Source organism: Pagrus pagrus, assembly GCF_965226575.1.
Source record: "Pagrus pagrus genome assembly, chromosome: 19".
Taxonomy (NCBI): domain Eukaryota; kingdom Metazoa; phylum Chordata; class Actinopteri; order Spariformes; family Sparidae; genus Pagrus; species Pagrus pagrus.
This window is the reverse complement of record NC_140203.1, coordinates 22,831,822-22,976,000: the sequence shown is the minus strand read 5'-3', so window position 1 is coordinate 22,976,000 and position 144,179 is coordinate 22,831,822. Positions and strand designations below refer to the sequence as shown.

General features: G+C 40.1%; 7 protein-coding genes across 9 annotated transcripts; 4 read left to right on the top strand and 3 right to left on the bottom strand.

Annotated features, from left to right (window-relative positions):
- Positions 1-7,344: 7,344 nt before the first annotated feature.
- parm1 (prostate androgen-regulated mucin-like protein 1) lies at positions 7,345-17,749 on the bottom strand. Its single transcript, XM_084383165.1, has 4 exons — positions 17,676-17,749; positions 14,390-15,535; positions 9,510-9,588; positions 7,345-9,253 (listed from the first exon to the last, which is right to left on the bottom strand). Exons 1-4 carry the CDS (start codon positions 17,734-17,736, stop codon positions 9,184-9,186), a joined length of 1,356 nt encoding a protein of 451 aa, XP_084239291.1. The 5' UTR covers positions 17,737-17,749; the 3' UTR covers positions 7,345-9,183.
- A 44,128-nt stretch (positions 17,750-61,877) lies between these two features.
- On the top strand, positions 61,878-67,371 carry LOC311274763 (uncharacterized protein). 2 transcript variants are annotated; one of them, XM_084382702.1, is made up of 3 exons: positions 61,878-61,988; positions 63,962-64,409; positions 65,997-67,371. In XM_084382702.1, exons 2-3 carry the CDS (start codon positions 64,096-64,098, stop codon positions 66,445-66,447), a joined length of 765 nt encoding a protein of 254 aa, XP_084238828.1. In that variant the 5' UTR covers positions 61,878-61,988; positions 63,962-64,095; the 3' UTR covers positions 66,448-67,371. The 2 variants fall into 2 exon arrangements, with proteins under 2 accessions (XP_084238828.1, XP_084238829.1); XM_084382703.1 differs by having other exon boundaries at positions 61,889-61,992.
- A 17,634-nt stretch (positions 67,372-85,005) lies between these two features.
- On the bottom strand, positions 85,006-86,628 carry htr1ab (5-hydroxytryptamine (serotonin) receptor 1A b). Its single transcript, XM_084382902.1, has one exon. The coding sequence runs from the start codon at positions 86,470-86,472 to the stop codon at positions 85,222-85,224; it is 1,251 nt and encodes a 416-aa protein (XP_084239028.1). The 5' UTR covers positions 86,473-86,628; the 3' UTR covers positions 85,006-85,221.
- A 3,340-nt stretch (positions 86,629-89,968) lies between these two features.
- rnf180b (ring finger protein 180b) lies at positions 89,969-97,816 on the top strand. Of its 2 annotated transcripts, none has more exons than XM_084383604.1 (8): positions 89,969-90,060; positions 90,997-91,097; positions 92,001-92,096; positions 92,378-93,088; positions 94,103-94,231; positions 94,728-94,947; positions 95,342-95,467; positions 96,465-97,816. In XM_084383604.1, the coding sequence occupies exons 2-8, from the start codon at positions 91,041-91,043 to the stop codon at positions 96,659-96,661; spliced, it is 1,536 nt and encodes a 511-aa protein (XP_084239730.1). In that variant the 5' UTR covers positions 89,969-90,060; positions 90,997-91,040; the 3' UTR covers positions 96,662-97,816. The 2 variants fall into 2 exon arrangements, with proteins under 2 accessions (XP_084239730.1, XP_084239731.1); XM_084383605.1 differs by having other exon boundaries at positions 89,969-90,064.
- A 2,251-nt stretch (positions 97,817-100,067) lies between these two features.
- Positions 100,068-107,679, top strand: LOC311249041 (regulator of G-protein signaling 7-binding protein B-like). The gene is made up of 6 exons (XM_084339721.1): positions 100,068-101,095; positions 101,353-101,525; positions 102,233-102,363; positions 103,874-104,012; positions 104,162-104,232; positions 104,577-107,679. The coding sequence occupies exons 1-6, from the start codon at positions 100,964-100,966 to the stop codon at positions 104,666-104,668; spliced, it is 738 nt and encodes a 245-aa protein (XP_084195847.1). The 5' UTR covers positions 100,068-100,963; the 3' UTR covers positions 104,669-107,679.
- Positions 107,680-110,308: 2,629 nt separating this feature from the next.
- c6.2 (complement component 6, duplicate 2) lies at positions 110,309-124,523 on the top strand. Its single transcript, XM_084382500.1, has 18 exons — positions 110,309-110,450; positions 111,663-111,848; positions 112,123-112,279; positions 112,576-112,720; positions 112,976-113,117; positions 113,534-113,672; positions 114,844-115,053; positions 115,328-115,571; positions 115,847-115,969; positions 116,084-116,250; positions 116,356-116,581; positions 118,529-118,697; positions 118,870-118,981; positions 119,880-120,012; positions 120,130-120,324; positions 121,193-121,280; positions 122,161-122,405; positions 122,584-124,523. Exons 2-18 carry the CDS (start codon positions 111,703-111,705, stop codon positions 122,763-122,765), a joined length of 2,823 nt encoding a protein of 940 aa, XP_084238626.1. The 5' UTR covers positions 110,309-110,450; positions 111,663-111,702; the 3' UTR covers positions 122,766-124,523.
- A 586-nt stretch (positions 124,524-125,109) lies between these two features.
- LOC311274849 (complement component C7-like) lies at positions 125,110-134,462 on the bottom strand. Its single transcript, XM_084382848.1, has 18 exons — positions 134,442-134,462; positions 133,107-133,168; positions 132,589-132,664; positions 132,138-132,279; positions 131,782-131,926; positions 131,506-131,644; positions 130,631-130,759; positions 130,212-130,455; positions 129,716-129,829; positions 129,383-129,549; positions 128,483-128,711; positions 127,652-127,823; positions 127,445-127,532; positions 127,166-127,298; positions 126,619-126,810; positions 126,160-126,256; positions 125,869-126,044; positions 125,110-125,523 (listed from the first exon to the last, which is right to left on the bottom strand). Exons 1-18 carry the CDS (start codon positions 134,445-134,447, stop codon positions 125,345-125,347), a joined length of 2,490 nt encoding a protein of 829 aa, XP_084238974.1. The 5' UTR covers positions 134,448-134,462; the 3' UTR covers positions 125,110-125,344.
- Between the last annotated feature and the right edge of the window lie 9,717 nt (positions 134,463-144,179).

Below are 144,179 nucleotides of genomic sequence, written 5' to 3'. Positions count from 1 at the left end.
GTCTTGCCAGGTTTACCTCCTGGCAACCCTTACATTAGCTAATAGGATGTGAGCTTAAGGACTAAACAAGCAAACGGTAACCTTCAGCAAACATTGGCTAGACTCTGTAAACCACCTTGATACCAGATTCCCTGTCATCAAGCTAGTCGCAGATTCTCTCAGAGATTGACCCCGACACTGGTCTTCTTCACTTGGAGAACAGTTTTACATTACGTATTACATGTTTTACATTACATTTACTTGTTGCAAGATTACATTTGCAAGTAAAGCCATCTGTTCATCTGGAAACTCTGCAAATCTCAGAGAGTTCAGTTAGAGCAGCAGGAGGACATTAGAGGGAGAACCAGAAAACATTTACATTGTCGACATAAAATATGATCCAGAGATTTTTCTATTGATTTGAGTCAGATATTTAGAGCCTAAGTGATATTGATAGTTAACTGTATAATAAAACTTTGGGACATCTCACATCTTTGAATGTAACGCCCCAGATAGCAGTCAGCTAAGGGGTGGCTTTGCACTCAAGTCGGCAGATAGAGAGCCAAAGTCACGCTCCTTCGGGTTTACTTAGTGGAAACTTATTTTGAAAAACTTTGTGTGGTCGTGAATGGAGAGAAACAAATAATGTTTTGTTCTGGTTTGAATTGTGCCACGAACCACACATACGAAGTTTGTCGATTTGCATTTTTAAAGAATTTATGAAAATTAAAGAACTAATGAAATATGAGACTGTGAAAATACGCATTCTGGAAGACTACACAGCCAACAGTCGCGTTAGTGAAGTCATCTCGTTGAATGCTCACCAAAATCAACTTAAACATTGTAGTGCTGGTCCACATAACTGCAGTTGTCAATGTGACCAGATTTATCGTCATTTTCATCTTTTTTAGTATCTTGGTATCTAGAGTTGGCGCCCATGTTGTAGTTCATTGAGCGTTTAACACAAAACTCGATGCTTTTTTACTTTCTTGACTTAAAAAATTCTTCTTCTTCAATGTCAACTCTATGTAAACACCATGAAAACTTCTGAGTGTGATTGTATTGATTTATTTGCTTTCCAGATCATGACTAGATTCTCATATGAGAAGCAGTAGCACTACAGCCCCCCTGACAGAAATAAACAGATAAAGAAGTATTTGTTTAAATCTATACTTTAATACTAAACCTACAACCACATGCTCAAAATTACAAGTTAACTTACAAACCAAATATCATACATCCATGATTTCATCACTTGTAGAGTCATTACATAGACTTACATTTGTTTGGAGCCTTATCCCTAACCTCTTGCCCTAACCTGAACTCAAGTCTTTGGCCCAAACTTTAATGATTTATGCCATGTGGTCCAGCATTTTGGTCCCCATGAAGCTGTCGGACCCCACACTGTGAGAAGGCTCCAAGTTTTAAGACCCCACAAATATAGGAAAACAAGAACACACACACAGAGGACTTTATTATTCATCTCATTTGCCTATGTCTCTGTGTTGCATCTTGTCTGTGGAAAACCCTGTTGAGTAGTGACATCTACTGGTGGTAGAAGTCATGTTCAACCTCTAGTGATGTATAGTAATGGAAGGAGGACTTACTTCCTCCAAATGCTGATTATTAGATCCAAATATTGAATCAAACTTGAAGCATGAGTAGCAATAATAATATTGGAAGCATTCAATACAATTTACTACACAGGATGCATTTAAATAAATTCTGCTTAAAATGGGAATTATGAATTATGGTTCACAGCACACTAAAAACACTATATGAATATTTTGATGCCAGTCATAATTTCGTCAGGATTGTTCAAATTAATGATCTTTGTATCTGTATTTATGCACACTTTCGGTGACCTATCAACAGCAGGCTGAATTTTAAATATCCAAGTAGGGATTAGTGAGTACTACATTATTTGTATCGGTTCAACCAACTCAATGATCTGTATCCATATCAATACTTGAAACAGGTGGTCCTTAAACCGGATGTTGACAGGAATAACCAGAAGTTGTGAATTTAAGCCTGATATTAATTAATATGTGTTGATCAGAAGTTGCTGTAGCCTATTTATTATTTATCAGAAAATTATTTACAGGACAGCCCGAGAATTGATCATCAGTGTTTTGATCACAAGAGTAAAAGATTATACTTGTACTTATAAAACGTACATATTACCTGACCAGATACTTGATTTAGCCAAGTAATCAACCCAGCACGCTGACAAAAATCACATGTATCACCTGAATATCAAAAAATAATTCTTCTGAACTTGAAATACAAAAACATGGACATATTAATAGAAAAAAAAATCTCCTTTAAATAACACCTGAAAATGATACGTCCTGTACTGAGCTGTGTTTTGTCCATCTCAGTGAGTGTTGCAGTGTTGTTCTCCTTTACCACAGCCAGGCGCTTGAAGCGCAAGCGTTTCGGACATGAAAATAAGAGTGAGCTCCCATTTTTATCAGATGCAGACCGCAGCTTCTCCAGTTAATATGACAAACAGCCAAACATGTGCAGCAGCAGATCATATCAGCTGTCATTAAGTAACACTGATTCCATATGTAACCTGATAACAGGCCAAAATGCAACGTGTCTCTTGTCTGGTTAAAGTGCTCCCTGCAAACCATAACATGTCTTCTCTCAGAATAGTGATATCAGAAAGCTGGTCATACAATAAGTATATGATGTAATGTACATAAGTTTTTGTTTAAGTTTTATGGTGATATTTGTTAAAATGTGTTCCCAATACACCTACAGTGTTTGCCTTTAGAAGACTTCGTGTCAGAATGAACTTGATTGGGAAATCGCGCACCGCACGTTTACACAGGAAGTGTTTCAGCTGTGTTTTTTAGTCATCCATCATTGTGTCTGATAGAAGAGATAGGCTTCTACTGTATGTTAATCAATACAACCGTCAAACAGGTCTCACAGTGGCTTTCATCACACTATACAGACTTAACTGTGAGCAGCAAAGCAGATAAGACTGTAAATCAACCTGACAGAGGAGGTTAGCCGCACAAGTTAAGTTTGTAAAGTTGGATACCAGAGTTTTGGTCAAGTAAGTCGTTTTAAGGCATCATGAGTTGCTGACAGAACTTACACATTATAAAAAAAAAAAAAAATAGAAAAATGTCTCAAAAAAGTGTTTTACTAAAGAGGACCAGTGTTCTGTAGGCTTCTCTGGGTGAATTTCTAGATCTTTATGGTGCATCAAACAGCTTTGCACTGCTAAACCAGAACTGTTTCAGTTCATCAAAAAAAAAAAAAAAAACTCCCCAAAGGTAATTTGCAGTTCTGCCTTTTGAGATGCCACAGCCTCACCACTGACATTTGGTTGAATTTGGTCTACTGAACAGGAGTGAAGTTACACTGGCACACTTCATATGATAACACAGTCACCAAAACTCATGCAGCTGTTCTCACTGTAGCTTTTTTGTTTCTCTGCCCACTCTAGGCTTTACTACAATGCAGTTTGGACTTTATCAAACAGGACATTAAATGTTTTATACACCTAAGTGTTCTTGGAACTTGCAAGAGCTTGTTTATGCTAAAGTCACGCATGAAAAAATAAGAAACCACAAGCAGTGAAACTTCAGTGAGGCAGAAAGTGAAACCTGCTACATGCTTTTCCATGTAAATGACTGAGCAATTCACAGCTTCCGTTCTGTTAGTGAACCTGGTGTCTGTTTGTTGGCAAATGTACTGTGTGTTTGAGTAGGTGTGTGTGTAGGTGTGTGTGTGGTTTTGAAGGTATCAGACCAGGGATAGGCTTTATTGCCCCTCAAGAATGCTTCCTGTGTGGTTTAGGTTTCCAATTGTAACTGATCCATTTTTCAGTTTAGATCATCATGCATGCAGCGTGCAAAGTCCAAGAATGTGACACAAGAATCCAGCGTTCCAATCCAGTGTGAGGTTAGGATTATGAAAATAAAACACTTAGATTAAGGTTGGTAAAAGATGTTTTCAGTTTGTGAAACAGTCATCACATTTTATACATGGGATTCACTGGTGAGGTAAAGATTGTGATTTCAATTATTATTATAAAATTTGTAATTAAGGAGTATGTATCATAGTTTTAAATAGTGAATATCTGCAGTATGTGAGCTGCCTCTGTCATTCTGTTTATATAGCATGTTGTCGGACTGCGGTTTCCAACAGTTGTGAGCTTTAAGCGAGTGAAAATGAGAGAGGAAAAGGCTTCTTCCTGTTTCTCAATGTCTGACACCGTCTCTGCATATGGAGGCAGTAAATGAGCTGAAGTAACCCATGTGGTTATAATCATATTTCACAAAAACTGTGCAGTATTTTGTCAGAGCATCACTGAGAGCCTGTGAGAACATTACTCCTCTTGGTATCTTTTCTTTTATTCAAATTAATGACACATAACTACACTGTACAGTATCTACTCTCAAGCACAGTCACAGCGGCTCATTCTAAGAACTGTATTTGTAACATAATTGTAATATTCAGATAGTAAATTTCAAAGTAAAAGTCCTAGTGCACTATATAATTTTGGGGCTCTGCTATCCAGATGTTTCTAATGTAAAAAAGAGTTCCTCCCTTCCCTCAGTGTAATTATAAAGAACCACACACACACACACACACACACTGCTCGAGTATTTAAGGCCTGATAATAACAGTGCAGCATCAGAATCTGCTCCCTCTATTATTACTGCTGCTGCCCAGTAATGACGACAAATAAAGAGGTGATGAACCACTGGTGGAAATGTGTACATTTTCTGAGGTACTTCTATCTACTTGATTATTTACATAATATATCACTTTACATTTGTTCTTTACCAGGCTACATGTCAGGGGGGGGATATATGTATCTCAACTTACTAGTAACTTTGCACACTTACTTACATCCTGCACAAAATGCTAACATCTGATCTTGTCTCGTCTTAAAGCGAGACTGCAACTATGGAAAGAAGAAATATCACAGTTCTTCTCCTAGAAAAGAAAAGTTGAAATCATAAGCAAAAAAAACCCTTACTTAATTCAATACACACAGGTGTATTCCTGCAATAGATGCACTTTAGGTTTGGTATATGATGGCTAATGTTGGCCACTTTTCTAACAGCTGTAAAAATCTGCCAGTAAGTGAATTTGAGCATTTCCAGCCCTGTGAGTTTTCAATACAAATAAACTTGAATCAAGTGATCATAAATGATCTTGGTCTTTGTCTCATAACATTGACAATAGGTTTTAAACTCTTGAAACAGACAGAATAGAATAGCAGGCAGGCAGACTTTTTGGCCAACCTGGTATCAAGCCAGACCCATGGATCTTATAAGGGAAATCTGGATAGAACATCGGAGGCCGAGCCCAGTTGATTCCAATGAAAGCTGCTCAGTGGCGCATGAAGCCAAAAAAGCTTGACTTCCCAATTATAAAATTACTCAGATCAGCCACATTGTGTTTTTTAGGCCCCCGTGCATCACATACCATTGTAAACACATGGTTTGGACTCTATGTCAAATGGCTGTATAGCCTGGTGCTCTTCCGCTCTGGTCAAGATAGTAATAACAAACATGTATATACATTTTCAGAAATAAAGGCACCAAAACAACATGGTTACGTTACGAATAAGATTGTGGTTTAGCTTAAAATAGCTGCTTCCTTTAAACAATCATCACTACTTGGTTAGGTTTAGGAAAAGATCATGGCTTCCCTTGAAATAACTACTTCCTGAAAACAGTCACCACTGACTATTGGTCTCACATGGGACTTGATTCCTGGTTGCCAGGGTGAAGGTCCTATGAATAATTCCCCCAGCCACACATTGTTCTTCCTTGTCATAATTTAAAGAAACAACACTTCATTGAGTTGGGTGTGTTATGCTTTTAGAAGCTAATGTAGCCTTGAGCTGCTAGCCTCTATCTGTCTATTTATCTACTTCAGCATATTTTAAAGATACTTCTGTTTACCTCTAAGTAAAGCTTTGAATACAAGACTTTTCCTTAGAGTGAAGCATTTTTACACTATGGTGTTTTTGCCATTGTACAGTACAGTCTTTTAGTAACATGCAGCCATGAATGTTTTAGCCAAAAGACAACAATAAATAATTCATTTGCTAAATTACAAAGCCGGAGATGACAATTTAAGAAGCTCAGTGGAGATAAAGAAAGAAGATGGGAGGTTAGAAAAATAACAAGAGGAAGCTGGTGTGGGGTAAAGTAAGAAAAGAGAAGAGGCGCGTGGGCAGGAGAGGAGGATTTCACAGTAGAGGGTTTGAGGAAGAGGAGGAATGGAAGCAGTTAGGATGGGAGGGCAGTGATGACAGGACCATTATTAAAGCTTCCACTAATAAAGGCTCTGCGGCCCATTGAGGAGCAGAGATAAACACATTGCACTGAATCTCAGCATTCATGTGTGTTTCACGCACACACAGCGTCATCTTATCCTTTTGTTTGTTTCACATGTTTTTGATACTGCTATCATGCCTTTGTATTCCGATAGCTACTGTAGCTTTTGTGGATAATACAGAGCTGAGAGGTCTGAGCCTTTTCTTTTCTCTCACACCGTGTTTATATTCCTAAATAATATTTTATCACTCCAGAAGTTCTTTTGTCTTGAAAGAAATGTGTATTATATGTGTTGTATACTTGTTTACTAATCATTCATTTCATCATTGATGAAGTGGTGTGCTGGAGGACTGTCTTTCTATAAATCAAACTCAAGAAAAGCAAATCCACTCGTTGGAGAAGCTGCAACCAGAGAATGTTTGGCATTAAATGTCTAAAATAGTGGATGAAAAGTCAGGAGATCACAAAACTAAGAGCAAATAAGGAATGTGAATGTCTTTGACAAATGATACGACAGTCCATCCAACAGTTGTCAAGCCATTTCGAGAAGCAAAGCGAGAGGATAACTAAAGTCTGTATGGTTCATCCTCTGGGCACCATGCATGTCGATACAAAACTTCATGGCAGTACATCCAGTTGTTAAGGTAAGACCAAAGCAGTGGCCCAACAGAATACATAGTGTCCTGTATGGAGCTAGCATGGCTAAAGAAGCATATGAATGCTTGTGTGTGCTTCTCTTTGCCACATGCAACTCATCATTGTGTATAATATATTATATATACAGTCTCACAGGAGACTGTCCTCACCTGTATCAAGACAGCCACCGTCCATGTACCTAAAAAGATGGCATGTTTTGACACATTTTACCTTTATCCAAAAATTGCAGCTATTGAGATTTGAATATTGCACTTGACCATTTCAATAATATTTAGATTACTTATTCAGGCCAAATACACTGTAAAGACCTATAAAGTAATGACTATCACAGGGACTCACATTATTCAATCACTTTTACTGAACAAACAATTTAATACAATTGTATCACAGAAACAATTCATTCAAGAGCATCACAACTTTCACATTATTCTTTACCTGAACACAAACCGAAAATAATATATTAAATACTGAAAGAGTTAAACTTAAAATCAGAGCTGCAGCCTGGCTGAGCTACTTAGCACAGCTAAGCAAAATCATACTGAAACATAAAGAGAACGTCACACTAACAACATTCAGTAATAAAACAACTCTATTACATACTCACATTACACACTCATACAAACAGTAGTTGATCAGGTGTGAGAGGTCCTGTTAATGTAAATAAGATTTTCTAGGATATTTTTCTAAAAACTCTGGTTTCATTCTAAAATATTGCTGTAAGAAACATTTGTATTTTTGTTCCCTTCACAGGAAGGTCAAAGTCAGGCTCAGCAGCAGATCAGCTCATGGAGCAGGAAAGGATTCAGTGTTTCGCTCAAGGGCACATCAGCAGGATGAATACAAGAGACTTCATCCCCCTCGTAAAGTCCAGTCTCTCTCTCTGCCTCTGCACTATTCAAGTTGTAATATGAAAACATTCATGTTGATGTAAAGGACCACATGTGTTGCAGGTCCTTAGATGGAGAAACAAACTTTTACACACTTCATTTGAAAAGGAACAAATGAATTTTCTCAAATTAGTCTCCTTAGCTGCTAATGCCTCTTTATGTTGCCTGAAATGTCCACTTCCCAGCTCATAGGATAATTTCTGTGCAAGCAAGCCTCAGCTCTTACTTTCAGGTCAGACAGTGAAAATGTGAAAATCTGAACATTTACCTACAGTAGCGGCAGAGATCTCATTTCACAGTTTCGGTAAGAAAATAGCTCCACAGGTGCCTAAAAGAACAATCTATTTTTTTAAAACAACACATTTTGTGTCATGATGAACATCTACTATACATTATTTGCAATTCATGCATGCTTTTTGTAAATCACACATTTTAAGGGCCCTGTTTTTGAAAAAACTGCCAGTCAGGTTCTTCCCACCTATCATTACTCCTACTGCCTTAAGGGTGTAATATGTAAGAATTTTTGTTAAAAAGATTCAAAATTGGGAGGCTGCTGACCCCTGATCCAGCGCACACAAGCCCGGTTTTGGTTCTGGTGCCCATTTCCGTGCCGCAGTACCTGCTAGGTGGCCTCCAGATCTCCTGTGCTAGTGGTGAAAACAATACCAGCACTTCTCCGGTGCTCCCAGTCCAGGCAGAACCAGCTAATAAGACTGCTAGCTGCACTGCTAACTGAGCTAACTAGCTAACAGCAGCTACAGTTAGCAGCAGTTAGCATTTACTCTTGTGATTGTTGCCCCCTATTTGTTTGTGGTATGAATTTTACAGGTGGAAAAATTTATATATTGCACCTTTAAGCCATCTCTGTACACTTGCTGTGTTTGAGTTGTTTTACTGTTAAAAAAAACATCCTGGTTTAGTTCACATGATCCGATCCATTTTGTACACACCAGACAGGAAACGTAATACTTAGAATTCAGGAAACCTCTAGTGAACACGCTTGTGATCACTGTCATTTTAACCTGCCACCTTTCGCTAGTGGTTACATGTTCATGCATGGTGTCAGTGCAGCCAGAGCTGAGGAAAAGCTACCCAAGTAAAATGTGCAATTTTATAATCTGAGGTTATCTGAACAAAGATCAGTAGAAATGTCACTGTCATTACCTGAGCATTTTGCAACTAAACGCAATCAAGCTATCAGGTTGCATGTCACCGTAATAAAAAGTGACCTTTCTGAACTCATTACGCACACACTATATCACACTCAACGTCTCCTTCTGCAGACTGAGGCTTTTGGCTTTAGAGGTTCCCTTCATGGCTTTGAGTCCGAAAGCTAAGATTCAAGGGTCATACATGGGGTTGTGGAAGGTGCTGTTGTCACTGTCCAAAAGTGGTCCATACGATGTACGTCTGGAGAGGAAATAGAGAAAACAGAGTGAGAGATGAGTAAACAAATATTAGAGGGAATTACTCTAATATTTATACTCAGCGGTTTTCTGTCAGTGATTTGTGCTCAGTGAGGCTAAGAAGAGGACTTTAAAAAAAAAAATGTTATAATCTGTCATTATATTATATTTCCTACAAAATGTCCTCAGTCGAGCTTTATAACATTAACAGTAGCATGTTTATGTACTTGGTAGGAGATTAGTTTGAGCTCTGGACTCACCGCATTTTGTAGTAGTACAGCCCACCTAACACCAGGACGACAGTTATGATGAACATAATAACAATGGCTGCAACACTTCCTGGAGAGAGAGAGGGAGACAACAAGGGAGAGACAGCTTGTTTTAGTCCTGTGATACACATTTATATACCCTTCATGTTCAGCTTCATTGCTTTTCAGTTCCTCCTGTGTTTTTCCCTCCCAGTGCTTTTCTACTCGTTTCCTCACCTGTTCCTCTTCTCTCCTCACTCCACCTGTTCCTGATCCCCTCGTTAGTGTCTGTGTATATAGTCTTTGTTCTCCCTCATGTGTTTGTCAGTTCATTCGGTCATTCCTCTGTGATGTGTGATGTTTTTGGGCCCTGTGATCCTTTATTGGTTTGTCTAGATTTCTTGTGTTTGGTACTTTTAGCTTTATTTAAATAAAGCCCACTTTTTGTTCCCCTCCTGTGTGTGTTCCTGTGTGTCTACGCTTGGGTCCTCCTCTAGCATAACCCCACAACATAACAACATTACTTATTTCTTTCCTTTCCCTGCCCAGCTCTGTCAAAGGTACCTTTTTTAAAGTCCTGAAATCATACCTAATCATCTCTATGCAGTTTAAAACAATGCCAATGTGTGTTTTAAAAATGTATTGTTCATAGGTTTTTATTATTAAAAGGAAGAAATAAGGAATTTTTGGAAAATAGCAAAGGCTCCTGTTGTCTGTTTGCCCTGTACCACTGTTACACCAAAGAAAACAAAAGACAACATAAACAAACTAAAATCAACCGTGAATGAAAAAAATAAATCAAGTTATTTACTCAGCATTTTTCATTTTAAAAAAATGATTACATTTTAAAGACTAAACTATTAACCATGAAAGTAATCATGATTCCCTGGCTGGTCTAACCAATGTGGTATGCTTCAACTGATTACCCTTGTCTATGTGACTGACTGTAATCTTTTGTTGGTAAATCTCTAACTCTGTATCAGTTAAGACTTTTAAAGCCAGACTGCCCTTTGAGCTTAAGTATTAATTAGTAATTTTCTTGTGGGAAACTGGACTAAACAAGTTGCTGAAGATCTATTTGCACGTGTCAGTGAGATGGTACAGAGGCTATCACACTATCACACGCCTTATCACCTGGAAGCATAATTCAATCAATAAACACCACCTTGAGAAATTAGTCTATTATCCATTCCTCCACATAAGGCCAAAGTACCTCTGATTTACCACAAAGGTAATGGCTAACTTTGAGTTTCTTCAGTGAGCTCGGGAGATATTTTAGGGATTTGATCACTGTTCTGGTGAACTATCTTTAACAAATGAGCTTCGAATTATTCTCAGTTTCCTGTAGATTATCAATCATCAACCCGTAAAGAGAGATTACTAACCGCAGGGAAAAATGACTGACTTTAGTTTCTGGGGGTTTTTGTGTAGATTTTTTCTTACTGCAATGGAAAAGCGCCTTGACTCAGTGGTTTACAACCAAAAGCCCCCACAAGGTCTGATATGGCACCACGTCGTCACTCTCACCTGGTCAAATACAACAGCCTGGTTAATGGCCCTATGTCATGTAAGTGACATAAATGCGTCACTTACTGAGTTGCGACAGTGAACGAAGCTATTCAACCCAAAGTATGATTTTTTTTTTTTTCTAAACCTAGCCAAGTAGTTAGTTGGCTAACCCTAACCAGGCAGTTTTGAAGCCTAAAACTTAATGAATATTTTTGTACCTAAACCTCACCAAACTGTGACTAAAACGCAATGCAACATAACATAATGTGACGTAGCGTAATGGAACAACAATCCAAAATATGTCCTTATGTGAAAATATTGTCTCCAAGCTTTATTTTGAAAATCTAACCGACTGTTGCTTACCACATATTATTGCTAACTTGCTGCAGTCCCCTTCAGATGCAAAAATGACGCTAGAGGGGTAGGTAGAGCATTATAGTTTGAAACTTAACAGGCTGGCCTGTGTCAGCAGCGCTTGTGTGTGGTGTAATGTTTCGCTTTCCATGTTAACAGGTTAGATCAGCCACAGTGGTTGCATGACTAGCGCAGTCACATGAGGCTACAGAGGCACTTCATCTAGAGATTCAGTCTCGCCTATTTTTTTTACTGCCACACACGTACAGTTCTTGGCAAAAATAGACATGAAAATGACCTGTAGACAGCCATATGGACATCATACCAGCGTTTCACTACAGTTTTACTGTCTGTATCTGTAGAATATGTCACAGACATGAAGAGAACACAACAGATGGAGGACAACTTTTATCCTGTGCACTCTTTCTCTCTCCCTCTCTTTCCCCCTCCCACTTCCTCGCTTTTTTAACAGGGGTTAAGGAAAATCAAATCATCATATTTATTGATAATTATGAAAGGGTTAGGGTTAGGCTCCATGAAAACAGGGCAGGCAGGAGCCGCAGCAGCTAAGCAACGCAGCCGCCAAGCACTACACAAGCATCGAGTGTGGCCAGCCTGTAAGGCCACTGACCAAGCTGCTGCTGGGAATGACAACATGTTGGATATCGCGGTGTTGGTGTTGTTCCTACAACTCACAACTGACCAAATATGTTTTTCTAATGTCACAGCTTTGCAACGTGGGAAAAGGCTGTAAAAATATGCATAAGGGCGAAGTTATCCTTTGTAACACAGTCAACATTGTGAAAGGTGTGACAGAACTTAGTCTGAAATGTAACAATATCCTCTCCTGGTTGAAAGTTCTTTATGTAACCCATAAAGCCACAATAACAAGCTCAGTGTTTCCCAAACCTTTTCTTGGGCCCCGCTTTGTGCAGATAACAATATTTTCCCCACCCCCCACACACAACTTGTCTTTTGCTTGCAAACTCCTAGCAGTGTTTTTCAGTCCTGCTCCTGGGGGCTCTCTGCCCTGCATGTTTCAGACGTTTCCCTGCTCCATCACACCTGATTCAAATGATCAGCTTGTCATCAAGCTCTGGTGAAGCCTGAGAACAACCAGTTCATTTGAATCAGGTGTGTTGGAGCAGGGAAACATCTAAAACATGCAGGGCAGGGGGCCTCAAGGACCAGGGTTAATAAAACACAGTCCAATAGAATACATTTTAAACAATGTCTGTCATTAATACAGAACTGCAACTTCACTAAATAAGGAACAAGTCACTGCATTGTGCATGTTAACTTCACACTGTGTCAGAAGCTAACGTTCTGAGACACGCAACAGACTGTGGTTTCTCTTCATTACTCGCCGTTGTACTGGTGAAGCAGATGGTGAGATATGGCTTGTCATATCACACGCACACACACAACAACTAGCTCCAGTTGTGGACCACGTTTTGGTCAGTTCTCGGAACAACACCAATCAATGGTATAACGTGACTATGGTATAACGGTCATGCGGTTGTCTTTACAACCTTACTTAACACTTCAGGCAGTCACGTTAAAAACTGGCACTGAGAGGCGCCATAAAAGTTCTGAGTCACATGTATTATCAGATGTACCTGGTGACGGAAATTTAAGTTCCAGCACAGGAGGGACCAGGTTCAACCTCAGTTACTAGACAACAGCTAAAACCTGGAGTTTTTGTGGCTTCAGTGCCTTGCTAAAGAGCATTCAAACCAGGCCGACACATACAGTAAAAGGGATGGGAGAATGAATAGATATGAGGAGCTGCTTAACCTGACTTTGCAAGGGTGAGAACTGAACATACAACTTGAAATAGTTTCCCATTTGCGCTTATGCACTGTCCATGCCAGGGTTGCCTGTTCAGCTCGTAGTATTTACTAATAGGTCTGTAACGAGTGTCTTATGCTGCCACAATAAATAACATGTTGAGGATGATTGGATGTCATTGTAAAACACGTCAGTGGTTACACAGTTTGGAAAATGATACAATGAATAAGAAAATAACTGGCAGACAGCTTTTTCTCTTCAACCAGCTGCAGTTTTTAGTTATTTAACCAGCAAAGGACTGCAACTGCAAAGCACACAAAGAGCCAAAGAGGAAACTGTTCCGTTCACACATTAACCACGGATTGAAAGGAGGTCAAAGAGAGGAGGAACATATAGTCTGACGCACTGACTCTGTCGGTATACAATTGACCTCTTTAATCAGAGAGGTGTGATCACCTGCGCTTCATCAAGTATGGTTTTGTGTTCGTAAATGTATGTACGACACGCAGAAACACGTTTAGAGTTTTAAAGGACAGGTGATTTACATCAGATTTACATCAGAAACAAATAGTTTTGTGTAGTTTCCCGGCAATATATTTTGATTATGCTTTCATAAAAAAGTTAATAAGTAACTGGCACATCAGACTCCATGAGTGACATGCAGCTGGAGTTGCTTTGTAAAGGTGAGTCCAGTGACAGCAAGTCTGCATTTAGACAGAAATTAACACTACTGTATGTCAACTTCATTGCTCACTTCAACGAGACTTGAACTGGACTTCTTTTTCTTAAAATAAGTGTAAGTCACAACATTTTGTCATTTGACATTTACGATCCCCTTACGATGATTTGCCATCCTCTTTTTCTAAGCTTTGCATTTCAATTTCCAAGACTTTGGTTTCTTGCCAGCTATCTGTAAAACTAAAAACAGTGTCGACTTTGTGTGTAGTGCTGATTAGCAATAGTTAGCATGCTAACAAGCTAAACTAAGATGGTGAACAGGGTAAATATTTCACATGCTAAATATCATCCTGTTTACATTGTAATTGTGAGCATGTTAGCATGCTAATGTGAGCATTTTACTCAAACGTCCACAGTGCCAGTATAGCCTTATGGAACCACTAGCATGGCTTTATCAGTTGTATATAAAATAAAAACTATATAAAAAACTTGCAAGAGAGCGTTTACACTGTTAGTCGAGGAAACATTTTTAGAAAAAGCAACGTTTTGTTGCTGCATACCTGAGCTTAGAGCCTTGGAGTTGTGTCCCTCCTCCACCTCTGTGGTGGTTCGGATGGTACTGGTGGTGGTTGTGACACTGGTGGTACTGGTCATGGAGCCAGTGGTGGTAATGGTTGGGGTGGTGGTGGTGGATTTTGTAGTGGTGGAGGTGGTGGTGGGTGTGGGTTGTGTAGTGGTGGTGCCGGGTTGTGTAGTGGGGCTGGTAAGGATGGTGGATTGTGCAGTGGGGCGGTTGGTGCTGGGGGTGCTGGGATCAGTGCTGGTGGTCACAATGGTGGTGGCACCAGTGGAGATTTCACTGGTGCTGGGGGGTTCGGTGACAGTGATGGAGCTGTCGGTTTGTGTAGTACTCGCATCAGTGCTGGTGTTGTTGCCGGTGGTTGTATTGCTTGTGCTGGGGGACTCTGTGACAGTGATGGAGCTGTCGGTTTGTGTAGTACTCGCGTCTGTGCTGGTGTTGTTGCCGGTGGTTGTATTGCTTGTGCTGGGGGACTCTGTGACAGTGATGGAGCTGTCGGTTTGTGTAGTACTCGCGTCTGTGCTGGTGTTGTTGCCGGTGGTTGTATTGCTTGTGCTGGGGGACTCGGTGACAGTGATGGAGCTGTCGGTTTGTGTAGTACTCGCATCAGTGCTGGTGTTGTTGCCGGTGGTTGTATTGCTTGTGCTGGGGGACTCGGTGACAGTGATGGAGCTGTCGGTTCGTGTAGTACTCGCATCAGTGCTGGTGTTGTTGCCGGTGGTTGTATTGCTTGTGCTGGGGGACTCGGTGACAGTGATGGAGCTGTCGGTTTGTGTAGTACTCGCATCAGTGCTGGTGTTGTTGCCAGTGGTTGTATTGCTTGGAGATGAAGTTGATGTGGAGACGGCTTCTGTTACTGATGAAGTTGTCCAGTCACTGGTGTTGCTCCCCCCGGTGCTTGCTGCCGTTGGGGTGAAAGCTGTATTGCTGGTGGGCAGAGATTCAGGCTGTGTTGTAATGGTGATATCACTGACATCAGTTGACACAGCAACTTGAGTAGGTGCATTCACAGTCGAGATCGCAGATATTGGTGGAGAAGTTTGAGGGGAAGAGGGCATTGTTGTTGAAGCAACTGAAGGTGATGTAGATGCTACTCCAGATGTTACTGCATGGCTCAACAGTAGACCTGCAAATCCAGACAGAAGATGTTTCCCACTCAAAGGAGGTTTTTCCAAAGTTCACGTCAAATTGAGGTAAAACATTTGCTGTTAGTAGGCTGATGTCTCGCTAGCTAATTTGCCAGGTAGCTAATGTAACATTGTTATGGCTGATTTGTGCTTGACAGTCCAGCATTTTGACGTAATTCAATCTTACAAATACATGTTACTGGGCCCTGTCAGAAACAAGATGGTACAACTCAACAGATGTATCTGAATCAACAATACATTTAAATAACAAAGTATAGTACATTTAGCAACTAAAAACAAACTAAGCTAGTGGCAGACAGCCAGGTAACACAACAACTCTGAATCTTTATTTAAAAAGAGTTTAACAATCGAAAGTTTCTGGGTTAAATAATTCACCTGTCAGTGAACAACATTAATCCCAGAACCATATGACTTGAAATCAAGTTCAGTGATAAAACAAGGGCGACAAATCAGCAAAACAAGTGAGTGGGTGTGAAGTTCGCTAGCTTCACAGCTAAAAACAAGCAAGAAACAGAGTGGTAGGATGTAAAAAAGTTTTACGCAGATGACCTATTCTTAAAAAAAAGCAAAGTAAAACACAGAGCCTTCACCGAGTGGAAGCTGAATGTTCACATCTCCACATACAAGTATGAATGATGATTTTTGTTTTGTATTAATCCACTGCTGAAAATAGTCCCCAATAAATGCACTTTCCTCAAATATATAGAAACTACAGTGACCTGGTGGTTTTTACTGAGCCCTTTGTATTTACTTCCACCAAGAAGTTTATGTTTTCACCCGTGTCTTTTTGTTTGTTGGTTGGTTGGTTTGTTGGCAGAATTACACAAAAACTACTCAACGTATTTCCATGAAACTTGGGTGGAGAATGGATCTCAGCCCAGAATAGACCCTATTAACTTTTGGTGCAGACCCAGATAAAGGTACAGATCCAGGAATTATTTTTCACTTTCTTCAACATTGTGTCATATGACATTTTCTTTTTTTTCTCAAGGAATATTGCATGGATCTCAATGAAAAAAAAAATTGCATGTATTTAGGTGGCTGGTATTTATGAGTGAGTACAAAAGGAGGTATGCACTCTACTGAGTGCCATTCTAGTTGTGCGTATTTTTCAAAATGTGGTCTTCAATAGGTACCATTGGGCATGAGGCTGAGTGCCACAGACAAGGTGGGGAAGTTCGAAAGTATTGAGAGACAGACTATCACACTGTTAGCTTAGGTCTTTTAAGGGCATTTGATGACCATCAGGAGCAGGATCATGTGATGTTTTGGGAGGAGGTAGTAGTGTCATTACCACTGTTTCAATGAACAGTCTGGGCAAAGATCAGGTATGACGCATTTAAGGTCCTCCCGTCTTCTGAGTATATATCTAATCTCTTCAGAAAGATCAGAGAGAAAACCACTGAGTAATTCTATTGGACATTATTTGCAAAAGTTGTGTTGGTGTTGCTGGGCTTCTTCCTGTGGCAGAAAGTCTAAGAATTGATTGAACTGATAGCACATTATTCTGTGATGTACGACTGCACCACTGCCCACAGGTTTAAAACAGCACAGTGTTCTCAACAAAGTCAAAGTCTGAGTGATCTTAAAGTCTTAGTTAGGCACTAAGTAATGAAGATCAGTGGAAATGAAGCAAATTGGGATCTCTGGCACTGTATATAAACAGAAATGCTCTTGACTTGAAATATTTAATGTACCTCTTCATTGAGATTTTAGAGCTCATCACCAAATCAAACATTAAAAAAAGTTCTGTCATGTAGCCTCAACACACAAAAGGGAGAGCCACCTTGTGATGTTAACTCATGACAACATCTGTAAACCAGTGGAAGTGAGTCTGTTCTTAAAAGATACTGTCAACTGTTGCTGTGAAAAGGAAATTACCTCACACAAACAGCAGCTTCGGTCCCTGAGCCAAAATATCACTACCCACTTTTAAAATTCAACTTTTTTGTGTGAATGATCTTATTATCTTGAAACTTAAGATGTGATCTCCGCATATTCTGACTTCCCCAAGACATTTACATTAAAGGAAATCTACAAAGAAGAGAAAGAAAGAAATCAGATTGTAAGGATAATCACCAAATAAAATAGCATGCACTGAAGTTAGAGTTTACTTACATGCTATCAGGGTTTGCAGGCTCATCATTGTGTTCCTTTTACTGTATATCTCCACAGTCATGTGTGTAAGTGCAGCTCTGTGCTCTCTGCTCACTGTGGACAGCTGTAGTGTGTGTGGCTGCCTGTGACTGTAGGTGACTGATTATAAGAGCCTGGGGGGCGAGGCTACATGATGTATGAGTCACAGTCAAAACCTCACAGAGCGGCCCGGTCACGGTATGAAGCGGCTGTAACTTATAAAGCAACCACGGAAGTGGTACTGAAGGTGACAAAACAGTAAGAAGGGATTGATGAGAAATTCTGTTGGACTTTGAATGATCAGTGAGCTTATTGTGTGTGGTAGTGTTCAATATGGTCTCAGTGATATTCCTATAGGTGCTTATGCTGTATGGGTACATAACTGTATGATAAAGTTTATTGTTTCGCTTTCCTCACCCGCTCATCACTGAAACATTTCTAAATATTTCTAACTGGGCAAATATATATATATAATATTTAACTGGGCAAATATTTGTGAAATGTATTTGAATTTGTGATTAATTAAATTATAAATCCGTGACATCTTTGTTGTAATTATTAATATCCACCAGCAGAGAGCAGCACGTGCATTGAGAATGTGGCCTGGGCCGCTCAACCAGCAAAGACGTTCATGAATATAATAGTATTACAAGATACAGATCATTTATGAGTCAATGGAACTCAATAAAGATTGGTAATAATTCATGAATGACCTCAACAGAAACTGAGACTTGAAGAGTTCACATTTGAAAGTGAGTTGAAAGCCTGTTAATATGCTGTGAGCTTACTAGACCTTCATCTCTATGATATCTCTGCTACTGACCTCCTTTTTAAACCCAACAGTGTCCACATCAGACTCTGCTGAACTTTTTGTTGGTGGTTATGTGCTAAATAGCAAATGTTAGAATGCTAAAGGTTTCGAAGGATTGCTGACATGCTAGACTGAGATGATAAATATTATACTTGTCAAAAACCAATAAGTTAACATGTCGCTGGGAGCATGTTAGAATGCTGACATGGTTGTAGACTCTTTACATTATAAGAAGTCTTACAGTATTAGGAGTCTTTTGGCTTGGACCAACTTACCTGAGGAACTCCAGCTAACAGAAGAGCTGCTATTGATGCTGCTGTTAGCTGTGGTGGTTATGTTGGCGGCTGGTGATGACTGGGTCACAGATGTTGGGTCAGGCCCTGAAGTAGAGCCTGTGTGATGGACTGTGGTACATGGGGATATGGCATAAGAATCCATTGAGGATTTTTATACACAAAAATCTAATTGAATTTGAACAACATATCTGTCTAGGACCTGTTTGTCGACTTCTACAGTTTGATTAAAAAAGTGAGCTGTGACATGTAGTCTGGCTGTGCACATTTAATGAATGTGAGTCAAGAAAGAGTTAAGCTAAAAGAACTGGACTATTCTTATGTCTGAACAATTAAGTAAAGGTGATCAGGCTTTGTGCTATTGACCAACCGGGTTTCAATGGAGTAACATCTGTGGGATGAGGAGACTTCTGTAGTGCGCTTGAGAATGCTGATGGTGCTGATGATGAAGTTGATGAGACAGATGGATCCACAGTATGTCCTGTCGGGGCACAGCAGAACAGAAGCCCTGCAATATCATGAGATGTTGAAAATCTTGTTTTGACAGATGAAAGCACTAAGTGGATATGAATCAAGAGCAACAAAATATTCTCAAACTTATTTGGAAGAGAAAACAATATTTTTTTTATTTATTTAACCTTTATTTAACCAGGTTTGTCCCATTGAGATCAAAGATCTCTTTTACAAGAGAGACCTGGCCAAGATTGGCAGCACATATAGGGAAAACAGAAAACAACAAATATAACAATAACAGTATCTGCACATAGACAAGGACATAAAAAAAACAAAAAAAAACAGAAAAAAACAACAAAACAATTGAATTTACAGATATAGATCAAGTAAAACAAGTCCACTCAATTAAAACATTTGCACTCTTGAAGCCTTGCTAGAACAGGATTAATCATGGTCTTGAATACTGTAAGAGATACCAGATTCTGCAGTTTGAGCTCTGCCTGCAGATTGTTCCATGTAGATGAAGCAGAAAACCTAAAAGCCCTTTTCCCCATTTCTGTTCTAACCTTAGGGACAGTGAAATATAAAAAGTCATGGGAACGAAGACTGTAGGCTCTATTATTCTGGATCAAAAGAGACGATAAATAAGATGGAATCATCTCAAGGATAGCCTTGTAGATCAACACATACCAATGGCTGAGGCGGCGCATTTAAAGATGGCCAATTTACTTTAGAGTATAAGATACAGTGATGAGTTAGAGCTCCACAGTTTATAATAAACCTCAGAGCACCGTGATACACACTATCCAACACGTGGAGGTATTGAGCGGAGGCATTCATATATAACACATCACCATAATCAAGATTCGGAAGAAAGGTCTGCTCTACCAGTTTCCGTTTCATCCCAAAGGAAAAACAAGACTTATTTCGAAAATAAAATCCAAGTAAAAGCTTCAGCTTCTTAGCAGTATACAGAATATGTGCCTTAAAAGACAAGTGGTCATCAATCCAGAACCCCAAGCTCAATTTGCTGACCACTACTGGTGACAATGACAAATTGATTTGACCTTGCTGTTTTAGAATTAGTGAAAAACATGAGTTTTGTTTTATCAGCATTTAGAATTAGTTGCAGTTGGCAGAGTTGTTCTTGCACTCTATTAAATGCATTCTGCATATATGCAAACACTTCTAAGGGCGTGGGCGCAAAGCAATATATGACTGTGTCATCAGCATAAAAATGAAAGGCTGCATTGGGAATATTCACGCCAATATTGTTTATATACAAGGTAAATAACAAAGGGCCTAGTACTGAGCCTTGTGGCACCCCCTTGTGGACAAACTGAACCTCAGAAGAAGCACCTTCTAACTGGACAGCCTGGGTTCTGTCTTTAAGATAGTTTGCAAACCATCCAACTGCATGTACAGTACAATTGAGTGAGGTTTAATTTGAATCCAAAGATTCTAGATTGATTCAAAGAAGCATCACAACTACATCTAACAAGCTATGTAGCTAGATAACTAGGAAAAGGGTTTGTGTCTGTGTGTGTATCTGCTTTTTTGGATGTGTGTGTCTGTTCATTTGCGATGGGGATGAGGGTGTGTCTGCCTGTCAACGTTGGGATGAACGCCCAGCCTGACGTAACAAATGAAAAATGGTTGGCATTAAAAATGTTTTAAAAATAATTTTACATTATTTTTTTTCTCAAAATTATGTAGACCCCAAAGTATACATGTATTGAGGACATATCTCAGCTGGATCAGAAGTTTGTCTTAAAATAAAATATCTTCATATATATCACATCAAAGCTTGCTTGAATGTAAAGTACATTAGCATGTAAAAAACGTTATATACATAATTTTAAAAAAGGTAAGAAATGTATACACATACATGCATTAAATATTTACTACTAATATGAACAGTTTAATTTTAATATCAAATTAAATTAAGCAGTATTAAGTATATTATACTATATATTATACTGTATATTTGCTGAAGCAAAAGTATTTTGAAAATGTGTTAAGTATATTATGTATAAGTTGTGTCTGACGATTACATGTTAAGTTTACTCAAAACAAGTGCAACTCAAATTGTCCAAATAAAGCAAACTAAAGAAACTTAAAAATACAAAAACATTTTGGCGTTACTTTAATATAATGTTGTAATTCAAAGAGAATAAGCATTTAAGGTTTGAGTTATGAAGAATATTATGATATTAATATTTTTCCTATACAATATACATATATATATATATTTTTTACAGGAGTTGAAGATCTCTTTGTTGAGCGTTTTTATATATTTGCTTTAATCTAATCTAATAAGACACTGTGAGAACACTGAACCTTTTTGTACATTTAGAGATAGGTTTCTGTTTCTTGTAAATGGCATACCACAAACTGACAATGTAGATTTACTGCCTGTTGGGTGGTTTATAAATGTTCACTGAAAAGAAGCTCTTTTTCCAGTCTATGAGTTGTTTGCTTTTTTTATACACAAGTGACAAGTCTATCATGAGTAAGAGATTAAATGTTAGAGGATGTAACTTTATGTTTTCACACAAGTATTATCGTAATACTTAAACTGCCATCTGCTCTTTGTGACAGGAACTGCTCTGGATTTAAGTGACAAACAATATTGTGAATTGCTAAATTAATTCAATTAATTAATTTACCAGCTTCTTATTCTTTTTTTTGGTTTTCTCTGCAGATCACTCACTGACTTTGACTCACATTGGATAGTGGGAAAAAACATAAATCAGGGACAATTCCTGAAACTTCAAAAGATATTTTCCAGCTTGCTGATTTTCTACAGAATAAAAATGTAATTTCAGGACTCAGCACTTACTGAAATTACATACAAAGATGAAAATCAAGTGCGGGTGCAGAGTTTACTTACATGCTAGCAGTGTTTGTGGGCTGACCCTCATCACTGTGTGCCTTTGTATTTCCCCGAATCGCAGACTTCTTGTGCTGCTTGCGGCCCTGTACTCTCTGCTTCCTGTGGATAGCAGTAGTGTGTCTGGTTGATTGTGACTGTAGGCGACTGATTATAAGAACCAGGGCTGAGGCCAAATGATGGAGCAGAACTGACCATGTCATGATTCACTGGAATTAAGGATGCCTCCTTTTGCCAGAAGAGCAGAAAGTTTAACTGAAAAGTCAGAGACCTCAGAGCCCCCTGTCTTTCACCCAGACAGAAGATCAGAAAAGGATCCCACGAGTTGTTATTGACATTATTATTGACAAACACAACTTTCTGGGCCGACATGGATCCATCCCAGAATAGCTTTTCCAATACAGCTGCCCCTTGATGGAGGCAAATATGCTTTTTTATGTGTTTCCTTTCCTGTCAGTGTGCCAGAATTAGCACCAGAGAGAATATTCACCAACACTTGATCAGACAATGTCCCAAAAAGTTTAGTCTCACTGTCTTGTCAGTCAGTACAAATTTGGACATTATTTGCTGTTTGACTTTACTCGTCTTTAGCTCCTCAGGTAGGTTGTTCCAGGTCGTAGGGGCCCTGGTTTTAGCAGACCTGTCGCCATATTCCAGACTGGAGTTTGGACTTATCAGGAGTGCTTTACTTAATCTGACATTGGACTGCTGCTCAGGTTGACTAATTGGTTGGGAATAGGGACCAGATCATTTATCTCATAATCTGGTCCTTATGTCTGAGCCTTATGCCTATTTCTTAATGAGTCAGTATACTGTGTCAGAAGTGCTTGTAAGATGGCTGTAGACCTTTGAAACCTTCTCCCTCCATTATTTTCCAAGGTAGTAGTGTGGGCTGTGTCTCTGTAACTTTCCAAACTCAACTGACATTGACACCCATGTAACACTGTATAATTGGCCAGCTATGTGAAGGTGAGAAAGAAGCCCGGGATTCCACTTCTCTATCTAGCTCTCTTTTTCATTCTTGACACAGCAATTTATTAACAACCAAGTGCCACACTATGAATGTCTTAGAGAAGAAACTATCTGAAAATATGTGCCCTTTATCCACTGTCTTTAAACAATACCACAACCCTTAAAGTGGAAATTTGACATAGACCTGAAAAGAGGGAGTTCCAACAGTCCGAACACAGAGATAAGGAAAGAAAAGATGAGTTACCACCACAAGGCCAATGAATAATTCATTTGAATTGGAAAAAAACACAATAAAACCAAATACTGCACCTATACATCTAACAGCGGTTTTAAAGTGAGGTGATTTTCAGAAATTTCACAACTGATTTGCTTTAAGGTAACATCTTGTTCAGTGATTTGACTTATGTGTCCATGTTACGTATTATCTGCAGTGTTGGGCAGTACAGTATTACTTTGTCAAGTTCTACAGTAATGTATGTATTCAATACTATACAGTTACTTAATGCTAATGCTTCATTACTTTGACAGTTTGGGGGACAGTATGTTAATGAGTGTGTTTTTTAATGAGTTTGATGAACACTTGATATGAGTTTGGTCTTGTCACATGGTTGATATTGTGTGTTATATGTGTCACTAATGTGACTTGTGTCGACCAAAATTCTATTTATTTATTTGTTGTATGTTCTTAGCTCTGTTTCTACGTATGTTAAATACAGAATATGTTTTGTGTGGGTGTGGAGGCTTTCTAATTGTTTACAAGTGCCTTTGACAGAGCTGGACTGAGAAACTAAAGCAATTTAATAAGTAACTTAACCGATTACTTTTGCAGTTGAATAATTATTAAAGTAACAGTTTCTTCAGTAAATCATTTTTTTAAGTAACTTGCCCAACACTTTGAATAAGACAAGGAACAAAAGGCCAATGGATAAAGCACATGAATTGAAAACAACAGAGGACCAAGTGCCTTGGGGAACACCACATTTCAATTATGTGTGGCAGGTTGCAAAATAACTAAGAAGCTTTGTTCTCTAACAAGGTGTGACTGGCCATCGGGACATTCTGGTGATGTCCACTCATTACAGGGTACCTGAATCAAAATCAGACAAAAATGGGGCTTTGGATCTGAGAATTCGCCTAGACTGGAGAGCTGCTAGCACAATTCACCAGGACAGGCTGTTAGACAGGTAGCTATCATTATGAAATACCACGTAGGTCCTGATCACAGACTGATGCTTTTGATTCACTTGCTGTAAGCAAGATTAAACATGGTTTTATATAGAATTGAAACCAATGATTATTTTCATTATCTACTAATTGTTTAGTCTGTAAAATGTCAGAAAACTTAGAAAAAAATGTTTTGGGCGAAAGTGATGTCTTTTATTTGCTTTTTTGCCAGACAAACAGTCCAAAACCCCAAAAAGAATGCATTGATATTGATATAAAACAAAGAGCAGCAATCCTAAAATTTTAGAAGCTGGAACAACGAAATGTCTTTTGATAGGCACAGAAGTGCTGCTGCAAAGCACGCTTCACGTGTTTTGCGTATAATTTCTGTTTTTACGTTTTTATTTAAAAGTTTTGTAATTTGTATTTTTTTTTTCCTTCTGTATTTTGATTTTTGTGTTTCAGTTAGTGTTCACATTTATTCTTGCCAATTGTATTGGTTCAGTCTACCAGTTTAGTCTGTCAAAAATGCAGATGACCCTGTGGTGTGATGGTTAAGGCTACAGGCTGGTGCTGGAGGGTGAATGTCCAAGTCATACTGTATTATTATTACCAAATACATTATGTACCTGTTGCTTTTTTTGTCTGTAGTTCATATTATATGCCAGAAGAGAGCAGCATATTCATTTACAATGTGACCTGTGATTCCAGCAGTGAAGTCATCATTTAAAAGCACCACTGCTCTGTCTCTATATTATTAGCCCCTAATCAGTGAATCCCTACAGTATATGCTAGGAATATTATAGGAATACCACAAATTAAAAACACAATTAAGTATTTGAATGACTGACAACTTTAAAAAATTCTGCCCCAAGTACATATATATATATCGGCTGCTCTGCACACCCCTACAGTGGACTAACCTGACAACCACTTTATTGCCCAGTTGATGTACTTCAATTATCTCTCATTTTTTCTATCATTAAAACACTTTATTTTGTGTTTTGAAGTCTGTCCAATGTCACATATATTTGCTGTGATGAACTGCTCTGTTCTGACATCTGTTTGTCTATTACGTGACCTTATATGAACTGAAGGGGGGTGGAATACAGGTCGGGTTTAGCTCCACTTCCCGTGTTATTAGAAGGCAGGTCAGCTCAATTTCTATAATTTATTAATGTTATAATACCCCCTGCTCCTGGCGGTCTTTTGAGTGGACAGTGTTAAACCAAACTCCATTCTATAAGAAGTTGTTTTATGGGAGGACCATATTTTTCACAGTAAAAATGGTAGTTATACCATCACAAAGATTCTTTTCTGATTCACTTTGACCCACAGGCACAATCAGCACACATAATTTACTCAGTAACATCACCTGTGATTAAGTTTATAACTGACCGACACATATTGACCATTTTCATCCTCTACTGCTGACTGCCTAAAGCCACAGATCTCTCCCATTACTGTCCTTCGTTCTATGGGGAAGTAGAAAATAGTAAACTGTGATGTTTTTGATTTTTTGCTGGCAAAATGAAACGCAGCAGCTTTTAGGCACTGTGCTTCTTATTGTTTAATTCGGTGATGGCACATTCACAGCGCTCGTTTCAACCAAAAGGAGACGTGGTCCTGAAGATGACAGGAAAGCGCGTATGCCTCCTCTCAAGAGCCAATCAGCATGGGTATGAGAAGGTTACTCTCCCATTGATAGAGATTTAAATTTAATGCATCTTTGCTTAATAACCATGTACCACTGTTGTAAATGTGTATACTTGCACAGAAAGCTTTTAATTTTACATTATTATTGCATCCATCAGAATTATTACATCATCACCTATGAAAAGAAAAATGACGTACCTGAAATATTACAATATTACATGAACTATAAAAATGTTAAGCTATTTTATTTCAATATTGTTTAACTTATTATATCAATGGGTTTTATTACATTTTTGATTAGGTTAAGTGCAGGTTTATAACATTTTCATGAATTTATCATATTATTGGGTACCACAAGCCATTTTAATAATTATTTTTTCAGACACATATCCAGCAAATAAAACTTCTGTTTCTAGCTTCTCAAAGGTGAAAAGCTGCAAGAATATGAACTACACTAAAATCCCTAAATGTACAGTAATGTTAAGACATTTCTACGATGGGTCAATATTGTTTTCACTGACAAAGGCCGACAGTAAGAGGTTTACATACACCTCAGTGGGAGATGGGAATAATGGACACCTCATGCAGTGACCTTGCTGTGACAAACTCCCTCTGCTCCCGACCGATTGCCTAATTAATCGGCCTGGCTGCTGATAGCCCTGAATTAGTTTGCAAAACAAATGAGGACGGCTGCCGTGCCACTGAAATCTCTGTGGGGAAGGGCAGTGAAGGAGGGGCTGGCATGAATGAATAACAAGACCTATACCTCTCCATTATTTGAGGAATAACTTCATATTACTTTCTGTGTTTTATATCGATAGTCCTAGAAGGTACAGTAGATGATCAGGCCTTTGTTGCATTGTTACTTTAAAGGCACAGAGACGCAGGGGGAGTTCAGTGTTCTGTTACTGCAGTTTGACACAGGTGGACATTTGTTTCATCTGGAGGTTGAACCAGCACCCACGCAGTCATTACAACCTTTTTTTTTTTAAAGAACTTTTTGCTTTATGCATCACAGGAGGAGCGTTGCTGCTGCAAAACACAAAGAGGGTAAAACATTAAAGGGATTTTTCAGGTGCCACTTCATCAATAGAATAATGGGGGTAATTATCCTTGGAGTGGAGAAAGGTCTGCAATTTAAATAGACTGTTTGATTGAGGCTGGAGTTTAGCCACCGCTAGATTAAATCCAGAGCAGAGGTGCCTGTGTGTGCGTGTTGTCTTGTTTTGGGTTTTGTGTGTGTATTACAGAGGCTGTGGGGACATAAATCTGTTAACATAGTTACATTACGGGGACTCTCCTTCCTTATGGGGACCATTATGTCCCCATAAGGAAGGAGAGTCCCTATAATGTAACTAATTTGAATCATTTAATTTTAGGATGAAGCCTTGGCTTTAGGTTAGGATAAGATTAACTTCAATGATAAGGTTAGGGTTAGGGTGAGTCTCCAGAAAATGTATGTAATATGTAAATCTATTAAATGTCCCCAGAAGTGACAAAAACTCGACGATATGTGTATGAGGGTTTGCCTTATACCACTTTTGGGGACACACAACGGACTCAAGACCAGTTAACTGGGGACTAATGGTTCAATTTGGGACAACAACCGTGTCCGCAATTTGGAAAACGCTGATCTGTGGGTCAGTGGTTAAAGCGTCTGAATTCAATACTAAAATGTGTGCATTTGTGTCAATCAATCAGTATGACTCATAGACTGTTGCTAGCCTATGAGTCATACAAGCACCATAGGCTATGATGCCCTCTCTATGCCACTCTAGCTGTCATGTGGAAGATAATCCTTCATGATGATGATCCTTCATGAAGAACTTGGCAATGAAAATGCTGCATTCATGGCCTCCATGGTGTTGAAAGTTGGCTTAGTAGGTGTGCTAAGCATTTCAATAATTGTCGCACCTCAATACAACTATGGCTAATTGTAATGTGATTAGTTTTTCAGGTATTCACTCATAATGTTAACATCTTTCATTCTCTTCTACAGTACATGTGAATAAGGTTCACATGTAGACCACTTTTTTGGGTCTCTATAAGCCCTTCCTCATTTTAGAAGAAGACAAGATATCTTTCTTGAAGATCTAAAATAATAAACAGAAACCTCTGTAAACTGAAAATCCATCACTCTGTTCGTCACTCACAATCACTTTATTCAGTTACAAATTACAGTCTATTCAACCAAAATGTTGCAAGTACATTGTCATAACTCAATACGGTGAGCGCAAATGACCAACAGAGTGCCGGATTTATGGTTCCTTCCTTCTTTTACTTGATTAAAATGGAAAATGGGTTAAAATGAGTCCTTAAATCAGTACCAACCTGGAGTGCCTCACTAGGGGTCTCTAAAGCCCAGTCATGTTGTGAACTATGAATCTATTATGTGCAGTCAGGCCACCAGGACCCCTTAATATATGAAACTGGTATTTTCAGTAGCAAGTCATCCAAGTCACGTGCCATTTACTATGCACATAAACATTTTCTTGCTGTAACACTCTCCCCCGACAGACTTTCTCCACTTGAATTATTATCATATGATTTAGACTTGTTTTTTTTTTTTAAAAAGTAACAAAGAATAACAGCAGAAATCAAATCAAAAACTTAAAATATTATCATGTTAGAGATAAAACGAGATGTAAAATAAATGACATTTCCGGTGTATATAAACATTGAATCAAATGAAAAAAGGTCATAAAGTTGTCTTGTGCAGGTTAGCCTCACTGTAAGTGATTTGACACATCATACAGCTGCTCCCCACTGCAGCAGTCCCAGCTCTGAACATCTTAAAAAGGCCCGGCATTATTGTTGCTCTTTACAGTGTAGAGACGAGTCAGCTCATCCCCTTATGCTCGCTGTTCCCGTCTTGGCAATCGCCCCAACTTAATGAGCCCGTGACCTTTCACTGCATCATTTTGCACAGACAGTCTACTGCTAAGTCATAATCCACACAGCCTTACCAGATTGTATGATTTGCATTTATATTGACGGGAGGAATGTGATGATTGATGCAGTGGTGGTTGCAGCGGCTAAAGCCGGGACACAGTCAAATAAAATGACAAATTGGATCATCTGGGCACCTTTTGGTCTCAACATCCGAGCTGAAACCAGACAAAAACCAAACTTTTTTTTTTCTATCACATATTGTTCTGATGAAGTCTCATAGGTCTTCCTGAAGATTGGGGTCGATGATGATGACCGATCAATAGCTGCTCGGAGAAAATACCAATATGAGAAGTGTGGGGATTTATTAAAGAGTTGTGCTCTTATCACTGTCAAGAGTGTGTCCATGTACAACATTTACTTAATTAAGAATTTCTAACAGTGTAAAACAGTTTTTCAACAAGTGTGAAGTGTTAATTCTAGTTTGAGAACTGTTTTATGTGTCCAGTGTGTTTTACAGGATAACTGCTGGATGGTTATATATCTGGGGTTTGTCAAAGAAATATGAATGTACTCCTGTGCAGTTAAGTCATAAATTCTCGTGTTTTTATTATTTTACATCAACAGCTAAATAACAGTATTTTATTGGAATAATACAATAATATTCGTTGTAAGTTATACAGTAACACTGAAAAATAAATAACAGTAACATTTTTATAACACTATAATACTCTTCTTCATTATATACTATGCCAAAATCAACAATATAATACTGCACTCCAAATTACAGTAGGCTATGCCCAAAAAATAACAGTATAATACTGTACTTAATGCTAAAAGGCATATATTACAAATACAAAGTGTACCCTAATAATAAATAAATGTTCTCTTCTCATTTCAAGTAAAATAAGGGCTGCATTATAAAATAAAATACGTGAAGGAACATTGGAAAAATGCACGTCTTAAAGTACTTTAATAAAATATAAATATAGGGTACATTGAGTTTCCTTTTTTGACTCCATTTCACATCTTAACACTCTCAACCAATTTTAGAATAAACAATTTCAAGACATTTAAGAAACTAAGCCTTCTTTCATTCCCTCTTATGACACACTCCCCCACTTTCCCTAATGGAGTGTTCAGACTGAACGCGAGGCAAATGTTTTCGTGTAACAAGATTAAATACAAAGCTGGGTGGTGTGAATGACACGATTTTCACATATTGGTAGGAAATACAAGCAGACAATGGCAGAGAACATTGCCATGGCTCATTTTTAAGGTTAACTTAATGAACTGCAAGTACTGCAAAGGGCAACCGCAGATGGAAAGCTCGGTCTTTGTTACGGTCAACTCACCTTAAACAAGGTCGTACACACTAAATCCTGAAGGCATGCATTGTGCAGACATGCATCGCAGGACAAAAAGGCTTGGGAACTGTGCAGGTGGCTTTGAGAAGGCAGATGCTGCTCTCTGAAGTGGAAAGAGGAGAATATAACTTAATATCTCTAAAGAACAGGCAGCCTTTATTAAGTTTGGATCACTTATTGCCATCCATAACAAAAACAGAGAGTTAATGAATCCAGCATACAACTTTATAAGGTGTGCAATATTACCTGAAGATGGAACCTATGATGTCAGCATTCTATGATCTTCTGCATCTAATTTGGGAAAAGCTAGCACTTCATATGCAAGTCAAAATGAGCTCTCGGACAAGCTGAGGTGGTGCAACATGGCGCACTCTGTGGAAGAAGACCCGCTCCATAGAAAGACTCATTATGAGGTAATAAAAACACGATTCTTGGTTTGAGGTGATTATACACTAATGACAACATAATTATAAACACACTACAGATACTGGACTTTTAATGATTATGGTAGGCATGTTCAGAATCATTGTTGTAGATGCACAGCAGAGGAGTTTGAGGATGAGGGAAATGAAGCTGAGGTCACAGCCATGACTGGAGTGTGTACGTGTTCGTATACAGTATCCATGGAATGAAGCAGACATACAATAAACAGTATGTACACATTTCATTACAAAACATTACAAAATCACAATTTGAGCATTGTATAGTTGCAAGTGGTAACTGGATGACAAGCAAAAGTTAAAATTAAATTAAGAGATGTCTTCTTCCCTTAGAAAAAACTGGAGTTGGTGCAGATCATGCTGGTGCTCCCCATTTCAGCTGCCCAGTGTGAAACAGGCTTTTCTTTCCAAAACTGCACCAAGAATTCAAGAAGATGCTGCCTTGGACTGTCCACAACTGAAGACTTGATGCAGATCAGCTTTGAGGGGCGTTCAGCAGAACAATATGACCTCGGTCCTGCTGTGGATCACTTACTGAGCTCAAAGCGGGCCTAGACTACCTACTTACAAAAGCTGCTGGACCAGTGTTATTCTTTGTGTCTAAACTAAGAAGAACTACCTCATAATAGACCTATTCATACCAATTTATGCAGTTTTTCAGGCTTCACACGAACAGTGGTCTCCTGAAGGAAAGTCCTGTGCTTGTTTAGCCTGACTGTCCATCACTGACCACCTCCCTATACAGACTTTTTGCTCTTTATACTACTTCACACTTTCTCCTTTGGAGCTGTTGGAGACATATTAAAGCCCCTAGAGGTTGCCGCCTAACAAGAAATGTAAATAAGGACCATAATAACCTGCTTTCACAGTCAACCTAAGTGTTCATTTTTCTGATGAGGATGAGCTACAAGAAGAATTGTAGGTTACTGCGGTAATCTCCCACCTTTTCAGCCTCAGCTCTACTTTGTGTTTTGTGCTAATTAGCAAAATGTTATCATTACCACACTGTCATTCATTGAGCTTACCCAGTAACATAAAGACTGGCATTTTCACTTCTTTCGAACATTTTATAAAATGAGGATTTCGGAAAAAATATCTGTCAGAATAATCAAATAATCAAAATGTATACATTGTAAATGTTTCTGGTTACATTTACCAACATTCATCACCACTGTCCTTGAATTTTAAGTATAGGCTATAAAGTTTTGTTTTGTGCCTCATGTTCATTAATTTCACCTCTATTATGCTAATTTCAATCCTATTTTATCAGTAGCTGTGATATTGTATATGAATAGCATTATCCTTATCAGAGATGTCTGACACTTAATTAAAGTCCCATATTGTCATATCAGTGTAACCCCATTACCTTTAATGGGTTAGTTTTAATTGACAGAAAGAAAAGTTTTTCTCCCTAGGACATGAACACTGTATAAACAAATCCTGGACACCTACAATGCTCTCTCTCTCTCTCTCTCTCTCACACACACACACACACACACACACACACACACACACCAGTGTTAATTTTACCTTCCAGTTTAATTACTCTCACAGTTTTCTCACACAGCTCATAATGACTTGACGTTCTTGAATGACTTCCAGGAAGTTTGATTCCTTAGACACACAGACAGGTCTATACGTTACGTGTAAGAAGTTTGTCCATGAACACATGGACGGAGGTTTCACATGAATACTCCACCAGTTTTTCCTGTTTCATTTTTTTTTTCCATATGGGACCAGATAGGTCATGTGAGCTTCTCCATAATGTGAAAACCTGCTAACCCGTGTCAGGCTGGTGCAGACTGGCAGATGGTAGCGGTGGGTGATGAAGTCTGTTTCTCACTGCAGAAATGTCTGGAAGGCATAAATGAGCAGGGATCTGTGAATGACAGGAACTGTGGCATTTTGAGATTATGAATAGGTCAGGCTTTCTTCCGGTGAATAAAGCATTTCATGGCAGGTAATCACTTTTTAGGACCTTGCACCATTTGAAAGCCTGCAAAACCTGAAGACATATCTGGAAAATGCCATGGACAGAAGTATGGGCCTTTGCCTATACTTTATGCTTTCACATGGACTTGAGCACTTCCTGATTCTACCTCACTGTAAGCCACAGTCCATTAGCTGACATAAATACAGATTATGAAGAAGAATTTCGAAGCAACATTAAAGTTGTCATCTTTTTAGTAAAGCTATTCAGGACAATTATATTCTCAATATATAGTTGCTTTCATTGTTAATGGCAGAGTCTAAAATTTGTGTGCTGATTCAAATTTAAATAAAAACTTTAAACAGGTTATTATTACAGCTTGTAATACACATACACGATGCATCGTCCTTCTGTTGCATTTTTGACAAAGTAGTGTTTGCTTTGATGTTAAACAACACTTGATATAACCCATACCTGTGAACTTAAATCTTAAAGCAGCTACAAGGAACTTTAGTTTCTGTTGATGCTGGCGGCCCCTGTGGACAAAAGTGGTATGATCTTGATCTGGCTAGTATATGCATTTGTTTGGGAAATGAGTAAAACAAAGAGGCATTGTAATTTTTATACTATTGTTCTTTTTTAAACCCAACTGTTGTTAGTGATGAGGTAATGTCTTTGTGGCTATGTATGATTTATAACGGTAATATGACAACGATGTAAGAAACTAAACTTGTTTTAGTGTCATTCATGCATCTAAAGCTGAAGTTCGTGACAGAGTTAGGAATGTAATAGCCTCATATTAATAAGCCAACAGCAAGCTCCAGCTCCATAGCAAGGCCAACATATATTTTTTGCATGATAAGACAATAGAGTGCTGCAGGGATGATGTCTTTTTGTAGGCTAACCCGGAAGTTAGCGTCCGCCCTGGTTCCCTCTGAAAAAAGCCCATCCGATTTTTGCTAAAAATAAGCTCTGTGGCAAACATAAGTTTGTGACACTCACACATTTTGTTCAGCAATGTTAGGCCATAAACAAACCACACTGCAGTCGCATGACTTCAATATCACCAACACTAAGCATCTTACAATGCTATAGTATATTTACTATAAATGATAAGTAGTCAAGTAAGAGTCATTTCTGCACCTAAGGTCGGTCTCTTGAGATGGACGACTGAGTCTCTGTGTTCTACATGATGATATTTAATGTCTTCGACAGCTTCCATAGTCTCATTTAGCCTCTTGTTAGCAACTGCCTTTTTTGAGACACGTAAGTGGTCTATAATTCAAATGTGGGGTATTTACTGGCTTATGTCGTAAAACGAGAACATTTCTTAAACTTGTGTTAGCCACAGAGCATTTTTCAGACATTTAACCAAACACCCATTCAAAAAACCCCATTGACTTTGAGATGAGGGAACCAGAAGTTTGAAAATGCAAACGTATTTCTTGGTTTTAAGACTTATTCCTGCGGCACTTTATTGTAATTAAATATCTGCTGCCATATCGCTAGACTACAGAGTAGCTTCTTTCCTCAGGCTATCAGACTTCTCTATTTATCCTCAACTCGGCCATAAAAATCAGTTTTAATTTTCTGAATCCAATCCTGTGACAGGCATTAAGAATATAGTAACAGCCAGTCATCTCACAGATGGTCTTGTTTGTTTATGTAGGTCATATAAAGGCAAACACATCTATGGTTAGTGTAACTATATGCTTCCACAAATGCATGATATACAGAATATTTGCTGATTAAAGGCCTATATTAAAAGCCTATTAACAAAACATGGCCTCATTCAACCTGTCTCCCAACTAGTTTGCAGCAACAAATACGTCTTGAAGGACACCTAATGTTGCCACTAACACAACTCAAGTGATATCCATGTCCTTTGTAAGACGCTAAAACTCTGTTGATCTTGATTAATTACCTGTGTCGTGCCACTCGTTGCGATCATTATGCACACAATGCACTCATCAACTTTGCTGATTGTTTGTCCCTGATTCATGTCTCAGTCTGAAAAATAAAGGAAATACAATCAAAAAATCTCACAACAGTGCAACCAATAGGAGGGAGGGCCACGGCATGTTACCAGCTGATTAGCTGATTACACAGCCTTAAAGTATCTTCCTTAAAATACTGTAGGTGCAAATTATCTTTCAAAAACATCTAAGATGGCTCTGCATTCTGATTAAAATCCAGTTCCGGAGTCCCAGTACAGTCCCCTTGGATTCAATCAAGCCTCTTCTAATACCAAACTTGATAGCCCTTTATCACTATGAATTTTAAAGCACCCATAACTGCTTAACCCTAATTTAAGCTCACCAGATCTGTAACAGCCAACCACGAGGACAACAAAACAATGCAGATGGAATCAGAATCTCCATTGTGCTATGGAAGGAAAACAGATTCTAAGTGCTGTATCGTAGGCAACTGGACGTGTTTCAGTTTCTTGAAGACGTTTCACCTCTCATCCAAGAGGCTTGATAAGATTGATAAAAAGAGAAACAATCTATCTGGAAAAAAAAAGCCTTTTTTAACAATTTCAGATCGCATCCGTGGTCACGTTGTGCACCTATTTAACAATATATAGCAAAACAATTACAAAAAAGCATTTTTGTATTTTTATATCAAACTCCTGTCATGTCTTCTTTCTGTAAAAGAAAATGTCACTTATGCTTACATAACCACAATTATGTTATAATAATAATATAATGTAATAATAATAATAATAATAATAATAATAATAATGATAATAATATGTCATCCAGCCATCAATCAATCTTCAACTTGCAGTGAGCGAGTGGCAGAGTGAGGATTTTATTTCAGAAAGGAAACAACACAAACTCAGAGACCAGCTGCAACTGCAGTTAGACAACAGGAATCAGTACCAAGTTGGTTTACGGGGTTTAGCTGCTGTTAGACATTTACCACTTGCTTGTTTAGTCATGCATGTTGTGTCATCCTGCTGGCAAATCAACCAACAAACAAACAGAGCGGAGGTAATAATTTTTGTTACATTCAGTCATTTATGCCAGGAGTAATTCTGCAAGATCAGATTTTACCTTCAGTGAGTATCAGGAGACTCAAAATGTTACATTTTGTAAACAGTGACGACTTACTATTACTAAAAGTCAATAATGTTGACTGAGATGATAGCACAATACAGCACATGCATACAGTCACATACAAAATATACTTAATCATAAAACTCTCCTGAATCTGTGTTTTAAAGTTTGGTGTCTGGCTACATTTATTATGTGCTGGAATCATGAGTCTAAATTAATTTCCTGACCTGGGTCAACAAACTCATAATGAGTGTTTAGCACCCGGGGATATTAGTGGTCCTTTAAAATGTTCTGACACTCATTCAGTTTACATTTTAAAAATTGCTCTCTGTGGTGACTTTCAGAATCACAGAAAAATGCAAAACATGCCCACAAGAGTATGGCTGCCTAAAATGAACTTGACCAAACAAAACATTCTGGTCAACCTAATTTAGAGGAAAAACTGATAAGATTTAAACAATGTTTTTTAATGGTTTCTGTCTGAACAGCTTTGTATCTTACTTTAAATAAGTTTTCATTATAGTTATTTAAAACAGGAAATGACTTATTATTATTACTACAGTGTTATCCCAGTCTGGCCGTGTCGAACGCCACTCGATTTTTTTGTGCCAAACGTAACATCTGTACCTTCAAGTATTGATAAGTCTGTCCAGATTCGTAAGTCTCCTTTTGGTAGATATTGAAACCCAGGCACGTTTCAGGCACGAATACTGAAAAATGTTCAGTATTAATGGTGCATAATGTCAAAATGTAGCATAAAGTAGCATAATGGTAGCGTTTAGCTACACCACTGAGCCTAATACTACGAAGTAACAACCCTGTACCACGCCAATCCATGTAGTGCACCCACTGAACCTTGGTTACCAACCCACTTGAACCCTGGTTGCCTGTCAAAGGTCCCATGAAAGAGCCATCTGATCACCCCAGACCTGTTGTTGTGGAATTTCTGGCCCCTAATTATATGTTTGTCCTTTATTCTAGTCATTATCAGCCCCTTACTGCACCTTCATACTCGTGTGTTCCTTTCGAGCGTAGGCGAGGCAAACGGTCATACTCTCACACTGCCCTCTAGTGGATCGGCTAGTCTATTACACGCTTCGCCTTGAGACTGGGCCGCAAAGTAAGCTTAAATAGATGTGATAAGCCTAGACTGACAAACTAGAGCTCTCCTGAATTGGCCACCATACATAAGACAAACCCTCTTCAGCTCGTTACATGGCCTTTTCTCTTGTGCCACCCTTCTAATAAAATGCTAAACTTGCCCTGCCCTGCTTTTGCCTTAAACTGCTATTCAGAGACTTCTGAATTTCAATAGTATCATACTTTTCTCTATTTGTAGTGAATGAAGCTTTGGGTGGGCTGGGTGGAAAGCCTCTGCTAGTCCCCCGCAGAGGCTTTCCACCCAGCCCACGCATTTTTTTATTCCCAGGCCAAAATGAGCAACAGGCTTTTTTTTCCCACCCACAGGCAGAGCCCCATGATTAGCAGCTGGGTTCTGACTTAAAACTGGGAAATAATAGCTCAGACAGATGTGAGAACAGGCTAGGAGCTGATATGACACAGGCAGCAGCTTAGAAGTGGAGGCCATCCATTTACCCAAACCACATCTATATTTTTCTCCTCTTCCACATGCTCCAGCGCCATCTTCCAGGCCAAACTGGCGATGTGAGTCCATGTGTGTGCTCTGTATTCTGTGTTCATGTACAATTGTTCAGAAAAGATCCACACACAACACACACACACACACACACACACACACACACACCCACACACACACACACACACACGCAAGTAATATAAAAAATCGGGCTTTAATGAGCTAACATTGTCCAAAATCCAAAAATCATGAATTCAAAAGTGCAAATGATAAAAAGGCAGGCGACAAAGTCCTAAAGAGGCTCAGGACAGGGTGTGTGCCGACCCAGGAACTAGAGGGACAACTGCCAACCCACGAAGAGGTGAGACATCGGATGCGGGAGCAGCAGAGGTGTCAGCAGGGACCCCCGATGCTGGAACTGACAGGGCGTCGGCAGGTACCCTGAGCAGCCGTTAGGACAGGGAGCTGGGCAAGAGGCTAGCAGGCTGTTGGCTAGCTGATACTGGAGCTAACAAAAAATTAGCACGTTGATTGCTGGGAATCTGGAGCTGAGGCCTGGGCTATACTGGCAACAAAAGGCAGGCAAAGGAAATTAGGCCGGGTAGGAGCAGAGGAACACAGGAGGGAAACAGAACAATGGAAACACAGATGAGCAGGAACTAGAAAGTGACATAAGAGGATATGACTACAAAATAAAACAGGAAATAACTAACCAAAACCATGACAGTTCATTCATACTGTGTTTATGTATGCAAGACTATATTCAGAATTTACATACATTATTTTAACTCAAGATTTGCTTATGAAGATATACAGGGAAATCTAATATACCCACAGAAAATCACATAAAGCATAAAGTAGTGAGGGCATAGGCTCTGTTTTTTTCACCAGTTGTCAGCACACACTCACAAACCACAACAAAATGTTTAAGTTATTTGGTATGAATTGAAACTCTTCATACACCAGCTTAATATAACAACATGGGATAATAATAGGATGGCTTTGGTCATAGGCGGCTATGATTGCTTGCAGCACGCTCAGCTGGGTCGAACCTTCTACGTTTTGACAGCTCCATTATGAGAGATGACTGGGAAACTGCCGACATGCTGCAAGTCAAAAAGCACCAGACATCCAGTCCCATCAACAATCATGGAAATAAGGCCCCAGCAAAGAGTGCTTCTCAGAATAGATGAAGGTTGTTTGCTTGAATTCTAAACTATTTTCTTCTCTTTTTTTTCTACACCTACACTTCATAATATGGTCAAGCGTGTATGTACACGCACAGAGCTGTTTTTCATGGTTTGGGCCACTTAGATTCACTTTAGGTAAATCTTACGGAACAGCTCACCCCAAAATCCAAAAAAAGAAATCCCTCGTACCTGTAGTAGGATAAGTTTTGGAGATATTGGCTATATAAGATGTCTGCCTTCCCCAGCATGATAGAATTAAATGTCACTCAGCTTATGGTGCTCACAACAAGCTTATTCTTGTGACAGTGTGGGATGTAAACATTAATGGCATCTTCCTCGGCTGAGCTGTAACGTTAGCTACCTTAGTTGGCTACCCTCTCGTCAATGAGAAGTTTTGGAACTCAAAAATGTCCAACCACTCAAAGTCGGAACTCCTACTTGTTAATTCATGAGGGAGCACTTATCTGATGTCACACAACAGGGAGGTTACTTTCTCCAAAAGTCAAGGTCGAATGATTTTAAAAGGACGCATGACAAGCAATTCGTGTGAATACATTGAATACCACTCAAATACAACCCTATCATACAACAATGGCAGCACCCAAGTAAAAGGAGGTAGGATGTATTTGTAGATTACATTATTCATATAAGGCTAGTGAATGGAATATTTAGATGTGTTTCCAAGTATAAAAGTGTGGTAAAATAAAATGTGTAATGGCGTCTGTAACCTCATGTGTCGTTTGTCCTCGTCTATTTTGTTTGTATGTACAAGAAGGCTGCACTGCTGAGGGTTCAGTTGCATGTACACTTGCTAAAGAGGCATTATTTTGTTACTGTCAAGTTTTTTTTGTCTACTTTTGGCGGCATGCACCTAGAGGTTTGGAGGTTTTAAATTTCAACAGGGAAATTCCAATTTTTTACTGTGACTGAAATGCAGCTGCATGAAACTGCTCCAAACAAGGTCTGTGAATTATCTCGAGTGACTGGGTCATGATTTCTGGAAAGAGACGTGGTTGTTGAGTTTTTCAAATGTAGTTTTTTGGCACTTTGAGCAACACAAGCTGAGTGTCATCTAGTTCCATTATATTGGAGAGAAGGCTGACATCTCTACAGCTGATATTTCCAAAACTCAGCAACTCACACCAAAACAATCTAGACGGATAAATAGCACTACAAGTAAGCTGTAGTCTTGGGCTGTAGTATTTCTGGGCAGGATTAAAATCGATGACCAATGAAATATTTAAGTAACCCAAATGCCCCTGGTGAAATGAATCCTGTCTTGTTTGAGCTCTTGAAACAAAGATAGGGCTACGTTTCTAAAGCACAGAAGGTTCTAGATCCCACATTTACTAAACACCGGAGAAGAACTATGTTTACTGTGTTGATGGAGTAAAATCTGTAAATCACTCTAAATAGCAGTCTCAGCGAAACACCCACAATGTAAATGAAAATGCGTGGCATCTCATTAACCAACGGCCCTTATTTCGCATTCACATTTTGTCCGACATGACATTAGATTGTATTGTTTGATGGAGGACGATCAGCCGTGTCGGGTGTACATTTTTCAGCCCGACTTCTTGACTTGCACAAACACTCTCACATCCCCTCTTTCTCTCTTCACTCCCTCGCTCTTACAGACGCACGCATGAATACAAAAAGGCAGAGATCCTCAGACAGCGCACTAGCCGAGATGCCTATCATTACAGTGCATCTTCTAAGTATTCCAACTCAATCAGAGGTGACACAAAAGGCCTTATCAGAGCTGACGAGCTGCCCTCTCGAGTCCCCTTCTTCCTTCTTCTGCTGATTGCAGCTATCAGTGGCCGTGTGGGCGAGATGCCGCCTGATAACTCGCCTCTCTCAAATGAGCCCATCTTCCACGTTTATGCTCAGAGAGGTGACGTCCCCAGTAGGTGTCATAGCAAAACGCTGTGTGTTGTGCACACATAGAGGCTGAATGTTAAATGTAGTGCACTTCATGGCTGAATGTCGTACACCACGTGCTATGAATTCGGTACACGTTTTTATCATCCCATTTTCTGTTCAACATTTCAAATGAATGTTATTATATATGTTATTTAGACCTGTACACCTACTGTATTTTTTGGTTAAAATGCAATATTTTATAATATGCTTCATGTGTCCATTGGCAACAAATTCAAACTTTGATGCCAGACAACTTTGTTGCTGTTTTGCAGTGGCCAAGTTTAAGAGTTACTGAGATGATGCGGAAAGGAGCCCTTTGGTAGTTTTGTGAGTGTAACCTTGATTAATATTTTTGATCCCAAATTCTGTTAAGCTGAAGCAGTCAGCAGTTTTAAAGTAGTGATGGTACGATCCTAAAATGTCACGCTGGTTCTGAGCGTTTAATTCAATACAAATAGAAGGAGCACTCTATCACTATGAACTGCAGAAAAAGGTAAGAAGATACAAGATCCAATTAAATAAACAGACTATCCAATTTTATTTCATCATGTGTTTCCCCATTAATCATGCACGCACACACACACACACACACACACACACACACACACACACACACACACACACACACACACACACACACACGCACGCACGCACACAATTACTGCAAACTCACACCTTAAGTGTTCTGCATGCCAGTGCACAGCAAACCAGCAGACTAGTGCCCCCAACAGTACAGCCCAGATACTGATACTAAAATATGAGCATAGAGGCAGCGTTAAAACCAGGCAAGCAGGCTTACACTATGGGCAGAAAAACGCAAAGACAAAACAGCATCATATTCATAAGGCAAAACAGTAGCAAACTATCCTCACTGGATAGTTTGCTACTGTTTTGCCTTATGAATATGATTGCTATAGATATGAAATAGCTTGTTTAACTCTGCCATTTGAACAGCACTATAAGGACTCTGTAGCAGTAGTGGCTATGACACATGCACCTTTACTGAAAGACAGCTTTTCTAGTGAGTGATTTGTCTATCTTTGCCCAGATTTGATGACTACCTAATGACTAACGACACATAACAGTTTGCCATTATCATAACTACTGGTTTCAGTCAGTGTACTGCGATTCTGTGTATGGTGTAGGGTTTGTCCAAGCGATGTTGCCATACCCCAGGAGCTGTCACAGTTAGTCATTCTCTGTGGTGTTTTTGTTTCTGTGCTTGTTGTACTTTCAGAGGTGCACTGAGAGGCTGGGCGGGGTTTCACCTCACTGGAGCTGCTGCCACACACACACACACACCTGCAGCAGACTGGCAATCAGCACCTGCTGAAAAGGCCCTGGTCTTCACTCTACCTGCTGCCAGATGATTTTGTCAGTACTGCGTGGTACATGGCCCCTGCTAGTACACATCTCTTTAAGAGTTTTCTTGGTTTTTTTCTCTATCTAACTTGGTTTTTGTTTTGTTTTTTGCCTTCAGTGTTCTATCCAGCCTTCAGCACCTCTGCAGCCAACAGCCTTGGCCTGAGTTCCCCTGAGCTCCGCACTCCACCATGAGCTACCTCTCCTCCTCTACCTCTCCGGCTGATTCTCCTGCCAAAGCCTGGGACTACTCATACCTGCATACTCCCTATGAAACCTCAATAAATGTCCTTGCTTCACTGCTCCCTTCCAACGTGTCTGCTTCTGGGTCCAACTATATCAACTAATTGTAACAGGAAAGAGGCTTTGATTGACTGCTGTGGGTAGGTACAATCAACTGTCTCACCATTTCATTACTTTCAAATGTATGTGTATCCAAGTGTTATAATTAGAATTTTATTGAATGGTTATTTTCTGTGATTTGTCAGTATTAAACTAAACTAAACTTAAACTACATTCTTTTTGCGTGTTTTTATGTGCAAATTCAAAATATACATACAATCAGACATATTGGGACATAATCACTGTGCACACACTTATTACAGTGCACTTTTCTTTGTCAGTTCAGATTGAGGATTCTTGTATGTGATCAAGCGACAGACGCTGTCATTGGTGATGACAGATAATTAGCAGCCAGTGAAATGCCTCAGTGGGCATAACAAAGCACAGCGATTTTAAAACCTGGGGGTAATGAGAATTAACATCATCATGTTTAGACAGCTCATTTACAAACGAGTCATAACTCGGTGGAGGTTCCTTGATGTAAGCTGGAGGAGGATCACCGGAAAATTATCTGTGTCATGTCTGAAGTGTTTTTTAGACACAAAACTCCTTCACCACCTGACACATACAGCAAATAACTGCACAGGGTTTTATATGCTACACAAACATATACTGTACATGAACTTCAAGTCCTACCTGAGCATGGACAGACACATCCCCATATCTGACCAACAAGTGTCGTCTCTTAATACTTCTGTGATTCTTTTATTTTGTCTTTCATACAAAGTGTTACACAACCCTCTCCAGGTCTCTAATCAGCTCTACCTTTACCACTTGACCACTTCAACCGGGGAGGTTTAATCTTCTCCCTCTTTTCTTTTCCATCACAAGAAAAATCCTGCCCCGTCTTCATGGTCCTGCAGTTTATGAGAATGTTAACTCACCTCATCCAAATTTTCATCAAATAAGGCTTCAGTGAACAGTCAATAAGCAACAACTGTTCCTGGTTTGGCTACCTGGTAAACTAACACATGGTAAGTCTTCATGAAACGAGCAATGTCAAACTATTCACCTTGTGGCACCCATTTTCTGATCAGCGGTCCATCCACGAGGAAATAACAGAGCAGTGGCAATGAAACTGGCAATATCACCTGAGTCTGGAAGCATTATCAGAAGTGTTACAATAAGGTCACAGCTGCTTCACTCCTTCAGGTTGCTTCACTTCACAGCAAACTCTTTCACCAAAATCATTTGCACACTCTCAACAGGAAACTTGGGAAGCACATCCACTCATGAAGTGTTTGGATGCTCAGAAAATGTATGAATTTTACAGTTCACTTGATCCTTTATTCTCTTATTTAAATCCCCCCTACTGTATGTGTGTTGTTGTTATAAAGCAACAGACCCTGGTGGCCCATGTGTCCTCGCAAACTTGACGTAATGACAGTGAACACATCACAATACCACATACTCACTCATAACTCGTCACATACAGCAGCTTGGTCAGCGGCCCTAAGCCTAAACTATGACAGTCTACCTTACCCTCTAGCGTCAGTTCAGCACGTGACACTTTTTGCTGACCAACACTTAGTAGACTGTTAATAACATTGTGTCACAACAGTCACAGTTTGGTTAGGTTTAGGCACAAAAATTACTTAGATTAGTCAGTTCCTGGCAGCCAAAATACTTAGGGTTTAAGAAAAGATCACACTTTGGGTAGAATAACTACTTTCAGTCATGCCACTTAAGTAATGTAAGTGAGATAAGTGATGTAACCTAATGTGACATGCTAAGGTCTCTCAGGCTACGTAAGTTATGTCATTACTGTACATACTTTGACTTGCTTACGTAACATTACTTAAAAATAACGCAATTTACAAGGACATCTTTTAAGGTGGAATATTTTCTTGCATGCAGGGCTGTAACCAGGAATCTATAAATACTGAGGTCATGCATAGGGCCTACAAGAAGGAGCACCATTTAAAAGGAATTAGGAAATCTTGTTATTAAAAAGATCTGTAGCAGCACAATGACCCAGAAGAGACTGACTTCTATCTCTGACTTATTTATTGCCCTGATATGATACTTCCCATGAGAGCCCATTTCAATGTAATGAGCTGTTCAGCTTTGCTGACGAGAATTTGTCAACCTTTGTTCAAAACATGCCATACAAGTAATAAGTTACAGAAGTTTCTCACTTTAACATTTTAGCATTCAACTGGATTATGCAATTTGTCATTTAATTTCCTCACTTGGAGAAAAAGGTGGCAGAGCAGCACTCTGGCAGCACTACACCTACTGTATGCAAGGGAAGCAAACCCTATTTTCAAGAGGGAAAGTCGACTGTATGACCCATCCAGCCACCACAGGAAGTGAGTGATAAAAGGCTGCACAATACACATTACTGAAATCTGAAAGGGCTGTAATGTTAATGATGCGTCCAGTCTATCTCTGTCTATTAAATGTTTAATCAAGGTTGACCTTTTTAGACGTAGCACTTATTTCTCTTTATAGTGACTGTGAACATGTAAACGGGGCACTTTTAAAGTTCACTTCATGGAGCTATCCTGTAAACACTTCCACAGTCCTCATTCAGATTGATTACGACTATAAGGGAAAATTGTCTCATGCTGCCACAGTCATTGTGTTTATATCTGCTGTGTAACTGCTGGAAAACTAGTCATTCGTCTCTACTCAGTCAGTTATTGTCAATTAATGGCACAGTGATAATTGATCCAACTCTCCTTTTCTTCCTCTAATTGACCATATTCATCTCAGAGTGACTGTAGATCAATGGAAATAGATTCTACCATTCTCATTGCCAGCCATGTTCACTGTAAACTCTTAATACATGGTTTTATATTTTGGAATTACGAGTGCAGACATTGGCCAGTGATGTCTGTTCACACTTCAATAATCCATCCCTGAACAACACATCTTAGAAAATTACAAAGCACCCATATACATCTGTTTTCATGGCTATTCAATATGATTCAGAAACATTTGAAGCAACAAAGGCAGTATAGCGAGGCTATGCAGTAGTGTTCATTCAAGATTTTTTAATATTGAATGTGTCACGTGCCAAAAATTCAACACTGCTCTTCCCTGGGTCCTCAGCATCAAACCTGCCAAGTGTGAAGTAAATGGGATGATCACAGACAGACAGAGATTCCTTGTTTTATAGTTTGATGCATTATTACATCTCTTAAACCAAAAAATGTAGCTCTGTCAAGATAGAACAGAACCCGTGCAGAGAAGTAGCCCCTTTTATCTTCATTTAAGAAAAGGTTTTGACATATAAAGTATATACTGCATGTTGGCAACTGACTGATCAATAACTGATGATGAATGGAATTTCAATAATTGATTCTGATGCCACTGCCAGTGTGTGGTTTAAAGATTGTTCACTGTGGACCACTGTGGAAACCTTTTAAATGATTGTGGACGTCCAATCTATCACAAGGGCTGCTGATCAAGTCAGTGGACAGCACAGGCACTTGCCTATGCCAGCTCTGATCAATCAATGAATGGACACAAGACTTCTGGGGGTGTCCTGTGGTGGGACGTGGCCATGGATCCTTTGGGTCCTGTGGGTTGGGGGATGGGGCCTCCACAGATCGGTCTTGGTCTGGCATGTCCCACTGCTGCTCAATCAGATTGGGATCTGGGGAATTTGGGGGCCAGGTCTACACATTGAGCTCTTAGTCATGTTTCTCGACTCATTACTGGGGGGGAAGGACACTGCCATCAGGGAGTACCGCTGCTATGAGGGGGCGTGTTTGGGTAGGTGGTACGTGTCAAGTGGCATCCACATGAATGACAGGACCCAAGGTTGCAGAACATTGCACTGTACTGGATAATCAATGTTATTAACTTTGTCTGTTAGTGGATTTATTGTTTTAATTTTAATGGCTGATCGGTGTATTTTAAATTACAAAGTTGTGAAGTCACTATCACAACACTGGCTTGGACCCAAATGCAGACTCAGACTCGGTGATAAAAGTTCACAATCAGTCCTTTAATGACAAACAAGGTTGGTACATAGGGGATCAATCACAGGGCAGAGATACAAAAATCACACAATAGGAATGCTAGGATGCTGTCACGGACGAACAAGTCAAACTGGCAAGGAAGAGGAGTACTGAGACTATATAATCTGGGGGAGGGGAGACAACAAGACACAGGTGCAACACATAAGGGCAGGCCAGGTTATCGCACAGGAGGCAAGTGCACAAGGGTAAGGAGTGCAGGACCTGAAATGAGACAAGAGGTGAGTATCAACATAAAATAGAAAGCACAAGACAGTCAGTACGTTTCCATGCACACTTAAGTCAAGCTACAGTCATAGCTTGATTAGGCCATTTAATTGGACTACTGCCATTGTCCCAGTATAAGCACCAGGGGGCAATCGATTTATTGACGGAAGTATGTCCAAAACCACCACGGTAGGTGGCAAAATACACTGTTTCAGCTAATTGCTAATGGACCTTCATCCGGTTGACCTATTATGTCACATACCGAACAAGTTAAGAAGCGGAAAATGGGCTACACAGCGAATGGTGAATACATTGTCAAAAAATGTGTATTTCTTGCTCTAGCACTCGCAATGTTGATACCTTCGTCATCGTTTTCTTTTGTTTTTCCCGGCTTCCTGCTATTGATTTATACCATGGATGACTTCTGGGTCAATGCCCGGCGCGGGGACTGTGGTGCGTGCGCCAAATGCCGAGGCCAGTTCAGGTCTGACTAAGGCGTAAGCATGAAAGAGTAAATCGACTTCCAACTCTATCTGTATACATTTAAGTGGGACAAGATTAAGCATCTTGGTTATTTTAATCCAAACCATGATGTGCCCTGAACCTTAACAAGACTATTTCATGCCTAAACCTTACCAAGCAGCAAGCGTACGACGAAGGTGTGGTATTCCTGTTGTCGGTACGCTGCAGAAGTCTGAAGGACAAGAGGAGAAACTAAAATCAGTCTGCCTGACCAGTCACACATACAGTAAGCACAAGCACACTACACATATTGTATCAGTAGGAGTTGTGTACATACTTTCTGTCAAGGAACGGGTCCATTGGCTCTTCATGCCAAAAACAAAAGAATAAAAAGAACAAAAAAGAACAGAATAAAAAACTGAGTCAAATATGAGAGAAGAGCCAAACTGTATTCCTAGTGAAGCAGACTCTGAATCAAAACACTGATATTTCGACTTTGAAAAAAGTAGCTTCACACTCCAGGCAACATCACTCACACACATTGGTGCCAGGCCAGTAGTCCTCCCCCATCATATAGCTTATATTAAGCACACATACACAGACACACAGAGGGGCGGTGGTTAGGCGGTGGCAGCGGGTTTTTGCCTGCGGCGCCAGTTGTCCGACGAACCTCTACTGGATCCAGTCCTACATGGCAGCCAGTGTTCTCTCCACTTTCATCACTGTCTGTGTTTGAATAGAGAGCCACTGCACACTCCTCTCACTCTGTTTGAACAACTTATTTGAGGTCCTCTTGTCTGGCGCTCCGGATCATGATGAGGACTTACTGCACGATCTTGGTACAATATTTTCACAGTAAAAGTACAATACATTCAGACTTAGGGCATACGGCACAATCTGTGTATGTATTTTTGTTTGAGAGTATTTAATGTGTATTTTATTGATTTTCTTTGGTCATCAATTCATTTCTTCTCGAATGACTAATCAATTAATTGACTGACTGCTTTCAGCATGACTTAAAATGTAGGTTGTACATACATATCCCTGTACATTATTGAATATAGCTGTACATGCGGGTATATGTATATATAATTCATTGTACAATCCATGCACTATTTATTCCAACCCATTCTTTCCTGCACTATTGTATAACCACTTGAGCTTTAAATAACAGCGGTATGCTTTTGTTTTTAGCTGTCCCTATTTCTACATATATTTGCCCTATGTTTATTTGTCAGTTCTGTTATTACATAATTCCCACAACAACCTCGCTCAAATTCTGAAGATTTCATTGTTTATGATTTTTAGGACTTTATTACAAAAGGCTTTCCCCACTTTGGCTTTTTCTCTTGTGTACTCCTGCTCAGCTTACTTCAAAACAACCATGGACACTACATCCCCTCGTACTTTCTAATTGGTTTCTTTCATACATGCAGACATGTTGTGGAGGCTGCCCTTCCAGGCCTCTAGAGGCTAAATGATCGTAAATGGATGCACTTAACATGTACTGGCCTACATTTTCCCACTTGGCCCATTTTTGTCAGACTTGTTCCATTACCAACTAACCACATGATGTAAATTTCACCACATCTGTCTCCACATGTTTCAGTGACACAGTCACACCATCCCTTGTAACCATGGAGACTAAAAGCATATGACTTGTTGTCTTTGTCAGAGCATTCACATGCCCACCCCTCACAGGACAAAGAGCATATTTTAAGATTTAAAAAAGCTGTCTGGATGGAAACCACGTTACGAAAGAGCAGGTTGGACAACACTCGTCCAAACACTGCATACAAGACCTTTTGATAGTTTACAAAGAGACTTGTGGAGCCCTGACTTCCTATTGTAAGACAAATGAACTGTTCACACACCATCATTCAAATGTGGACGCTGGTGGTTGATGGCCATCAGTGAGTAAGCTAGATGTAACATGACATCAGGCTGCAATGGACCAGCTGAGTTTGATCAGAAGCTCAAGTGCAAAGAGAACAGTGTTGCATTGTTGGTTTCAAACCTCATTTTTGCTCGTTTTAATTGCACCGTCGCTCCCTTATGATTGAGTGCAGCTGAGGTCAGTTTGGATTCAGAGAAATTACAACGGACTCCATCTGTGACTCAAAACAACATGTCAAAACGTGTCTGTCAGCAGCCAATATTAATTCAATTAGTGTGCTTTTTGGTAGTGTTTTACCCTTTTGCAATGTATTCCCTTCAACTGAAAAAATTTAAATGCAAAAATAAAACATGCCATGATTTTTCAGTTTGTAAAATGGAAAGAGTTTTATTAGCTGGGGTTGTTGGATTTTAATGATGTGGGCATTTATCAGGCAAAGAGAGTCTAATGAAAGACAGCTGACTTGCATAATGCGGAGAGTAGCATTCAGTGTTTTTTAAGCTTTACTCAGGCCCGGTCTAAATGTACACAGGTACGTTTTTTTCATGTGTTTTGGCCTTTCATACACACATACACACACAAACAGCGTTCTAGGTTACTGAAAACTAACCTTTTGGAAAACTCCTTCCTGAGTGAGGATATTCAGAAACTCCAGTGTTCTGAAGTTACAGGTAGGTGTGAAGTTAAAGTATGTTTCATTTGGGAAGTTGGAATTTTGAGTTCTTAGTTTGCAGTTTCAAATGGAACAGCCCCTGAAGTCAGAGTTCTGATTTGGAAAAAACCCTTTAATAGCACTTCTGACTCATTTGTGTCATTTAATGAGTACATGGACATGTTGCTTTGGTGTTTGTATGCCCAAAATACTGCGTAATGCGTTGTTATCAACCAGTACTGCTAACAATGAGTAACAGTGGTTACAACTGGTATTCGGACATGTTGTGCTACAACATAGTCAACTCGAGTATGATGTCATTCCCAGCTCTGACTTTGACTTCCCGGGTAAATGAAACGCACTATTAGCCTTCATCCATGAGTGCTGTCCAATAGATGCTTGTCAGAGCTAATGTTAGCCTTTCAGCCCTGGTGAGATAGATTTTTAGCTCATCCTTCTTCTCAACATGCTTTTCGAAGTGTTTAGTCATAGTAGCTTGAGGTACTGAATTACTTCTTTGAATCCCTCATCCATTATGACACTGATTGGCAGTGTATCTCCTCGGACCAGCACATCACACTTATGATCTTTGGCTGCGAGCCATCCTGAGACATGGCAGCAGGGTGCTAGTACTACTCCAAACTGAAGGGTAGCATCACACATTTTAACTTACATTTGACAATGTTGCCTGTGGAGGAAATGTTCCAGTGAGTCTCTTCGCTTCACTTTATTTACCTCAGACTGCTCCATGAAACCATTAGCAGACAGTGTGTCTGTATGCAAATTAACCTTTAAACCAATATGCATCAAAAACATTCTCAGCAGATAACCTAAAAACTACAGTTGACATCCCCATCCTTTCGTTATAGGTGTGTACTTTGTATAGTAAAGGTGACTCTTGCAAACGTAATACTTTACATAATGTTGCAAGATAATCCGTTTCTTCGTCTGTCTCATACAGGAAGTGAGGATTTTAAGTGGAATTAATTCTACAGCTCCCACTTATTCACTTTGTTAAACCAACATGGGTGGAGGTGGTAGAGGAGGCACACATCTCATTTAACACCTACGATACATTCAGAGAAACTGATTCAATTTGCTCCCAGACGTAATCACTCTGCTTTTGGACTGTTTCTTCCTGTGTCCTTATGTTGCCCTCAGAAAGACAAAAGCTGCCATGTCTCATTTCAGTAAACTGCAGAGATGCTGTTAAAAGGATTAGGCTGGATATTTTTACTGTGCAGTAGAATGCGCTGAAGTGATGTGTTTTTTTCTCTCTAGCAAGCGATTATGTGGCGTTAGAGATAGATCCAGATTTGTGCCCCATCATACATTATGTATATCCATAGATGGACATCGTTTGGCAGCTGAACTGATTTGGACCCATCTGAAGATTTGAATTGCTAAAATACCTCCGTTGTTGCTCACGCTAAGGCCTGTGGCTCACAGTGACAAATCCAGAGTCTCTGTTCCAAGTGTTCCCCTAAGATTTAGAGCCTCCTGTCGCCTGAAATCGAGGCAAGAGCAAACTATCTACTAACAGAGATGGAAAGAGTGATCTTGTGATATTGAGGACCTGTGGTGCTTGTAACATGTTTGTCTTGTATTGTATATGTATTGCAATTGTAATTTATAGACGCACAGAACATAGCTTGTTACATTTTGCTGACAGGTGACCTGTTGTGATCATGAGAATAAAGACTGTCTGTTAGAAGTGAAGGAGAAAGTAGCACAATGTTTTACCACCCGAAAAGAGATAAGGTCAGAGTGGATGGTTGGACATTCAAGTCTCACACTTAACATTGGTGTCTTTTAACCAGGAACGCCATATGATACTATTACTAATGATAATGACAATAATGATTATACATATACACAGAGACATTTATATAGCACTTTTCATAATACTCAGACACTTCACATTATGACATTTTAGAGGGTACAACGAATTAAGAACGAGTGGAAAAAGAAACAATCATCAGACATTAAAAGCAGTTCTGAAAAGGTTTGTAATAAAGAGTTTAACCCTATCCCCTACAGTACCTTTAAAGTAGCTGTTTGCCTAAACATGGCCAAATCTTAACCACTGCCACTACATTCTACACACGGTACCTTTAAAGGTCCTATTTGTGAGAAAGATGATTTTTGGGTCTCATTATTAATTTGTCAAATACTGATGATTTGGTATTGTAGGTCGGGTCGGCCGCCATCCCAAAGTGTCAGTATTTGAAACTCAACTATCTTACAAATAGGACCTTTAACTAGAATAGCACCCAGCATACCTCCACAAAGGCCCAAGTTCCCAACAGTCCCTTTTAATTTAATCAAGCCTAATCCAATATCAAACTCAATAGCCCTGTGTCAGTCTCAATTTTAATCCACCAATAACTTTCATCAAGATACATGCATTATTCCCTGAGAAATTTAAGTAGGAAAGTAAGAAAAACGTATTTTTGAGTCTCACTCCCAACACCAATGGTGGCCGACCCATCCTACAATCCCAAAGCGTCAGTTTTTGTCAAGTTGGGAAACCGAGAGCGTCATTATTTGATGAGTTGGGAATGAGACTCAAAATGTCAAACACGCCATATCTCGCAATGTTAAAGAAAGTGAAAAAAAATCCTGGATCTGTCCCTTTATCTAGTTACACAACAAAGTTAATGGCGTCTATTCTGGGCTGATAACCATCCTCCATCCAAGTTTAGTGGAAATCTGTTCAGTAGTTTTGATTTAATCCTGCTGACAAATCAATCAACCACCAAACAGACAGAGGTGAAAACATAACCTCCTTGGCGAAGATTGTAATCATTTGGTAGTGATGATTTGTTACCGTTGTGGAAGGCACTGTCTAACAATGTTGTCAACCAGAAATTACCAAATTGGTTGTTTTGGGGGGGGGAAATAGGGGCAAATGACCAATTTCTCACCAAGTAAACAATCTAACCCAAAGGGTCACTTACCCCGTCATCATGGAATTGTAGGATGTCCAAGTGCCACTTTTCAGAGCCCTTTTGAAATTACAGGTTCACTCTAATGGTTACGTGTTTCTATGTGGCTCCTTTCAGCCTCAGCCCTTTCCATTTCGCCCACCCCCATTTGTGACCACAGATTATTCTGGGCAGATAGGAGACATCCATCTGACAACACGTGTGTCTTATATTTTGTCCCTCCAGATTTTGCGTAGGGAATGCTATGCAACCAAATCACTTACTTAGAGTGACTTATGGAGTGGTCACTGTTCGGGATAATCTTCTTGGAAATTTCCAGACCTGTTCCCCACCTATCCACCAGATTCCATTAGACTTTCCCACCATTTGCCACCTGCTCCTAATTCCTGTATTGGCTCCAGTGGCATAATTACCAACCACTTTCCATCTGTCCTGTGCAAGATCCTTAATGTTGGCTCAATGTCAGTACATTGAAATCATTACAGCCTGCCTGACCTCTGCTCCTATTTGTAGTTTGTTCCGATTACCTAGTCTGAATAGGATGAAAAAGAAAAATGGGCTTTTAACCATACAATAAATCACAAATTATATCTTACTGCACAAAAAGGAGCTGACAGGTGCTCGACCACCTGCCTGACTGAAAGTGCACTTACAACATTACTTAAGTCATGAGTCAGACCAACAGAAAGACTTTTGATTCAGAGCTTTTCAGTTGAGTCAGTAAGATGGACACATGTTGCTGGGAAGGAGAGTGAATTGTTTTTCCTGGACTTGACTGCAGGTAGGTGGACAGTCCATCTCTGTGATAAGTAGACGTAGATGTGGAAGATGCTGATGAAAGTAACAGAGGGGGTGAGGTGATTTTTCTTGTCTTAATGAGCTGTAATTTAGTTTTTTTATGCATTTCATGTGTATTTGAATGTTACAGCTACTTCTCGTTTACACATTAGTATATTCAAATTTAGCCGTGTGCTTAGAATTTTGATCACAGTTTAATCAAGACTGCCTAATTGTTGTTAACAAGGTCACTAATGAACTTTTAGGTACAATGACTGCTTAGCGGAGGTAGGAAAATGAACCAGTCCTCACCATAAATCTATTCAAAGGCACCTTGACAAGAATTCAAACACTCACCGCCGTGAATATGGAAATAAGCTCGGAAATTTTGAAGTCAGTTGAACCATTGCTTGATGAGTGTGAAGCATCCGGTTAGAGACTAATGAAAGCCTTTTAACCCACATCTCATTTCCACATTTAAGACAAACCAAGTCTGACACCAACATCCACTTTGAATCACGAGGCGTGAAAACTGATCTTAAAATACACTCTCAGATCTTCAGGCATGAAGTGTCTAACAATCTGTAGAGGTAAACTTATCCATGGAGTTCCACAGTGTTGATTTGCAAGAACTGGATTTGCTCGAATATGTAAATGTGTTTTTATACTTGAACATCCTCACTGAAGTCATTATGACACAAAACAGGCTGCCACAACAGCTAAATAAGCAACAAGCTGACAACAAGGCATAATTTTGCAGTTTCTTAGCTGTAGTCTGCGGTGTCAAATTGTGCACCACTTTGTTTACAAAAGATAAATAAAGCCATCTTTATTATTTATTTTTTATATTTTTATTTTGGCACACAGATATAGCAAAGACTCTGAGTCTGAGGCTCCCTTGACAGTGATTTAATTTTGCATGTGGTCATTTTTGTGATGGGCAAGACAAACTGTGTTTATGTAATTTTTTATCCAAACTGTCACGCTGGTGCAGAGTATTTGGAGCAAATGCAGGCCAGTGGCAGAAGTTTATTTACACTATCAGCATCAGCACCAGGGAACTGAACAGGCTAACACAACAAACGACTCGACAAAGACTGAACTTAAGATTGGACTGAAACTTGAAAACTAACGAGGGCATGAGGGACAGGTGGAGAAACACAGGTGAGGGGAATGAGTAGGGGAAAACAAGAGAGCAGGGAAGCAGCTGATAGACTGGGAAGAACACTGGAAACCGGGCGGGGCTAATGAAGCTGATGCAGGGCAGGTGTGGAGAGAAGAGGAGGAACACAAGAACACAGGAGGGAAACAGCAAAAGACAACACAAAACACAGAAAAACAAGTTAAAGGAGACAGAAATTAAGATGATTATAACATTATTATTATTATTATTGTTATTATTAATGATTAAACATTAAACAATGAAATAATGATTAACCTTTTCCATTGTGTTGCTCATCTTTGGGTGTAATAACCAGTGCAGCCTCTTGGGGACATCAACAGACTTGTATGTGTCTGTCACATGTCTGTGTGTATGTGTGAGTTATTCATGTTCATATGTCATTCAGTATGAGTTGATGAGTTTGGAAGGTCGAGCTCTTCAGTGCTTCTGATTTTTTTCTCTATGACACACAGAGATACATGAAACAGCAGCACCAATTTCACCCCAAGCCGTCTGATGATTGCCATCGAGAGTCCTAAACAGCTTGCATTTTGTCCTCTACTCGTCTATTAAGACCATTCATAACCGACGTGTTGTCTCTGGGAGGGGGCCAGGGGGCATGGCATGAGTCTTCACAGCTGCACTGCATGACAGGCAACAATTACCTGAAACGCACAATATAACATTTTATAAATGATACTAAGACCTGCTCAGCCGTTGTTATTTGACGGTCCTTTGAAGGATCTGGCTGGTATTATGGGTGGTGGTATCTTTTAAAATGTCAGTTTTAACCCTAACCCAAGGGGGAAAAAAAGCATGTTGCACATTTTAACACTATTCCTTGAAGCTAGCATTAAAGAAACTTGACACATATACAGGTGTTTTACATGAGAGGCCCTCCCGTGGTGCGATTATAATTCTTCCTTTCACATCAAAAAGCCTCAGAGTGGCTCTTCTTTTTCTGTGAAGAACTGAATGTTAAACATCTGTGCAGGAAGTGTTGATTTAACAGTTAGATAACACAAACCCCTCAGTAAAATTATAATAATAATATAATAGTGAACATATATATAATTAGTGAACAAGATCTGTGTTTCTGTTTAAAAGAGTCACTCCGAGAGGCAGTGGACTATGACATGACTGTTGTACTGATGGAGTGACTGCTGTGGGAATGTACATTATAGCCCTCTGAGTTCTCCATGTGAAGTATAAGAGTAAAAGCTGAAATGGTTAGTTGATTACCATAATGTTTGTTACTTTGATGAAAAACGTAAAACGGTTACTTTCTGGTTTTCCTTGTCTTCTGTAACAGTAGACCAAACATCTTTGGGTTTTGGACTGTCGGTCAACAAAACAAGCAAAAAAAGACATAACTTTGAGTGTCAGGAAAATTGTAACATGGCGTTACTTCATGCTTATTGTGATATATCAACAACCGTAAGATTAATTGAGGCTACAATCCATAGATTAATTATTAATGACAATAGGCTACAATAAATTACAGCCCTTCATATGAGAACTGGTAATTTCATTCCCCCTCAGCTCAAATACTGAGCTGTCCCTGTGTTTAGTTCTCAGAGATGAATCTGAGATTGATATCATACCGACAGCAAGACAGCAAATCAGTGAATTTCCCAAAATGTCAGGAGTGTTTTTGTGCGGACAGATGAGAGATTCGAACCGGCTGCAGAGCAGTGCCACCCTGACGGCTGGTGAGCGCAGGACAACGGCTGACTGAGAATGAATGTGGACAGCTGAGCGACTGCGGGGCAGCCCCGGCCAGAGGTTGTCATCTGATGACCTTGTGCTGTCTGCCGTGGAAAGCTGATCTGACAGCGCGAGGCCGGAGGCCGCGGACACACATGTGGGATTGAAGATAGCCAACAGGACGCAGACTGACTGTGTCAGGAGGACGAGGAGGCGTCAGGGCGTTAACAACGATGTTTTACACGTCAATTAAACAATTAGTGCTCTCTCTTTTTCTTTCTTTTGAAAGAGTGAGTCTAGGGAGAACTCGAGACTGTGACACATTAGACAGGTTAAGAGTTCAGTCCCTGCGGTCAGTCTGTTCTGAGATGTCCTGGGGTAAGAGCTCCTGAGGTGTTACTTGAGTGTACCTGCCCATCAACTCCAGAACAGAAAATAGATGAGAAGCTACAAGGCCAACAACTGTGGGCCTACAGCAGCTGGAAGAAGTTTAATGAACAATGATATGGACACCCAATCTTGAGTTTGTATTGACTGTTTCGATCTTATCAATTTTGCATCCATTCATTTGATTAACAATTGTCATTTTTTTTGGTCATGTTTCACAAGCAGGTTCTGTTGAAACTGCTGCTGGGCTATAGCCACCACTGAGGACACCAAGGTCATGTTATCATTAATATTTCTGGGAGTTTGGGGAGGTATATGTAACATCAAATGGATTTTATATTTTATTACTACGCACACATTCCACATGTTGGATTTTTAAAGCCATCATGTTTGGCTACATATCCTAGAATAGCTGTTTTTGTGCAGATACTAAATAGAATAAAATCGAAGAGATTTCTAATTCTCCGAAGGATTTATATACTATTTTACCAGAAATATTTGAGCTCAGTATTTCCAAAATCCTGGATCCAGACTTGACAGGCTGTGATGGTTGATAGTTGACATTAACATCGAAGGTGGAGTCAGTGAACTTATCGTTGACTTTCACTGTCACGCTGGACATGAACAGCAGTGTCCCAGGTGAAAGTCCTGTGCTTATTAACCCCAACCACCCATCCCTGACCTCCTCCCTATGTGAACTCTTTAAACTACGTTGGCCAACTTCCTCCTTAGGGCTGTAATAATTACTACAACCACCAGAGGTCACTGCCTAACAAGAAACGTCAAAATTGGCATTGAAATGAAACAGCCTGTCAAGTCAGTCGGGCTGGTCATTGTAGTTTAGCATAAGCAGACACAATGTAAATATAATAAGGATATAGAAATCAGCTATTTATCTGCTCTTTGCTGGGTGAACGTAGGATTTAAAGGTACCTTAAAGTGTGACACCACCATTTTTTGCCTCCAGTGATGTCACTCAGTGGCTAAGTTGCATTGTGGGTAACGTAGGTGCCGGGTTTTGAAAAGCAGTGCCACTGGTCCAACATCTCACTGCTATAACACTGCTGGACTCAGTATGGAGAGTTTAAAAATAAATGATTAAAATCAATACAGCAGTACCAGAGATATCACCTTTTTATTACACACATTCTTCTTCCTCTGCAAAGCCTGGTGCCTACATTACCCACAATGCAACTAAGCCACTGAGTGACATCACTGGAGGCAATTTATCAGATTATGTGTTTATTGTAATTTCTTCTCCAAAGTGTGGGCCAGTCACTTTTAAGTAATTTGTACCCCAAGATGACATGTCAAAAAAGTTATTAAGCAGGGTTTTGGAAACAATAAGGTTTTGATAAAGCAGTTAGCATCTTGTCATGTCATGTCAGTTTAATTTATTCATCACTATATTAGCTCTTTGTTGGGTTATCAAGCTCAACTTTAATGGCAACGTTGCTCCTGAGCTGTCTGAGCTCCAGCAATGGGTTCAATTTCCTGATATCAATGTAACAAATGTATTACAGTTTATAATTTCCTTCCACAAACACATTCTCTATCTATGAGCTGTACTTGATGTTATTGACAATTGCTGCACTAGTCATTGCAGCTTGCCAGGGTGGATGCTATTTAAGGGTTTTGTGGAATTTACATAAATGCTGGTCAGTGGCCATTAAAGTCATGTTATCCTCTCATGGTTGACTGGACACATACGGCCTAATCACTCCATAGAGACTCTGAAGGAGAAATAAATTACAGGGTATGTTGAATTACACATTGACTAAAGTCCACTTTTATGTAAAACACCTTTTATTATTAAATGCATCAGATTATGCATTATGCAAGTTATTTTTTGGAATAAGTGTGATAGTTTGAAATAGTTCAAATGACTCCTCCAGAGCTTTTCAAAGCCCATAAACATCCCCTTTGTCTTAAGAAAATACTGTTAAAACCTGTAGAACCAACAAAATTCCCTGAAACCTTCAAAACAGCAGTGGTACAGTGGAAAATGAAAAGGCAGATGATTTAAGGCACAGATTGTGGAAGAGTGTATTATATTCTAAGTAAAACAGAAGATCATCATCAAGTGATGTAACGTTCCTGAATGATCCAATTCTTTTCAATGGCTCTTTGGTAAGAACAAAGGGAACCAAGTCATGCTGGGTCACAACATGCTGCTGTTGAGCCATGCTAGCATTTTGAGCCTAAAATAAAGAGACCATACAGTGGTGTCTTATAACCAGAAAAATCAGATGCCTAATCCTATCCTATCGGGCAGGCTACTTCTCCCAACACACATGTGGGCCTATACGTTATTTTTATTCGAATGAGTAAACAGATACCTTTACATTTAAAGGAGGTAGAATCATGTTTGAGTGGAGTCTCTCCCTTTTATTTTTTTTGTAATACTGTGATATAAATCCGCCCCTGCAAAAAAACCCCATTCTGTTGTATAAATTTTAGGACATATCACCCTCCCCCTACTTTGTAGCTATCATAAAATTGCCATGGGAACACTATTTTCCCTCTTCAGGAAAGATGGGCTTATCTTACCTGGGTCTTCCATCTTCAGGTGTCTTCAAGTGCTGATGCCTTGTGCCTCGAAGACAAGATGATGATGGTGACAGCCACTCAAGGGAGTCCCACTGCGATGCCTATGGTAGTCTCTGTTGAGTTAGCGGTGTCCTTCTGGTCTCCTTACACGTTGACTCGGAGTGTCCTTCAGATTGGCTGTACTTGCCTTTCACATAAACTATATCAAGAAAATCTTTGGTTACATTTGCTAAACATGAATGCAATTGACAACTCATCCACTGCCTTCACATTCAAATGTATTTATTAGGAAAAATGAAGGAAGTGGTTTGGTATCAGCTGTAGCTTTAAGCATCAACCTCAGCTGAACATTGAAACCGGTCTCTGGTGTGGATTGGTCACAACTTAATAAACTCCTTTATATGCCGCACCTATGAGTCAAATCAGTGCATCCCTGTTTAAATTGAATCTGCACGGCAGAATTGTTAACATGTCTTGAGGGTTTTAGTTTCAGAAATAAATGAATTTAAAGCCACATTTTGTATGGACATTTACATAAAAGCTGTTGCATAACCAAACAAAAAGTAACATACATATACATTTTTTATAAGATTCTATATTCACACAAGCTCTGTTTTTCTCCTCTGTGGTTTTCCCCCCACACTGCATCATTCTTAATGACTTGAAGGCGGTTGTAGTGAGCAGTATGTGATGGGTTGTCTTGTTTGTAGCAGTGGATGGCCAGTCAAAGAGCACTGACCAGCTCTCTGGTAGTCTTTAGTCATACATACAGAAAAAAAAAGTCCAATCACTGAACTCCTACTTCAATCCGCCATCAGCCTATCAGAGCGGCTCCACACTCAGATAACGGCCACATTAGCTTTTCACATTAAGAGCTCATGAATACATTTACATCTGTGGGATGATTAACTCAGCCGCTTTTCACCCAGAGTTGTTTTTATTACACCGCCGTCAACTGTAACATATCGTCTTCATCCTCCCGATTATCATCTTTATCCTCATCATCAGCAGCATCAGCATCATCATCATAATCAAACCATCATTTTGCCCATTATTATCGTCACCATCTTCACCCTGAACATTACTATCATATAATCTTTGTCATCTTCGTTCTCAACATTGTGAACATAATAATCTTCATTATCATCAACATCTTCCTCATTATCTGTATCAAAACCACAATACCAGCATTATCATTACATCACGCCCCTCCTCATCACCATTCTCATCTTTCGTGCATGGATATTGACATTAGCCTCATCATCATCATCCTCGTGAAGTGTCATCGTCATACCCATTGTCGTCATCTTCAATGTCATCATGCGCATCATCACCATCATCCTTATTCTCATTGTCATCATCATGATAATCATCAACGTCATCATCCTCACTGACATCATCCAGATTATCATCATCCTCATTATCACCCTCATTGTCATCACCCTCATCATTATCCTCATCATCATCCTCATTTTAATCATCAAGATCAACATCATCATCCTCGTTGTCGTCATCCTCATTCTCATCATCCTCATTCATATCATCATGATCATCAATCTCATCATCATCCTTATTTTCATCATCCTCATCATCATCCTGACTGTCATCATCCTCATTATCATATTAAGGGGTGAATCTTTCAGCTTGTGTGTTGATGAAGATGCAGCCATCAGACCATCAACACTTTGAACGCGCCTTGGGTGGTTTCATTATCATCCTCACTGCCATCATGTTCATTATCATCATCCTCACTACCATCATCCTCATTATCATCATCATCATCATCCTCATCATCAGCCTCATCATCCTCGTTGCCATCCTCATTGTTATCATCAGCACCAACAACATCCTCACTGTCATCATCCTCATTACTGTCATAATTGTCGTCATCCTCATTGTCATCATTAACATCATCCTCAACCATCCTACAAGACACAATGTGCTCATTTGATTTTGTCGATACTTTTGACCCTGCCCGCATTTGTTCTAGTTAATCCAACATCAAAATGACACAAAAAAAGAGAAGATGACACAACAAAAATAAAAATAAACGGTACATATCAGAATGAAGACTTGTTTCTGTTGTCAGCTGTGTGGTCTTAAGAAACTGCACAGCTCCTGAATCCTTTTCTAGCAGCTTGTCTGGGCAGATTACCTCCCCCTGAACTACAATTGGGCTTCTGATAACAGATCTTTTAATATTAGTCTGTTCTTCAATATCAGAGGATTGTGATGGTGCCAGGCAGGGATATTGAGTGAGAGCTAAGAGTTCCTCCCTTTCGGCTTGGCCCGGCATCAGAACTTATTAGACAGATAAATGAGAGGTGGACTTACATCCGAGCCCGGCCTCTTTCTGTGCCTGTGTGTCATTTATTCGTCCCCTGAATACCGGCTCAATCAGATAGCTCCCAGGCTTTCATGGCGGCCTTCATCTCTCTACATCTGTTGACCCACAGTGGCACAGCCTGGACTAATGTGGGCTGCTTTAGTGGCAGTGTAACAGCCGGTTCTCTTTTACTTTGAAACAGCTTTTGTTCAATTAGCTCTTTTTTCCCCAGATAAAGCTCAGGTATAAAGGCCAGACTGTGTGTAGCATGTGGTTTCACTACTCTATTGGATGTTTTGTTCCCTGTTTTATCAAAGTAAAGAAGCCTTGTAAACCCTTTTAACACAAGACTTCTCTTTGTGCCTCAAGTTTTAGACTTCCATCCTACCGCTCCCCCTTGTATGACTTATATGATAAGAGGCTTAAATTACTTTTTTATCTTACACGGGTGGATGATGCGCGGTAATATAATAGCGGGCTTTAGAGTTTCTCTGAAAGACTTGAAGAATAATAAGTGTCTCCTCGCCACAGTAGATCCTTTCTAAGCCATGATTCCAAGTTTGTGTGTGCTCACATGTGTGTTTTGTTCAGACCCACTCTCAACTCAAAAATGAAGTCCTTAAAAAAAGACATCCTTGACCAGTTTCCTGTAACCATGGTGATAGGAAGTGCTCTCCAATCACATCTCTTCATTGTGTGTTAGGGAAGTGCAGTGTTTCCTGCTGTTTTCACTGGCTTCCTCCCGTTGGTGTGTGCTCAGGATTCTGCACTTGGTCCTGGAAAGCCGCACAGTTTTTAAATACTGCTCCTGTTGTGTTGTGTTCTTCGATTTTGTGCATTTGTTTCTCTAACAAATGTTTTTACTACAACGCCAACCAATTTAAGTAAGTAAGTTGCAATTCTTTATTTCTTATATTTGCCAGCATACTAGATACTAAGGGTTTAACGACACACAAGGATCCAACCCATTCGCCAGAATTCATGTAGGCAATGTACATTTCTGCAAACCACAGATATAATGAAAGTTAAATACATTTCTTCATCTTTACGGGATGTTTTTTACGTTTTTCTTTCAAGTTTATGTTGTGAGAATGCTGTGCTTATGGGCTGGTTAGGTGTAGGCACAAAAAACACTTGGTTAGGGTTAGGAAAAGATCTTGATTTGGCTTAAAATACCTGGTTTTGTCATTCCAAACACAGCTAGAGATATTCCAATGTCTTGTCAACTAATCGTTTTTTTTGTTTTTGTTTTTCGCAACAAGATAACTGGAAATTATACCAAGGTTTCCTTAGAAATATACAGTGGTTTCACATTAACAGATATTGAAACTCAGTGTCAAACTGTGGTCACTGGCTTGGCAGCCATCTTGCTTATCTATAATTGCGTCACCATCCCCTACACCTCGCGACATGGAAGTCAGCATGACGTGCAAATTTGTACATATCTGCGGTTTGCAGAAATGTTAACTTCACACATTTTATTCTGGCGACGAGGCTGCAAAATTAAGGGTTTGGTGTGCACCTCAGTTTTGAGGCCACGGTTCAGTATGTTCATGACTATTACTGTAACAGTTAACACTCTTCACTAAGAGAAAACCTGACACAATTTTGGTTCCATAATGGGCTGAAGTGAAGGGGTAGTTAGAGTAATAAATCTCTACGTGTTGTCAGACAGTCACAGTGAGACATTGTAAAGATGTTGCTGTTAAAAACACCAAACTGTGTGAAAGGAAAGGATTGTATGCTTGCGCCGGTTGTGTTCAACTTCATTCTAGTCTGATGAAAAAACTGTCTGATGGAAAAAACCTTTGAAAAAGCCTTGAGTCATTTAGCAACAATGTGTCAAAATGTGTTTACTTAACTCAATTTTGCAGAACAAGTCTAGCTAACAGACACGACTGAAACCATAGTGAAGAACATTTCACCAAATGTACATGTCGAAGTAAATGTACGGGTTATGGGGAACATGACTCAGCCTTTGAAAACAGTTTTGTCATTTCCTCTGGAGGTTTCTTGTTTCAGCGTCTCAGAGATTAGATAAGGCTTTTCAAATGTTTTATGAGGAAGGAAAAATATTGTGTGTGTGTGTTCAATGTGTTTTGTTGAGTGATGCAATGTGAATAAAAACTTGTTTCTGTTATGAGAAAATGCCAGAAGGTACCATTAAAGGGGAATTGTATTTTTTTTTTTAAAAACTGGGAGCTATGTTAACACATGGTTTTACGGAAATAAACCCTTAATTCATCGACTTAAACATGAAAATGCCAGAAGATCAGTGAGAGGGAGTATAGACATCAGAGAAGCAGTGGGATAAAAAAGTGTGTAGAGCCAGAATATTGCTGCGATCAAGAGTTCACTTCAACTGAACCAGAGTTGGTGATTGTTGGTATTGTGGAAAGTTGAACCAAGATGTTTTTGGTGAGGTGTATTTTGTTTGTGTCAAGTTTGAATGAATTGTTTTCGGGTGGGAAAATGTGTCTAAATGGAGTCTGGTGGATTTGGGGCGAGCGACATCACGTCTGTTTCTGGTAAAACAAAAAGGATTTCACTCACATAAAGGTAGATCACACGACTTGAATAACAATCTGAGCCTGTCAGTGGCAAGCACAAGCACTATGATTTATTTTTATTATGAATACAAAGTCTAAGTAGCATTTTAAGGCACATTACATTTCACACAAGGAGGGAATGTAAGTTGCTCTGTTGCTCTTCAAGTGTGTAACTTTTTTTACAGTGTTTGTATCATAATAAGAAAAGTACTTCTCACTGAATTGTGAAACAGATACAAAAGACAAATTGAATACCAGATGGCTTCATTTTGAAACATGCAGTGATTGAGAACTTTTTTATGTTACAGAGCATCTGACACTTAAAGCCGTTTGAAGCCGCCTCCCTGGAGACGCTCACTCGTCTCAGCGTCTTCAACATGTAGAAGTAATCAACATCAAGCAACACTCCACCTCTCTTCTCCACGCAATCAAACCGGGCACTATGCAGGTTGATCATCAGGTCACCAGCAGCACATCTCTCCAGATCCCCCCACAGCCGCGGACTGCTCTGCTCAGAAACCAACACCCGACCCTGCTGGAAACAGTTCAGCCCGGCCTGGTCCAGGCTATCATCAATCCTAAGCGGGGTATGGAGGGACCCCTCCAGACACCACAGCCCCCCAGGACCTGTAGCTCACCTGGACCTGCAGGGAAGTCATGCTGGAGTTTGGATGTGAGGGTGGCCGTCCTGCTGCTGACCCTGGCTGGAGCTATAATCCTGCTGCTGCTGTACAGACTCTTACGAATGAGACACAGGTGTGTACACGTCACAGGGTAATACATGGTGTAACAAACCATCCTCACCCACATGAGATCCAATATTTTGGATTTTTTCTCCCAGTTTTGGGATATTTTATGGGGCTTTTCCATTGGTGCTTTTGGCCACGGCAAGTCACACCATGCCACGTCGATTCGCTTTTCCATTACCAGTTTTCCTACATCGAGTTGAGCCACGAAGACAACCCTTCTCCCCCCCAAACAAGTGTGTGTTCTGATACTCAACTCATGTCTGTGCAGGAGAACAAAAAGCTGTTTCTAAAAGTCTTTGTGTGTTCCTTTATAGCTTCTAACTGAATCTCTTTAGTTTCCCTCCTGCATCCCTGTTTTTACTTTCAGACATCTGCTGTATTTTACTAGTTCATCATGCTGTTTCAGGAGTTGTGTGAAGTTACTACTAGTGAAAACAGCATTTTTTCGTTTTGCTACTTCATAAATTGAGCTTTAAATAACTCTTATCTCTAAATAGCTTTAGAGAGCAGAGCCTTATTAGGGGCGATTATTCGATAATACTGCAGGGAGGAAGAGCAGCGACCCAGTTCTCTGCATGACACATTAGAAGGTGTTTTTGAAGCATACCTGACCAAATCCCCAAGCAGTCCTGGGACAAGACATTAATGACATCAGGACAATGGTATGCATTTTTTTGTCTTCATCTTCCTGTAAGCTGCACTCCACATTCCTCTGGACAGCAGTGATCTCAGTGTGGAAATGGGAGTTGCTGAGAGCTTTGGCTTTCCTTGAGGGCTCAGTGTCTTCTGATTTTGAACAGGCCCTGGCGATAGCATCAGGGAGAGGATTCTTTGATCCTGGAGAGCTTTTAGACTGCTGTTCGAGGCCACAGTTCAGGCTCTTCCGGTGGACTGGGTCTGGCCCAAACTTGGACCAGTTCTGGCTTATTTGCTTCACTCTTGGCTGACATGTGGCCATGGTATGACCTGCTTGTGGGTCAGATCTGGCAAGCAGGAGCTGAGTGCCATCATTCCATGTGGTATGTGGGCCAGACGAGGCTGTCTGGTACAATTTTGCTGTCTGGGTAGGGAGATCTGGTGGGATCCTTCCCAACTGGTCAGTAGCATTCGTCCTCCTGACCTATTGCTGTTAAGCAATAGGAGATAACTAGTTTTTTTTACTACCACCTCCTCTGTGCCCAATCCCAATACACCCCTAGCCCTTGCCACTCAGACCTACCCCTCTTCTTTGCACGTTCATGCCAAGGGGTATGGTGTCCTCGTTGGGATAAAGGTTTAGGGTGAAGTGTTAGAGGTAGCTAGCACTACATTGTCACTGCTGATTTGTGCTGACAGTCCTGCATTTTTGATGTATTTAAATCCTCACCATGACACATTCTATTTTCACCAGGCCTTAAAGACTTTCCAATTTGGACAAAACCAGGAGTCAGTCTTAATGCTAAGCTAGGCTAAACATGTCCTGTCCAGTTCTGTACTTGATGTAAGACATGTCATTAACATCGATCTCCTCGTCTAACCCCAAATGTTGAACTGTTCTTTTAATCTCAATAACACTTACCTTATTGATAAACTTGATCTGTGTTGTGTCCTGCAGGCTGAGGTTGGCCAGGGCGAGGAACGCTCTGGAGTACCATAGCTTCTTCCACACCGCCACCTACACACTCAAACACCCTGAATCGTGTCAGGACCTGCCAGCCAAGAACTGGACGGTCCCCGAAGCTACGCCGCCTATCCAAACTGTAACCGCGGTGACACCCACCGTCATCACCCCACTTCCACCTCCACCAGTGCCCTCTCCACCCCCACTGCCACTACCCCCACCTCCTGTGATGCCTCCACCACCTTCCATCCCTCCAACACCTCCCTCCCTGGCCTTCCCTCTCCACCTGCCTGTGATCCACACCACCCCACCCAGCCCTCACCTGTCATGGGGCGCCTGCTCAGACGTAGATGTGTACTCTCGGATCGGCACTTTCAGACCCTCCAGGCTCTCCAGCCTCTCCACCCACTCAAAAGTCATCCTGTTTGAACACTCGTCTCTCTGAGTGAACATGACTGGGGACATCAATGTTTGAGAAGACTGTAGTGACTACTTCTGATGGACTGAAAGTCATCCAGGGATGATTAGAGATAACCTTTTGTATGACTTCACAGTGTGCAAAACTAAATGGTTATTCATAATGTTTATGGCAAACTGTGACTTGATTTGCAAAATTGTCTTTTTAATTGACAAACATATGTGTAATTCATGACAATTCAAATTGACTACTGTACAATTTTTATTAAAGAAATTTCCAAGGGTTGAGACTTCATCTCTCTACTTAAAGGAATAGTTTGACAAATTGTGAATTGCACTTTTTTGGCTAAATGAGAAGAAATGAGATAAGAAGACTAGGAAATCTCAAGGCAACCAATGGATACTCCTGGATGTTACAAGTCGCAGTCAAGAAATAAACCGGTACATAACCGCATGTAAAATCGAAATTGTTTGCTGTTTCTCCGATAACAGTCTGTATGTGCTAAAGCCATGCTTACTTGTCTAATGGCTGTAGCCTTATATTTAACTGACAGATATGATTGGTATTAGTCTTCTCATCTAAGTCTCCACCAGAAAGTGAATAAGTGTATTTCCCAAAATGTTAGACTTTTGCATCACTTGAATTCATAATGTGAAAATGAGACAATTTAAACTGACCTGACTTAAAGTGGCAATCATAGTTATTACAATGAGTTGAAAATAAAACATGAGTTGATGAATTAAAGATGCAAAGTATATGTAAGAGTTGGCCAACTCTTGAAGTCATACTCTAAATAAATGACAGGCGACCTATGACCAGAGTAACCACTAACTGCTGCCAACTTTAGCTGCCATTAGCTAGTTAGCTCAGTTAGCCCTGCAGCTAGCAGTCTGGACTAGGACCTCCAGAGTGGTATTACGAGAAAGGACTGGCCAGGACTAGCTGGTTAGCTTGCCCACTTCAGTAGATATCTCTTAAACACAATCAATTTTTTTGAAATGCATAAAAAGTCTTTTCTTTTTTTGTCATTTGAGTTATTTTTTTTGACTCTTTTAAACTAAAAATTCTAACATATTGCACCTTTAAATTGGTTATTGAATTTCACAAGACATTATCAGAGAGGTCTGATGTAAAGTCAACATGGTGTTTCCTGCATTCCACAACTAAAAAACACAACTTAACAGAACCTGTTTCTGCATTGCAGCAAAAATATTATAATAGTGACTGAGTCCTGAACATAGATAGCAAGAGAGGAGTTTGCTTTGCCTTTCCTCTATGCTTACTATTTATTTTCCCTCCATATACGGTAATGTTTTTACAGTGTAGTTGTAGAAGAGCCTATTGTTTCTCCAACTGGGAGGCATTTCCTGAGCTGGTTTTCCATGACAGGGTCCCTCCCTGTTTCACACCATTCTCTGTGTTTCCTCTGACTCTCTCTCTGTATCAGTCTCACTTTGCATTTCATTTACTTACAGTCTTAAATTATGATTCTGGTGGTTCCTATTTATTCAGTCAAATAGAAATCATGGCACAGTACTTGACAAAGAAATAATAAGTACAGATACAGCTGAGCAGACTAAGTTGTTTTCAGATGAGCCCAGATTGATCATTCTCTAAAGTAGCCCTGTCGCCACAAAGCTAACATCTGTTGTTGATATGATAACCTTAGAGTCCACCTTGGCCCAAACAAGATTAATTCTCTTTCAATATTTAAACATCTTTTCCCAACAGGCCTCTCATTTATAATTCAACAATAGTTTGTAAATTCATGAGGGAAGCTGCTTTAGTCGATGGTCGTTGGCTGCTCTCGGCTTGCCAGGGCTGAAAACTGAGACCTTGCGTGACGTGCCTTTTTAGTCTTTTCTGTATCTAAGTCTGCGAGTGAGGCTGCTGTCTCCATACTAAAAGCCAGTTAATTCAATCTGTGCATGTACTGCAGCACTGTCTCTTAATTGGCTGTAATCTGAGAAGGAAAGACATTTGTAACAATATACTGCTGCAGAAATGAAATAAAATGAGGGAATGTCGTGTGAGGATAGATATGAATGTGTCTGTGTTCTAGATCTGATTGATATTAATTATAGGGTTTTCATCTCAAAATGTTTTATAACCTTTTTGGAAGCCCATAGGAATGCTTCATACAGCAGAATGAATAGACATGAGGCTATTGTCATTGTGTTGGTCCTTACAGGCAAAGGTCCTAAAAAACAAATATTGTACTTTTTTGTACTATTTCCTTCATATGTTTTGTAATTATGTGCATACCATACCTGAGCTTTCTTTAAGAAAGGGCACTAACAACATAAGCAATGTTGCCTCAAAGTCAAAGAAAGTTGTCCAAGTTGGTTTTTTTTCAACCATGATCAAAATTTAACATTAGCCATATTATTTTTCTTTTAACCATGACGACCAAAGCCCCCTCACTTTGGCCAAGTCTTTTTTTTTCAATTTGAAACTATGATCATCACCCTAACCCTAGCCAGATTGTTTTGTCCCTAAACGGAACCAAACCTTGCACAAAATGCTAAAATAATTTTAAAGTTAACGTCAAATGTATTGTCAGTAGCGTTATATGTTCACGACATACAGAGGACGTGTGCCGTGTAGATATGGATGTGACAGTTATTATTTATTTTCAGGTTGCGGTGAAAAGAAAGAAGTGTCTGAATAAAGTGGTTGTCTCCGATAGTCCGTGCATGTGGCGGTAATTGTTTACTTTAGCGTTATATGTTTTATTATTCTTAGCATTCACACCTCTTTCCCGTGATATATAAGTGTTGCTGTTGTCATTAGATGATGCTGCATAAGTATCATGTCAGTATGACAAATATCGTAGCGTTATTAGTGCCAGACGTAGGCTATGTCATGCTGAGACGTTAGCAAGAAATAATTGTTGTCGGTCTCTATCGCTCTTCTAAACGATGCAAAAGTAATGTTTGTTTGTTCATGCGTTCAATTTGTTCACGAGAGAAAGGTAAAGTACTTTCTTAGCTGTAATTCAGCCACGGCAAGTGTATGCCAGAAAAGCTCCGACGTGAATATTCCTAGCGCTAGCAAGCGTCCACGAGAGTGGAAAGTGAAAGTGTGGAGCTACGGAGTCGAAACAGGGAGGGGAGGGGGGAGCGCAGTTGTTTCCATCCCAGTCTCATGCGTTTTTCACATATTCTACAAACTTCAGCTTTAAGTTACAGAGCTACCGGTATCTGCCTACCAGTAAAATCCATAAATCACCTCGGTACTGCAACTGCCCTCTGTTGTCATTCTCAGAGGCAACGGTCCGTACTGTAGGTGTTCATTGAGATGCTGTTATCAGTACGTGTGTTAGCAGTTACTTTTGCAACAAGTAAAGCTATCTGTCCAGAGCTGCTCAAGGCAGAGCAGCCCGAGGGCAGCAGAGGGAAAACCAGAAAGTATTTCCTACATGAACCATGACCCTGTTTCACCCAAATCACTAAATAAAGTTATAAAGGTGGGTTTCTGTACAGGAATCCACGAGGTCTGGCACCTAGCAACACCCTTTATGTCTTATGTCATAAAATGAAGAAGGCGTTTACTGGACGAAAAAGTAATATACAGTATGCCCCTGAGTGCAGGATGATTCAATGAGATACCAGCAAAAATACCAACAAAATTACTTTTGCAGCGATTGGGCCTGATATCGGTGTATAGGTGAGATATGGAGCAAGACATCTGAAAAAAAACATTAAAACAGCAATATCTACTTCATGGGACCTTTTTTGAGTATGAGGAGTGTCTGTAGCCGTGGTCACACCAGCATTTGTGACAGCAAAATTTTATGGGAAGATCGACTAAGGCCAATGCATTTACCAAGGTCATTTACCAAGGTCACTGGATTTGCTTACGTGAGTGAAGCGAATTTGCATAGCTCGTTTGCATCAAGTTCAACTTTGGTGGACTTTCAAGCACAAATTTGGGAGGAAAGAGAAAACCAAATAATCCAATACAGAGGAAGCTATTGTAACTTACTGTGAGGCACTGTCCACTTTGTGAAGACGTTCAGATATACTTCATCATGCCACTTTCTGGTATGAGTAGGCCTTGCATTATGTTTCTGCCGCAATGAATAAAACCACAAACACCTCTGCAGACTTACACAGAGCAGGGTTTCAGAGAAGCTTCCAGAGAAGCCGAAGCACACATGTCTAAAACTAAAAGACATCTCTTAACCCAAACAAAAACAGTTATGGAGCCCAACTTATTTTCCCTCCATAGAAGGTGAGTACTCACAGTGGTCTTGTAGTTCCTGACATTTATGATTGTTATCTAACATATAATGCAAGGTTCCTACTTTCCTGGGCATGTACAGTAAATCCAATCACCATGAGTCTGGCAGCTGGTTATGGCATGAGCATGCAATCCTGTCTGAACATAACAATATTTCCCTAACATCTTTGTGTTAGCACAACAAACCACCTGTTGCTTTGGACAATGATATAATTACATTTTCCTGCTCGATCATTATCCATCATCCAACAGAGAGATTAGGCCCTATAGCACTGTAAGGGTATTAGGACATTGTCTATATATAATATGGGAATAATCTGCTGACTTTTGAACAAATTAAATAAATATTTGATCTGACTGATTCTTCTTAGATATACTGTAAATCAATATCAACAGTGATTAAGAAGACTTCTGATGAGGCGGTTCATGCATCTGTTCAGGACGCATCCTCATTGCTTCCCCTTGGAGTGTTTTCATGCTTTGACTTTGGGATTTGAATACACCTAGTACATGACATATACTCGGAAATATATGAACATCTGGCGCCAAGTTCTCTAAATGTCTAGGTATAATGTAATTCAGCATAAATGTGTACGCAGAGCTCACATTTGACTTTCCAAAATTGATCCTGACTAACGTTGCCACGGCTTTGGAAGCAAGCGTTATTTGTTACATCAATTGTAGAAATGCCCAGAAGTGCACATTTTTGAACCAAGTTTGTTTGGGTTATGAATAAAATCATGCACATCAATTTTCCAGTTTTAGTATGCCTGCTAGACCAGACTACACTGATTAAATCACAACTGTCTTTTTGGATATCCGTCTGCAAAAAGGACAAACCACCCTGCTTTGCAATAAGTCGTTGGGTGGAGGACTGTCATGATCTGTTAAACATGCCCGTCTGTGTCACTGGGGCATGGTCAGGAACTTCATGGAAACTTATCCAGAGGTGTTTCCTATCGGTTGACCTGTATGTACCTCACCATAAGCAGCTCTTTTGCATGCTTATCAGCAGCTCCTTTGCATGCTTATCAGTAGCTCTTTTATGCTTTCAGGTTTCTCAGGTTTTTGCTCCAACTCAACAGCCTATGGAATTATACATTCTGTTTTTCATGTCAGTCATCACAAGGCAGAGGCGGACTCTGGATGTTTCAAGGAAAATGATAAGATGATGGCCTGTGCTACTGGCACACTTGCATCCCTCAACTTTCGAAGCGGATGACTTGTTTTGGTGTCATGCAGAGGTGACGACACTGAGGGCAATGTTCACAAGGACCACTTCTGATGGACTGTCTTTTTATTATGGGCTCTATAACTGCTTATCATGGTAACATCGACTGCACCCCACTCCCTTCTTTTGTCTTGTATATTAAAAAAAGAAATCTTGATAGCAAAACAGGTAATGTATCCTCATGGGGGGCACATTACTGTCCCCAGGTAGGTGGGTGCTCAAACAGATAACATGTCCCCACGCCATGATCAGCAGTTACAGACAGTCCATCAGAAGCACCGAAGTGTTCATCATCATGGGAATCGAGCCACCAACCCAAAGATTAACGGACGGCCTGCTCTACCTCCTGAGCCTCCCCCTCAGGTAACATCGACTGCAGCTGATATCAGCGTGTGTTAATCCTGAAATGAATCCAAACAGTTCAGTGCGAGACAGACTTGACTGATAGTGGACAATCTGCTGGATCATAAATCTGACCCTAACTCCCTTTGAATGGTTGTGCCAGAAGCCCTTGACTTAAACTGATGATTCTTGGTAATTGCATCTGCCCTCTTCTCATTTTCTCATCTCTGCAGACACAGTGAGAGGAAATGGTCATCGTAAACACTGCCCTCGGTGTCGTCACCTCTGCATGATACCAAAACAAGTCATCCGCTTCGAAAATTGAGGGACGCAAGTGTCCCATTAGCATAGGCCATTTTGATTTTTCATATCACAAAAGATCAAAACTGATTGTGTTTTGTCCTTTGAGACAAAACCTCTCAAAAATATGTCTAACATGTCGTATCATTTGCCTTGAAACATCCAGAGTTCGCCACTGCCGTGTGATGACTGAAATAAAAAAAATTGACTGCGTAATTTCCGTAGGCTGTTGAGTTGGAGCAAAACCTGAAAAGCATGTAAAAGAGCTGCTTCTGTCGGAGGTAAATACAATTTTAATGTTAAACATCAATAAATGTGGTTAGTTGAGTCTGGACAGTATGTTTTATTTCTTCATTCACTTTGTGAATAAATCAGCCGACTAATAACAGTGTAAAGACACATCTCCTGAGGCAAGAAATGAAATTATAAAAAGGTAGAATGATTATTTAAGGACAATTGTATTGGTGATCAAATTAGCAATATACATTACACTGCAGTAATCCCATGAGTATAACAGAGTCATACAGTACTTGATATTTTGAGTTTTCTTTTTTAACAATGTGTAATTATTTAATTGACAGGTTCATAACCTTTTCAGTGAATTTCTTATACATATAAGTCTTATATTGCCAAATCAGAAGTATGTGTATGGGTTTGTTTCTTGTTAGCAAACCCACCAGTGATGCTCTCTATGCAGGCTCTGCAGAGTGTAGAAGTTGTCTCATGGACACTGAGGAGGACATCCTTCTCATACAAATGAAGAAGAATTTAGCGGGTTGCAATGAAACGGCTGTCCAACAATTTCAAGAAGAAAATACATCACCTAATGTTTATTATTCAGTGTTTGCTGCCTTGTGTGAAGCTCTATGTAACATGGGTTTTGAAACATGCTCTCTGTACTTTTATATATAAAATATTTGGAATACGTATTGATCGTCAGTTTTAACCGCACTCTATGAACCCCTCACCTCAGTGGTGAGGGGTTTGTAAGAATAACTCCTAGATGATACAGCCTCTGTATAACCTGGTTGCTAAGGCAACATTTGCTTTCTTAGAGTTAGCATGAACCCTCACCAGGTAATTCTTCAGGTTCCCTCAGCTTCCCAATACATAGATTGCACTTGACTCTTACATTTTTGCCCTGTTCTCTTTACCCATTTACAGTCTGACTCTGGGGCCATTTCAGCATTTCACCAACATGATTCTCTTTTGGGGTATATTTTTTCTGCTGGTGCATTGGTGGAAGTGCCGTTGTGTGGATAAATTATTGAAAAAAAACATCAATAAACATTTAGTGACTGTAATAATATTAACAAAGTCCTATTAGAAAGCATTCTATTACTCTGTCGAGCTAAAAGTAATATATTACTGGAAAAGATTACCCTCGCTACTGACAACCCAAACCCAAAAAACAGAATCCACAACACCATATTAAGACCATACATGATTCAATAATAAAGCGTAATCATCAAGCTGGTGACATAAATCTAATGAGTGAAGTCACCTTGTTTCAGCAGTGTTCACTGCTAGCTATGTGTCCAGCGGCTGAACCAGAAACCTAATCAACAGGACATCACAAGCCGTCCTGCTCAGCTCCTGCTGAAGTGGACCAGCTATAACATGAGACAACGCCCGAGGAGCTCTTATTCCTGATAAGTTCATCTTCTTTGGTAATGGTCCACCAAAGGCCTGCATGGGAGCAAACTCAGAGTGATGGTATCAGGCTGCGGCTGAGAGAAAATACCACTCAGGCTCCAGGGAACGTGTTGTGTTGATGAGGGGACAGTGTGTGAGATCGGCGGGGGCTTTCTGTTCTCTGCTCAACTTCAGCTCGGATTTAAGAATTCAGTTGCAAGAGGAATTGTTCCAGCGTGTCTCCCACATTGAATTTTAATCAAATGGACTTTGTTTCCCTTTGATTAAAGTTGGTCCCCTAAAGAAATCTTTACCTACTGTCACAGAACATAGAGACCCTCCATCTGTGATGTGCTTTGAGAAAGAAATGTAAGCTTTGTTGGTGAGACATGTTCCGAGTCAGACACCATCACACATTTTTCTTCTGTACTTCTTGTACTGTTGGTACAAAGTAAAATATATAAGACAATATATTTTTTTCTGTCTTTATAGCAGTAGCTTTACTATCAGTAAAAATCAAAAAGCAACCAAACATCTCGTTATTTAAAGAGGGGATTGAAAGTAGATTTTTGTAGAGAAATCTGTATTTTTGTTCCTGAGTAGCCTTAAAAACAAGTGAGAGAAAACTGTCAGCTAAGATTATTTTTAAGATAATGATTAAATTGACATATGAAAGTGACATTACCACAGTCATGTTACTGTCATCAAAACATTCCAACAAATAGCAGATGCACACTAACTCCTCTGATGCAGAAAAACATTTGAAAAGTGAAAACTAATTACAAACTTTTCAAAGGTCAGTGTGAGACATGTGTGATCTGCAGCTGCTGCTCAGCCCGTAGTGACTGCAGCGCTCCTACTAAAACTACAATTCCTCCTGTGGGCATCCATAAGTGGAAGGTTGTGTATAGATAGATGATTGACGATAGAATGTTGTATTATTATTAAATATGTCTTTATAGGCCATGTTATAATTGTATAATATACATGAAAAAAACACTTAAAATGTCTTGATAAGTACATCTACATTACGTGTACTATAAACAATTTATTCATTTTTTATACAATGTTTACGAATGCGAGAGTAAATTCAAACTGCAAGCAGCGTAAAAATTTGTAGTTGATCTTCTTAAAGCTGTAGGACGAGTCGTTAAAGTACAACATGTGTAAACTACCAAAAATGAGCGCTAAATCAAAAATGGCCGTCTTCCTGTTAGTTTTAGGTCATGGCACCAAGAGAGTTTTTTGTAGGTCTAAGTGTGATACACGTGTGGGCTGAATTTCGTGTAGGTGAAAGTAGTCCCAGGGGCTGCGTTGTAGGGGCAGTGGTGAGCCATTTTGCAAAACTCACACATAAAATATGAGATTTTTCACCACTTTTGAATTTTGTGCAAAGTTTCATGAGCTTTTGAGCATGTTTGTGTGCTCAAAAGAGAGCTTTACTTCAGGCACTGAAAAAATAATAATTCCTTCAGTTTCAATTTAGGGATGTGCCGATCCGATAATCAGTATCGGTATCGGTCCTATATTGGCCAAAGTCACTGGAACAGATATCTGAGAGAGGAAAGTGTATAATATGACCCGATTTATAAGCCTAAATGCTCCCGCAAATGCTTAAACTATGCGCGACGTGCCATATTGAGAGCAGTGTGTGTCACGTGACTAGCTGGAGTGAGCTTGAGTGAGGCTGTCATCCGTTTTTCTACTTTTGGCCACGGCAAGTCAAACCGAGCCGCGCCAATTTGCTTTTCCACTAACAGTTCTACTGGCTTCAGAGTAGGGCCACGCTGCGCCCACCCCACCTCCAAGCAGGCCGCGGTGACGACTCACCACTGCAGCCAATCTGTAACAAGCACCCCGTCTCCCCTTGAAACCGATGCTCAACTCATGTCTGCGTGGAACACCTGAGAGAAAGACGTCATCGTGTTCAGCTCTCAGTACTTTTGTAGCTTCTAACTGAATCTCTTCAGTTTCTCTCGTCCTGTTTGTACTTTCAAACATCTGCGGTGTTTTACTGTTTTGTCGTGATCACCTTCAGCTGTTGTGGGAGTCATGTTTAGTTTTACTGCTGGTGAAAACACAAAATTTCCTGTACTGCTGCTTCATAATGACTAAATAACAGGGGGCTTTTATTGTGAAGAAGTTATAGGAAATGAGCAAGCAGGTAGCCCAGCTGTGATGGAAATGTAAAATCCCGGCCTCGCCGAGTCAAACCCAGTAGAGCCAGGTCGGCAGATGTGATGGGAAAACAGCACAGGGCGTGTGAGTTCATTTCGAAAATGTTTGGAAAACGTTGATAGTGTTAGCTTCACAACTGTCATCTGGAGCTCAGACGTGTGTCCAGTGTCATCACTAAGTCTGACGGCACAGTGGATAGATTCAAGTTCTACTTTGCAGAAAGCGGTGCTGCCTGCTGAGCAGTTTCGTGGCTCACACACAGCAGAAGCCTGCAACTTGTTTTTGCTTGTCATTGAGGTACAGGCACTGTGTTGAGTTATATCTCGTATTTTACACTGGGATTATAATACCTTTAACATAAAATACTCAGAACTACACTCAAGTTGCACTTTGAAATCCATTTTGAATGTTTGAAAAATGCTAAAAGTTCTGTGTAGAAGTCAAAACTGATTCATGATGGTGTCTACTGTATGTATTTAGACTATTTGTTCTACAGTTTAAGCGTGTTTTTATATTGCTCAGTTAAACAAAGTGCTTCCATACAGATGTATTATCTATAGCTTTGTTATTTAAGAGAGGGGGAAAGGCTGTATCGGATCTATATCGCTATCGGCAGATACTCAATGTTGTCTTATCGGTATCGGGCCATCCCTAGAGTCCTCACACCGGTTGATGCATGTGCATTAATAATGGGACTTAAAGTGTTACCGATGTTTTCACTCACTATCAGTTTAAAGTTCTTTCAGGATTTATGCATTTTTTAAAAAAGCAAAATACCATAAAAGGGATCAGAAAATCGTCACATTTTGAAAAATCTGCATAACTTTGCATTTTTTTATGCCTTTTCATTTGCAACTCTCTAATTTGCAAACTATGCAAACCCAGCTGACATCCAGACCAAACAAAAAAGTTGTTTTTATCTCTGTCTGCTTAAATCAGCGGGAGAAGAGAACCTACCACCTGCCGAGGTATCAAACAGCAAGACAACAAACAATGGGCCTGTGTTTGATGTCGCACTCAAAATGACTGACTGACGCCACACAAAGTGACAGCACTGACACCTGCTACAGGTTCGGCAGGGTCAGGTTTTAGGGAACCAAAAATAGAGGGGGCTTTAAGATTTAAGAGAGGACAGGGAAAAGAGCAGCCTGTGAGTGGAAAAAAAAAAAAATAACATTAGTGCACCAAGATAGTTCCCATTAATCACAAATTGTTTTTTTGCTTTTTGCATCTGTGAGAATACATTCAACAATGAAATATCACCTTTTAATTAATGAGATTTAGAGGTTCTGGGGGTTCTGAGCTAAGCTAACCAACTCTGCCCGTACGTATGATTGATATGAGATTGGAATTGCAGTCTCACAAAGTAAGTGTGCTCATTTCCCAAAATGTTGGACCCTTTCTTTAATTTGAAAAGCTAATACAGAATTTGAGTTGTACCTGTTCAGATTTGCTAAATTACATTTCCATACCTGGCAAAATCATCAGCTGATAGCACAGTATTCAACAAGAGCCAAAGAGATTAATTGTAAGACATTGTGAAACAGACCATCACCTCTGGGGTCTAGCATTAAAATATATTTTCTTTTTTCTTCAGTTAAAGGCAGGACCGGAGCATATGACAACAGACGAATGCACAAATACTCCCCCCAGCCCTCGGGATGGTGAAGGTAATTTAATAAAGACGTACACGCAATCAGTCGTGACTTCATTACTGTTGGAGGGGTCCAGTGACACATCACGACCTCACAGCAGAGGCTCCATTTGTTTGCTTATAGCTTCAAGAGGGACACTCGTGCATGACAAGGAATCCATGTTTGACATGATGCATCCACATAAGCTGCGTCACCAAATAAACACAGTAACACTTTCAGAGCTGCATAATTCACAACCGCAAGTTAGATGATTCCATCCACTTGTCTGTAGATAACTTTAACATTTTTGCATGTGCAGCCGACCTGCTTTGCATATCAGTTCCTTTCATAGAAATTAGAGGAAACTATGAGATCCTTAAAATGAAGTGTGTACAGTGGCTTCTCTGGAGACCAACAAAAGCGCAACACCACTGTCATAAATACAAATGCCAGGCCTGTAACAGTTTGTCAGATGTAATGTAGGTGCTAACTACAAACAAAACTCATTATGTCACAACAATGTTATGTGTCGAATACCTGTATCTGGAAGAAAACATGTATGTATGTACATGTATGTCCACCATGTTGCACCACCATGATTCTACAGTAGCCCATAATGGACAAAAACCAAACACTGGCTCCAGAGAGGGCCTGTAGCGCTTTAGCAGTCACAGGAGGAGGGTGAGACGAGGGGTTTTCAGTTTGATGCGACCCCACCACTACATGCCACTAAGTCCTAAAAACTGGTTCTTTAAATTCCACATGGTTTGAAGCAAGAACACAGACAGACTCAACACAACACAACTCATGACATCGAATCATTTGAAAGATGCAGCAATCACATAGAAATTCCACATTTAGACAGAAATGAATCATTAATGTTAATTTATTCACTTATATTTTGAGCGTAACTGCCCCCAATAATGCTTAAACAATATAAAGTAGTACGGTTTGATAAAAATGACAGGTTGTTTCCTGCTTGAAGAGAACGGTCTGCAGCTCCTGTTCTGTTTTCCTCTAAGCTTGTTAACAAGAACAGTTTCCGAGCAGAGATCCTAAAAAGACGAGGAGGGTTTGTTCCCTCTTTGGGTCCTGAGCGGCTGTGGAAGCGCGTGACATAATTCCTCTGACAGCAGAATGCCACCGGCGCTCCTGCAGGGGAAACATGACTGAACAGTTCAAGAGCGTATGGATGAAATTTAATCCACACTCCTCACCTCCTCCAATATGCAGGCTTGATTTACAGCCAAGTGCACTCGGCGGCGGTCTCTGAGGAAGCACAGACAACAAACCTGGCGAGTACAAAAGCATCTGCGACGCTACGTTCGAACAGTGTTACAGGCTGTAGATTGGTCCTGCACATTTTCAAGTGACTTTGTGGAAATTGACTCCCGTCAGGGGAAAGTTTGATGCTCGGCGCGAGCAGGTCATTCTCTTTCTCGAGCTGTTGTTTTGTGTTGTTTTGAGAAATTGTCTTCGAAATGCTCTGTTGTCAAAAACACAGTGGTGACTGACAAATCATTGCAGGGAATAAAACCACAGGATTTGGGCGTTGGAGAGACGGCATAAAAATTCTGTTGTGGAGGAACTGCATCAATACAGATTTAAGTGTCTTTATTTTTCATTTAGGATTTTTGTTTTTATGTGACAGCACGCAATAATGTGGTGCCATACTGCAGAAGAAAGTGTTTTTTTAATCGACAATCAGCACGATGAAGACTGAAAATGTTCTTTTTTCCTGATTTCTCAAGGGTGAACAGATTGTTAGAGGTTTGAGAAGACAACACTTCATTATAAGACGGCTCGGTGTATTGGTTCCTTGTCCTCTACTGTACAGACCACAAACCTCGGTGTTATATATATAAATTTAATCCACACACGTTTATTCCATCTGAGAAACAATGCTAAACTCCAGTCTATTGCATCACAGCCTGAGTTAGAAATGATAATCCATGCTTTTATTTCATCCCGGTTAGACTATTGTAATTCTGTTTCCTGCCTGAACAAGTCGTCCCTAGACAGTCTTCAATTAGTCCAGAACACTGCTGCAAGGCTGTTGACCAGGTCCAGCAGGATGACACGCATCACGCCAGTTTCACATTCTTTACATTGGTTTATTTCAGGAGGTTCTTGTCTTCACATACAGAGCCCTATATGGTCAAGCACCTGAGTATCCTTATCTCCCAGTAGGTCATTGAGGTCCTCTGACCAGAGCCTACTGGTTGTGCCCCGCACTTAAAACAAAAGGCGATGGTGCTTCTGAAGTGGTGGCTCCAACACTGTGCTCTTCCTATAGACTTACATTATGCGGGCTCTGTTGATGCCTTTAAAAAGCAACTGAAGACTTGTTTATTCAAACTGGTATTTGTCTCACCTGCTGCTATCTGGTGTTGTACCCTGTATGCTTTTATTTTGTTTTGTTTTGTCCTACTTTTGCTGTTTTTGTGGTTTTGACGTTTTATTTAATCTTAATTGTGAAGCACCTTGTGACCGTGCTCTGTGAAAGGTGCTTTATTAAATAAACTTGACTAACTTTCTTACTTATACCAGTTTATTTAAGTGCAACACAACATGCTGTGTGAGCTCTTTGCTTTTCAGGAACACTTAAATAGTGTGATTTGTTGTCACTTCCATAAAGTAGGCTGACATGACAGAGAGAAATAACAGAGAGATAAGTCAGAAGCAGAGTAGCAGAGGCTGTGGTCCGTATGTAGACCGATATCCAAAATGCCTACACTTCCCATAAAGCAGGTCAAAAATATCTTCTTGTCATTAAACACTCACACCTGCAGACGTTTTGTTAAAAATGGTATTGGAAATCCCAAGTGAGATAACCCTGATGAGGCATTGTTCAGTTACTAAGTGTGGCAGAAATAATTACATAAATAAATAAATAATGAAAGTTTAATTCAGACCAGTTTACTAGCTTTGTATTGGTTCAGCTGTCATCACAGTTTTTGGTCTGAATAAAAACTGGATCAGAGAAAAGTTCTAAGCATGCAAAACATTACTTAGAAGCAGAAGAAAAGCAGTCTAGATCAACTTGTTACTATCAGACGAACATTTCTGTGTCTTTTATATATATCTATTTTTAGCACAGAAAAAAATAATATTTGTTTTAGGCTCTGCAATTGTGATTGCAATTAAGTTTAAAAGTTGGGTGACTAATAAAAATATCATCTTAAGGCTTTTCTGAGGAACTATTTGCCAATCAAAATTTTAAAAAAATTAACTTCTCCACTTTTATTGCTATTCATAAGAACAGATTTCATCACATAATTGGTTTTGATGTTTCCACAATGTAATGTTTCCTACGGCTGTAACATATGATGTCATACACCCCTCCAGCTGTGGATCAATGGGGAGTTGTGGGGGTGCTGGCCCCCCAGCTGGCACGCAGGTACAGGAGCTTTGAGTCATCACCGTACACCTACAGTACGCTATTTACAGCACTGAAACAGACAAATAATTGGGAGAATAACCTGTTATTACATGATGGCTGAAGTTCAGTGTACTAAGATGAGAAATGAGCAAACTGATACCCTGGAGCTTAGACCTTCTTCACTTTTTTCACAATATTGCTAAAGTTAAATTAATGAAATGATATTTCGCAAAAATATTGTGGCTTTAAACAAAATCACTTAATAGAGTGCAGCAGGAAGAGTCTAAAACCATGAAATAGGTTCGTTGCTAATTAATTTTTCAAGGTTGCTAACAAGTGGCTAAATGAAAGAGATAACAGAGGTTGTCAGGGACATTCAACGGCATCACGACGAACACAGAGAATTATTATATCTGAACTTGACCACTTGTGGATTGACCAATTTATAGTGAAGTGTGTAGTCTAATGAAGTAAGAAGCTGTGTGGTGATAGATAGACAGATTAACGTTAGCTTTTTACTTCTGGTGTTTGCAAATATGCTCAAAAAATCACAAAAGTGGTGTTCAACTATTTAAGATCTATCTAAGATTATCTCGCTGAACAAAACATGTAAGTATCATAAACGTGTGTTTGCAGCAGAGCTTATTTTCTACAATAATGGAGTCTTTGGTTTTCAATTCAGTGTAAACATCTACAGTTCTAATGAAGACCAGACTGACAGAGAGTATATATGTGAATGAACAGATAAAGATAATTATAATAACAATAGAGCTACTTAAAGGGAAGTAAAAAACTGCTGAGAGTTAAACCAACTTTGACAGTTAAACCAACTGTACAGCAGCAGTCAGTCGCTGTGTATCACTGCGAGCCTGAAAGAAACAAAGAACACAAACTACAGCTGCTTATTGTCTGAGGAGGCAGCCAGCTGTGGGCCCCTCACACACACCTCTGTATTCCTGTGTCGCAGCAGGCCTTTGATCAGGTAATTGCCCCTCCGGCCCCCGGAGTTTGCATCCCCCATATGTCGCTATGGCGACCACCTCTCCAGCATCCATCTGTGTGCCCCCTGCACAGCCTTTTTAAGATGGACTTACATTATACAGTATGTTACGATGGTGCGAGTGACGGAGAAAAAGGGCAGCGGGGTGCTACCCGAACCAAAAGCACCCTCTCTGTGACCACTCGTGTACGGTGACGACTGCTTCTGTGTGTTTGCATGAGTGCTTCTTCATCCGAGACGCTCTCTCTCTCATGTCAGCGTCAACCCCTGGAATGATGAAATGCATTTTCTCGACTGTAATAAGGATTGTGTTTGTTTCGCAGTCAGCACTGAGACACAGCACATCCACACATGCATGTGATGAGAGGATCAGAGTGCACGTGGAGCTCGGGGGAGAGTTTGTGGGCTTAGGGTGCTGTTTGAAGACACTTTGAGGAGGGTGACACATTTTCATTTGCAGGGGATCAAATTCTGTCCCACTGTGATTAATTTAAGTTCAGGGATATATCTATATATGTATTATCTACAGATGCACAATATAGAATTTTTTCAGCCGATGCTGTTTCTGATGGCCGATACGGATAAGACAACCGATAATTTCATATATTTATGTTTTAACAATGAGTACAAACATCTGTAGTTTATGCACACCCGAGGATAAAACAGCTCCGATGATCTGTGCAAAGATGAATGATTTAATATTCCACAGCTCTGATAAGATTGGAGACATTGACTCCTCTTGGAACCCTTATGGAACATATCCTCTGAAAACAGCTTCTTCTTCTTCTTCTTCTTCTTCTTCTTCTTCTTCTTCTGTCTTTATTGATGGATTACAAACTACTTAAGGGTTCAAACAGCCACCAAGTGTATCAGAGTGTGTAGATGCTGCGCTTGATAAGCCAATGAAAGCAAGGTAAATATAGGTATACATCTGAGCTGTTAAGCTATCAACATAGAGATTTTCTCATTTGATTTCTCTTTAAGTAACTCCATTGAAATCAAATTTTTCCACTCTGTCTAAGAGGATGAAATAGAATATTCTCACTTTGAACGATTGATCGTTCAAACCACGGCTCGAGATCAACCTTTCTTCTGTGGCTTTTGATCAAACTTAAATTGCTGCTACTTAACCGGCTCCCATTATGATTGTTTCAGTAGTTTTTTACATTATTGCTCTGGTTTTTATGTTAATTATCTTTTATTGTCTGTCCTGTTGGCCTTATTTTCTTTTGTCTTTGTTTGTAAAGCACTTTGGCCAACTCTTGTAGTTTTAACTGTGCTGTAGAAATACTGTAAAGTTAACTTGACCTCTCTTTCAGTTCCTCACTGACGCTTTATGATGCTTGAGAGAAGCATTCAAATCACAGACTCTTAAGACTTTGTGGTCTCCAACAACATGTGAAATTAAGCTCTGTTGCTTTATTAAACAATATCTACCTGCATGGCAGGAGTGTGTAATGACCGTCCCACCAATAGGTCAGTGTGGTTGAAGAGGTCATTTAATCAAACTGAGTCTATTTCTGCTTCACATTCACACAGAAACAGATCAAACCCACACCTGGGACTCACTGCAGACTGTCGACTTCCACTGGAAAAGTGTCTGTCTGCCTGCATTTGCTTGAGGACACTACTGTAGGAGATGCCAGATGTTTAATGCCTTTATTTCCACACACATCCATACACTGTGTGCACGTGCTGGCTGATAATTATCGACACAGAGAGAAGAGAAGCCCTGAAGAAAAGACTGGAGTGTGTGTTATGGAGAGAAGAGTGTGTGTTTTCAGTGCAGATGTTTAACAGCTCATTCCAGCCTTTTAATGAGGATGTATATGGAGTGTTGCCGTGGATAAGCGCTTCAGCTAAATGCTGTAAATGTGAATGTAAATGTGCCTGCTGAGTGCTGCTCATTTGGATCATTAATCAGTGATGCCCGCAATTGCTGGCCCCCTCACTTGCAAATGCTAATATGCCTCTCAGTAATGAGTACTGTATGCACAATATGTTTCTATCTCATATTTTATCACAAGATTTTCAGTGGCCCCATCTGCCCCCCAAATGAAACAAATTCTGGGGGCACCCCTGGTATTAATCTATAATTTTCTTTTCTTCTTTTCTTCTTATTGCCACATATGGAGTATTAGTTAGTTTATTTGAACAGGTGGAGTCAAATATAAGCACTTGGGATGCAACTAAATGCATTTTAATGATTAAAAAAAACCTCTTTACAATCTCAATAAATGGATTTTGACGCTATTATATTTAAAATTTATGAAAATATATATTTCAAGAACCCAAGGTGACGTCATCGAATGTCTCATATTGTCTGACCAACAGTCCCAAATCCAAACATATTCCATTTGCAGCCATATAAGACCGAAAAAAGCAGGAAATGCTCACAACTGAGAGGCTAGAACCAGAGAAATGCTGCCGTTTAGTTTAATAAATGAATTATCACATTTGTATCGGTTCATTTTCTGCTGATTGACTTATCATTCATAACAAAGCTATCCTACAACGTGTTGAAGCCAGACACAGGAGGTGTATTTTCACTTTTCCCTCATGTTTTGAGCAGAATTTAAAAGCGTCCATACAGACATTTCAGAAATCACGACCTCAAGAATTCTGAAAAAGTATTTCTTTATTGAACGTTACAGAACAGGATGAGGAACATGGAGCTTCAATCAAACGATCACAGCTTTATCTATGCATAGGCTACAGACACCTGTGGGAATATGTCAATATCACGATGGTGATGATCGACAGTTATCATTCGGAGCCCTCTGATCAGTTTTGTCAGTCTGTGTTCAGAATTTCGTCAGCTGTCGGCTTTTTAGGGCTTTCACCTGGAGGACCATCACGGTCTGCAGAAATGACACTTGATGATTTTCTTGAAGGCGCTCTGAAAGTCTTTGTTGAAGTACGCGTAAATGATGGGGTTGAGCAGAGAGTTGGAGTAGCCGAGCCAGTTAATGACATCCTCCAGCCAGCGAGGCATGTAGCACGACTCCTGGCAGAAAGGCATGACCAGGGCGACGATGAAGAAAGGCAGCCAGCAGAAGATGAAGGTGCCCATGATGATGCCCAGAGTCTTCACCGTTTTGCGCTCCCGTGCCATCGCGATCTTCCTCTTCGCCTCGGTCGCCTTCTCGTGCCTGCTCTCGAACAGCGGCACCGAGCTCGGGGTGTTGGGCAGCGGCAGGTTGCCTTTGGAGTTGCTGTGAACTTCGATGATCTCCAGAGACTCGCCGTCCTCCGCGTGTTTCACAGCGCCGTTGACGCTCGGCAGCGGCCGGGGCTCCACGCTCCTTTTCCAGGTCTTGCCCTGCGCGTCCCCGGGTGTCTTTTTGTGGAACAGGGCGGGAGATAACGCCAGGCAAGAGTCGGACACTTTCTTTTTTTCTGTTTTACGCACCGTCCTCCTGATCCGAAACCTGGCCGCTTTGAATATCCGCCCGTATAGAACCAGCATCAGCGTCAGGGGGATGTAAAAAGCCCCGAATGTAGAGTATATTGTGTACCAGGGGTCTTGTCTGATCTTACACTGTTTTGGATTCGCCCTGTCCTCCGCCACGCTGCTGGGCTGGGAGCGCATGATCAACATCGGCGCCACTGAGATGGAGAACCCGACGAGCCAGGTGACACTGATGAGGACGGCGGCTCTCCTCGGCGTCCTCTTCTTCATGTACTCTATGGGCTCGGTTATCGCCCAGTATCTGTCCAGAGCGATGGCGCACAGGTGCAGGATGGACGAGGTGCAGCACAACACATCCAGAGAGATGAAGATGTCGCACGGAATCTGCCCAAGAGTCCAGCGGTTTAACACCTGGTACAGCGCCGCCATGGGCAGCACCAGCACCGACACCATCAGGTCGGTGACAGCCAGAGAGCCGATCAGGTAGTTGGCCACATTCTGGAGGGAGCGCTCCAAGGCGATGGCTGCCACCACGCACGCGTTCCCAAAGATTGCGCACAGGATGAGCGCGCCGAGCAGGAAGGAGGTGAGCACCTGGTAGCTCAGCTTCACCTCCTCTTCTTCAGGTTTGGGGGTTTTGTTGGAAGGGTTGTCAAACTGAGTCCAGGCTGTCGTGTTGTTCGTCTCCTCCATTGTTGGTAAACTCGTAAAGTGTTTTGGAGAGCTTCCGTTACTTGATGGAGAGCCCGGTGCGCACCACACCGTCGCACCTTGGAGAGCGCATAGTGAAGTGTCGGGCGCAGCAGAGAGAGTGTGAACTGCGAGTGTCGGCTGCTGACGGAGAATGATGCCGCGCATTTATACCAGTGATGGAAAATGCGTCATTTGTCTGCGAGGATGTAACACAGTCTGACTGCTTGTGTCTGTTTAGTCGGCAGCTGAGGCCAGTGAAGATGTGCAGGGAGATATTAAACAAACACACCTGAATTATTTTCTTTATTTTTTATGCGCTTCAGGCTGGAAGTCAAATCAAATTTTTTTTTACTTTTTTAATAAATTCATTATCTTAAAAGAAGTGGACGTTGTCCTTCAGGAGAAGTTCATCAGGTTGTAAAGCAGCTTTCGAAATTCGCCTCCGTGTCAAATTAAACCTCATCAGTCTGATTTTATTGCTGTCAGTGAACTGATCTGTAGTGACATGATGCGTCTCTTACAGAAGAGTTCAACCGCAGTGTAAAAAAAGTATTTTATTAGCTTTAGTAATAATAATAATGATAAGAAGAAGAAGAAGAAGAAGAAGAAGAAGAAGAATGTGGTTAAAGATTATCTTGCTGTCAGTTAATACACTGAAAAGTACATTTTTTATTTTGAAATTCTCCTTTCAGCACCACAGTCAGCGCTCTGACGCCGCCAGGTGAGACACTGCCACCTGGCGTTGGTCCTCTTTCATAACATGTCCAAAAAAGACTGTAAAAGAGAGAGAGAGAGAGAGAGAGAGAGAGAGAGAGAGAACACACACACACACACACACACCCTTATATCAACATAATAGTATGGAATATAAAATAAATATGGCGGACCAGCCTCTCCTCTCTCCCTAAACAGCTGAATGCTCAGTTTTCTTTATTTTACTCCTTATAAGTAGATGTGTTTCATTTTGTTTACACACACACATGATAGTTACATAGCGACTTAGTGGGTAAGGTTTATATTCATTCAGGAATAGGCCATTTTTGTTCAATAAATATGATACTTCAAAAATGTATTTTAAAACTGTACTATTAAAAGTCACATCATTTCACACATCACATCAAATCATTTTAAAAATCCACCTTCAGTTCTACACATGAAGAGTGTCAATATCCTATAAAAAGAATCATAGAGAGAGGTAAAGAAACTACTGCATGTCCTTCACCTCTCCATGTTTAGGACTCAGAAACTCAACTGCCCACACAGTTACAGAACACAGGTGTTTTGAATCTCCTGATCAGACCTCTGTTGATTGAAGCTGGGTGCAACTAAATCTGGATTTAGGTGAAGTCACCAAACTCCATATTCTTTATTTTAATATTGACATATAAAAGTTCAAGGATCTTTAAGGTCGTCCTACTTTAAGGAATGTACGTACAGATCTAACAGGAGAGTACAGTGTGTACAGTCCCAGAAGAGGTCTAATTAGGTCAGATAAGTGGAAACACCTGTGCAGGTGGACCGTGGGTGTTTAATAATGATTTGACAGGTGGAAAATAGAAGCTTCTACTGAGCATGTAGGGACCATAAAGGCTTCTTGTACTGAATATCAAAACATGTACCAGAAAAGTATGTACATAAAATGTGGGTGTACACACCTCAGTCAGCACAGGATGAACTGGACTGAGCCAAAATCTCCACATCCTTTACTGTTAGTTATTTACTAACAACGAGTAGAGTAGGTCCTTTCAGTACATGAATACCCATCAGCTTGCACATTGATGCTAATACTGCATATACTGTTAGACACTGCACTTGGCAGACAAAGTGAAAACTTCCTTTGATAATAAACTTGACACAGAAATAAAAGATGCTTTTATTCTCCAGAGGAAAGAAATTATTTATTTATGTATTTATTGATTAAAGCCTTCTCTTTCAGGTCAGCACTGTTGGGACAGTGTGTTATTGATCAGCTGCACAAATAGACATGTCGAAGTTCACCAAAGGTGGATACCCTCATGTTAGCAAAGCACAAATATATTTTGCTTTTGTAAGCAAAGGACAATTTACATTGAAATTGTTATTATTATTATTATTATGGTAAAGTATTTTACATAATATCCAACCCTGAGTGGCTTCATGCCACAGCTTGTGCAGGTACCACATCAATACGGAAAGGACCTGATGGGTAAGAGTTAATGACACAGTACAGTAAAGTGTGAGCGTGATGTGCTCACACATACCTCAACATGGATGAGGAGAGAGAGCTGACGTGTCAAACTGTGTCAGCATGTTGTCGTGGTGTAAATGGGAAATGGTGCCATGTTTAGTGACGTCTCCTTTGGGTTGACCAAAAATACACTGGATCCATCCATCGGCTCAGTGGGGCAGACAGAATGAATGAACCTGTGAATGACTCATTTACAGTGTCTCTTCGACCTGCCTCTAACCGTATGACAGGTGATGACACTTCCATCCATTCACAAGTCAACACAGATCAGTGAATGAAAAAAGAATCACAGGAACAGTTTGTGTTTATGAGCCAACAGTGGTGGACTGAGGCTGTCTGAGGGTCAGGGGTGGAAAAATCAAATGGTCACCAGCTTGTGGAGGGGGGGCAGCTGCACCTCTCAGAGGACTATTAACTATTTAACTGTGCAGAGTCACAGCATGTAGGGCAGCCTAGAGGGCCCTTTATCATGTTTTATATACTGTCGGGGCATCAAGAGGACTTAAAGCTTTGTAAAAAATGAGCTAAAAGTTTAAGTGTTGTTCTTAACTGCTGACTACAATCATGTCTACCCACAGTGCCCTTAAGCAGTGAACAGCTAATATCAGGCCTCCAAAGGAAGACGTGTCAGGGCTGCATCATATCAACCATCACAGTTTCATGCACACCTTGTCATGACTAAGAGCACAAATTATCACAGCGGTAGTCAAGAACATGTTGTACAGGAATCTGGTGAAGTTAAAAGTTTGAAAATTGAAACAATTTTCAATTTTAAATGGGATATTGAAAATCTTAGCAAATTATCAAAGAATCCTGCAGTAAGAACACGCTGTTATTATCTCAGAGATACTCTGCTGGAGTTTGATTTCAACTATTTGATTTGAGTCTTTTTAAGGGATTTTTTTAATATCTGAATGGGATATCTTCATGATTTTGACACCTTAAAAAAGGGCTGCATTGTAAGAAAAATAAATTATTGACAGGCGTAGACTAGTCTGTAGTTCAACAACGGTTTATTTTCTGTTTAGCAACGTAATACAGCTAAGACTGTACCGTCATGGCGGCAGGAATGTGATCTATTAGAATCGCTTGATGATTCTAAATGTACATTTCTTTTATTTTCGCTTTATTTCTCCACTCTCCTGATCGTTTCTTCACTCTTGACCGTTTTACCTTTCAAGCGAACGGTTTTATGGTTCTTGGTCTACTACACTCGCCGTAGCGTCCCAGTCTTGTTGACGTCACGGTTTGTTTAAAGGGGCAGGCTGCTTCACTTTCTTGTTTGTGTGCTCAGCTTCTCTTCATGGATGTTTATGATTTTCTTCGTTGCCACAACTCAGACATTCCCCCCCAGCCGTCAGGTAGGTGAGTCTGGAGAACAGAAACAATAATGTCGTGACTGTCACTGTCTGTGGGATGTTATTTCTTGGTGTGAACGCCACAGGAGGACCTGTTGTTGTGGTTAGCAGGGCTAAGTTAGCAGCAGAAATGTGTTTATATTGTGTAACTGTGATTGTTAGCTCTACACCGAACATGCTAGAACTAGAGAAAACTACACATTTAACTGTCATTTCACAGATGTAGTTCGGCCACTGAGGGAGAGACCCGAAATCCTCTCAACCTGGCACTGAATAAACGACTGAACCCAGCCAATTATTTTAACTTCACAGCCTTATATCACACAACAGGCAGAACAGGCATAACGACAGTAGGCAGCCCTGTTCATACATTTGGTCTGGGGCTGTTTAACCCCCTCACTGATAACCCTGACTGACCTCAGGCTGTTATAGCAGCATATTAACACACATAGTTTTAGAATAACACGTGAACAAGCACACATGTCTCTAATGATCAAGTACCCAAATACTTTTCTCATAGTAAATGTCATTAATTTGCATTTACCTAACATGTATTTTCCTCTCTGAATTGTAAAGAGGTTCACTGTAAAAATAGCAACATCAATACAAATATGCAGCAGTCACATAAGGTTCAGCATCAGGTTACCTCAAATGTAAATAGGTCAATCACTGCAACAACTTATCTTTCAGCAGTCATAATATAACTCTTTTACAACTATCGAGTCTGAGGTTTTATGTAACGCACATCTATATTTAAACATTTTGACTCAGTTAGCCCTGGCTACATTTACTCTACATGCAGGGTTTTGCGAAACATATTTAATAACTAACTCCAACCTGAACTTTAAAGAAGAACAGTATTTTTTGCCATTGTGTGTGTGTTGTGTTTCCAGTTGTGTGTCTAAACTGTGTTTTGTCTGTCCTCATCATCACTGACAGCTGGACTGAAAACGTTGTGTTGGAGAGCCTGACGAGAGAGAACCATGCTCCGCTGCAGGAGGTGTCGGAAAGGCGTCATAGACTCGTCATGTCTGTCAACGGTCGGTGAAAACTTTCTGTGTCTGATTTTGCAATGAGAGTCTTAAGTTGCTTCTTGTGAAAATTCTCACTTCTTGCACGTTTTCACTAATCACTTCATTTCTCGAGCAAAAATCTCAAACATTTAATTTCCTTACATGTGAGGATTGGTTGCTTTTCTTTGTCATTATGACAGTAAATGAAGAGTCTTTTGATTTTGGACCATTGGTTGGACAAAAAAAGCAATTTGAATACATCAATTATAATCAATAATAAAAATAATCGCTTGTTGCAGCCCGGCTTTGCTCTTGAGGAATTGTTTACTGTTTGCACAGCTACAGTATAACTAGTAATGAAACAGTGAGTTGATTAATCAGTTTGGAAATTAATCACGGAGGACTTTGATAATTTTGCCTTGTGTAAAATGTAATGTTTTTTTATATAGCAGCATTCAGATACATGACAATACACTTTACAGAGATCATAATAATAAGACATTAAGGAAATGTAGCAAGCAATTAAAAAGATAGAAATATAAAGACGTTATGAATGTACCTTTTATGAGAGCCACAGTAAACAGTAATTTGTAAAGCTCTGATTTAAATGAGCTTACAGTTTTAGCAGACCTCAGGTATTCAGGGAATTTGTTCCACACTTTTGGAGCTTGTGGAACTTTTTACAAGTAAAATGCCAAATATTCTGTGTTTGGAACCTCTCAAATATGAGGATTCACTGCTTTTCTCTGCTTATACAACTTGAAGATTGGGCTCGATGGGCTCTGGGAAATTGTGATAAAGGAAAGTTACATTAGTTGTTTTGAGTCATCAGCATTGGGAAAACTCAAAGATAACAGCCTGTGTTTCAAAGAAACTCTGAGGTCTGATTGGGGTCGTCCTGGTTGACTGTGTGTCTTTACGTTGACGCAGGTTGAAAACGCGGATGAAAGCTTAGACGCTGTTTGCAGTATCTGGCACGTGAATGTTGACACGTTGCCAGAGTGGATCCTGACCTCAGTTCACCAGGTAAGTGTGTCAGTTATGTATTGAACTGTGTGCACTTGCTGAGATTTGGACTGTTTGACAGAGAAGACTAATAATTTGAGGAAGTCACTTTGGCCATGTGATGGGCCTTTTTAACTTTTTTTTAATCAACATTGATTTAAAAAAATCAATGGATGAATTGATAAGAAAAATAAACATCAGTTGCAGCTCTATGTTTCAAAATAGAAAAATGGTAAATGGATTTAACATTTTCAAAAAGAAACAGTGTGACTGAGATTGATGTGTCTGTGGTGTCTGTCTAGGCCCAGTGGACTGTAGGAAAACTGAACTGCCAGAACTGCTCAGCTCGTTTGGGCGGCTTCAACTTCATTAACCGCAGTGAGTGTCCCTGCGGCCGGGACGCCACCGTCCACTTCAACAAAAGCCGCGTGGACCGTGACCACAAACACTACGTCCTCATCGTCCAGCCGAGGAGGACGAGGCCGAGGAAGGAGCTGGCTGGTCTGCTGACAGATGGCTCTCAAGACAAAGAGCCGAGGCCTGAACTGAACAGGACTGCACTGGAGAGTTTACAGCTCAACTGTGCTGCCGTCATGTCCGACAGCAGCCCTGCAGAGGCCTCTAACGCCCAGTCGTTTTCATTCAGCCCTCTGTACTGCATCTCTCACAGGAGACGTTGCAGTTCGGAAGATGACGCCACCATCAGGTCATCTTGTTTTTGCCCCGCAGGTCCTGTAGACAGGTCTGCCGTCGGGATGACGAGGGCGGGGACAGAGCTCATGAGTCAGCAGTTTGACACTGACGGTGAGGCTTCTGACGCCCCTGTCGCCCGCCATTCATTTGTCTCTGGAAACACAGGGTCACCTTTGCATCAACAGCTCCTGCACACTGTGGAGGACGTGGAGTCTTCTCCAGAGAGCACAGCTGTCCACGAGGAGGTGTCTGAGTCAGCCCTGTTCCTCAGAGGGAGATCCATCTCTGACAGTGTGGCCGAGCAGGACGAGGAAGTGCCGGTATTTACATTGAATAAAAAATAATCTGCATTTATTACGACTGTAGACAATTATTAATCATTTCAGTGTGATAACAATATATTAAAATTATTCTTTTTATTTCCCATTTAGCACATTTTTTTTGATGGGATTTGTTGACAATGATTAACAAAGCTAGAATTGGGGCATTCTGGTGGCTAAACTGTCACTGAATGCAGTTATAATGTGTTGTGATTGAGTTCCTGATCCACCATGCATCCTGGAAAATGACAAAGATACGTTCTTTGCTCTAAATTACATAATTACCTTATCAGGAAAAAAACTCATGGAAGGCGACAAAGACGTGGCGAGTAAAAGTTTTTTGCTCTGAATCACGTCACATAATCGCCGCCATTCAACTGCGGGAGCCACCTGGCTCTGCTGTCGGGGACAGACACTGTTTTTCGGGTAGAAAGACAGGATGACAGAGGCTTTTCCATGTATAACTGGTATTTTTTTCCCGCATGTAAGTTGATATATATTGAGGTATCTTGAAAATCAGTGGCCTGATACACTGTACAAGAAACATGCTGTGGATATTCATGATCACCAGAGGATGAATCCTGATCCTGACACACTGATCACGTTGTGCGAGTAGACCTCTGTGTGGTAACTTAGCATATTTCCTTAGACCTCTTATGTACTCAGTCACGCCGCCTCTGGAATTCAGGTTCTGTCTGAACACACATAGCTGAATAATTGGTATTAATGTGGTCTGCCCCTTTTGTATTGTAGAATGTGGTGAAGACTGCAGTCTCTTGCTCAGTGAAGTTAGCAGGACTTTTGTTTCATGCTGATGTTGACTGTGGTTGTCATAAGCAGTTCCTTTATAGCCTAACACCTCAGAAAAAGATGAAGCAGTTAGTGCTGTTGTGGTTAAATAATCTCTTCATAAAGAGTTAACATCATGAATCTTCCTCATTGATTCTGTTGTTTTTCAGTGACTACTTTGGAATTCTTAACGTTTGTTGTGTGGTGTGTGTATCTTATTCTCAGCCTCAAGCCTTCATGGCCTTCCCGGCCTCAAACAGACTGAGCAAGCGAGAGAAGAACCGTTTGAAGGGTCTGCGGAGGAAACAGAGGAGGAGAGAGCGCTGGCTGCACAGTCAGCTGGAGCAGGAGCAGGTGAGAGAGCACTGACGGCGTGGGCGTATCAGAGTCTAATTCAAAATCACTACCACTGAACAGAAAATTAAATCACAGTTCTTTTAAAGCCTCATCAAATTAAAAAGCCTCGGAAGTTATTTCTTCCGCCGAGGAGGTTATGTTCTCGTTCGGGTCTGTTTGTTAGTTGGTTGGATTGTCAGCAGGATTACACAAAAACTACTCAACGGATTTCCAGGAAACTTGGATGGAGGATGGGTCTTGGCCCAGAATAGACCCCATTAACTTTTGGTGCTGATCTGGATAAAAGGGACAGATCCAGGATTGTTTTCTTACGTTCTTTAACATTGCAAGATGGGGCGTTTTTTTTTACATTTTCATTAATTTCTCAGGGAATAAAGCATGGATCATGATGAAAAAAATTGGGGATTGCTATAGCATGCCTATACAATTGAAATATCTTGATGGAAGTTGTTGCTAAAGTTGTGTGTGTGTGTGTGTGTGTGTGTGTGTCCAGGCTGAGAGTGTGAGCGCTTCACTGTTGGACAGTGAGGAGGAGGACAGAGAGGGCCTGACCTGCGCGGTGTGTCTCGACGTCTACTTCAGCCCTTACAGCTGTCAGCCCTGCGGTCACACCTTCTGCGAGCCGTGTCTCCGCACCATCGCCAAGAACCGACCGACAAACACAACCTGCCCCCTCTGCCGCACCCTCATCTCACACACCAACTTCCACAAAGGTGAGTGTTGTTTCATGTAATTGTAAATTGAATATTTTTGCATTTTTGGATAAAACAAGCAATTTGAAGACGCCACGTTGTCTCTGGGAAAATAGCAATGGGTATTTTTCAAAGGTGTCTGATATTTAATAGACTAAATGATTCGTTGTTCTGAGCCCAGGGGCATGCTGGAGGCTCTAAATTGCCTGTATTCTCCTCCTCTTACATGTGTGCTGGGATGGGCTGCAGTCCCCTGCCTACCTGCGCAGGATAATTGGTTGTAATGGATGGATGGAAAAAAAATAAATCATTAGTTGTAGCCCTGCCCTTGATAGAAATGACCTACAGTACAGTAATAATGGCATATTGCCTTCACCAAACGGATGAAATAATGACTGTTCTCACTCCTTTCCAGAGCTCAACCAAACAGCGAAGACCTTCTTCCCCAAAGTGTACTACGCCCGCAAGCAGAACTTCCAGGGTGCTTCTTGTGCAAAATGGCCTCTGCCCAGCTGTCGCAAGCGCTTTCATACCTTCTGGGGTGAGAAAGTGTTTGTAGAAGTTGGCATACTTTTTTCTCCCCTTTTGTCTGACACAGTGTTTTCACTTCTGTCTTTTGACAGTGAATTCTCAGGGTGCTGTTTCTGAAAACAGTTTATCACTAGACATGTGAAAAACGTGCGTCTCTATATGACTGACCTCATTTTAAAGCTGCCCTCATGCCCTGACCTTGTTCACTAAGAAAGCAGACATGTTACTGCTACTTCCCCATACAATTTAGTGCCTATAATAAACTTTATCTTTACAGCAGTTGAGAAGTTCAATCCTACAAATGGCTTTACAAACAATAAAACAGCAGTGATACAAATCCAGCAAGATAAACATAACTACACAGTGAACTTACTGTGAACTTACTGTCTATGGTATACAGTATATCTATATATATGGAATATGGTGGTTGTAAAAGTATTCTACACAACATCATAAATGTTTTGCGCAATACTCGGCAACAATGATTTCACTGAAAAGCATCTCCCGAGTTATTTAGCCTCTGTCTATGGAAAATGGGGGATGCCAATATTAAAATGAATTTATTTAAGACATTTTATTTTCTATTTGAGTATCAATTAAATGTTTGTTTTTAGATTGGCCTACATTGTGCACCTAAAGTGGAAAAATAAAGTAAAAACTGGATTCCTGGTTATGAATTTTGTCCTAATTTTAGATCAAAAATAAGAATAAAATGGAAATGTTATATTGATAGCTCTTGTAAAACATAATATTTAGCCATAAGATCTTATTTAATAAACAAAACAAGAAAATTCTACCAAAAGACCTCGTTCAGGCTCACCTTGTTTCAGGAATTTTGTGAGGAATTGGTCGATAAAGTGAAATCTTACAGGCCTAACATTTCAGAATCTGCAATAGACTGAATGACTTTTTGGGGCTAAAAATGTTTGCATTGCAATTTCAAACGAGCATAAAATTGTGTTAATTCACTTTGAATACAAATGGTTATCGTATCTGTCTAACTTCAGGAGAGCAGAGACGGGCAGCGATGGCAGGAAGACGCTGGCACTTTGCCCACGGAGGCTTCACGCTGGATGCTTTCGACCTCACCGACATGCGCGGCTGGCTCTTTGACATCGGTCTGGTCATCGTCTACATCCACTCAATCAACTGGATCCTGTTTTTCCTGTTCCTCTGTTTCCTCATGTACTACTTCTTCTTTTGAAAAGCTGAGAAGCGCTCCAGAGTCTGCGGTGCAGTTTTTCTTCTTTCAAGAGGAGTTATGTGTGTTTTTTCTGGTTTCACTAGTTGGAAAGTCAAACCTGTTATATTAATGGTAAAGAATCTCAGAAATAGCAGATGTGGATGATATGAGGAGCAGGAATCTGAACAATTTTAAGCTTGAAATTTGCACAAATGGTTGGAAAAGTTTACAATGTTGGTTAACTGACTGAAGACTAACTTCAAACATTTGATGATGATTTGAATATTTTTATTTTTTGTTGGCCTGTGTGCAATAACAAACTGGGAGTTGTCCTTTCAGTGATAAGTAATGGATGAGGCTAAAATACAGGAAAACACCACTGCCCAAAGCAGAATGGCGCTTCCTCTTTTAATTCTTTTAATTATGTTGGACATCAGTGGTAGCTCATCAAGTGTGGTGTTTGGTAATGATACCTTTGTTTGGTGGTAGAACAATTTGGTAATAATGGAAGTGATCATTGGACACAAAATACAGGATTGATATGTGCCTTGAGTACTGGAGCTGGGAAGCAATTAGCCTTGCTTAGCATAAAGACTGGAAGCAGGGGAAAGCAGCTAGCCTGGCTTGGTCCAAAGTTTAAAATAGGCTTACCAACAACTCTGAAGCCCCTTTTAAAGCCTGTTTAAGGTGGGAATGTTGAACCCTTATGCTGCCTCGCTGTTATGTATTTAATGTAAGAAGACGGAATTGCACCTAAGTACTGAGCTGATGGATAAATTGAACTTTTTTTCAAGAAATTATAAAAAATGTATCCATCCTTTAACCATAAATTGTTGTTTTTGTTGTGTATGGAATGACCAAACAAGTTACGTTATAATTAACGAGCTTTAGCAGTGTGTTTAGGTGTATTTTAAGCCTTTTGGTCAGAGCCATGCTAGCTGCTATGCTAGGCTAACCACATCCTGGCTCCAGCTCTGTACATTACTTAACGCATAGACATGAGATCACTGATGGCACTTTTCATTTAACTCTCTAATGAAAGCAAATAAGTTATATTCCCAGAATATTGAGTTATTTCTTATATGAAGCACAGGTGGGATGTTGGGAGACAATGTGATACGAAAAAAAATCATGTCAGCAATAAATGCATACAAAACCTTTAAAGGTCCCATATAATTCCCATTGTCAGGTTCATATTTTTGTTTTGGGTGTCTACTAGGAAATTACAAGCTGTGAGGTTAAAAAAACACATTATTTTTGTATATACTGTCCATTGCTGCTGCACCTCCATTCACCCCCTGACTAAATGCTCTGTTTTAGTGCCTGTCTCTTTAAGGCCCCCTCATGAAAAGCCCAGTCTGCTCTGATTGGTCAGCTCTCACAAGCCTGAGCAGTAGCCACCCAACCCACAAAAACTCTGCCAGTGTTTTTGCAACCACAGCTGTGCTGGGTGCGTGGCTGAGGGCGGTGACTGTGTAGTTGTGGCATCACAACCTTACAGAAGTCCTGACAGCTAGATATAAGACACAGTTTCTGAATACAGCCTGTGTATTGAGCTTTTTGATGCTTTCACAGTATATATACAGCACCTTTGCCAAGTCAAATCAGTTTTATTTATATAGCCCAAAATCACAATCACACTGCCTCAATGGGCTTTACAATCTGTACAGTGAACGACATCCTCTGTCCTTAGACCCTCGATTCAAGTGAGGAAAAACTTGCCATGTTGAGAAAAAAAAAAAGAAACCTCAGGAAGAGCCACAGAGGAGGGATCTCTCTCCCAGGACAGACAGACATGCAGTAGATGTCACATGTACAGAAAAGAACAACAAAATCACCGTTTACAAGTTGCATTGACAGGATATCTGATACAAAGCTAAGCTTTAAGATTAAAAATACATAGAAATCCCACTTGTTACATTATGGGACCTTAAATATTTAGCATGAGACTCATCAATCCCTCGTAATTTTGCTCCAGCATCACCGGAGGAAGTTTAGTCTTTGTATTTTGTTGAGTGATGCTGATTTAAGATCAAATTTGAAGTGCTTACTTGTACATGTTGTTTTATTTACAAAGCAGAGGGAGGCTCAGAACCCAAATACCTGGCGAGTAAAGACAGTAGAGATTATTAAGTGGTGTGAATGATTGTTTGAGGGGGCTGACAGCAGCAGGAGAGTAAAGAACAGACAGAAAATCAGATTCAAAGTTGTGTAAAATACTCATTTCAGTATCGTGCCTTTGCTTAGTCTGTGCCTTATGTCTGAAACCAGTGCTGTGAAACTGGAAACATGCAACTTTGAGTTCTAGCTCTCTGGCAAAGACTGTATTGTAAACACTATATTTGTATGAAACCAGAAAGAAGTTTAGATAATATAAAACGTATGTCTATTTCTTAAAGGAAAAGAAGTCTGTAAAAGTTACAAACGTCTGAAAAAAAATCATCTACATTCAAATTAACATAAAAGCTCTATGTCCGTGTATTTTTTGAAATTTAAATATGGGGTCAAATTTTGCATATTGATGTGTTTTAATTGTATTATTTAGAAAAATGTGGTGTCTGCTTGTGTTATGTAGAAAAATGTGGTGTCTTATTATTTTCTGGATTAACATCTCTGAGTTGTTTTGTTTGCTCAACAGTTCAGTATTAAAAGATAAAAGCAAAACATGTTGGGCCCCATCAATTACTGGAAACGGTTCATGAATAAAAGGCTATCCTAACAGAAAACTTGATGAACCTTGTTTATTCGCTTCTCTCTCTACATTTCTATAACTCACAGTAACCTGTCACAGTGGATCTCTTTGGATTTTGCTCATGGTGTCAAGGAAAAAAGCGACACCTCCTCTGTGGCTGGCTCATTTTGTCCCTCAGTACTGTAGCCTCGAGGGAAAAACAGCACTTGTTCATAAGTTCAACTGGTAAAAATGATGTTATGTAGGGGTAAAGTGTTGGTTGTTTAATGCCATATAAATTATAATTCAATTGTGAGACATTTCTGATGTATTTTACGCCGTAGAACAAAATATCTTAAGGCTGTGCTAACCACAGACCATATTTCAGGCATTTTACCGAAAACCCATTCAAAAAGTCACTGACTTTGAGATGAGGGAACCGGATACACAAAAATGCTGATTCCAAAGCTTTAGGACTACAAACTACACGCCAAAGTCACGCCCCTTCAGGGTTGCCTCATGGGACCTTATTTCAGATAAACCTAGTATGGTAGTGAGTGGAGAAAAGTCGTTTGTCGTAATTAAAGTAAAATACATTCTGGTTTTGTAGTGAACTACATCGTCTCACTCAACACACGTCACCAACATGGCTGCCAACTCTAAAATCACAATAAATCTGATCACATTGACAACTGCGGTTATGTGGAACGGTAGTTCATCACAATGTTTAGGTATTGGGTTTCGGTGACTGTTCAACAAGATGACTTTACTGACGCGACTGTATAATGACGTACTTTTACAGTCTGATATTTCATTGGTTTTATGACAAACTTTATTGACTTGGAAAATCTTTTAAACCGACAAAGATCCTATGTGTAGTTCATCACACAATGCAAATGGATTGTCTTTCTCCATTTGCTACCATACAAAGTCTTTCCCATGGGGCAAACAGGAAAGGGGCGTGGCAGCTTGTTTTTGAGATATCCTGACCCCTGGTGGCCAAAAGAGCCAAAGCAGCTTTTTTTTAAAAAGAAAACGTTTAACAACGTGAAAAATCAGACTGTCCCCTCCTGTGCAACAGTGATGTGCAAGTAGACTAAAATAGTTGTGACACAAAAATGTCTTTAAATCCGTCAAAGCAGCCTCGATGCATTCAAACCCTCCTCATCGTCCAGTTTCGACGCTCGTGCCTCAGATGAGCGAGTTCGCGGCGCGCTGTTGCTCCTAAACGGTTAACCGTCAGTCGGCGGGTGACGACTTGTTTTGCTGTTGGCTCTCTCTGAATCCTCCTCACACGTGAGCGCGCGGCGGAAGACGGAGCAGCCTCCCTGTCGGCCTTCAGGAGGGGCTGAAGGTGACTCTCCTCTCGGCTGGGATGCAGAGGTAGCTGCTGGGGGTCCGTCCGGCCCGCTACACGGTCCTGCTCCGGGAATAACGGCGCACACCTGTTTGGGGGGGGGGAGGGTTCTGAGCGTTAACCGAACCTGCGACCCTGCTGCTGTGTGAGCGGGTCATTTTCTGCTTTCATAGAGGACACGGGAGGGAAACTCTCTCTCTCTCTCTCTCTCTCTCTCTCTCTCTCTCTGTGTGTGTTTGTGTGTGTGTGAGTGTGTGTGTGCGTCTGGCCGGGCTCCGGTGGTGGGTGTGCATGCATGTGTTCTGCACCGTACGGGCGGAAAAAGCGCCCAAGATCTGCAGGGATCATTTTCCCCGTCAGTAAAGTGGCGCAGACGGAGCCGGAGCGCCGGGAGAGCACGGAGGGGGCCGTGGACGGCAGCAGGATGGTGAGAACAAAAACACTGACAGTCATCTGGCAATGATCGGTAGGATCGTTGCTCTGCACCAGTAAAGGACCCGCTTCTTCTTCTTCTATTTACCAGACAGACGCGATTTTATCATGTGCAGGCGCAGCGGGGGCGCAAAAAAGGAAGACACATGAGAGAATCCTTTAAAGCTTTGTTGTTCATACTGTAGTGAAGGTGATTTGTTCCCGGTCCAGGTGCTTGACCAGCAGTCGGTGGTTGTTGTTTTTTTTCTGCAGACTGTCCAGGAATTCAACACCCTCGTCGCGCTGTACCGGGAGCAGGTGATCTCCGTCGGGGAGATCTCAGCCGACTGTCCGTCTCTGCGGGCTCAGATGCACCACACACGGTCCAAAGGATGCTCCATGGCCCGGGCTGCTCACCAGGACCTCGCCGACATCTCTGTCTCAGGGTAAGAAGGAAACAAAGAGTGATTGGTATTGGGAGAAAAAGAAAAGCAGCAGAAAGGCGTCTCTCTTTGTTTGTTATGAAACCTGAGTTTCCCCTTTAAGTAGATCAGAACAAATGTTTCCATCATACTGTATGACTCCTTGTTCCAGCCATTCCTTTGACTGGAACAATGCAAGAAAAATAATTGAATAAATAATTTTATTTATTGGCTGTAGGAACTGGATACAAAAGACAGAATAGGTACCGACATACTGCTATGATGAGATAACAAGACAGGAGAAGTAAAATAAAGCAAAATGACAACAACTTAATAAGATGCAACACAGTTAGAGTGGACCTGAACCTTCCACGAAGCAGGATCTCAACTCAACCGAACAATAAATACAGAGAAATCCATTTGTAAAAATACAAACATAATTTTGAATAATCTGTTAAACTGAAAGTCATGTTATTGCTGTTCTGTGCAGCAAAAAACAAAAACATTTGTAATGAAATGAATGAGAAATACAAGGAGGAGGAACATGTTCAGAAAGCTGAGCGTGTTGTGACACCTGGTCAGCCTGAACCTGGTCCTCACAATCCCCTCGGTCTGTGTCTGTATCTCTTTCCTTCCTTCCTCCCTGTCATCCTCTCTTCCTCTCTCTTCTCCTCCCACCCCTCCTCCTCCTCTTCCTCCTCCTCCTCCTCCTCCTCCTCTTCACGCTGCAGTCCAGAGGACGGAGAGATCCACCCTGAGATCTGTCGGCTCTTCATCCAGCTGCAGTGCTGCCTGGAGATGTTCATAACAGAGATGCTCAAATCCATGTGCCTGCTGGGGGTGCTGCAGCTGCACAGAAAAAGTACCCTCACGCACACACACACACACACACACACACACACACACACAATCACAAATACTGTCTTATTTTGAAAACCCTGTTGAATTTAATCAAAATGTAAAAGTAATCTTTGGACTTAGGAGAAGCAAATAAACACAGATTCATATAATTTAACTGCCTCCATGTGCATCACGTGGCCACCATGAAGACTGCGGGTCAAACCAACTTCATGTGTTTTTGGTTGTTTTTGATGATAAATGTGGAGATATCTGTCCATCAATCAGAGAAGAAAGAAGCCGGTAAAAACCAGAGATTTTTCACAGGAGCACAGGTGTGAATGATAAAAATCACTGTCACACCGTCAGCACTGGGCTGTCGTTAATGTTATTAGTAACACCTGCGCTGTTCCTGCTATGACAAGGTGCCATGTGTCTGAGGGAGAGGTTTATGTTGAACACTTGACACAGATAAAAGGCCATCAGAAACTGCTCTACGCTCACAAATCATATGTATGTATACATTATGTTATGGTTCACCTGTTTTCCCAGCCATTTAAAATGTTTGGCCCTGAACGAAAAGGAAAAAACACACACACACACAAAAAAAACAATTTAGAAATAGGGCACATATTACACATGGAAGAGACATATCACAATTACTGCGTGATCATAATGTGGTTTAGCTGAGGACGTGTATCTCTGTTTTCTATGTAGGCAGGCATGGTAGAGAGCCCATCGGTGGTTTATAGAGAAATGAAATAAATTACATAATAAACATCATTATGACTCCATCACAGGTAGTCATGAGTACTCTGGTGAATGTGTCGACCTGCATTTGGAAAACAAATAATAAAGAAAGCTAGAGCATCTACACAGTGTAGTCATGCATTTACATTGTTACATAGCATTAAAATACACAGTACTTGAAGTACCAGAAGTAAAAGTAGTCATTATGCAGAACGGCATATTTCAGAATAATGTATGTTGTATTCTTGGTTTATAATTATTGATGCTTTAATGTGTCGTTGGCTTAAAAAAAAAAAAAAATTTCTAGCCGTATTTTCCACATCCATACAATCAATATGTGGTTAGAATGCATTGTGGCCATAACACCTGTACTCACATATGAGATATGCACATTACTGGATGATATCTGAGGAAATGAGAGTTCAGTTTACACTCTGTTGAAACAGTAGAGGGCAGCAGAGAGCTGTTAGTTTAGTCTACAGATGGCTTGGATTCATTTACATGGTATCTTCATATAAAGGGTTTAATAAAATGAATGTGACTTTGTTAAATCTAGAGAAGACACTGTTTCTGATTAAAGTAAACAGTCAGAAAATAAGTAAGCAGTCAGAAAATATTTGACACCTTACTCCTACATGAGTTATAAACTCACTAAAGAACTTGACGTGCACAGAATAATCCTGTTTTATGGGAAGAAATAATAATAATAATTAGCTTTTTAGGTGTATATGCGTTGAATGTTTCTGAGCTGTGTTCACGGCTGGTGTCTCCGTTCGGCCCTGAAGGAACGGACTCAGAGCCGAGGGTGGACTTCAGGATGGATGAAAGCTCGGACGTTCCCATCCTGGAAGACCGATCCTCGTCGCCCATCGACTTCCTGCAGGAGCAGTGGCTGGTGGGAACCGATATTGAAAATATAGAGAGGTACACGGACTGCACCTGCTTGTTAAATATATTCTCACACTGTTTTTTCGATGCAGCGTAAACTGTATTTTTCCACTGCTGTATAGTCAGAGTAATTCATCCAAAGTGAAATAACTATCGGCTGAGTCGGCGTGTCTTTGTTTTCACAGAGATATGCGAGAGATGCGAAACTTACTCAGCAAACTCAGGGACACGATGCCATTGCCACTGAAAAACCAAGGTATGTAATGTTTGTTCATAACATCCCTCTGCAGCTCTGTACCACATTCACCACAACTTTTATATGAACATTGTCCAGAGCAGTGGTGGAAAGTAACTAAGTACATTTACTCAAAATTATGTACTTGATTACAATTTTAGGGTACCATTTACATTTGCTGCTAGTTTATACTTCCAGTCCACTTCAATTATTGGACAGCTCTAGAAACTATTTGAAAATAAAAGGTTATTTTTCTTTCAGTTATTCAGTATAGTTTAGTTTTAGTCAACAGCATGTCTTCTCCACATCCAGCACTTTTGTGATGACATGATGAAACCTGATTCCAAAGTGTTTGTTTGTTCCAGATGACAGCAGCCTGTTGAATCTGACTCCAGGTCCACTGGTCAGACAGAGGAAGAGACGCTTCCCCGGACTCTGCTGCATGGTGTCCGGCTGAGAGTCTGACGGCAGCACAGCCGGCAGGAAAAGACTTTTATTTGATCACATTTTGTGACGTACACTTAAAAAAGGGAATCCTGAATCCTAGTACATTTTATCCTTCAGAGTTTTTCTTTTCATACTATCTAAAATTGTAATATTGTAGTATATGTTATCAGATCCTGTCCCATTTGTCTTCTTCACCTTGATGTTACTTTTTTTTTAGCTGGTTGATCGTTCGGTTCTTGAGTTCTGCCACTCAGCTCGTTCCGCTGTGGTCGGTTCTGTTGTGTAAATTTTCTGGCTCGGATGGGATTTTGATTTGGTTTTGGATCTTCAAACATATTTTTTTTCCAACAGTGAGAGGGAAATAATGAAGCTAACAGTCAGTAAAAGATAAAATAAAATAATAAAATAAAGCAAAAATATAGTGCACGCTAACAGGTCTTTAATTTGTCAGTATCTTTCAGGTTCTGCTTGGTGGGACTTTGAAGACCAAGCATGGGCCGGGTTCTTGTTACACTGAATCCTTTGCAGAACTCCATTTAGTTTTCTGGTTCTTTTGAAAGTGTTGCTTCTTTGCATTTTTTTTTAACTTAGTCCTCACATAGTCAGCCAGTTCCCTCCTTGTCTCTCTGCTGTGTTCCGTTTCATATAAAGCAAGAGTATATAAATGTACATATTCAGGCTATGCACTGGCATTTTTAGTGATCAGCTGTCTGTGCTTGTGTCACCCCTCCAAGTTTGAATGTGTCACAATGTGAGAAGTATTAGTCCCAACGACCTCCTGATGTATTCCATCCATACATCATTCAGTAGAGGCTCTTGCCAGGTGAGTCTCTGCTTGGCTCTGTGGTGTGACACCTCGCACACGAAGCAGTTCATCTACACTTATGATGCATATACGTAATTGGCTTAGAGATATGTTCCTTCTCTTGAGAAAAAAAAGGATTCTGAATTTATTTAACAGTACGCGCATAAAGGTAAACATCAGACATAATCAAAATCTGTTACAAAGCTTTGCCAAAAACTTCTACCTTTTAGACGTCTTAGGCAGATTGAGGGAGGTAACCCCTGAACGTTTCCATAGTAACAGATAAATGTCAAAAAAGCTTATTTACTTATACTTTAGTCCATAGCAGGGAACTTTGAAAACTACTGGCTATACAGAGAGTGGTTTATACAATACTGTGTATATATATATATATATATATATATATGTACTTAATGAAATTTGCTGTGGCTGCTCATGGTCCCCAGGGGATAAATGCTAATTATTTTACTGACTTTAGCATAAGCAGAAGACATAAACTTCCATTTGTACCCAGAAAATATCAAGCGAACATAAATATCTAGAAAATATGTAAGTGGGCAGAGTAAACATGAAATTGACCATAAGAGCCTCGTCCCCTTTTCATTTTTAGAGGGGCAAAATGTAAGATATGTCCAGGATTTTAGTTTAAAACATTAAAAAAATGACTAAACTCAACAGAATGTGAAGAAATGGCAGTATTGACATTATGTGTCTGTTGCAGCGATGTCTACTGAAGTGAGCATGCTAACCAGCTAGCCCTGGCCCATCCTGTCTCACAATACCACTTTGTAGCTCAGGAGGCGATAGTCTAGTTCGCGATCGTCTTTCATTAGTTCGCTACTTTGTCTAACAAACAAACAAAATAAACTCAAAATGGAGATATTTACACCTATTTTCAGTACTAAACAGAAAAATACAACTGAACACCTTCTGAATTTTTGTTTCTCTCTTTTACCAAACTCAGAAGAGCTTATTTGCCTCGTTAACCCATCGTAAATCACACAAAATAAAAGTTTGTCTTTCCACAATCACCTCTGGTTTGGTCGAATTAACTCCTCAATTCAAAGAGTAAGATGTGCAAATATTCCAGCTTTAGAAACTGTATTCACCCACTGCTGATGCCGCTGCACCTCTCTACTGTCCCATCTGCAGTGTCTTCCCGTCCCCGTAGTCATAGTCCTGGTCAGAACTGCTGTAAATCACCTCTGTACTGTATCTCCTGTTGTCAAACTGCCAGCTGAGCTTGGTTGTGTTGCGTGGTTGCAGTTTGGGCAGACTCCCATCAGCTAATAGGGCCACTTGGCTCAACAGCTAACTGAGCTTCTTGCAAACGGCAGCTAACTACAGCCAAAGACAGCTACAGCAAACGGTATAGTGAGCAGCAGCAATTAGCGGTTATACTGCCCCCTGTAGTTTTGGAGGCAACTTCGAACTCTGGCAGTTTCTAACGAATGACACCTTTAACAACATCATGACCTTGCCTCTAGCATCATCCTCAGGACAAGTAATATTTAACAAAAGTGACAACATTTGGAAATAACATGGTAAATTATGAGATGCTTCTTTTAATCTAACCGAGCTAATCCAATCATAACAGATATTTTGTTCTTGAAATGTAAAAATGTTCCCTAATAAACCTTATTATTATAATATCAAGACCTTTTCTTGTAAAACTGCAAAACTTGATATTATTATGGTTGCTCTATTACGCCGCCATACAGAAAAGCTGAACCATCAGTATGTTGTTCGTCCTGTCCGACACTTTAAATTTTGGGATGTAATGACCATTGCAGCCTCTAGGGGGGACTAGCAGGGCTTTTATTTGCTTTATACAAATGTGCAGCATGTCATCAGCAGTCTTCCCTGAAAAAGGGCTTTGCAGATGCTCCATATACAGAAATAGTATAATTGAAAAAGCCACGACCAAACAGCAACATAAAATCCAACCATCAAGTTCTTAATCTGAAGCATTGTACTAGAATCGTTCCCATTGAATGTCAGTTCAATGTAATTTGTAAATTCGTGTTTGTGAAGTTTATTTCTTTAATGTAATATAAGTGGTGGTGTCTAAATTGCTAAACTCTTTGTTTTGGCATGTATATGACTAAGAGTAGGCCATGTGTAGTCGGTGTGTCCTGCAATGTAGAGAATCCACAGCCAGATCAATGTACAGCTTAGGACATTTTATAATGTGAATAAAGTTTTATATACAAATATGTTTCATTTCTTATCTTCTTCATCTCAAGGGAATAATTATATATAAAGTGTGGAATGTTTATCTCACTGTTTAATTTGTACTCCAACTGAAGTGTAGCCACGACAGTTTGTGGTTTTATGGTGAATTACATACTGGAGATATTTATTTTTCTTGTCAAGTTTCTTGTTTCTTGTATAACGCTAATCAAGGCGGTTGAAGTTAATATTGTGAAACATACTAATGTGTAATTTTGAACTTTGGTTAGAGCCAGGCAAGGTGTTTTTTCAGCCTCCATTCTCTATGCTAAGCTACGCTAACCATGTCCTGACTCCAGTTCTATACTTACCACACAAATTAATATCGATCTTCTCATTTCACTCTGGAAATAAAGCAAATGAGAGTATGTCCCAAAATGCTGACCTATTCCTTTAAGTCACTGTTCTTTATCTCTGGTCCCTCACGGCTCCCCGTCCTGCATGTTTTAGAGGTTTCCCTGCTCCAACACACCTGATTCAAATGAAAGGCTCGTTATCAGGCTTCAGCAGAGCTTGATGACGAGCTGATCACGTTGTGGAAATGTTTAAACTTTACATTTCTTAAGGCTCAATTTTCAATTTTATACTGTGACAATGCTTTGCTTACAGTCTGGTTAGGTTTAAGTAGTGATGGGCAGATGAAGTCTTCTGGAGCTTTGAGGTTTTCTTCCTATTTGTGCTTTCAAACTTAGCAAACACAGCGACACGTGGTGGCTCGTTTAACTTTAAACAGCCCTTCAAGATGGAGCCTCATCACACTTCACTGTTGATGATATCAGTGTCTCATATGAGTGCAGGCCGGTTCAAGAAACCCTTGTGTTATTAGATCTGTATGATTTTGTCCAGTAGTGCCACACATAGTATCGATGTTATTGTGCAATACGTTACAGTGAAATAATTATGTGTTGTCCAAAAAGCCGAGATATAAAGTATTTTGCTCACATGAGACATTAACGTAACTTTTGGTTTGGTTCAGTCCGGGTGCAATTGTAGGCTCATGTGTTTAAATTTAAAGTTTTATATTTATATGACATTTCATCTGAATCGCATGTGATTAAAGGGACATTTTAAGTGAAGTGAGAGTGATATTCATTAAATTAACCTCACTTTTAGTCAACCATTACTTGATATGAGGCAATGTTACTTATGATTATGTCTTTCTAATGTACATATTCACATTTATTCATTACATACCTATTATTCTGTTCTCTTGTTATCCCACTAATGTGCCAATCAAAATGTTTTGTTATAAAACTATAAAACACTTAATACAGCGCTTTTGTTATATACCAGCATTTTATTTTGGCGACTGGGCAGACATTTTTTATCTAACTTCTCTGTCGTCATTTTTGTCTTCCTCTGATTACAAAAGTCACATCAGTTTTTCCATGAGGAAGGTTTTTTCCAACTTACTACTGGTTCCACTGTCTCCATTTCTTTAATATGTATGGCTACATATACACCGATCAGGCATAACATTATGACCACCTGCCATATATTGTGAAGGTTCCCCTTGTGCAGCCAAAACAGCTCTGACCTGTCAAGACATGGACTTAAGACCTCTGAGGGGGTCCTGTGGTGTCTGGCACCAGGATGTTTTATAGTGGATCCTCTGGGTCCTGTATGTTGGGGGGTGGGGCCTCCATGGATCAGACCTGCTCCAGCACGTCTTACAGATGCTCGATCAGATTGGGATCTGGGGAATTTGGAGGCCCGGTCAACACCTTGGGCCCTTTATTGTGTTCCTCGAGCTGTTCCTGAGCAGTGTTTGCGGTGTGTTAGGGCACATTGTCCTGCTGGGGGGCCACTGCCATTGGGTAGTGTTGTTGTGATGAGGGGGTGTACTTGGTCCACAACAGTGTTTGGATGGGTGGTGCGTGTCAAGTGGCATTCACATATTATGCCAGCACCCAAGGTTTCCCAGCAGAACATCCAATGGGGTTATGAGATGATCAATGTTATTCTCGTCACTCGTCAGTGGTTTTAATGTTGTGGCTGATCGATGTGTGTGTGTGTGTGTGTGTGTGTGTGTGTGTGTGTGTGTGAAAAAAAACATGAATGCACAACGTTTAGGAATTAAGTTGTTCTCAAGTCTTGAAAACTTAAGCAATAACGCACCAGACAATAACAGTATTTTATCTGTGTAAGTATCTGTGTTAAGTGTTTTATGTGTTAAACAGTTCCAGTCATTCAGCAGGAAACAACCTTTACATTCTTCTGCATACACTTTTTCTCTTTCAGTTGTGTTGCTGCATTGACATTTTTGTTTCGGTTTTAGTTTTACACAACTCTCAGGGTTCACATGTGTGCCTTTTAAAACATGGACCAATTGCAGCTGTGTTAGTGCCAGATGGCACAAATACTCAAGTCTCAAACACAAAACATCTGGTTTATATCTCTGCAGCCGGGAAACTCCAGAATTTCCCGTAACAATGAGGGACGAGAGGGTTATGTAAGAATGTTAAGTGCAGCTATGTTTTCTGATTTATTATTAAAAACAATAAGTAGTATTTAGACATGTTATTGGACACCGATTGGCCAATGCAGGTTATAAAAAAAGGTTTCCCATGAAGCATTACAGGGGGAGGCTTTATATTGTTGCTGCCGCTCAGACACAAGCCTCAGGTTAGATTCAGCTCTGTCTGCAGAGCAGAGCCGACTCAGTGAAAAGAGTCTTGTCTGCCCAAATACACAAACACAGGAGCTACTACAGTGTATGCTTTAATATTTGCTGAGGAGGACGTCAACACACGTGGTGAGTCAGATTTTGCTCTGCTTAAATATTGCAAAAATAAAAACTAAATTTTGATAACACTTAATAGTATTTAAAACTGCAGCATGACTTTTTGTTGCTTTGCACAAGTAGTTATTCATTCTTTTTTGTCATTTTCTCTTTTTTATATGTGAAACTCTAAATTCCCTATTTATTTATAAAATGTGCAAAAACTAAAACTGTGCATGTGTGCATCAAAAATATATTCATATGATATATATAATGTATACAAGGTAGTTTTGCACAAAAAAACTTTTGCAACAGCATTTGATGAACCCCTTTAATATTTACAAGAACAACATTTTTCTGTGGGGAATAGTACTGCAGCATGTATCTGCCCTGAGTACAGTAGATTCTAAGGTGTAGGTTAAACATATAATATATATGATTTTTTAATTAAATTATTTAATCCAACTAGACATGCCTTATATATTTTGTTGAGTTGTGTGCTTACATTATCCCACAAGTTTCCAACACTGTCCAAACACAGAGAGAGTTTACCCATGGTAACACTGTGTTTCAATAAAACTTCAACATTTTTGTCTGAGATAGATTTTTTCAATAGCGGTGGTGGTTGTTTAATGGTGTGTTCACCACCAGCATAGTTCATTTTCACCTAGACTCACTCATGCGAGTGTACCGTGTTTATGCAGCCCAAAACAGCCAAATTACTTTATTGTACACAAGTAACAGCACGCTCAGAGGGTGTGTGTCTGTCTGTTTGAATTCAGGTCAACCTCTTAGTGTACTCAGCACTCACCAGAGACTCAGCTCTCTCTCTTCTTTTCCCCCCTCTCCTCTCTGTAACGTTATGTTCAGTGACTAAAGTAACATTTCCCCTCCAGCTCCAGTCGGCAGTCAACATTACAGAACATAAACACCCAACAATGGAGGTCATCTCCGCATACCACTGCTGCAGTCAGGTTGATAAACAGGAGTGAAGCTAAATCTACTTTATAATCCCAAAAGCAGTCTCAGCGCTGTCTTTATAGGTGCACGTCTCCAGATCAGAGCAGAATCTGATGTGACTCTGAGTGTTTATTCCTCCAGAAGATCTGGCTCTGATTCTTTCCTCCAGAGATGGAGTGTGGGCCTGCTATACCCCTCCTAAAACCTCAAATTCATAAAACAGAAGAAAAATGAAATAATTAACTGATTTTTGGCAGATGTTGACTCTCATGTCTTGGTGATCAGATTATCTTCAGAGGAGGTGAGACCAGTTTGAACTTCCCTAATGGCTCCTTCCACCCGGGTGGTCCAGCTGCTACAGCTCCTCAGCTGCATATCAGCTGGCCTGGCCTGTTTCTGTGAGCGGTACCCCTGGGGGTCCTGGTCCGCCTGCTCCAGTACCTGCAACTACGGTATACAGTACAGACAAAGGTGAGACTGCACAGATAGAAGTCAGACACAGCACGTACACAGGTTGGACAGCATAGACAGATGGGTTTTGCTGCCACAGTTAGGACAAGGCATTTTGTGTTGTGAATTTATCAACTGAAACTGCTGTGAAAATATAGCTAAAGAAATTGTGAAATAAAGAAATCAAGAACCATTATTTCCATTTCTTCTGCTGTTGTCAGTTGTTGTGAAACACAAATACCTCTTTGTGCAGATAATGTGACCAATTAAAGTGACTTTCATACTTTTTTGACAGGAATTTTCAGTATGATAATTATTACTATAAGAGCAGCTGTGGTTACCTGTGTAAGAGCCAGGACAGCAGATCCTGTAACCAGCAGGCCTGTCCGATCAACTGCCTGCTGACAGAGTTTGGCCCTTGGTCCGACTGCTCGCCCTGCGCCAGGAAAAAGGCAAGACACAGAGATCTACTGAAAACAAAAAAGTGTTTTTTCCTGGTTTCAAAGGCTGCATTACAGTAAAATTATGACATTTTACCAGAAGGTCCTACTTGTGCTGATACCTTACATTACCTACACTGTCATAATATCCATATAACTGATGATTATTCATCAAAAATCTCACTATCGTGACATTTTGTGAATTGAAGATCACTAAGGTGGTAACTGGTTACATTTTGAAAGTGCAAGAGATTTGAGTTCAATGAATCAAAATCTGAACCTGTCTGGCTCACATGTCCCTGCCACAGTTTCGGACGCGGGGTGTCCAGAGGCCGTCCCAGTTTGGTGGATCAGCCTGCAGTGTGGAGCTGACAGAGGAGAGACCCTGTATCCCCTCCAAAGAGTGCATGTTACCACCTATCGACTGCAAAGACAACTTTAAGTGTACTAATGGTAAGTCGACAACAAATGTGTGTAAAATTTTTATTGTAAGAATAATTCTAATCACAATTTTTCCAGCTGACAGAGGGAAACGAATCAACATCTTTTCAGTCACAGGCCCAAATCTTTAATACCTGCTGTCTTCTGTCACAACACAAACACACACACACACACACACACACACACACACACACACACACACAGACACACATAGACATAGACACATACCAACATTTGATCATCTTCAAAGCATCCTCTCTGCTGCAGGACGCTGCATTGACCCGACGCTGACATGCAACAGGCAGAACGACTGTGGAGATAATTCTGATGAGAGAGACTGCGTCGACTACAAAATTGTGTGTCCAGTGGAGAAGAGAGTGGCCCCCGGGTCTGACCTGGTGGGAAACGGGTAAGCGAAAGTTTAAAAGGTCACTGCTGAGGTTAACAACTCCAGTTTTAATGTGAACCGACCAACTCCCAGCTGTGTTCAGAAATTGCATTCCTATCTGCCAAGTGCTCTTGTGTAACGTCCCTCCAACAACATTTCTATTAGTACGTCTTGCATTGAATTTGATATTCTTCCTGGCATGTTGCTGGACAACTGCTGCAAAGACAAAATACAATTGCACTTATAAGGGCATGACTTATAGTGGATTCTTAAAGCTGATACTGATGTCAACACTTGAAAAAAATATCAATCCATCAGCTGGCTGTGGTGATTTCTTTTATCAGTAAAATTCTGATATGGGTCTGCTGATGTATCAATGGCCTTTGGTGTTTCTTATTAAGAGTGAAAGAGATTTCGCTTGTGATTTGTGTTTGAAGGTTTGATGCTCTGTCAGAGGAGCCGAGGGGAGCGGTACTGGACAACATGTTCATGGGAGGAAGTTGCGACATCAGGAGGCCTAGTAGCACGCTACTCTACCACCGAATCCCTCACAACTTTGAGACCTTTAACATTACGGTAGTATTATTATTTAATTATATTTAATTGTACGGCCCTTCTGTAAAGCTATCCTGTTTCCAGACCGCTGAACCACCACCCACATCTCAGAAATACAAAATAGGACTTGTGTTTTGTTCACTGACCGCTGTCTCCGCAGAGACACAACCAATGAGAGCTTTGAACAGTTTAATATTGAGTGTCACATTTAATGTTTTTTCTATCATGTTGAGCCAATGTGAATAAATTAAATAACCTAGCCTTATTAAATCAAATGAACACAGACTTAAACATAAACCTTTATTTTTATTCTTTATTGTTTATTCAGTTATTACTTATAGAACTTCTACATAAACATGTTTTTCAACTGTTTGTTATTCAAGTATTATACATAAAAGTAATGCATTTCAGACTGGTTATTCTGTCTCCTGTAATAAATCACACAAATAGCTAGTGTTTTAGGCGTTATTATTATTATTATCATTTTTAAAAAAATTATTAAAAATGGGGCTGTGATCTTCCTGGGCAAAAGCCAGTATAACAGTGATAGAAAAGTAGCCACAGCACACTGGTAGCCTGGCCAATGGCCAAGACAGTGACACAACAGAGTCTCATATTGTATCCAAACTGTGCTGAATGCAGAACGAGAGCTGCCTAAACAAGCTGATGTTCGTGCAGCTCCTAGCAGCAAAGAGCATGTTGATGTAGCGTCAACAAAAGCAGCGTTTATTGCTCCAACAGACAGCCAACAAACCAAGTCTGAATGTTTTTCAAAGGGACTTCCTCTCATGTTAGCACACTGGAAAGCTTGCCACCAAACTATTGCAGTTGTGAAGGTTATGCAGACACTTCTCCCAGGGGACCACTGGACATACGACAACCACGTCTCACCCCTAGAAATGTGTTATTTTCTTTGAAATAAATACATGTTGTGAACATCAGCAAAACATCCTTTATATCGTTGATTCGCTATTGTAATGCTATATGACGTAAGCAATGGCATATTTGTCACATCCAATACAGACAACGTACAGTAATTATTTTTAAAAAATGTTCATCACTGGTTTGCAGAGAATTTCTTGTCAGCTTTGGATTTACCACTACGGATAAATACTTCAGGACAAGTAAAGTTTAGTTTTGTTGTTATTGATCTTGTTGTCATAGATCTTGAAATATAGTTGTGCTTGTAAAGGTTGGAGCTGTGGAAGACTTCAGTACCGTGCCCCAGGAGCTGCACACCCAGCCTGTCGATATGAAGACTTCCTCTTCGTCCGCAAGCAGCGACGGCCCTGGAAATAGAAATGGGTTTTTCTTCCTTTTCTTCCCCTTTTTTTTCTACAGTGGGGGATTTAAGTCACACAAGATCTCTAACAAGGAGGCTTTTGAGGCTTCAAAGAAAGTAGTGAGTGACCCAAACGAAACACACATACATTTGTAATAATATTGTTTGCTTCAATGACATAAGCCTAACCTTAACATAAAAAGCTGAGGACCAGACAAAACGGTCCTCACTCTCACTGCATGATGGTCACATGGTCCCCACAAAGATATCAGAACAACTGCAAACACACACACACATCTATCTGTTCAAATGCACAACCATTGCTCATTGCACCTAACTCTTCTTAATCCTTTCCTACCTTTTTTTTGTCATTTTCTATCTTTCCCTTCCGTAGGACTCCAAGTTTTTCCGGGTGCACCAGATTCTGCCCGTGTCCACGTACAAGGTGAGGGACCAGGAGGACCTCGTCCTGTCACTGCCTTTCCTCCAGTTTCTTCACGCTCTACCTCTCGATTACAACTACGCACTCTATAGGGACATCTTCCAGCGCTTCGGGACTCACTACTATGGCTCAGGAACGCTGGGAGGCCACTATGACCTGTTGTACCAGTACAACCGAGAGGAACTCAAAAGTTCAGGTACAAAAAAATACTAAAAAATGTTTGAACTTTGGAAATTGGTGCTGGCTCTGGCTTTTGGAGGACAAATAATATTCCGAGAATCTCATCCTGTTCAAAGCTAATAATTATGAGGTTTGGTTAAAAAAATTTGAAACACAAGAAACCCTAAATGAGTGGACTGTCATTGAATAAACAGAACTTGAGAAAAAGTGCTTTCCCTGTAATATGACCTGTTTTATTGTTTTCAGTTACTTCATTTCTGCTTCATGTTGCTCTACATTCTTCCTCTTCAGGTCAAACAGAGGAGCACCTCATGGACTGCCTGGGCAGAGAGACCTCCTGGTCTGTTATAATCTACTCTTATCACAGAAGTGAAAATCGGTGCTCCAACAACAAGATGACTGAGAAATATCAAGGTGTCAAAATCTCCTCGGAAGCACACCTTGTTTATCCTATGCTACTGTAACTGTTACTGCTACTGCTCACCCTGTGATTCCTTTGTTTAAATCTTAAATATTTCTTTGATCCAGGCTCGTTCATTCAGGCATCAGAGAAGTCTTTCTCAATGGTGAAAGGTGGTCGAGTCAGAGAGGCAGCAGCTTTGGCCTGGGAGAGGCAGGGCTCAGCTCCGGACCAAACAGCCTTCAAGAACTGGGCCAAGTCTGTTCTTGAAAACCCTGCTGTGGTCCAGAGCAAGGTTAAATCCCTCAAGACTGAAATGTCTTCAATCTTGCAGAAAAAAAAAAGGTTATTTAACTACAAAAAGCTGATGTCGCATTTATGACTGTGTGCGTTTGTCCAGGTGCTTCCCATCATTGATCTGGTTCGGGGGATCCCGTGTGCTGTCACAAAGAGGAGACACCTGAGGAAGGCCCTCCTGCAGTACTTTGATGAGTTTGATACCTGCAAGTGTGCTCCCTGCCCCAACAATGGCAAGCCAGTTCTCTCCGGGACAGAATGCAAGTGTCTTTGCCAAACAGGCACATTTGGCACTAACTGTGAGACAAGAGCTCCTGACTACACTTCAGGTACATCTGCAGCACACAATATGTTCGGTATTCAGTCATGAGAAAGCTGTTGCTGGGTGATGAATGAAAAAAAAGGTAGACAACAAAAGCACAGTGTTTTATAGTGGCCTGAGTCACTGTTTTTTCCCACTGTGATTTTCCTTTTCCTTAGCTTAGCCTGGATAATTTAACAATATTGCTTATATGTTAATGTCATAACCTTCAGTTTTAAATATTGTTTCTGATAACTGAGTTTTTTTTCCAACAATTTGATGTGTTGAAAGGATAACTATCAGCCTTGGACACCATAGCTATGGGAAAGAAGCTAGAGGTGTAAACTATTGTTGAAAGCAAATTAAAAAAGGCTTTTACTCACAGTTGGGAGAGGAAACGAACTCCATAGCTGACAAATGAATCCAAAATTCACCTAGCTGTATTATCTTTTATAGCAACAAAACATTTCTACAGCCATGCTCGAATGAGGCTGTACATAGGCACAGATGTGCTTTGAACTAAATGCTAATCTCAGCATGCTAACATGCTCATAGTGACAATGCTATTATGCTGGTGTTTAGTAGATATAATGTTTACCCTGTTCACCATCCTAGAATGTATTTGCTAATGTTTGCACCAAACACAAAGTAGCCTACAGCTGAGGCTGATGGGAATATCCTTTCAGCAGGCATATTTAAAAATTTATAAACTACTGTTGGATAAAGGTGAAGTTTTGGGCAGATGATGGCACTAGATGAAGAGTCATCCTCAAGGGAGTGTCATGGCACAAAATTCAATCAATCACGCAATCAATCTAATATTTTTGAGGCGTTTCACTCAAAACACAAATGGCACCATCACAGTGGTGCTCGAGGAAAAGCCAGAGGATCAAAGTCATTAGGATCCATCCTCTGGGGACTGGACAAACTTTGGCTCAAAATTTCAATGGCAATCCATCTGATAGTTGTCAGTTATCAATTTTATTCAATCTGGTGGACTCAAAGACGGACAGACCTACATTGCCATCCATACAATGCCATTATACCAGCATGGCTTACTAGGACAACATTTAGCTTTTGCCTGAATCCAATATGTCTGTGTGGTTGCTCATCATATGTGTGGATGCTTCAAACAGGAGGATTTGATTTCCTTCTTAGTCCTGAAGTGCTTCATCTCCAATATTGTCTTAAGAGCGTAGGTCTTCGATGCCAAATTATTGTCCAAAAATATTTTTTTGTACCAACTGTACGAACATTCTTGTGAGCCACAGTGGATTGTTGTGTGAGTTATTGAGCAAGAAACTCTGACATATCCTTCACCTCAGAAACCACCAGAGAAAATGCAGATGGGGAGGCTAACGCTCCCAATTTGCTTATACATGGCACTATAGACAGCCCTACAAGCTATTGTAGGCTCAGCTTAATATGCAACATAATTTAATATAATACATGTAGCAGGGGTCTGTTGATCAAGGAGATCTTGGACTAAGGACCTCTGCTATAGAGAAAAGGAAGTTTTTGCATTGCACCAATCACAGTGTTTTCCCTATCGGCAAAGTCAGTTTTTCCATCCCTGTGATTACTTGCTATTGATCACAGTCCTTGCAGGATCAACCCTTATGATTTTTCCTCTGTCACCATCATCAGACCAGAATTAATAGAGAAATCAAACTCTATCAAGCTGATTGCCAAGAAAAGTACTATTCGCTTTCATGCTCCCCATAGGATGATACATTTTATGACCTTTCTCTTAGTATCTCTCTCAGGATGAAATTCAAATGTTTAGCTCCACTACTGGTGGAAATATTCTAAAACTTACATGTTCATCAATATATTCATGGATCTGTCCAACACTATAGTATAATGTGAAGAACACTGCAGCCTGTATATGGCTTCTAGCAGTACTATAAGATGGAATTCTGTACTACATACTGATTCTAACGGGAAACATGGTTTTGGTGTGTAATATACACAGAGAAAGTGGATGGTTACTGGAGCTGCTGGGGGCCGTGGAGTAATTGTGGAAGCTCAATGAAGAAACATCGAACGAGGCGGTGTAATAATCCCGCCCCCCTCAGAGGAGGAGAACCCTGCGAGGGAGTTGACAGACATGAGGAATCATGTCACATCTCCATCTTCACAAAGTAGGATCACTGAAATGTTGACATCTCTAACACGGTTACTATATATGTGTGCAGCCACCTGCTGCTGCTACAGACATTAAAACTCAAATATACAAAATGTCTAGGTTGTATTTTGTCTTTACAAAGTGCTGATGGATTTACTGTATGTTCTGGTTCATGTTTTCGTGTTCAGACAGGAGACCTGTGACAACGATGATGACTTCACTGAGGGCTGGGTTGAGGAGCTGCCTCCTGGTGTGGAGGGCTGTGTGAGGCCTAAGAGTCCTGACAACAGCTTCCTCAGGGTAAAGACCAACAGTCAAGCCTGTAGGTAGTGATAGAAATGCATGAGAGAGAGAGAGAAGCTGCAGTTCACCGAGACAGTTTCAAAAAAATTATTTAGAAAACTCACTTCTCTAGTCTCACCTTCTTTTTATATAGAGGCTTACTACTGCCAGGAAAATAATTACATCCATTTTTTTGTTGTCATTTATTTACTTATATGTCCGTCTGTAATGTTCCATTTGACAATTTATGTATCATTTGAGGTCATCAGGGTTATCCAGGGTTATTAGGTAATTGTAGGATCCAGTGTTTTTGGATCTTGACCAATCCTAGCGATTTAAAGTCTGGATATCTTGGCCTGCATTGCATTCCTTTTGACCACTTGTTTTTTTAATTCAGTTTCTGTCCTATTACAGTTGTTAATTTTGCCCGCCAGAAATACATACATGACCTTGTCGTCATGCGTCCTGTAAACAGCGGAAGGAAAGCAAAATAGCATTAAAACTAAGATGCCTCTTTCTTTCACTCACTTTCAAGCAAATGCACAAACTAGCCAGATCAATAGTACAGAAAGTGGTGGTGTTCATACTGCTGTTGTCCACAGGGGCCGCCAGAATCAACACAAATGCAAGTTCCTCATAGCTGCTTTAATTAAAAACAGTGTAAGCAGTGTGACACTTAAAGTTTAAAGTCCAACCCACCGAGCAGAAGCAGCTCTGATAAGGTCCTGTTTTAGTAACATACCAGAATCAATATGTCACAAGATACTGATGATTAATTATCTTTAATTATACCATATTACACCATCCGAGAAAGGGTTGTAGAAGTTGAAGGAAGATAATTAGTTCTATGAAAATTAAAGAAAGATGCCCAGGAGGGTTTACATCTCTTGCATTTATTAACTTCCTCCTCTCATAGAAAGCAAAGCAGTATTATAGCTATGGTGAGGATGAGGAGTTCAAGTGCTACACTGGATTTGACCTGGAGGGTTTTCAGTACATCAACTGTCTTCCTGATGGGACGTGGAGTCAACCAAGTGGACAATGCATCAGTAAGTCTGTTTTCTCAAAAGACAAGTGAACTCTGACGAGTACATGTCTCTTTAATTTCTTGTAACATCGTTCTCCACAAATACAAGTTACTAAAATCTGTCCTCCTGTTCCTTTAGGGAAGGTGTGCCTTCCTCCTGACATCCCTGATAGCATGACACTGTACCCTAACAAGGATGAGTACAGAGTAGAGGACTCAGTGGGTTTGAACTGTAAGGAGCCCGGCATGGTGCCAAAGCCGCAAGGCAGCTACAAATGCGGCAACAGTCTCACCTGGGAGCCTCCATTACCTGCTGACCTACACTGTACTGATGGTAAAGTTTCACATCCAGTATTTTCCACACAGGTGTGTCCCAGGGGAGAGATTCTAATGGTTCTTGCAATTATGACATTTTAATTGAACACATCAGTCTAATGTGTCTGTTCGTACAGACTTTGATGAGCAAAAAACATATTTGTGAATATTTGAGTAAGATAAGTACATTAATAGGTTTTTTAAAACCAAAATAATCCCACACTTCAGTGATAGTTCAAGTAAATGTGTCACCTACAGCAACACAGTCACATAAACACAGATATTAAAGGAACAGCTCACCCAAAAATGAAAATTCAGTCAAGTCAGGTGAAGTTTCATAGTTCACACTACATTTCTGGAGCTTCACAGCAAAAACAGTGTTGCAGCATTTTACATTTTAAAACAAGCCCCCGTCTACTTCAGTTGTTTAGGAGAATGCACCAGAAATGTTTTGTGGACTACGAAACGTCACTCGACTTTCTATCGACATGGGGGTGAGAAGATAACGACTGAATGTTCATTTTTAGTGAACTTTTCCTTTAATTTCTGTGTCATGTAAAACTAGATGAGTAGTGTATGTACAATATACAGCACAAGAGTTTTCAGTAACCATGTTATAATCTACTGATAATATTTTAATGTTACAATCACTCCACATGTCAGCTGTTTAGAGTGGACAATAAAAGTATGCTGCAGAAAAATAAAATGAAAAAACAGTCCAAAATACACGTCCGATTCCGCATCTCTAATAAACACACAGCTATATACATATCCTTTTCAATGGGAGGCAGCCAGGATGGTCAACACACAGCGGGTGAGACAATTGGGGCTAATGTTTGCATGAAATACTCTACTGTATAAATCATCTGTGCATTTCCTCCGTGTAGTGGAGCCGTTTGTTCCTGACAGTCAGTGCCGTCCAGGAGAGAAACTACAGGGCTCAGAATGTGTCTGTATTCAACGGGAGAGCTGCATGTGAGTTTTTATAACTTACTTTATTATAGTTCTCTTGTAATGATGCCTTTTTTTAGAAGGATTTTCAGTTGCAATTTATATATGAATTATGATATATCAAAAAGTGTTGGTTTTTTTTGGATGCACTTCTGCACATTAACTCGTTTTTGTGGGAATTAATCAGAAAACCACTCTCTGTGAGATGTTGTATACATGGGGAATTTAACAGTGATGTGAAAAGTATCCAACAGTCACACTTATGTAAAAGTAAAGCTATCTCACTAAAATATCACTGTAGTCAGAGTGAAAGTCACCCATATGAATAGTACTTGAGTAAAAGCTTTTACAAATCTGATATGAAATGTACTTATCAAAAGTACAAAAGTAAATTTATGGCAATAAATATACAAATTATACATATATTCACATGTACAGTACAGTGTGTATAGTGTATACTATGAGTCCACCGGCTTGGCTCATAATCGGATATTGATATATTGATAATAATTTTCAGTTATCAGAGAGACCAAAAGATACTTAAAGACAACATCCTCCCCAGCCACAGTGTGTTCACCCTGCTGCCGTACCACCAGACTACAGAGCAGCTTCTTTCCTCAGGCTGTGAGAACTCATCCTCAACACTCCACCATGAATAATAGTTTTTCTTGTGTAGCATGCAGGGACTACAACTTACATTTCATTGTACAACCCTGTGTCGAAGAATCACAAATAAACCTCAAACCTTTCTGATTATTGGAATCAGTGTTTTTTTTCCTTTTAGATTTCCTATAAAGATAGAGAATATTTTGTAGTTGAGTGGAAATATGAAGTGTGTGTGTGTGTGTGTGTGTGTGTGTGTGTGTGTGTGTGTGTGTGTGTGTGTGTGTGTGTGTCCATGCAGTGCACAGCGGGAGAATCTCTGTATCCTGAACGTAGACCTCGGCGTCACCGTGCCGATGTCCCTCTGCTCCTTCCACGCTGGGCTTTGCCACAATGATCCGCTCTTCTATGTCAGCGAGGGCCCGTGTGATGCCGATGATCTGAACCGACTGGAGTGGGCCAAGTTCAGAGCCAAAATGGCCAATAAGAGCTCTGTTCAGGAGCCCTGTGATGTTGACACTTGTTATGAATGGGAGACCTGCTCTGGTGAGTTTGTGTGACATGAAACCATGTGTTAGTCACTTTGTTGTTTAATGTGGTTTAGCTTTAATTATTTATCGTAATAGATTATAAAATTCTATTTTTTTTCCAGCCTGGGTCTTGTTCTTGATAAGATTTTAATGTACACCCACTATATCAAGATTATTTTCACATCTGTCCTCAGTATCTAAGAAGTGTGAGTGCAAAGCTGCTCGGAATTGCCCAAGACTGCGAAACCACACGTTCTGTGTGAAGCTGACCAAGAGCCAGAGGATTCGAGCTATGGACCTTTGCTCTATGGCCGCCCTCAAATGTGCCAGCTATGAGCTTGAGATTCTCAATGAAGGTGAATGTGAGTCCAGATAATCATTCTAAAGTGCTGTTAAACCAAACCTCTGACTTCATCGTTCCTTTTCAAGTATATTGTGCACCAGAACTAGTGAATTAGAGACATTATAGACATTAGCACTCCTGCTCTGTGTTATTATTTTAAAAATTACAGCATATTATTAAAGGAAACTTGACTGGCAAGCAGGTATACTGGGGTTTAAGCACTCTACACAATTCAGAACCAAAGTTTCACCTAAGGGGTAAATGGGAACGCAAAGAGCATCACTAGATGGATATGAAACGGGTGGTTTAGGATGCACTTGTGTGCTTGGATGTTCTACAGTGCATTTTCAGAGCCTGTTTTATGAAAAGGCACTAGATGGCAGCAAACTGTTTTTTTTTAAAGTGTATTTTCAGTGTTTCACCAAGTTTGATATGAAAATACCGAATGGGATGCAAACATGTATCATAATGCCACCTAAACAGTCAGATTTGCACAAAATTTGGTCAATCTGGGATGTGATATTTACATGTGGGGTGTTCATATTAAATTTGTGATTATAGACCAAAAGTTACAAGCAAAATCCTGCACATTGTCTAACTTGAAGAATTACATTTATTTACAAGTGGGAAACCACTGCATATTTTTGACAAGGGACCACAGCGTTTCAACATTCACAACCACATTTGTCTTTGTGTTGTTTCTGGTGACAAAAATGGTATTTTAGGTCAAAACATGATCTTTGTCGAACCCCAATCAAGTTCAGACCATGAGCACAACATACAATTGAAACTTGAACCTAAAGAAATGTAAAGTTGAAACATGTATTGCAACATTTATTCTGGCGACTGGGTTGATACTGAAATTCTGGAGGATAAAGAGGATAAAATATCAAATCTGGTGACATTTGAACAGCAATTTAACAAAAAACAACCCTGAGAAAACAGGAACAATGTGTTACAGTGCCACATATGTTGGATTTGCAATAAGGATTGGTTTACCGTGTGACATCATTTGTTTTTTAAAAAACATTTAAACTTTTGATTCATTTGATCATTTTTGACACCAAATTCGTCAAAAGTTGATTTCACATATTTTGCTTGTGATTGCGGCCCTACCCAGCTGGCCACCAACATCATTAGACGCGGATACTTGACTGAATGTAGGCTGTGACATCAGGTGGCAAAAAAAAGTTGGTCTAAATGTTGGAGGTTGATGTCAGCTCAACGTTGGGTTTTGGTGGATATCTGATTTTGAATTCTGACCAGAATTTAACATCTATCCAACGCTGGACATTTTTTCCAACTAAACCTTGTTTACCAAAGTTGGAGTCCTATGTCTTTCTGATGTTACACAGACGTGCGGTGCCGGTTGGGTAAATTAGCTGCTTAACATGTGATAGACAGATTCATGAAAGTTGACATCTTTCATTTTGTGAATACTGTGCAAAGAAAACACAACTATGGTACTAAAAACAGAAATGAAATGTTGTTGATCAGTAATCAGAAACCAAAGGTAAGATTATAATTTTCCAGTCAAAACCGGACTCATTGAAATTGTTTTTGCATAGAACTGCTCAATTCTTTAAAACGTTTCACTCACTCACTCACTCACTCACTCACTCACTCACTCAGAGATACAGTAAACCCGAACTTTACCTAATTGTCTGTTGACCTGATCTGACCTACTTTTGAAGGATGGAGGAGTGAGTCAAGTCAAATTACAGGCACAGAGTGGAATATTTACACTTGCTTAATGTGCTTCACATGTAATAATAAAAAACAAAATCATGACATGGTCTGATCTTTTATTTCCAATGGAGATTTTTACTGCACCTTTTGCTCATCATTTAGGCATGTAGGCACTGATGTTCACTATTTTTCAAACTAAGACTTGGTCAACTGGGTGCTAGTGCTAAACACCTTACTTTGCCTTTCCTCCACATCAGAAAATAAGATATTCTGTAACACAACATGATTGTCATTAATTTGCAGATCTACATCTATACAGGATTTGAAACAAAGGAACATATTACTCTGTATTTCTTGTAGTGATAGTTGACAACCCTACACACACATTTAGCAATAAAAAAAAAAGAAGCCATCAGCAATCCTGTGCAGTTGGGACCAGCAGAAGCTGGAGAGAAGGAGATATAACCAAGAAATGAACAAACTGCATTCACTGGCACTTAAACATTAAAATTTCACTCTTTTCGCACACTTCTGAGTAGCCACAACTTTTCATAAATATATTTTTTAATTAGATTTTCCAAAACTAGGGTGACAGCTATGATGGCCAAGTGACCGAGTTGTAAGAAAATATCTGGTAGTTCAACAAATCCGGAGAACATAAAGTGTTTTCTGTAAAGTGTTTTATTCACATCCTCTAACAAAAACAATCTATAACCAAGGCATTTATTTAAGATTTTGTCAAAGTCTTATGTGCTTATGTCCTTCATGACAAATATAAAGACATCACAGGATGACAGAGGAACGTATTTACATCATTCAAGTTTTACAAAAAAATCTTCTTATTGTATTTACAATCAGTCACTGAGAAAACCCCAGTTCCTCCTTTATATAAACTGCTCGGTGAACTAAAACAACAGCCATCTTTATTGCGGACAAGCCTCGATACTGATGACGTTGACCTGCTCCCCAGCACACCTTCTGGCCCCAACCTCGCATTCGGTCATTGTCCTGGCAGCGCTGCCAACACCAGTGCTGACGCACAGGGGGGCGGAGCCTTCAGGGCATTGTGACACGTCCTGACAGATGCATTTTCTTGTCGATTCTAGAATTGACAAAATAATGAGGTCACAAACGTGCTTAGATTAAAGAATTAAAGGATTCAGCTTGTGAAAAAAAAAAAACCTAACCCTAACCCGCTGTAATTGTTTGCTCCAATTAAGGATTATTAGAGACATTTAAGTGCAATCACACTCTGTTTACCTAATGGATACTGGCTAAATGCTTCCCTTGTTAACAACCTGTCTGATGGTCTGATCACCCCTGTTTTTTGTCCCATTGGACTTTAATGTAGAGGTTACTACAATGTAGTTGATTGAAAAGACTAAGAAATAAAACCAAACTTATAATAAACAGAAATTATCCTCTGAAAAAGGCCCAGCAGACTCACCCTGACAGACGGTCCCCGGTTTACAGTCCTCACAGGACGTCTCGTCTGGCCAGTTACAGTCGCTGTCGCTGGCTAACGTGAAGCTGCGCCCCATACACCGCAGAGCTCCAAGCTGACAGACTCCAAGTAAACGGGGTCGAGTTGAGCCGAGTCTGGCACACAACTGCAGAGAAGTCCTACATGAAGACAATAAATGGAAACGTGCTGTGTGTTATTTTTTATTTTAAACCTTTAACCAAGCATTTCCCTGTGTGTTACTCAGAAATAATAATAATCGAAAATCATACTCACAAGCACTGAAATGGCATCTTACACACACAGTCGGTTTTTCCTACATTTTCCCACAGCTGACACTTCAGGCCACGTGGAGGTGAAGGAACTGTAGGCGCTGAGAAGAAAATACAGGAAGTAGGTTTGATGTGTGTGTACTTAACAGAAACACAGCCTTTCTGGTATGGTTCACCCTCACTGCTCTCATAGCATTATTTTTGGTTACAGCAAAATTAATACATGTGATTCATGCATTTCATACATAAATCGCACATTTATGGAACACACAATAAAAGTGGTAGCAAACTTCAGCTATTTCCTGAAGTTTTAACCATTTGTTGTGGTAAAGCATCAGGTACAGCAAGTTGTTTTGATTAAAGCTGCAGTAATTAAGTTTTTGCCACCAGTGAGCCAAAAACAAGCTGACAAAAACGCATATATTTTTCATTTTATACATTATCAACATGTATTTCTACACACCTGCTTTACAATGAGTGCTGTCTGGTGAAGGAGACCACTGCAGACTGGGACTGCACATGATCTCTGACACCTCACCATCCTGCACCGACCCCGCAGGACAGGACAGGGACACTCTGTCTCCAATCTGATAGGCTGCTTTGGTGGGCGTAGCTACAACCTCACTGTTGAGGGGAGGAATCCCACATGTGGAACCTGGAGCAGGAAGATAGGCTCTCTGAGTAAGATGTAACAACATTTTGATTGGTAGACAATAGGAACACCATTAACTGTATCTGCTCAACCAACTGATGCCTCGGTTTCACATAGCTCAGAGCATCAGAGGCGTAGGCCGGTTCATTCCCAAATAAAGTATGACTTCTAAGCGTTAAATCACCGGGATCTTCCACACAGCTTCTACATTTTTGCAAAAACATCTTTTTTTTACATCTGCTTTCAAAAGTGTTATTTGAGTTGACAGTGAGTCACTTCTGAGATATCCTGCTAATGAACGCACAATACAAAAACAAATACATAACCTCCCGGTAGAGATAATGAAGTGACAACGTACTTTTACAAACCATCGCTCCTGTCCTCCACCTTTGGTTTTCAGTGCATTCAGCCAGAGCGTGTCCACTGAGGTGATACCCGTCTGCGCAGGAGTACTCCACTATGTTTCCAACCAGGTAGAAATCTCGGGGATTCTGAGAAAAAAACACAACAATAGTAGCTACAATCAAAATTATGCACTTAATCACCCCGCCCTAAAATAATTAAAAAGCATGATTTACAATTTAAAAAATGTTTGATAACCTTTTCAGTCACTTCTTTGGAAACCAAAGAGCCTCACCTGAATGAATCCATTCCGGAGATTTGGAGGTGCTCCACATGTCTTCGGTGGGGTCACAGAGAGACTGAAACACTGAGGCTCCATTATCCTGCACACAAACAATATACAGTGAGACAACTGCAAGAAACTGTTACATTTAGTATAAAGACTCAGTTCTTGTTAAGGTTAACTCGACAAATATGTTTGTGTGTGTGCACGTGTCCTCACTTTAAATACTGGATGTCTTCGTCCTCACAAGGCTTCTGCTCCGCCCGCAGTCCGATGCAGTGCTGGCCACCTATGCTGGGGGCTGGGTTGTTGCAGCTTCGGGTCCTTGACCTCTGACCTCCAGAGCAGGCTCCCCAGGAGGACCAGCAGCTCCAGCTGCCGTGGATCACCCCTGAGAGAGAAAAAGATTCTCTTTGTTATCCCGTCCTGTTTGTGAAGCAGGTTGTCACGCTGACTGAACCCCACGCTATTACAAAAACTTCAATTTTAACCCCTTGAACCTTCTTTTCTTTTCTTTATTTTTTGTAAATCCTAGGTCAAACACTTTTCAGTTAAAGGCTCCTAAGAAATAATAAATAAAAGTTGTTTAGACCGACTTGGATTAACTTTAAACCCAGATTCAATCTTGGTACATCTTGTAATTCTAGTACACTAAATCTAAACTATACATGTTTATTATAGTGTTAGCTTTATTGCTCTGAAACATTGCATGTATCCAGGTCCAATTTCAATTTTACAACACTAATATGAGTGATTAACTTTTAATAGGTGATTGAGACAATTGGTTAAGTTGAGGCTGTTCAATTAGATTTTTCTTTTATATTTTAGAATTTATTGCATAGATGAATGTGTACACTAAGATGTAATCGTTAAAAGCAAATGGCTCAATTTAGGGGTCGATTACCTTTTTAAAAAAAATAATATTACCACTGGCATCTATATTTAATCTTACGTAGAAATAATTTATATTTCAATCTAGTTTTATCATTTTAACCCTAATTAGACCTTATAACTAATCCATTATCCCCTCAGAGTCTTTTCTTCCTTTACCTGGTTGTTCTCCAGTCACAGCCCCCCTCTCGCAGGCTTGTCCTGACGTTCCCGGCCGGCAGACGCAGCGACACACGGAGCCCGTCAGCAGTGGCTGACCGTTGTTCTGGCAGGGCCGGCAGTGACAGGGATGCTCCTCTGCCAGGTACTCCTCTGTGGCTCTCTTCAGGTGGAGCTTCTTCAGACCTGCACACTCCACTTCCTTCACCAGCTCGTACAGAGGACGCAGCTGAAGAACAAGTGTACAGTTTATTAATGTGCACATGAATGAGACATGAATGTGAGGGAGCCGATTAAGTATGCAACTATATTAAAATTTAGGCAATCGTTGGATGGTGAGGGTTTTTAAACCGATCACATCTGTCTCAGGCAGCGCAAAGTCCGAGATGTACTGTAGCATCAGTGTCCTTGAATAATATGTCAGGGTAGAACGTGTTTTGGTGGAAGATTTGGAAGTGGAGAGGTGAGTCCTGACATTAAAATGTATAAATCCTAGCTGCTTGGTTGTTTAGTTTCATATCACCAGGTTAGTGTTGGGGTAACTTGCAGTATTCAGCATGTAAGTTACGAGGTCAGAGCTTGTTGGCTGCCACAGGCTGCTATGGCCACCTGAACATGGGCGGCCACTAGCAGGCTTATACCCACTGTGAGTCTGACTACTGTCACCACAGTATATTTGCAAACATGCCAGGCTAAAATTAAAAAACTTGACAGGCATACCAAGAACAACTAAGTAAGGGTCAGTTAAGCTGGAGTTAATCACTTTGAAACATATGAGGATAGCAAATCAACACATGTATGGAAAGCATAGGTTAAGTAGTAAAAGGAATGCAGAAACGATTTGATCAGTCAGTCAAATCAATCACTCAGTAAATAGACTAGCTGTGCTGACTGTCATACCTTCTGGTTTATGACTTCAGGGAAGTCTTTGACAGATGAGGCCCAGTTGTCGTAGATCTCTCCGTTAGCCTCGGGGTTTTCCAGATTCAGAACAGACAGAGCGCCTTCAAAGGCTGGATCTCCCCCGAACACGTTGACCTTAATGGGCATCCTGTTGACGTTGTGTCCTGCAGATCAGTGGCAACAGGTTCAGCTCGACTCTTTGATGGTCACGTTTAATTCAATGTAATTATTTATTCAATCAATTCCAAACTTGGACAAAATGAAATTATACTCAGAGTATAAGTGAATACTTCTTCTTCGCACACTCAGTTGTTTGGACCCTTCACTCACCCTGACTGGATGATATAGATTTTGTCAGTTTTTCGCAGACGGTCGTGACTTTCTTCCTGAACCAACGGCGTTTAACCTTCCTCCAACACCTCTGGTAGTCCAAATCTGTGGTTTCTTTACACAAACAAGGCACAAAGATATCAAACAGTTCAATAGTCTGAAATGATCAGTTAACATGCATCAAATTGCAGTACATTGAATAGAAGAATATTTTTTTAGGAGACAGTGCTAACATGAGAAACAAAATGAGATATTTTAAAGCTTATATTGGTATTAAATTTGTATCAGTTCAATATATTTCATACACATATTGTTCATGTGTCATGACTGTTGAGTGTTGTAAAAATTAAAGCTTTATATGTGGTACTGACCAACATGGCCAATGGTAGAAACAAATTCACATGATTCCCTAAAAATATAACACATCACATTCACGCCCCTTCACATTTAATTTGCTGATATCAATAGCAGATATATTTACATCAAAAGTGCTTACCGGTAGACTTGAGTGCCTGACGGTCTACCTCCACCAAGGCTTGATATTCGCCTCCGAGGGAGCCCTCGGAGAGGTAGTGTGTGCCGTATGTCTGGAACAGCCGTCGGTAGGCAGAGTAGTCGTATGTGAGCGGCAGCGAGGACAGGGCCTTCCAGAAGCCTTGGGTCAGAGTCAGATACTGAGGGGCAGAGTTTTGGAACTGGGCCAGCTCCACTTTATTCTTCAGGATTAGAAGTCTGTAGGCCTGGATGATAGATGATGATGAAAAGATGATGTCATGCCCTTTAAGAGGGTGGATAGAAACCTTTAACCCAACTAGTGAGGCCAAGGACAGCAACATCAGGCAATTCTCAAGTTTGCCCAACAGTAAGAAGTCTAAACTAAAATGATTTGTAGAGAAGATCAGGTTACATAACTACCTTATTGTCAGTGAGCTCTTTGTGGAAAGTGCGACGGTCGTGTCCCACCAAGGCGTCCGATTGGATGTGCTGCATGTAGGACCAGGTACTATCATAGGATTCATCACTTTCTTCATTGTTCACTGTTACCTGCAGCACAAACAAAGGCACCAGAGCAACATTTGCTTATATTAGAGAAGCTGCTGTGAGAATAGCCCAACAACATATGTTATTTATTTTTGGACATGACTCTAGGGACTGCCTGTCCTGCGAGGTTAACGGAGGTACTATAAAATGAGTTTGATTAATTGGTATGTAGATAGGGCTACAAATAGATTAAATGATTACAATAAATGACTGTTTACCTCAGTATGAAAATACAGAGTATGATGAACTAATAACTACCTAGTAATATTTATACAGTATAAAATAGTATTTGCGTTTAAAGCTGCAACAGGTACTTTCATTTCTGTTGATTCTGGCGACCCCTGTGGACAAAAGTGTAATGAGCACCACTGTTTTGTGTCAAAAGATCTTGATCTGGCTAATGTGTACACATGTTAGCAAACCAACACACTGTATTTTTAATACTAATAATGAGGTTATATATTTATTTGTGACTATGTAATGACTGGGATGCATAATGACTGGGAAACAAAGTAATCTTTGCTCTAGTGCCATACTACCAGACTACAGAGAAGCTTCAGGTGACAAGCATTAATAATCGCTATAAAAACCATATAGAAATAACCAATCTTTTCATTTCAGGGTTAAACTGAGACTGTTTCATAACCAGTTAAAAACTCCTTGGAGTAATTTAAAAAATTGCCGTAGAGGAGTATGGTCCCCTCATCTGCATACTTGACCACCCAACATGGCTTACTTGTTGGTCTTACCTCAAAGTTGTACCTGAGGACGCTCTGTGGCAGTCTGAAATAGACCTTATGGTCACCACTGAACACCTTCCTGCACTGGCCTCCAAAGCTCTGGGTGTTGATCACACCTGCTCTCAGTTGGCCTGTTAACACGTCGTACCTGTAAAACATGACACAACAAAAACATTATTGTCTCTATCTCTTTGACTTCTTTTCACCCAAAACATGTCATTTACAGGATTTCTAGCTGTTGTTTAAACCTGCAACACCCAAGTTCCTGGTATTGTAGCTACTCACCCACTGCCTGTTAAGTCAGAGTTGGGAGGCGTTTTGTCAAGGTCACATGAGTAGTGGCTGCTGTCTTCTTCACAGTGTCTCTCGTCCAGACCGTCCCCACAGTCCTGGTCTCCGTTACACACCAGAGACCGGCTGATACACTGACCTGCATAAGGAAAATAAAGAGTTTACCTTTCACATTCCAAGAGACAAGTCTTTTTGAGTTACATAATGTGTATTAAAACATGGTATTTTAATGGTGACAACAGAGACATATCATGTTACATGTTAACCAAAAGCCCAAGCCTATTAATAAATAAATAAAAATGTGTAGGTATTGTAGCACAAAAAATAGCCTAGGCACATTTGCAGCATACCAGTAGAGCAGCGGAACCTGTCTCCACAGCCGGTGTCCAGGGGACATCTTCTCTGCGGGACACATGGTTGGGTTTGTGTAGCTTCTCCTGAACATGGCACACCTCCAAACTGAGCGTAGATGTCCACGTGGCGAGTCCGCACCTGAAAAGGAAGCAATTATAAACATGAAATTATAAAAGAAGTGAACAAATGAAATCATCACCAGTGGATTTATTCACTGTTTTTAGCAATTCAGAATCTCACTGGAAGGCACACAGAACACAATCTGTAATCTTTTTCTGCCTTTGAAACTCTTTTTTTATTTACCAAAATTCCATAACTTGGTTGATCAGACTTGGTTTTTACAATTCGTGTTTGGGGTTACCTTTTGGCCACTCCTCCAGGCAATGAATATACTGTAAGTCTACACAATGTCAAGTACAGAACAAGTATTTGTGTGCTCTGAAGTACCTTTGTACGGGAGCAGCCATCACACTCAGACCAGTCTCCAAAAGGCCCCCATCTGCAGTTTACAGGCTGCTGACAGCTGGAAGGAGAGGACACAATAATGTTATATTCATATCTTGAGAATTAATTGATTTATTCATTAATTGGAAACCTAAGTATGGATAATGTGGAGAAGAGAACATTTCACACAATCAAATACATTGTTATCCAAGTCATAAGTGTATGTGTGTGGGTGTGTGTATGTTTGTGTGTGGGTGTGTATGTCTGTCCGTATGTCTGTGTATGTGTGTGAGTGTGTAGGTAAATGTGTATCTGTGTGTATGTTTGTGGGGGTGGGAGGTTTGTGGTCTTCATGGTGTTTTGTATTGTTTTGTTCTGTTTTGTTTTTAACCTCTGTGAGGCACTTTGTGTTACAGTACAGTATGAAAAGTGCCATATAAATAAAGTTGATTTGATTTGATAACACTGCAGTAAGTTGTGTGGACAGCTTGTGTGGTACAGTACTGTACATGTGTACCTACCAAACTGGAGACAGAAAGGCGAGCAACAGTGCCAAAGAAGACAGACGTGCCTTCTGATCCAGCTGTACACAAAGAGGAAGAACACGGTTAACTCAACAGCAGTTATCTTCACGGCATCGAGGAAATGAGCTGTGAGCTTTCCATCTTTGCAGCATTCACCATCAATGAAGGTCCTTGTTTCTCTGTAAACTAAGTATATTTACTCAAGCACTGTACTTAAGTACAGTTTTGAGGTACTATTTCCTATCTTGAGTATTTTCTTTTTCTGCTGTCTCTGTTTTTACTCCACTACAATGATGACTTTAGTTACTTTGTAGATTCAGATTATTCTGAAATATAATCAACAATTAAATGATAATTTATTATTATGAATAAATGTAAATATTGATTGATTGATTGATCACTTGGTGAAAATCACTATATAGTAGAAAATAAGCCCCATCCTTACCAGCTGCAACATTAAAGTGATAAATGAGTACTTTTTTTTCTTTATTTACTTTATTTTACATTTAGAAGCAGGTATGTTTGTACTTTTACTTAAAGGAACAGCTCACCCCAAATCCAAAATACATATTTTATCTTACCTTCAATGCTATTTATCCATTTAGATAGTTTTGGTGTGACTTTTTGTGATCTGAATATATCGGCTTAGTTCCATCAAATTTGTTGGAACTGGATGGCACTCGGCTTGTGGTGCTCAAAGCACCAAAGAAGTACATTTGAAAAACTGAACAGCAATGTCTCTTTTTTCAGCAATCGCGACCTGGTTACTCAAGATAATCCACAGACCTTGTTGTGAGCAGTTTCATGTAGGAACTATTTTCTTTCTGCCAAACTACATGTATTTTTGGCATTATATTCAAGTCAGTGCAGACATCTCTACAGTCAATAGCTCCAAAATTCTGCAGCTCACACCAAAACAATCTAGATGGATAACTAGCACTATAGGTAAGAGGAAAACATGCATTTTTGATTTAGGTGAACTGTCCCTTTAAGTAAAAATCTGAATGCAGGCATTTTACTTGTATTTTCTACACTGTGGTGTTACTACTACTTAAAGTAAAAGTGTAGTTCCTCCACCACTGCAGACTGAACACTGTAAATGTTTTTAAGCCATTTTAACTAACAGACATTAAAATTTTAAGCTGGATAAACTCAAAGACTAATCTCACAAAAATTAAGTAAAATTGTGAAAAAAAAAAAAAAAATGTGTTGCACTGAAAACTCAAGATGTCAACTTTTCTTTCTCACAGAACCAAATCAGTACTACCCATTGTTTTGATGTAATAGTGGTCTGAAGTCTGAAAGGTGAATGTGTTGTGGAGCGTACAGTACCTTCATGATGTGCTCCTCAGAGTTCAGCCCTCTCTTCTGGTCCGGCACCACAACACTCAGGGTCATATAATCAGCACCGGGGTGATTACTCAACAGATCCCTCACGTCTGGAATTCCCACAATGAAGAAACTCATCCACCAAGTCTGAACATCTAAACTTTTACCGGGCTCAGTTCACACAATGAGTCATGGACAGTGTTCTTTTCCGAATTCAGTCCAAAGTCAGTTGGGCTTTTTTTTGCTCTTTCATTTGATGCTCAACACTGTGAGCATATTTCCAGGAAAACTGTAATAATCCTGTTTGTTTTGAGTGCTGTAGGGTTCGAGAAGCAGTGATGAATCCTGCTGTTTTGTCTGAACAGCCTGATTGGATTGCGACAGGAGCGGTTGCGTCACAATAGGTTACCCTGTTGTCAGAAGCTGAGTCAGCAAAATTGTGACAAAGGTCACAAAAATTCCCATCTTGCTCATATTTTGATGCACTGGCTCTGCTGCGCTGTAAATACAAAATGCCAGTGGAAATAACATCCACATGTTCATTTGTAATACCAGTTTTATATTTGTGCCAGAATGCAAGTATTGTTTTCAGACTGAGAGCAATCCATACTCCACATCTGTGGCTGTGTATTTTGAGAAACTCTGTATTATTCAAGACACTTATTTATTAAGTGTGATTTTCTTATCACGGTGGGTTATTGTTTTGTTTTATTTGTTTGTTTAATATGGAAATATAGACACACCACAATGTCATCAAATCCTGTTGATATAACGTCTTATCCATCTCTGTGCAATATAGTGACACACACACTTCTGTCTGAATGAACAGAATAGAATAGAATAGAATAGACACGTTATTGTCATTGTATAAAAAGAACACAACAAAACTGTGTGCAGCAATCCCATTCAGCAGCATTATAAAATCTATAAAAGTAAAAATATATCCACAGAGAAATAGCTTCTAGCCAGTAGACAGACCTAAATAAACAGTTGCTGTGCAGTGAATGAATAAATAGGTACACAGTTAAAGTGGAGTGACTGAATGAATAAATACATACCTAATAAACAGTTATAGTGTGGTGAATGAGTGAATAAATAAATAAATAAATAAATAAATAGTTGTTGTAGAGTGAATGAATAAGTTAAACATTTAGCAGCAGTAAGACCAATATTCCACATTGTCTGTTTGGGAGATGAGCTTGTGGTTTCTAAAGTTCGTCCACAGCTACAACCTGCAACAAATATATCAAAAAATGTTGTAGACTTTTTTGTGTCTCAAAGTCTCCTGAAGTCTTTTGTTTTCATCTTGGCCACAATTAAAACTACTGTGAGTTTTTGTCACTTAAAGGGGCTCTAGGAGCAATTTACATGTATAAGTCACTTTTTTTTAGCCACATGCGAGTGGATTGTGACGTGACATGAAAAGTTGTTCAATGCTGCTGGACTGTGGATTTCTTTACGAAGGACTCGGGTCGGATTTTCCGTGACAGCCCAAAGGATGTGACTTTACGCACGTTCTCATTTGCCTCGTGTCTGGGCCTCTCTCTGCTCCGCTAACAGCAAGCAGCAGTAGCTAACATTAGTTTACACATGAAGTCCACAAACATAAACTAAAGACGGGCTTCCAGCACAGCACAGAAGTTCCACAGAGCCCCTTTAATCATGTATCTCTTTTCATTACGAGCAAAACTCATAAAATGCATACAGCCACAAGTGAAATGTCCAGAGGAATACAAAATGAACAACAAGAAAATCCAGCAGCAACATAAGGAAAGAATATGTATCAAAAATACCAGAAGACAGACAAACACTCCACAGAAAACTGTTTCTTCTGTTTTCTGTTTGCTTTTCAAAGGGGACACAGTTGTGACAGATCTCAGGTCACTACCAAAAAAAGCAACATCACCACATCTGGATCTTATCCAAACCACCACCTGGTAAACAAGGTCTGAGTGGATTAGCCGGTATCATAAACCTACACATAGTTAGTCATGGTCGCCATCTAGTGGGCGATTTATTTTCTTATTCAGGGTTTGATGTCATACTGTCGCTCCACTATGTGTTTTCATTAAAGATGAGTCAGACGGTGAGCGGAGCCTTCTTTCATTTCTGGTCTTGGGACATTCATAAACATTTCCCCCTCCGGCAGCAGGTTTCTCATCTCAGCTGAGCTGTGGTTGCAAATTACAAATAAACACCCAGCTCATCTCCACCTCCAATTTTTAATATGATTGGTATTATTATATTTTCCTTTTCTATTTTCTTTTTATTCCTAACTGTATTTTCTTCTTTTTTTACCTTTGAATTTTCCACATCACATGCATGCATTTACACATACATGCTGTACATATTCATCTCAACCACACGACACATACAGTACCACCTCACATACACTGCTGTCATTAATCTTGCACTTGATGAACTTGCAGCCTCCACACCTTCACTGTAACTATTTAGTCTCAATGTCTGTCCATAACCTGTTTTACTGCTCTGTCTGCATGCCTGTATACACTGTTACATGTCTACCATTATTTAATCATTACCTAAACACTGATCATTGAGCCAAACCTCTACTTGAAAGTGTTGGGACAAAGAGAGCGAACAAACAAGGAGCTGGGGTCTTGTTAACCAGGTCAGGGGTGTCTGCCCCACTGACCAATGATAGCTCAGTATTGAGCTGCCCTGGGCAGAGCTCAGACCAAGGGGTGAAGACCTGGAGGACTGTGGGGGACTGAGTCCATGGCAGTTCAGTTTAATCTACACAATGAATGAATGAATCTGTGGATCCAGCAAAACCAGATGGTCAAATCTGCCTTCTTTAGTTCTTTCTCTGCAGGAGAGGTATAATATATGATTACAAGTTTTTTACATTTTTTATTTTTATTTTTTTTTACCTCAGCAGGCTGAATGAACCTGGAAAAAAAACCTGGAATGAGAATGGGTCTAATCCCAGAAAAGAGCCTGTTAACATTTGGCACAGATCAGGATAAAATGACAGATCCAGGAATTTCGAACATTTCGAAATAGGGCATTTCTCCACATGTTCCTAAATTTCTCAAGGAATAATGAATGAAACTTGATTAAATAAATCAGGTTATGCTAGGTGGCTGGTATCTGTGAGCAAAGGTGACTTTGGGGCGTTGGCCGAGGTATACACTCTACTGAGTGCCGTTCTGCTTCTTTTCCTTTCCTTTCTTCTTTTTCTTTTTAAATATAGCTAAAGAGGCATAATTGTATTCTGATTAGCAATTTGATGATCTAATTTGTACCATGTCAATAATTAATTTTAGGACAGGGTATTTCCATGGTTAGGAAAAGAAGTAAGAAAGATTTGAAGATTAAAGTTGAAATATTTTAATGGTCAGTCAGCTTCTATGTGTCAAATGACGGACGTGAATAACATGAGGTCAGGTCTACGTCTTATGTCTTTTATTTTGATACACTGCACAATTTGAAAAGGAATCTTGTGTTTATTCACCGGTTAATTCACTATTAATTCAGCTGTCGTTCAGGATGGAGAAAAGTACAAATTGATAAACCTTGAGTGCTTCATCAACTTTATTTATATAGCACCTTTCATACATGTTAAAATGCAGCCCAAAGTGCTGTACATTAAAAGAAAAGAAAAATGAAACAAACCCCGCATAACATCCCCATTCATGTGACACAGATACACACGCATATGCGCACACACACACATGCGCACACACTCACGCACACGTACACACACACACACACACACACACACACACACACACACACATATATACAAAATAAAATGTAGTATGGCTGAGCACCGATAGACCAGGTGAGGAAACGCCAACCTGTTGGAGCCATCCCCACCGAGAGCCCCCCAAGGCCACGACCACAGGGGGGGCGCCGCCACAGAGACCATCCCGACCCAGACAGCCAGGGGCCCCTACCACGGCCATAAAGCCCTGGGGCAGGACTCCCTGACTATCCAGGCCCGGACTATCCCCAGGATGGCACCCCCGCAGGCAGGCCAGACAGAGCTCCCGGAGTGGAGGGCCCCCATGAGGAGAACAATGGAGCTGGAAACTAAGAACCTATAAACTATTAAAAGAGATGGAAGAGCGTCCTAAAACAACATAAATGAATGTTAAACCCATAAATGCAGTGTTAAAATAGATACATGAAAATATAAATAAATACATAAATAAAAAATAAATAATAAAACTTTTGAGAGGAAAATAAAAGACAATAAATGAGTAATACTAAAAGTAAATAAATAAAATAAATAAAATGAGTAAAATGAGTTAAATTAAACTAAAATAACAATGATAAAAGGGAGCTCAGTTAAAAGCTAGATTAAAAAGATGAGTCTTGAGCCTACGTTTAAAAGCATCAACAGACTCCGCGGCCCTGAGGCCCTCCGGCAGGCTGTTCCACAAGCGAGGGCCGTAATGATAAAATGAGGCTTCACCAAAGGTTTTGGTTCTAACCTTGGGAACAGATAAAAGACCAGTACCGGAGGACCTCAGGGTCCGGGAGGGCAGATACGGTAAAAGCAGGTCAGACAGATAAGAAGGGCCAAGGCCGTTAAGACACTTGAAAACTAATAAAAGAACCTTAAAGTCGATCCTGAAGCGCACAGGGAGCCAATGCAGCGATTCTAAAACGGGTGTAATGTGGGCCCGCTTTCTGGTCTTCGTCAGCACACGTGCAGCTGAGTTCTGGAGCAGTTGAAGGTGTGAAAGGCTCTTTTTTGGAAGACCAGAGAGCAGGGCATTACAGTAATCTAATCGGCTGGAGATAAAAGCATGCATTAGCACCTCTGTGCTGGCCAGAGAGAGAAACGGGCGGACTCTGACTATATTTTTGAGATGGTAAAAACCAATCTTTGTAGAGTTTCTAATGTGTGGAATAAAATTAAGCTCAGAGTCGAAAAGAACGCCCAAGTTTTTTACGCATTGTGAATGTTTAAAAGCATTTAATTTTGGTAAAAGTTTCTCTCTTTTGCCTTCAGGACCAATAATTAAAACCTCTGTTTTGTCCTGGTTGAGCTGTAAGAAGTTTTCTGCCATCCATGACTTTATATCAAGAATACAGTTTAAAAGGGAATCAATAGGTCCCGAGTCATCAGGAGAGACGGCAATGTGAAGCTGTGTATCATCAGCGTAGCTGTGAAAATTGATGCCGTGCCTCCTGATGACGTCCCCAAGGGGTAGCATATATAAATTAAAAAGTATTGGACCTAAAATTGATCCTTGGGGCACCCCACATTCAAGTTTATGCGTTCCTGAGGAACATGTATCCATATTTACAAGAAAGTGACGATCTGTGAGGTAGGAATAAAACCAGTTAAGAACAGTACCAGAGAGGCCCACTAGGTGGCTAAGTCTGTTTAATAAGATGTGGTGATCTACTGTATCAAAAGCAGCACTTAGATCCAGTAGAACCAGGACAGAGAGTTTCTGAGAGTCCATGTTACACCTGAGATCATTCACAATCTTCACGAGGGCTGTCTCGGTACTGTGGTTCGTCCTAAAACCAGATTGACACTGTTCTAAAATATTGTTGGTCTTTAAAAAATCATTTAATTGGATAAAAACTAGTTTTTCTACAATTTTACTTAAAAAGGGTAGGTTGGACACAGGTCGGTAGTTGGCAAAAATGTCAGGATCCAAATTGCTCTTCTTCAGAAGGGGCTTCACCACTGCTGTTTTAAAGGCAGTGGGGAAGACACCCGTCTGGAGAGAGCAATTCACAATATTTAAAAGTTCAAACTCAAAGAACGCATAAAATTGTTTTAAAAGTGATGTGGGAATTGGGTCTAAAAGGCAGGTTGTTGGGTTAGCTCGGGAGAAAACTCTACCGAGCGTTTCTGCATCAACCAGGACAAAATGCTCCATTGTCTCCACAGATAAAAGCGATGGTTCAGGTCTGTTAAAAGCAGCATTCTTCTGTTCTAAAAGAGTGGATCTAATGTCAATGATTTTACCTCTGAAGTGGTCTGCAAAGTCTTCACATAGATCGTCTTCAATATGATTACCAACTGTGATAACCATCAGCACTGTCTGACAACCTTTTGGTCAGTGCTGACCAGTGGCATCATTTTAATTTTGTTTATGGGAGAGACATATGCTTCAACTGCAGCCTTCGCCTATAAAACAGCAGTGTGTATTTTTAACCCTTTGACAGTCAACAATGATACAAATTTTGAGCTGAAGAGTGAATACTGGACTACATAAGCACAAACATGACACGTGACGAGAATTTTGTCAATCAACATACGGTTGCTAACATACTGAACAGGCAATAGACATGGTTTTTGCTTTATTTTAATGAAGTAAATGTTGATTGCACTATGTAATGGGTATAGAATACTGACAATACTGATGCTTTGATTGGTTCACTGTAAAACTCGCTTTCACTGTGCAGTTCTGCTTGCCTACAGGCACAAAGTCTCCAGGGAAAATGAAGGCTGACTGATGATCCAGTCCGTCTCCACTTTAACAATAATCTGATACTCTCCCATTGTTGTCTTCACAATTTGTTTCCCTCTTGCTGCCTCAAATGCTCAAGGTTTAAGTACATTAACAGGATGGTTTCTTATACTTGGAGTAAACAACTCTTTCCCCACACTGACTGAGTTGTAGTAGCCTCTTTCAAACACTGTGTGCGTGCGCATGTGTCTCTGTCTGTATGTGTGTGCTACGCAAAGTATGTGGAGAGTGTGTGGGTGGTCTCCACTGTCTGAGCACACACAGTCAAAAACAAGTTGTCGCTGACATGTGAGTGGGTGAGACTCCCATGTAGCTCAGAGAGAACACGACCTGAAATGTGACTCCACAGGCTTTGAAATACTGTTCTGAAGCTGTTGAGGAGCAGATCTATTACATGTAGACGAACTAGTTTTACAGTCGAAGGATGTGGCTAGTAGTCAAGATGTAGTCAGTTTGAAGAGATTTTTATTTATCAGTTGTTGGGTTGATCATAGTTTCATACATTGAAGCACATGTAATAAGTTACGGTACACATATAATTTGTGCAGTTACTTTGAGATAAGAACATATGATGTGATGCTTTGTTACCTTTATGTATAAGTACATTGTACTGATACTGATGCTTTACTTTTATTAAGATACACATTTGAATGCAGGACTTTTTCTTGTAATGGAGTACGAAGATGAACTGATGGACTTCACTTCTAAACTGATTGACAAGTATATTTATACAAAGAAGGTCTAATTAGATGTGGATAGAATCTAAGTTATGAAAGTTTCATTTCGCACCAGCATAGGGGGAAACTGCGCCAGATGTGTGAATATATGTGTATTTAAAGCTGGGTTGGTAAGATTGTAGAAACCAGTGAGAGAAAGCTACATTTTGAAAGTATCTGACTGAAAAAAATCCCACCTCCGCCCTTCAGGCCTCCCGCAGAGTCACACTGAAACACATGAATGCACACTGCCTAACGACACCGACACCATCTGCCCTCTCGCTGGTCACCTGGGATATGTGTTAGCAGTTAGTTGCTACATTCAACAAGCTGTCTTAGCTTTTTTAGTTTCTTTCTTTTTTAGTAATAAATACATAAATACACAAGTCATATAAAGACAAGCAAATTAGCTGAGTCTTGTGGAAGATTCTGGTCATGAGCGATGAGTGCTCAGGCCAAGTGTGTGCATAGTGGCAGGTGGGCCACGCAGGTAGACAGATGGTTAGCCTGTCAGATTATTTCAACTGGGCTGAGTGAGACAGTTGGGTAGGCTGTTAGAGGCCTACACTGGATGTTCTTTTTGTCAGATCATTTCATTTATTGATTGCTGTGGATTTTAAGAGATTTTCTACAAAAACACAAAAACAAAACATGCTTCTAGACTAGATAACTTACCAACCCACACATTAATATATTGTCAAAAAAAATTAATAATTAAAAGTATACAAAAAATCTGAGTAGTTCTTACTTTTCTTTTTTTAATGTTATGATTTTTGCAATGTAGGTCTGCTTCACAGCAGATTTGTCATAGTAGAAAAAACAGATGTTACTAATAACATTAACAATGTCTCTGTTGTACTGAAGTGTCCCAGTGAGTCATGACAGTGTGACGGTGACTGTGAGCCAGCATGAGTAATACCAGGACTCTGAAACTGTTAATGATGAATAACATCATTATTTTTTATTATTAGCACCTGTGCTGTTCATACTGTAAGAATGGCCTATTTGATGCCTTTAAACAGGGGTCCCTTATTTATTGCTATTGATTCAAAATTATATTTCTGTCATTCTTTCCATGCGCGGCAGGGGAATTAAATTGCTTCCCATCTGAGTCATGGTCTATAACAAGTCATTCCATAACAAGTGGTTCAGTATGCAGCTGGGGTACACAATGGTAATGTGCAAGTAGGTGACGTTTGAAATGAATTATATTTGCGTATTGATAGATTCTGAATTCTGATCGAAAACATGCTGAAGGAGATCTTTGATGTTGATCCTACTAATCTTTAACAAGGCGTTTCTTCCCTTTAAAGCTGTCATATGACTGCACTATGTGTTTACTGGCTCCAGGGCTAAAAGGTCACTGAGGGCTTGTACTTGTATATGTACTTGACATAACTACGGCTCATATGCTTTTTTTAGTTCTCAGTAAATTCTTTTACTACTTTGAGTTTTTTTTGGGTGCATTTCCCCAACAGAACTGTAGCACTGTGTACTGGGCTTAGAGAAAGCACTTACTGTACATTTTAATGGTGGGAAATCAAATTTTTACAGAAAATAACTACTTAACAGTATGTGCTGTATATCAATTACATAACAATCTGAGTAAATGTTAGATAAATACTTTTCCCTTTTGGTGTCAGAGAGACGACTCCGCTCATGTCTTCAGTATTTCTATAATCCTGGCACGGCCCTGCTGACTCGTGCCTGCAGCTCATGTTTCAGCAGCAGTGAAAGAAGTATTAAGATCTTTACTTAAAATCCTCCTCCAGTCAAAAATGTGTTTTTCTTCTTGACATTCTTGATTCAATTTGTGGGATGATGTACAGTATGTGCAGAGTAAAACACTAGAAGGCTGTTTTCACACTCATTGCTGAAAGTTTTCTCTGTGCTCACTGAAAATCTCCTTGAATGCAGCTCCTTCAAATGTCACTATTTTTGTTTTTAAACTATTTTAAACTGCTTTAGAAAGTGCAACTATTGAAATTAAGAGCAGCAGACTTTTAAACGATCAATGCCCATGACATCTTTTGACCATCCAACAGGACTAGCTGTCCCGACCCGGCAGGAGAGGAAGAGGGTTGGGACAGGAGTCATGCTCATCTGGTTGCAGGAAAATATGTATATGAATAACTGTATATATTTTTGGTTTGTGTAACATGAAGGAGTTCATGAACTTCATGCTACAAATAAATCACCTTGAACCTTAAAAGCAAATTATTAAATTTGATACAGGACTTTTACTCCACTGTGTTCTTTTCATATCTTTAGTTACTAGCTACTTTGCAGTTTACATGTTGCACCAGAGCCAAAGCAGAACAATCCTAAAAAAAAAAAACTAAAAACAATGATTCAGATGATCAGATAAAAGCAGAATATTGAATCCAATAATAGTCCAGTTCAATAATAAGTCGACCCATAGTATAAAGTATATACATACATATAATTACATAGATGCAAATATATGTTTGATTTACATTTACTTGCACTTCTGATACAGAAGTATGTTTATTGTATTGATCTGATAATCGGCCAGGTCAATAATTAGTCCACCCATA

What these genes read in the sequence shown, in the direction of transcription:
- LOC311274763 (XM_084382702.1), top strand. Translation starts at nt 64,096, where the DNA reads ATGCAGGTTGATCATCAGGTCACCAGCAGCACATCTCTCCAGATCCCC. An exon ending in CTCTTACGAATGAGACACAG is followed by an intron (nt 64,410 to 65,996) that starts GTGTGTACACGT and finishes TGTGTCCTGCAG; the next exon opens with GCTGAGGTTGGCCAGGGCGA.
- LOC311249041 (XM_084339721.1), top strand. Translation starts at nt 100,964, where the DNA reads ATGTGTTCTGCACCGTACGGGCGGAAAAAGCGCCCAAGATCTGCAGGG. An exon ending in CCGTGGACGGCAGCAGGATG is followed by an intron (nt 101,096 to 101,352) that starts GTGAGAACAAAA and finishes TTTTTTCTGCAG; the next exon opens with ACTGTCCAGGAATTCAACAC. An exon ending in GCCGACATCTCTGTCTCAGG is followed by an intron (nt 101,526 to 102,232) that starts GTAAGAAGGAAA and finishes TTCACGCTGCAG; the next exon opens with TCCAGAGGACGGAGAGATCC.
- LOC311274849 (XM_084382848.1), bottom strand. An exon ending in TCTGACTTAACAGGCAGTGG is followed by an intron (nt 131,645 to 131,781) that starts GTGAGTAGCTAC and finishes CATGTTTTACAG; the next exon opens with GTACGACGTGTTAACAGGCC. An exon ending in CTGAAGTCATAAACCAGAAG is followed by an intron (nt 128,712 to 129,382) that starts GTATGACAGTCA and finishes CTTGTTCTTCAG; the next exon opens with CTGCGTCCTCTGTACGAGCT.
- parm1 (XM_084383165.1), bottom strand. Translation starts at nt 17,736, where the DNA reads ATGACTGTGGAGATATACAGTAAAAGGAACACAATGATGAGCCTGCAA. An exon ending in CCTGCAAACCCTGATAGCAT is followed by an intron (nt 15,536 to 17,675) that starts GTAAGTAAACTC and finishes CTGGATTTGCAG; the next exon opens with GTCTACTGTTGAGCCATGCA. An exon ending in CTGTACTACTACAAAATGCG is followed by an intron (nt 9,254 to 9,509) that starts GTGAGTCCAGAG and finishes TTTCCTCTCCAG; the next exon opens with ACGTACATCGTATGGACCAC.
- c6.2 (XM_084382500.1), top strand. Translation starts at nt 111,703, where the DNA reads ATGGCTCCTTCCACCCGGGTGGTCCAGCTGCTACAGCTCCTCAGCTGC. An exon ending in GATGACTGAGAAATATCAAG is followed by an intron (nt 115,970 to 116,083) that starts GTGTCAAAATCT and finishes TCTTTGATCCAG; the next exon opens with GCTCGTTCATTCAGGCATCA. An exon ending in CACATCTCCATCTTCACAAA is followed by an intron (nt 118,698 to 118,869) that starts GTAGGATCACTG and finishes TTTCGTGTTCAG; the next exon opens with ACAGGAGACCTGTGACAACG.
- htr1ab (XM_084382902.1), bottom strand. Translation starts at nt 86,472, where the DNA reads ATGGAGGAGACGAACAACACGACAGCCTGGACTCAGTTTGACAACCCT.
- rnf180b (XM_084383604.1), top strand. Translation starts at nt 91,041, where the DNA reads ATGCTCCGCTGCAGGAGGTGTCGGAAAGGCGTCATAGACTCGTCATGT. An exon ending in ACTCGTCATGTCTGTCAACG is followed by an intron (nt 91,098 to 92,000) that starts GTCGGTGAAAAC and finishes ACGTTGACGCAG; the next exon opens with GTTGAAAACGCGGATGAAAG. An exon ending in GTCAGCTGGAGCAGGAGCAG is followed by an intron (nt 94,232 to 94,727) that starts GTGAGAGAGCAC and finishes GTGTGTGTCCAG; the next exon opens with GCTGAGAGTGTGAGCGCTTC.